Source organism: Capra hircus, chromosome 15, assembly GCF_001704415.2.
Source record: "Capra hircus breed San Clemente chromosome 15, ASM170441v1, whole genome shotgun sequence".
NCBI lineage: Eukaryota > Metazoa > Chordata > Mammalia > Artiodactyla > Bovidae > Capra > Capra hircus.
In genome coordinates, this window is record NC_030822.1 from 38,772,128 (window position 1) to 38,889,946 (window position 117,819).

The 117,819-nt window shown below is 44.8% G+C and overlaps 2 protein-coding genes across 6 annotated transcripts; both read right to left on the reverse strand.

Moving 5' to 3' along the window:
* NRIP3 (nuclear receptor interacting protein 3) lies at positions 605 to 29,739 on the reverse strand. The gene is made up of 7 exons (XM_018059514.1): positions 29,480 to 29,739; positions 8,659 to 8,820; positions 8,071 to 8,153; positions 5,928 to 6,067; positions 4,098 to 4,150; positions 3,899 to 3,993; positions 605 to 3,602 (listed from the first exon to the last, which is right to left on the reverse strand). Exons 1-7 carry the CDS (start codon positions 29,651 to 29,653, stop codon positions 3,587 to 3,589), a joined length of 723 nt encoding a protein of 240 aa, XP_017915003.1. The 5' UTR covers positions 29,654 to 29,739; the 3' UTR covers positions 605 to 3,586.
* On the reverse strand, positions 45,694 to 115,846 carry SCUBE2 (signal peptide, CUB domain and EGF like domain containing 2). Of its 5 annotated transcripts, XM_018059515.1 has the most exons (23): positions 115,642 to 115,846; positions 114,371 to 114,493; positions 107,552 to 107,677; positions 102,337 to 102,471; positions 96,195 to 96,320; positions 92,870 to 92,986; positions 92,052 to 92,141; positions 87,622 to 87,738; positions 86,574 to 86,696; positions 82,722 to 82,838; positions 81,143 to 81,265; positions 80,602 to 80,718; positions 80,295 to 80,381; positions 78,563 to 78,667; positions 76,351 to 76,506; positions 75,743 to 75,949; positions 59,216 to 59,386; positions 56,714 to 56,881; positions 55,820 to 55,981; positions 52,730 to 52,927; positions 51,186 to 51,338; positions 46,911 to 46,990; positions 45,694 to 46,006 (listed from the first exon to the last, which is right to left on the reverse strand). In XM_018059515.1, exons 1-23 carry the CDS (start codon positions 115,754 to 115,756, stop codon positions 45,854 to 45,856), a joined length of 3,069 nt encoding a protein of 1,022 aa, XP_017915004.1. In that variant the 5' UTR covers positions 115,757 to 115,846; the 3' UTR covers positions 45,694 to 45,853. The 5 variants fall into 5 exon arrangements, with proteins under 5 accessions (XP_017915004.1, XP_017915006.1, XP_017915005.1 ...); XM_018059517.1 differs by lacking the exon at positions 96,195 to 96,320; XM_018059516.1 differs by lacking the exon at positions 114,371 to 114,493 and having other exon boundaries at positions 115,642 to 115,784.

Sequence of the window (117,819 nt, forward strand, 5' to 3'; positions counted from 1 at the left end):
GGTTGCCATTGCCTTCTCCGCATAACTACACTGTTTAAGTACTAAAATATTAACACAGGGTAAGTATCTATCATCTGTAAAATGCAGTTATTTGAAATATCACTTAGACATTTTACTATATATTAAGGTTCATTCAACACTTCCCCTTCGCAAACCTCTTATTTGCTTGAACTAAATAAATATTTCCTTTCTAAATAAATAATTTATAAAAAGTAAATTTCTAAATAAAATTTCTAGAAGTAAATGTTCTCTCACACACTGAGGATCCACCATGAAAGACTGTTCTCACATACAGTGAAATCTTTGACGGACTCATGTCAACTACTTTACACAGGTTATCTCATTTGGTACTGTGAGGTTAAGTACTATTATCACTTCTGTTTTATAGATTACAAAGCCAAGCTCACAGAGGTTCACTAATTTGCCCAAGAACATACAGCTGATAAGAGAAAACTGAAGGACTAGTAGCAATGGAGGAAATGAGGACACAAAGCCTTGTGTTCAGAGGATCCTATAAGTGAAACACTGATGCAACTGGGCTTTACCTACACTTCCCCACCTTCCAGGGGCCCTGACACAAGAGACTTTGTCAGACAAACACACTGAGGGGAAGATTTCACTTTATTGTTACATTAATCTCACAAATAAACCCAACACAGCCAGAAACACTGAGCAGATAAAATGCCAATGCAGAGAGGCCTGCCAACAGGAGGAGGGAGGAATCCAGTTCATCTCCTCCACATGCCCAGCCTGGAAAGATATTTCTACTATATGAGAGTAAGGGAAGCTGACATACTAAGCAATCCATCAATAGACACTTAGAGCTGAGGAACAGAAACTCTTACCAGGTGGGGTCTGTGCAGGGCAAGAAAATAGAAAAGTCAGAAAACATTTGTTCCTCAAATAAGCCATGCATAGAAATACCAAATGACAAAAACAATATTGTTTTCAAACTCCCTGTATTTTATTTGGACATCTAATAAGGAATGAGAGGGTTATAGTTGTACATGGTTTGTTCTTGTACTGCCTGTCTTCTGAGCTGTGACCTAGGTAGTCACTCTTCCCATACCTTCTATCAGAGGTACCAGTGAGAATTTTCTAGAATTCTGGGAAGAACCGACCTTACCTGCTTACCTAGCCAGCCCAAGAAATGTGGATTCAATTTTCCTCAGGAAAATCAAGGTAAGACAGGCACTATCAGAGTAATCAACCTGGCAGCATTTAAAGAAGATTAATGAAGCTCAAGACTTTCTACAGTTATCTTTAGACATCTTTAGGTACCACTATCAAGCCTAAGGTTTAAAGCACAATTACTTGGTTAGTGAATTCAAATGATCTGACTGCATGGAATGGGATTATGATACCCTAAGCTCAGATCACCCCAACTGTTTCAATTCCAAAATTGGAAAATCACAGACTGATTCTCAGAGGCCAGAAAGATCACTAAGGGCCATTTGATCATCCCCCTATCCCCCTGATGCCATATAATCCTGAACTCAAAGGGTTAGATTCAGCAGCATCTTTCTAGTATCTGAGAATTCCTGGCCTTACTTGGTCCACAGGGAATTCAGGATAAACCAGGCCAAGGAACTTCTAATATGCCTCTCTTGTGGCCAAGAGTTGAGGCTCAGACTGGGACTTCCAACTAGGGAAGGAAGAGGTAAAGTATTTCAACTCAGTCCTAGGGTAAGAAGTAGGTCAAAGTGGTACCATGAAAGGTGAGGGAGGAGAGTGGAGAGGCCTCAGTGGAAAAGTACAGATGCTCCCTGTGTTAAGAAAACAAGGGTAACTTGAGCGGGCACTGAAGACTGGTAATATGGGGTCACCCCTGTGGAGCGTCAGATGTGGCCTCCCCTGCTGTGGCTGTGCTTAGTTTTCCATCTTGCTTTCTCTGTAGAGGCTGATAAGAATGGGGCCGGGGGTGACCCAGTGACAACTGGCTACAGTATGGCTGCCCAGCTGTTCAAATGGGAGTCATGTCACCAAGCTCACAGTCTTTAGGGAGCTTCTGAAAAGCTAATAACATTCCGAGTTCCAAAGAGCTGTCTGGTAGAAACAGTAGCTGAACATGGACAAAATAGTTGGTGGGGATGTGGCAAAGTCTGAAGTAGGATCAGTGAACACTTGAGGAACTACTGCTATGAACCAAGGGTAGACTTGGGAATCTCCTATAGGGACACCCACAGCTGGCTATTTTTCTGACTTCTCTGAGCACATCTTTGACCAAACTGAAACGGGAGATTCCATTACAGGTATCTATACCTCCAACTGACACGCCAACAGAAGGCTTCAAGAAACCCTGTGACCCCTTTGAGAGGGGTCAGGAAGTACTGAGTCAGAAAAAGTTGTCCTTGACACTACCAGCTCCTACCATGCCTCTTTCCTTACACCAGGACAGAAGTGAAGAACTCCCCAACCCTCAGTTCCCTACCAGCATGTTTCATTCCCAGACCTCCATCCCAGAAACGCTTCCTTAGGTAGGTAGGCATTCCCACCAACTGACTCCATCCTTCTCTTCTAGACCTGCTCTAGGTCTTCTCATCTTTTCCTACTCCCAGCTACTTGAGTCCAAGGCAGACAAATAACAGGCTAGACAGAAATACTGACTGGATCTTGGGGGTATCATCATCCAACAACAATGCCCAGGTTATTTACTGAAGCCTTCGATTCCATCTCGGAGAGTGGTTAATGTGCTTCTGTCTGTGATTCCTTCCTCCTTCTCCCCTCCAAGAAGTTCAAGGTGAGAAGCCACCTCATTCATCTTTATACCTGCTGCTTTCAGGCACAAAGATAAGCACCTAAATGTGACAGCTTGGGTCAGGGAACTTTTAGTGGGCGTAGCACACAGGAGGGAGGGCTACCCAGGTCCTCTGGCATCCATCCCCAAAGCATATTCTTCCCCTACCCTGCCTGTTTACAAACCCTTACCTCTTCATCCTCCTCTCAAGGCTTGAAGCCACAAATGAAAATGAACATGGCCTTGGCTTTGGCTTGTCTGGTCTGAGTTCTAGGTGCCCTCTGCCACTGACAGTATATGAGCTTAGACAATTCACTTGCCTCTCTGGTTCTTTAAATGAAAGGGCTGGACTAGCCCATCTCTCTGAGTTCTTTCAGTTCAATTCATACTTGAGAAATCAACAAATGAATTAGAAGAGATTCTAATTCAGAGCCATAGGTATTCTGCATAAGAAGTAAAGGTCAGGTTCCTGTTTATTACATATGTTAGTTTTAAGAGAAGAAGCAAGTTATCTATGGAGAAATAGAACCCGGCAGCCCCTATATTTGACTAATAAAAGCAAATTCCTTTAAGAAGCAGAGAAATAGGCCATAAGTGAGACCTGGCAGTGTCAAAAAGATATATAAATTAAGTGGTCAAAGGAGTAAAAAACAATGGCTATAACCAGACAAGATCTCTAAGCACAGACTAAAGTCGAGAGAGGTCTGGGAGGGAATGAGCCCCTGGAGCTTCTACTAGAGGGTAGGACTTGGTCCACAGCAAGTTGCTGCTGCATTTGGTTCAAACCCAGTTTTTTCAATCTGTCAACCTGGTGTGTGTGCACACATGCAGACATGCTGTAGGCTGTAGTTAGGCTTCTGAAGTGCTGAAATGAGAAAGAAATGGAAGAAATGATACCAAATTCAAAGAAATTAGGCTGAAGGCACGTACAATATTAGTTTAAAAGCTACTCCCTCCACCACACTATGCAGTATCAATCAGTACTCATTCTGAAACATGGGCTACAGAATTGTGTGGGACTGTGAACTCGGGGGGTGAGGAGGGGTGTCATTGTTATGTGATTGAAAGTCAAAAGCAGGATACAATCCAATACCCTGTATGAGAACCCCTCCAGTTAATGACAAATCGATTTGACTTGACCTGACCCATTCTGGCACTCACTTATCTTCATTCAAGGAAATTGTCTCCACAAAAGGGATTTCTTCCTTGTCTGTCTTTCCCATGATCAGCCGGTGCTTATCCAAGTTTATGATGCACTGAAAACAAAACAGGATCACTGGTTACTGTCAATGATTTCACTGTGTAAGAGAACCCTTACCTCAGGCAAAAGGTACCAGTGGGTTAGTAACACCAATCATACCTTCAAGGATCGGAGAGTCTGCAGACCAAGAGACAAGTTCTTCTCATTATCCTCTAATAAGAAAAAAAAAAAAAAACACCTAGGATTTAACCATTCCCATGTTGTTTAGAAATCAGCCTTATCACCTTCAGGTTCTATACAACTTCCCCCTCTCCCATCCATCTAATAAACACCTACCAAGCATTTCTCAGGAGAAGGCAATCACACCCCACTCCAGTACTCTTGCCTGGAAAATCCCATGAACAGAGGAGCCAGGTAGGCTACAGTCCATGGGGTCGCTAAGAATCGGACACGACTGAGCAACTTCACTTTCACCTTTCACTTTCATGCACTGGAGAAGGAAATGGCAACCCACTCCAGTGTTCTTGCCTGGAGAATCCCAGGGACGGGGGAGCCTGGTGGGCTGCTGTCTATGGGGTCGCACAGAGTCGGACACGACTGAAGCGACTTAGCAGCAGCAGCAGCAAGCATTTCTCTCTTTTTTATTTTCATACAAAGCCACTCACATAACCTTTTCTTTTTCACTCTCCCAGATAATTAGAAAATAGATCATCAACAACCAATGGCAGTTACAAAGTAAAAACACACTGCCAAGAATTGGCTTCACACTCAGTAAGGAACACTGTACCTCTCCCTCATGGCTTATGGGTACAATAAGAGTACAATACCCACTCAAGAAAAATTCTCTAGCAATGAACTGTACAGATGATTCCTGAAAGCACAGTCTTAATCTCCTGCCATAGGCCGCTGCTGCATCCGTGAAAGCCGCTCACTTTCTACTGACGGCCACATTCTTGTCACCTCCCTTGCCTCCTCACAAGTATTTCCATCTTACATCCCATAATTCAGTAAAATGGCAAACTTTAAAACACCATTTTTGCTCATAAATTGTTCAGAAACACTTCAAAGCAGCAACAAGCCACATCAAAATACGGTTCCCTGGCAGCCAACCATAAATGGCTTGCTTCTGAATCCTATGAGAAGCTGCTATTACCCCACCCACCGCACCTGGAGCCACCAGGGTCCAAGTACCGTCGCAGTGCCCCTCTGCAGGCCAAGCAACCTGCTTCCTGCCACGGGTCCGCGTGGACTGCTTCTCGCCTGCTGGAGAAGCCCGCAGACTTGAGTTTCTTATACTAAGTAATTTCCCCCAGATCATTATAGTTTGAGCTTCCCTGGTGGCTCAGGTGCTAAAGAATCCACCTGCAATGCAGGAGACCCAGGTTCAATCCTTGGGCTGAGAAGATACCCTGGAGAAGGAAATGTCAACTTACTCCAGTATTCTTGCCTGGAAAATCCCACAGAAGAGCCTGGTGGGCTACAGTCCATACGGTCTCAGAGTCGGACATGATTGAATGACAAAGGTGGTAGAGTCAAGATTCAAACCCAGGTCTTTTTAACTTTAAAGGACAAAGAAAGCCCTTTGGACAAAAACCAAGAACTTAGAGTAGTGGGGAATAGAGTACAGGAGTTGGTGGGAAGTTATGGGATTTATGGCAAAGGAGTAAGAGGATCTTGCCCTCTACATCTAACTAGCCCATGGGAAGTTCTCAGTAGCCACTTTTACTGGCACACAGAAATTTTTGTTTTCTTACCCCCTTGAAATTTTTTATTCTCTGAGTGATTTTCAACATGTCTTGAATGTAGCTTAAGGCCCATCTGGTACTTTGGAAGGCAAAAACTGGGACAAGGTTTACAGTACAAAAAAGTGGAAACCTGGGGTTTTGAAGAAGTCAGTACTTACAGGCCTGGGATCCCATGAGTATTTGGTGGAAGGAGGGAGAGGGTTTACCTTAGGGGTCCACAGGTCCAGTCCCCAATTCAACTCACCAACCACAGCTGCTGGGCAGTCCAGGCGGAGGGAGCCCAGTGTGATCACCAGGTGCTCAATCTGGCCCACAACTTTCAGATGCCGGGGTAGGGAAAGCCTCTCTCCTTCATGCTTGTGAGATCTGACATGCTCCTTGAGTCTGCACCAGAGAGCAAATACCAGAATCCCCTTGGCGGAGGTTTCTGATGGAATCTGGCAATGCCTACCTTCTGACTCACAGCTGGAATATTCCAGGGATTTCCTGGGTTAATTTACCAAAAGAAAATGTTAGCCTACATTTCTTGTTTGAGCACTTTATCCTAAGCATGTCAGGGGGTATATAAAAATATATATAAAGATTTAGTTCCTGTTCTAGAAGGCTATGTCACTATCTGCACTCATGGGACACACTCAGAGAATCCTTTTCTGCATTCCAACATCCCCACTTATGTGCAAGGCAGTTTAGTTAACAGAGCCTTTTACACATATGTAAGTAAAGATATCAGAGTGGGCAAATTAATCCTAATTTTAGAAGAAGCTTTGTTCAATGTCTAATTTTCTCTTTGTTTTAGTCTCTCTTCTTCACTTAGTCTTATGCTATAAGGTTGGTAGAGGTAGGTACTTACTTGCTGAGTGCATTGATATTGGTTAATTCCTAGTTAATTTAACGTGTCTGTCTAGAAGAGAAAGGAAAGAACAGCACCAAGGTTTCACAGTTGTGTAAGCTGGTTGGAACAGCCAGCATCCGAGCTATTATGAGTTGGTGGATAAATACTTAATTATGGACTCTCTGTGGTGATACTTCTGCTTTACTCCATTTTCTCTCTTTCGGTGTTACAGCCCATGCAAAAGGAAAATAATTGCAGTTTTACAGATGGTTATTAACTCCTCTGGAATCATGGCAGTCTACTGCCTAATTATGCACTAGGACATTATTAGTCTTTCTGGAAACATCATGTTGCACTATAGCTCATCTCTTCACTACATAAAAAGGCTCAGGATTCTTCCCACAGGAGCACTGTGTCTTTGGGCTCCCCCACCACCCTAAATAGCAATGCCCAAAACCCACAGAGCCAGCTGCAAAGAGTCAGTGGTGAGGGGTGAGAAGGTAGAAACAAGAAGGAACAGGTCCTAAGGGCAGAAGTCACTGATACACAAATCAAGATTTGTGTAAGTCCTGCCTAAGAACAAGAATATTTTTTAAAGTGGCTTAAAATGGGCCATTACATCTACTCTAGTCATTGTTTCAATACAGAGATCTGGGCTGGGGGGATGCTTTGTTGTACTCAGGGCTAGAGAAGTGGAAAAAGATATTGGATTGATCTTCCCAATTCTGGGCTAGACCTCAGGGTCCACCTGGTACTTTGGAGAAAAGAAAAGGAAGAAGAAAGAGAATAAAAGGATGGATTGAGTGAAAAGGAGGAAAGATACAAAATGTCTTTCTCTGACTAAAAAAGAGGGAGAACCCAATTCCAGCTTTTAGAGAACGTAATATATTCAATATATAAGGTGTCTGCCTCACATCCAGTTCCCAGCAGGGGCAGCAGTAAGATCTGATTTTAAATGTTATTTGCAGAAAGGAAAGAGACTAACCACCCCTGTGATGGTTCAGGCCCAACAGCTCTATTCCACAGTCTGACTGATGCTTCTTGGGACAGGCAGGGCGACCTCCAGAACTCCAAGTAAGCCAAGGTCAACCACATCCCTGATTTTACTTCTCTGGGCTATATCTGCAGGGCAGCTCTTTTTAATTTGCTGTCTGGGAAGGGCACAAATCAGAATCAGGGCATGGCATGCAATGAGTCAAGGATCTCATACTCTCTCATTCCAGAGCCCAAAGGTCTTTGTTCAAAACTTAACTGATGGGAGATAATGCTTCCCTGGTGGCTCAGACGGTAAAGAATCTGCCTGCAATGTGGAAGACCCGGGTTCGATCCCTGGGTAGGGAAGGTCCCCTGGAGGGGTGCATGGCAAACCACTCCAGTATTCTTGCCTGGAGAATCCCATGGACAGAGAAGCCTGGTTGGCTAGTTCATGGGTTTGCTAGGAGTCAGACATGACTGAATGACTAACAGTTTCAGTTTCAATGGAAAGCCTGAACTTCAAAATAAATTCAAGCAAAGAGCATATAGCATCTGACTTTTAGTACAAGTGGCTACTTACCCCAGTCTGTCCACACAGGCTGAAGAGATGAGATTATATTGACAGCCTGTGTCAACCAAGGCTTTCACATCCTTTCCAGCACACTGTGGAGAGAAAATATACTGTTCAACAGAAGCCAGAGACACAAAAGGGAAGAGAAATCCAAAGAGCAAGCAGCAGATGTCACATGAAAGGCAGGGTTGGAGAGCATCCTCACACTTATGGAGGATAGTGTCCCATCTGTATCCATTGTGGTGTCTCCTTTGAGGGGTTCTTTTTCCTGCTGATTGTAGAGCTGACAGAGGATCCCAAAGGCCTTTGGGATGTTTCCTTTTATACACAAAGTGGCTTTTGTGTGTGTGTATCACATATCCCTTTGCAAATCTGATGTAACATTTAGTCCTTTTCCCCATAAAGGATGCACATGCATACAAAAGACTGCATACACTGCCAGTGATGCACAGAGTGCCCCCTTAAAACTCGTTTATGGATTCCGTGATAACATCCACATTCTATATAATTTGGAGGAAAGGGCCCCATTATTGGGATCATGTTAGACCTGAATCCTACTCTGCAGAAAACCTGGAAAAGTTATTATCAGAACTTTACCTGGCAAGAAACCAAAATCATGTCATCATCCTCAGACTTCTTCAGCCCCTCAGACTTGGCCTGATTGAATTTGTTGGTCTTAGAAGCCCAAGGGACACGACTGCTTCGGAGCTTAGATAGGTTGGTTTCCATGAGGCGCCTCTGCAGAATGTTATGAGGTTGCTTGGGGAACAGAAAGCAGAGGCTTCTTAGTGACAGGCCATGTTCCCCTTCCCCCATTGTCTCCCAGGTGCCATGGAAATAATGAAGGAGCCTCACATAACTGAGCTCCACCTTTGCCTCTTATTTATTCTTCCCTCAAGTACAGATTTCATGAGTATTATCAGAGCAGGAACTATCAGAACAGTAGACCAACCTCAGTGAAATGAAAAAGCAATATGGGACTCTGGGAAATGTGAACAGGGCCAGTATTCCATGGCTAAAGAAAAGTAAGGGACTCTTGTGATTTGTACTACCTGGGCTTCCTGCCTTCCCTTCCCTTACAAGGGCATTTCTGGAGAAAAGTGGCCTTACTCTATGTGGAATAAATATATCTTTCCAGACGACTTATAAGTAAGGGCAGCTAATTCTCACAGGCCAAAGAAACCTTCTTAGCACTGGTTTTCAGGAGTTCTGTGTACTTCTATTTCAAGTCTCACTTCCTCACAGTCTTATCTTTTGGACTCAAATGCATATGCCTTGGTGACCTGGCTCTCTCCAGTGGGCTGGGTCATCCATGGCGTGGATGAGGTGGGAAGACAGGTCATACCTGCTGAATAACACTCTTAGGAGATATACTTTAGAACCTGACAGAACCCATGAGAATCATCCTTACCATTATCCTCTGGACTTCAAGGAGCATAAGGCTCCTCCTGCCATATGCCTGTTATCCATTCTCTCTCTTAATGGGCCAAAAGTGGAGTATAAAGGGGGCAGAAACTGACCAAGAAGCAGGGGGCTTAATTAGACCTTATATCCATGCCAGGATACATAATGTTAGGATGCAGAATAAGGAATGTGAATTCAAGTGTGCTCTTTGATAGTGCTTAGGAGAGTTACTAAGAGAAGGCAATGGCACCCCACTCCAGTACTCTTGCCTGGAAAATCCCATGGGTGGAGGAGCCTGGTAGGCTGCAGTCCCTGGGGTCATGAAGAGTTGGACACGACTTAGCGACTTGACTTTCACTTTTCACTTTCATGCACTGGAGAAGGAAATGGCAACCCACTCCAGTGTTCTTGCCTGGAGAATCCCAGGGATGGGGGAGGATGGTGGGCTGCTGTCTCTGGGGTCGCACAGAGTCGGACACGACTGAAACGACTTAGCAGCAGCAGCAGTAGCAGCAGGAGAGTTACTAGAGTAGATAAAACTACGCTCTACTCTTTCTACTCCAAGTGGCCTCCAGAAAGTGTAAGCCACTTCTTGAAGTCATTTGACCTAAGAAATCTCTACAGGAGCACATTATTCCCAGTTTATAATAATACTTAAAATCCCTCAGAGGATAGAGCCTTATCCCAAGTATCTTCGTGACACATTCTAGACGTCATTTCAATTCTAAAGGGAAGATAGTCACTCCTAGAAGCCCAGAGCCTAGAACCTTCCCCAGTAAGGAGTAGAACTGGAGAAGTTTTCATTATCCACTATCTCACAGATTTCTGAGGAAGAAAGGAATCAGAGCCATGACTCACTGTAACCCTGGTGAGGCGAAGAAATAGATTCCCAAAATACACTGATTCTTGGCAAGGCAGATTCTAAATTAACATCCTTGGGAAAAAGAGGGGGGCATTCAAATGAAAATGAGAGATTCTTAACTTGATAAGGAGCTACAGGAAGTGCTAACTTTGTCAGATTTCCCGATTTGACCCTGGGAGAATGCTTTGCTCTGCAAAAGAAACAGAAATTCTTCATTCTTATCTCTTTCACTAATAAGCCCAGATTTATATGAAAGCAGGTGTTTGTTTCTGTCAGATCCATGCTTAGCAGAACCAACTCAGATAAGCTGGATTTGTAGAACTGAAGACTGGAAGGGACTTCAAAGGCTGTCTAACCTAGGCCCTCCTAACCTAAAGTTTGTGGCTTTCCTTCTACAGTGGTCTTGCTGAATACCACTTTACCTGGATACTCTAAATCTTGAGAGGAGTCTAATCATTGGACATATGAGGCAAATGAGGAAGGTTCTGAAATCATTTCCCTTGAGTCATCTCTCTTCTGAATTTTCCTCCTAGACCCCTTCTCCATAGCCTATGTATTAATATACACTCCAAGTTCTCATATACTGGGGAGAAAACTCCTCCACAGAACTCCAGATCCTGTCTCTTAAGTGCCACATCCTAACCTAATCATGTGCTAAGTGATTCAGTCCTGTCCAACTCTTTGTGACCCTATAGACTGTATCCTGCCAGTCTCCTCGGTCCATGGGATTCTCTAGTCAAGAATATTGGAGTGAGCTGTCATGCCCTCCTCCAGGGTCTTCCCAACCCAGGGATTGAACCTGCATTGGCAAACAGGTTTTTACCACTATTACCACCTGGGAAGCCCAATCTGATCACACCCTTGTCTTAACTGGCCTTTAATAAAGGTTGAAATCACTATTCTATTTCCTGACATTCTATATTTTTTCACTGAAATGACTTCTGATCCCACAATACCAATAATGATCTCCTAATTTCCAAATCTGATAGACATTTTTCAGCCTTCATTCTCTAGGGTATTTGGCTCTGGTGACTATTCCTTTGTTTAGTAACCAAAAAAGGTTTAAACATAACACATGTTCAATGTAAAATATTCAAATATCACTAAAGCATATACAATTAAAAGGTAAAGCTTCCTCAGCACCTCACCCTTCTTAATTCCACTCCCTACAAATGACAACCATCAAATTTAGAAGAATATCCTTCCTTTTTTTCCTGTCTTAGTTCCATGTGAGATCTTAGTTCCCAAACCAGAGAGTGAACCTGTGCCCCTTGAATTGAGAATGCACAATTTCAACCACCACCAGGGAGTCCTCCCTAAATTTTAATGCATTTACAAACATAAATAAAAATAGGATCACATCATAATACTCTTCTAAATTTTAAAAATTTTGTTTAATATATGAAAGGCATTTTTCCATGTCAGTAATATAATTATTTTCATTTATTTTTATAACTGAAAGTACTCACAGTATAGTTCAGGAGCTGAAAATTCACAGCCAATAAACTCATATGAATCTCAGAGATGCTTTTCTGTAGTCATTTAATTATGCCCTCATGTTTTAAATGACAATGGAACTGCACATTTACCTCTGCTCACAACCAAAATTTCACTAAAATGATGGTGAAGGAGTTCAGTTCAGTTCAGTTCAGTCGCTCAGTCGTGTCTGACTCTGCAACCCCATGAATCGCAGCATGCCAGGCCTCCCTGTCCATCACCAACTCCCAGAGTTCACTCAGATTCACATCCATCGAGTCAGTGATGCCATTCAGCCATCTCATTCTCTGTCGTTCCCTTCTCCTCCTGCCCCCAATCCCTCCCAGCATCAGAGCCTTTTCCAATGAGTCAACTCTTCGCATGAGGTGGCCAAAGTACTGGAGTTTCAGCTTCAGCATCATTCCTTCCAAAGAAATCCCAGGGCTGATCTCCTTTAGGATGGACTGGTTGGATCTCCTTGCAGTCGAAGGGACTCTCAAGAGTCTTCTCCAACACCACAGTTCAAAAGCATCAATTCTTCGGCGCTCAGCCTTCTTCACAGTCCAACTCGCACATCCATACATGACTACTGGAAAAACCATAGCCTTGACTAGATGGACCTTAGTCGGCAAAGTAATGTCTCTGCTTTTCAATATGCTGTCTAGGTTGCTCATAACTTTTCTTCCAAGGAGTAAGCATCTTTTAATTTTATGGCTGCAGTCACCATCTGCAATGATTTTAGAGCCCCCAAAAATAATGTCTGACACTGTTTCCACTGTTTCCCCCTCTATTTCCCATGAAGTGATGGGACCAGATGCCATGATCTTCATTTTCTGAATGTTGAGCTTTAAGCCAACTTTTTCACTCTCCTCTTTCACTTTCATCAAGAAGCTTTTTAGTTGCTCTTCACTTTCTGCCATAAGGGTGGTGTCATCTGCATATCTGAGGTTATTGATATTTCTCCCAGCAATCTTGGAGTTGCTGCTGTTGCTAAGTCGCTTCAGTCAGGTCCGACTCTGTGCGACCCCAGAGACGGCAGCCCACCAGGCTCCCCTGCCCCTGGGATTCTCCAGGCAAGAACACTGGAATGGGTTGCCATTTCCTTCTCCCATGCATGAAAGTGAAAAGTGAAAGGGAAGTCACTCAGTCGTGTCTGACTCTTAGCGACCCCATGGACTGCAGCCCACCAGCCTCCTCTGTCCATGGAATTTCCCAGGCAAGAGTACTGGAGTGGGGTGCCATCACCTAGAGAAAGCTATATTCTTCATACCATTCTACTTCATGGAACACTAGAGTAGCAGAGGTCGCCTGCTGCTAACTAAACTCCATGATTTCCGCTTCTTTCTGGACAGATACATAGATTATGTTTCCCAGTCTTTCCTGTTGTTAGATAAGGCCATATGACTGAGTTTGGCAAGCAGAATGTGAGGGAAAGTGACACACACCTCTTCTAGGCTTGGCTTATAAAACTCTCCTGTGCACACTCCTCCATACTCTTCTCCTATTCTGACTGGCTGAAATGGAGATGACCCCTAGGGTAACCTTCCTGGAGGTAATATGTTTAAGATAAAAAGCCACCATCAGCCTGAGTCCCCAAATGACTACATGGAAGAGGGCTATCTTGTTGACCTTTCCACTAGAACTGTCAATTTTAAAACAATAAATTATTACATTTGGACTATTTTATACTTGGGGGTATAAAGCAAATATATGCATATTAAAAAGCAGACACATTACTTTGTCAACAAAGGTCTGCCTAGTCAAAGCTAGGATTTTTCCAGTAGTCATGTATGAATGTGAGAGTTGGACTATAAAGAAAGCCAAGCACCAAAGAATTGATGCTTTCGAACTGTGGTGTTGAAGAAGACTCTTGAGAGTCCCTTGGTCTGCAAGGAGATCCAACCAGTCCATCCTAAAGGAGATCAGTTCTGAATAGTCATTGGAAGGACTAATGCTGAAGCTGAAATTCCAATACTTTGGCCACCTGCAAAGAACTGACTCACTGGAAAAGACTCTGATGCTGGGAAAGATTGAAGGCAGCGGGAGAATGGGATGACAGAGGATGAGATGATTGGATGGCATCACTGACTCGATGGACATGAGTTTGAGTAAGCTCCGGGAGTTGGTGATGGGTAGGGAAGCCTGGCATGCTGCAGTCCATGGGGTCGCAAAGAGTCAGATATGACTGAGCGACTGAACTGAACTGATACTTGGGGGTCAGCTGTAAAAGCAGTTTTCCTACTTAAAAACCCTGGGAAAGCTGATGAATAGAGGTATTAGAAACTACAGTTGGAGGGTACAATTAGAGCTGGAAAGAGATTAATATAAAGCCTGCATGGGACTCTTACTTGACCCAGACAACTGGGAAGAATGCCAATACTTTATTCTTTTTTGTAAGAGTAAATCAAAAGATTTTGGTTGGTTGATAGTTTGGCTAGGCTTAGAACAGATTCCTACAACAGCTGAGGATGAGGGTGGAGCACCCTACTACACCAGAACTGAAGGATATGACCTTACAGATTGAAAGGGTTCACATGGAGCCTTGCATAATGAAAGATAAAAGATCCACACCAAGATTTCACACAATTAAGAATTTTTGGAATATCATGGATGACAAAGATTCCAAAAGTTTTTAGAGAGAAAAAGAAGATTCAAATACAAAGGATTAGGAATCAGAATTACATATGACTACTCAATGGTAATAATGGAAGCTTAAAGACAGTGATGGAAGCAAGGTCTAATGCTGTAAAGAGAAATATTGCATAGGAACCTGGAATGTTAGGTCCATGAATCAAGGCAAATTGGAAGTGATCAAGAGTGAACGTTGACATTTTAGGAATCAGTGAACTAAAATGGACTGGAATGGGTGAATTTAACTTAGGTGACTATTATATCTACTACTGTGGGCAAGAATCCCTTAAAAGAAATGGAGTAGCCATCATAGTCAACAAAAGAGTCTAAAATGCAGTACTTGGATGCAGTCTCAAAAACGACAGAATGATCTCTGTTCGCTTCCAAAGCAAACCATTCAATATCTCGGTAATCCAAGTCTATGCCCCAACCAGTAATGCTGAAGTAGCTGAAGTTGAACAGTTCTATGAAGACCTACAAGACCTTCTAGAATTGACACCCCAAAAAGATGTCCTTTTCATTATAGGGGACTGGAATGCAAAAGTAGGAAGTCAAGAAACACCTGAAGTAACAGGCAAATTTGGCCTTGGAGTACAGAATGAAGCAGGGCAAAGGCTAATAGAGTTCTGTCAACAGAAAGCACTGGTCATAGCAAACACCCTCTTCCAACAACACAAGAGAAGACTCTACACATGGACATCACCAGATGGTCAACACCAAAATCAGATTGATTATATTCTTTGCAGCCAAAGGTGGAGAAGCTCTATACAGTTAGCAAAAACAAGCCCGTGAGCTGACTGGGGCTCAGATCATGAACTCCTGATTGCCAAATTCAGACTTAAATTTAAGAAAGTAGGGAAAACCACTAGACCATTCAGGTATGACCTAAATCAAATTCCTAACAACTATACAGTGGAGGTGAGAAATAGATTTAAGGGACTAGATCTGATAGACAGAGTGCCTGATGAACTATGGACGGAGGTTCGTGACACTGTATAGGAGACAGGGATCAAGACCATCCCCAAGAAAAAGAAATGCAAAAAAGCAAAATGGCTGTCTGAGGAGGTCTTACAAATAGCTGTGAAAAGAAGAGAAGCAAAAAGCAAAGGAAAAAGGAAAGATATACCCATTTGAATGCAGAGTTCCAAAGAATAGCAAGGAGAGATAAAAAGCCTTCCTCAACAATCAGTGAATGCAAAGAAATAGAAGAAAACAATAGAATGGGAAAGACTAGCGATCTTGTCAAGAAAATTAGAGATACCAACAGAACATTTCATGCAAAGATGGGCTCAATAAAGGACAGAAATGGTATGGACCGAATAGAAGCAGAACATATTAAGAAGAGGTGGCAAGAATACACAGAAAAACTGTACAAAAAAGATCTGCATGACCCAGATAATCATGATGGTGTGATCACTCACCTAGAACCAGACATCCTGGAATGTGAAGTCAAGAGGGCCTTAGAAAGCATCACTACGAATAAAGCTAGTGGAGGTGATGGAATTCCAGTTGAGCTATTTCAAATCCTGAAAGATGATACTGTGAAAGTGCTGCACTCAATATGCCAGCAAATTTGGAAAACTCAGCAGTGGCCACAGGACTGGAAAAGGTCAGTTTTCATTCCAATCCCTAACAAAGGAAATGCCAAAGAATGCTCAAACTACCACACAATTGCATTCATCTTACACACCAGTAAAGTAATGCTCAGAATTCTCCAAGCCAGGCTTCAGCAGTACGTGAACTGTGAACTTCCAGATGTTCAAGCTGGTTTTAGAAAAGGCAGAGGAACCAGAGATCAAACTGCCAACATCTGTTGGATCATCAAAAAAGCAAGAGAGCTCCAGAAAAACATCTACTTCTGCTTTATTGACTATGCCAAAGCCTTTGACTGTGTGGATCACAATAAACTGTGGAAAATTCTGAAGGAGATGGGAATACCAGACCACCTGACCTGCTTCTTGAGAAACCTGTATGCAGGTCAGGAAGCAACAGTGAGAACTGGACATGGAACAACAGACTGGTTCCAAATAGGAAAAGCAGTACGTCAAGGTTGTATATTGTCACCCTGCTTATTTAACTTATATGCAGAGTACATCATGAGAAACACTGGGCTGGATGAAGCACAAGCTGGAAACAAGACTGCCAGGAGAAATACCAATAACCTCACATATGCAGATGACACCACCTTTATGGCAGAAAGTGAAGAAGAATTAAAAAGCCTCTTGATGAAAGTGAAAGAGGAGAGTGAAAAAGTTGGCTTAAAGATCAACATTCAGAAAACGAAGATCATGGCATCTGGTCCCATCATTTCATGGCAAATAGATGGGGAAACAGTGGAAATAGTGACAGACTTTGTTTTCTGGGGCTCTAAAATCACTGCAGATGATGATTGTAGCCATGAAATTAAAAGATGCTTATTACTTGGAAGGAAAGGTATGACTGACCTAGACAGCATATTAAAAAGCAGAGACATTACTTTGTCAACAAAGGCCCGTAATCAAGGCTATGGTTTTTCCAGTAGTCATGTATGGATGTGAGAATTGGACTATAAAGAAAGCTGAGTGCTGAAGAATTGATTCTTTTAAACGGTGGTGTTGGAGAAGACTCTTGAGAGTCCCTTGGACTGCAAGGAGATCCAACTAGTCCATCCTAAAGGAGATCAATCCTGGGTGTTCATTGAAGGACTGATGTTGAAGCTGAAACTCCAATATTCTGGCCACCTGATGAGAAGAGCTGACTCATTTGAAAAGACCCTGATGTTGGGAAAGATTGAAGGCAGGAGGAGAAGGAGACGACAGAGGATGAGATGGTTGGATGGCATCACCGACTCAATGGACATGAGTTTGGGTGAACTCTGGGAGTTGGTGATGGACAGGGAGGCCTGGTGTGCTGCGGTTCATGCAGTCGCAAAGAGTCGGACACAACTGAGGAACTGACCTGAACTGAACTGAACATATTACAATATTAGCATAGTAGGAGAGGGGACATGATGGAGAGGAATAAGAGAGTTAAGGAACAGTTCAAAAAATTTTTTTAAGTTTTAAATTATATACATGTTTTTTTTGATAAATGTAAATTTCAAAAATATACCCTATACATTAAGAAAGCATACAGCCACAAGAAAAACCAACTTTATGGGGCTTGAATGGAGGTATATTTTTTTTCTCATATAACAAGAAGATGGAGGTAGGTAGCTGCTGGCATTAATTCAGCTGATTAACAATTTCAGGGCTATTGTTTCTATAATTTTCATGGATATTCCCTCATGGTCTTATGATGGGTGCCCCAGCTCCAGGCATTACAACCACATCCAAGGAATGAGGAAGGAAGAGGGGACTCTCTGTCAACTATCCTTTTTATCAGGAAAGCAAAAGCTTTCCCAAAAGTTCCCTCAGCCGTTTTCTACCTGTATCTTCTTGGTCAGAATTCACATGGCCACTTCTAATGGCAATGGAATGTAGATGAATTTAGCTTCTCCATAGAGGAGTCAGATAGATAGAAAAGGGCTGAAAAATGGGTGATAATTTAGCCAACTAACTCTGTCTACCAAATTGTGCAAAAACTAAAGTGCATGTACATGTGTGCATATGCACACACATGTATGCATGCTGATACCCCCCTACACACACCCCAATAACGTAACTTCAGTTCAGTTCAGTGCAGTCGCTCAGTCATGTGCAACTCTTTGCAACCCCATGGGCTGCAGCATGCCAGACTTCCCTGTCCATCACCAACTCCCAGAGCTTACTCACACTCATGTCCATCGAGTCGGTGACACCATCCAACCATCTTATCTTCTGTCATCCCCTTCTCCTCCTGCCTTCAACCTTTCACAGCATCAGCGTTTTCTCTAATGAGTCAGTTCTTCACATCAGGTGGCCAAAGTATTGGAGCTTTAGCTTCAGCATCAGTCCTTCCAATGAACACCCAGGACTGATTTCCTTGAGGATCGACTTGTTTGATCTCCTTGCAGTCCAATGCAGATGTAATGTCAGATTATCCAAAAACCTTAGCACCTATTTTTTTTTTTCACATATGCCCTACCCTCTGCATTTTAAAACAGGACATCATCTGTAAACATATGAGTCTGTGGTACAAACACACCTCAATTTATATAACTACTAATGGACATGTAGATTGTTTCTATATATTTGCCATTAGAAACAATGCTTTAATAAAGAACATTCTGTTTTTCTTGAAACTCTCCTCCACTGGCTTCTAAAACCACTTTTCTGTCTATTCTACATCTATATCATTTATTGGTTCTTTTGCCTCTGCTCATTTCCTAAATGTTAGTGTTCCTCATTGCTCTTCTTGGGTCCCCTTCTCACTTGACAAAACGTTTAAGGGCAATCTTACCTACTTTCATTGTGTAAATAACTGCCTTTATGATGATGACTCTGTCTCATACCCAGCCCTCGCTTCTGAGTTTCAGATCCATAGAACCAACTGTCTCTTTGAACTTCTCCACTTAGACACCTCACAGGCACTTTCAAACTTAACTTGTCACACTAATCTTTCCCACAAAACTTGTGCTTTCTCCCATCATCTTCATCTTGGTGAGTGAAATTCTGCTGTTTTAACACCTTACAGATTCCTCCCCATTTCTGCTGTTATAGCTAAGTTCAAATAATCTCCTAAAACATTATATCATGGTCTCCTTCTCCTGCAGTGGTTCTTTTACCAGCTGTATTAAACACAAAATATGCAATTTAGCATTTAAGACCTTCCACTAACTCACCCTGCTTCCCAATCTTACCTTTATTTCCTCCATGAAGGCTTTCTATTTCAGCAAAATGACCACTTGTCACACACAACCTTGAGTAAATCACTAATCTAAGTCTTACTTTTTTTTTTATCAGTCTCACATTCTTCATCAGTAATAAAAGAGGTGTGAGCCTCAAAGTCCTGTTCCATTTTAATGTTCTGGATTACTTTCTTTCCACTAACCTGGTAAAATGACACCATTACCCACCCACCCATTTTGATTCTTTTGATTCTCAGAAGAGAATCAAACTTCCTAACTTTCCATCCCAAGTATATCCCGAGTTGGTCCCCAACTTACAATAGTTCAACTTCTTATTTTTCAACTTTGTGATGGTGCCAAAGTAATACACTTTCAGTAAAAACCATACTTTGAATCCTGATCTTTTCCTGGGCTAGTGCTACACAGCACAACACTCTCTCATGACACTGGACAGAGGCAGCAAGCTGAAGTTCCCAGTTAGCCTCATGATCATAAGGGCAAACAACTGATACACTTAAAACTCTTTTGGACCCATACAACCATTCTCTTTTTTCACTTTCTGTGCGATAGTCAATAAATTACATGAGATATCTGACACTTTATTATAAAATAGGCTTTGTGTTAGATGATTTTGCCCAATTGCAGGGTAATGCGTTCTGAGCATGTTTAAGGTAGGCTAGGCTAAAATATGATGTCTGATAGGCTAGGTATATTAGATTAATTTTTGACTTAACAATATTTTCATCTTACGATGTGTTTATAAGGATGTAACCTCATTGTAGGTTGAGGATGATCTGTACTGTTGCTGCTTCCTCTGAAATTTATTTGGTATCGATCTACTTCTCCCCATCTTTACTAACTCCAATCTAATCCAAGCCACTGTCATCTCTTATCTGTGCTACAACAGCCGCCTGGCTTGTCTTCCACCTCTTCCCTCACTCTTCTGCAAATCATTCTTTACACAGCAACCAGAGCAAGCTTTTAAAAATATGTGAGATAATACATTCCCTTACTTAAAGCCCTTCAATGACTTTCCACTGTTCTTCAGACAAAATTCAAACTTCTTACCATGGTCTATAGGGCTCAGCACCATCTGGTCCTTGTCTATCTCTCCAACCTCCACATACATACCATTATTGTTGTTCAGTCACTAAGTCGTGTCCAACTCTTTGCAACCCCATGAACTGCAGCATGCCAGGCTTCCCTGTCCTTCACTGTCTCCCACGGTTTGCTCAAACTCATGTCCACTGAGTCAGTGATGCCATCCAACATCTCGTCCTCTGTTGCTCCCTTCTCCTCTTGCCCTCAATCTTTCCCAGCATCAGGGTCTTTTCCAATGAGTCAGCTCTTCACATCAGGTGGCCAAAGTATTGAAGCTTCAGCTTCAGCAACAGTCCTTCCAGTGAATATTCAGGACTGTTTTCCTTTAGGATTGACTGGCTTGATTTCCTGGCTGTCCACGGGACTCTCAAAAGTCTTCTCCAGTACTACAGTTCAAAATCATCAATTCTTCAGTGCTCAGCCTTCTTATGGTCCAACTTTCACATCCATACACGACTACTGGAAAAACCATAGCTTGACTGGACAGACCTTTGTTGGCAAAGTGATGTCTCTGCTTTTTAAAACACTGTCTAGGTTTGTCAGAGCTATCCTTCCAAGGAGCAAGCGACTTTTAATTTCACGGCTGCAGTCACCATCAGCATTGATTTTGGAGCCCACGAAAATGAAATCTGACAGTTTCTATATTTTCCCTGAAATCTGGCAGTTTCCACACTTCCCCCATCTATTTTCCGTGAAGTGATAGGACCGGATGCCATGATCTTCGTTTTCTGAATGCTGAGTTTTAAGCCAACTTCTTCACTCTCTTCTTTCCCCTTTATCAAGAGGCTCTTTAGTTCCTCTTAACTTTCTGCCATTAGAGTGGTATCATCTGCATATCTGAGGTTGCTGATACTTCTCCTGGCAATCTTGATTTCAGCTTATGATTCATCTAGCTGGGCATTTCGCATGATGTACTCTGCATATAAATTAAACAAGCAGGGTGACAATATACAGCCTTGATTTACTCCTTTCCCAATTTGGAACCAGGTTATAGTTCCATGTCCAGTTCTAACTGTTGTTTCTTGTTCTGCATACAGGTTTCTCAAAAGACAGGTAAGGTGGTCTGGTATTCCCATTTCATTAAGAATATTCCACAGTTTGTTGTGATCCACACAGTCAAAGGCTTTAACATAGTCGATGAAGCAGAAGTAGATTTTTTAAAATTCTCTTGCTTTTTCTATGATCCAGTATATGTTGGCAATTTGATCTCTGGTTCCTCTGCCTTTTCTAAATCCAGCTTGTACTTCTGGACATCCTCAGTTCACATACTGCTGAAGCCTATCTTGAAGAATTTTGAGCATAATCTTGCTAGCATGTGAAATGAGTGCAATTGTGTGGTAATTTGAACATTCTTTGGCATTGCCTTTCTTTGGGATTGGAATGAAAACTGACCTTTTCCAGTTCTGTGGCCACTATTGAGTTTTTCAAATTTGCTGGCATAATGAGTACAGCACTTTAACAGCATTATCTTTTAGGATTTGAAATAACTCAGCTGGAATTCCATCACCTCCACTAGCTTTGTTCATAGTACTGCTTCCTAAGGCACACTTGACTTCACACTCCAGGATGTCTGGCTCCAGGTGAGTGACCACACCATTGTGGTTATCTGGGTAATTAGGAGCTTTTTTGTACAGTTCTTTTCTGTAGTCTTGCCAACTTTTCATACATTCTATATACACACTCAAAAACTCTTTTCCATTCTAATGCCTTTGTACCTGCCATTCCCTCTGTTTGAAATGTCCTCCCCCAATACTTCAAATAGTTAGCTTGCTCTCATCATTCAAGTCTCAGCTCAAACATTACTTCCTCAAAAACATCTTCCATGACCATACTATTTAAAGGAGGTACTCCACCTCTTACTAACATATCCCACCATTTCTTTTATAGTAATTGTAAGTTCCGAATTATTTTGCTTATTTAGTTGTTTCTGATTTCACTCCCCCAACTAAAGTATTAATTTCACAAGGGCAAGGGCCTTGATTGTGTTGATCACAGCTATATCTCCAGGTCTTGATATAATACTGGATGAACAAATCTCTATACTTCACTTTTTCAAAAAACTTTTATTGATCAACATCATCTAGTTCTTACTTTCAGAATTCATACTGAATGAACAAATCTCTACACTTCACTTTTTCAGAAAGCTTTCTTGATCAACATCATCTAGTTCTTTCTTTCAGAATCCCTTCAATACTCATACATTACATACTTTGTACTACTTGCATTCCCACTCCTTGAGTGCTGCTTTGCAAATTTGCTTAAGTGGTTTATTTTATGTTTATTGAAATATTGGCTTTCCAAGGGCTATCTTCTACTTTCCAGATATCCTTCAAGACGTACAGCACTAGTCAGATAGATGCTGCAGATACTATGGTGGCCTTTTGGGCATAGCTCAAGTCACCTTCCTGACGTGGATCCTGCTTTATGTTTTAGTTCAACAAGGCAACTACTAACCCAAGTAGTCCCAGGTTCTCTACTGTTCCCACTAATGTGGCTGCTAAACCTTAACCAGCATTTAGGCATCTAAATCCTAAGCAGGCAAGCTCAAATGTGAGGTCTTTATCACCACCAGAAGCTTCTGAAGGAAATGAGCCTTGTGGGCAGTGTTGTATTCTAGGTAGCACAGCTGAGGTTAAATATTAAACATTTCTTCTAACCAGCTGTAGAGTGGGAAGAAAAGTGAGGTGAGAGGAAGCAGGCTCTACTGCAGGATACCATGGGATCATGATTTAAACAAGAACTTCTAAGGTCACCTTCTCAATCACTTACCTATGCTGCACTGAATCCACACAGAATCAGTCTAATAGATTTCTGTGGTCCATAGGATGGGGCTTCCCTGGTGGCTCAGAAGGTAGAGTATCTGCCTGCAATGCGGGAGACCTGGGTTCAATCCCTGGGTTGGGAAGATCCCCAGGAGAAGGAAATGGCAACCCTCTCTAATACTCTTGCCTGGAAAATTCCATGGACAGATGAGCCTCGTAGGCTACAGTCCATGGGGTTGCAAAGAGTCAGACACGACTGAGTGACTTCACTTTATAGGATGGACCAGACTGGAAAATAGAAGAAATTACAGAATCTGCCTTCTTTGTAGTATTTACTCTCAAAGGAGAAACCCAAGATTTCTAGCTTAGCAATAGAACACTTAGAAGTGCTGCTGCTGCTGCTAAGTTGCTTAAGTCGTGTCCGACTCTGTGCGACCCCATAGATGGCAGCCCACCAGGCTCCCCCGTCCCTAGGATTCTCCAGGCAAGAACGCTGGAATGGGTTGCCATTGTCTTCTCCAATGCATGAAAGTGAAAAGTGAAAGTGAAGTTGCTCAGTCATGTCTGACTCTTAGTGATCCCATGGACTGCAGCCTACCAGGAGGTCAGCAAATATGGCCCACAAGTCATATCAGCCTGTTGTGCACTTTTGTAAATAAAGTTTTATTAGAACACAATCAACCCCATTTGTTTACTGTCTATGGCTGCTTCTGCATTATAACAGCACAATTGAGTAGCTGAGACAGAGACTGGCCTGCAAAGCCAAAAACAATTACATCTGGTCCTTTACAGAAAAGTTTGCCAACTCTTGACTTAGAGTATTGTTTAAAATATATATGCTTTGGAGTCAGGCAAAGCTGGGTTCAAGTTAGTAAGTACCCTGCAGAGCTTTTGTGAGGATGAAATGAGATGGTCCATATGAAGCATTTAACGTTGTGTCAGGTATAGAGTAAGCACGCAAATTATATGTATGTGTATATATGTATTTTAAACCCTCATGTTCAACTTAAAATTGAAGCTGATCACTTTTTTTTTTTTTTATTAAAAGGGTATGAAACAGCTTACTCCGTTTTCATCCTCATGTATAGTTTGTAGACAGACATGGACTCCTGACTGACTCTCACTTCAAGCCCAATATACGTGTCTCTATCTGGTCTTGGAAATCTAAAGGGGCACTAATTTCTGTGCTTTCTCTTTATTTATAAGCTGAATATACAACACGTGACCCTTTCTACACCATAGAAACACAGATTATCCTTGGTATTACAGCTGCTCAAAATCACATGGGACTCTACCTAAGGCAGTCTGTCACACTGCCCCCTTCTGTGTTCTTTCTCTTTACTTTTGCCTTATGACCCAACAGTCATGCTTTTTCAAGAGAACAGCCTTATTCCTGAGATGGTGGTTTCTCAGTCACCCCTGGTGGGCTGCATTATCGTAGGAAAGGATTTATACAGGGGCAGGGAATTAAACCAGATAACCTATAAAGTTCTTATTCTGAGGTACTATAGGGCATGCTCTGGAAGCAGCCTCCTCTCTATATAATATTACAGTCAGTTGACTCTCCAGGGGATGATAAAACTCTAATCAGATGTTGTTCTCCAACACGATTGTCACACCAGGCCAGAGTAGTCACTGCTTCCACTGAACTTCTCTAGCGCTGATTGACTTTAATCTCTTGACATGGCATAAGCTTCCTGGTGGTATTATTCATCTTCTCATGGAAATATCTGTTCAACATCTACACCTGAATAACTAATAGACGTCCCAAACTTGACTTGTTCAAGAATCAAATTCCTGATTCTTATTTCCTATCCTTAACCTGCACCTCTTAGCCATTTCAGTGTATGACAAACTTTATTCTTCCAATGACTAGATCAAAAACCTAAGTGTCATTCTTGACGACTCCTTCTTTCAGATCTTAAATCCAACTCTCAACTAAACTTGTCAGCTCTGTCTTCAAAAGAACCAAGAATCTGGTCTTTTCTTGTCCTCTTCATTGCTAGCACACTGCTCTGAGGCACCAACATCTTTACCTAGATTACTATCTAAATGCTAACTAACCAGCTTCCTAACCAGTCTGCCTGCTTACACGCTTGCCCCCTACAGCATAATCCACACAATAGTCTGCTTTGTGAAATGTCACATCATCTCATCCTTTTGCAAAAAGTTTTCCACCAGTTTCCCTTATCAGATTAAATATCTGTACAGTGATCTATAAGGCTCTAAGTACTTTGGACTCCCACTATCTCTCTGATGTTGTCTCCTATCACTTCCTCTTGCCCATTTTGCTCTGGCCACAATGGCCTTCTTATAATTCTTCAATCACATCGAGCACAATGATGTTCGAGCCTTTGCACTGGCTGTTCCTTCTGCCTATAACATTCTTCCCCAAGATATTTTGCCCTCTCATTCCCTTCAATATCTCCTATAGTGTCATCTTACCAGAGATGCTTTCCTTGATCACCCTAGATAAAACAGCAAGGCTCTACTTCATCCTACCTGGCCATTACACTCTCTATTCCCTAATTCTGGTTTATTTTCTCCATAGCACTGATTACAACCTGATATAGTATATATTTACTTGATTTATTTTCTACCTTCTTGCCCACGAGAATGCAAGTTCTGTGAGGGCAGGAAACCCGTTTTGGTTCACTATTATATCTTTAATACCTAGATTATGCCTGACATGTAAAAAGTGTTCAATAAATATTTGGGGAAGAAATAAATCAATTGGTCCTATCCTTCCCCCAATCTATAAATTCCTTGTATAGGTAAACTTTGCTGTTTTCTTCTTTGTGTTCCTAGCACTCTGTCCTGAACACAGCTAGTGTTCAAATAATGTTTACTATAATTAGGATTTGATCATGGCTCTGGAAATCTTCAGTTTGTACCAGATACTGATTTATACTGCTATTTCATGCTCCTCTTCTAAAACTCCAAAATCCTCTGGATCAAAATCTACAGCATTCTGGATGTCTTGTGGCATTATGAAAAATTAATCTATAGAGTAACACCCAAGGCTGCCCTCATTGATAGAGATTCTGACCAGGAAGATCAGATACTCAGAGTATTCCTTGCAGCTGTTGTGTCTGACTCTTTTTTGACCCCATGGACTGCACCCCACCAGGCTCCTCTGTCCATGTGATTTCCCAGGCAAGAATACTGGATTGGGCTGCAATTTCCTTTTCCAGGGGATCTTCCCAACCAAGGATCAAACCTGCATCTCCTGCATTAGCAGACAGGTTTTTCACCACTGAGCCACCAGGTAAACCCATACTCAAGAGTACAGGGCTGGTCATTTCACGGTCGGTTGGCTTTGCTTTATTTCCTTTCCCAGCCTTTTAATTTTAGTGAGTTTTCTTAAAGCATTTGGCTATAAGCAGAAGCAATCATAGGGAGAAAAGCAAAACCCTCTTTTTATTCCTGAATAAGTAAGGATATACCCTGATGGTCAGTACTATTATCATAACGGAAAGACAGCATATTATACCATGATATGACTATTTTTAAAAGTTGAAAAGTCTTCACCTCAATGAGAAGAATATTTATTAATCTGGTAGCTAAAAAAAAAGAAATTAGAATACACAAAGCTCCAAGAGTGATTTTTTCTAGCTTCATCAACTTGAATAATAATAATGATAAGTGAAATAAAATATTACTCACTTATATCTCTGATTTTAGTTCTTAATCTAATACACACACACACAAACTGCACAAGATGAAAGGACAAACAAAATAAGAGAGCCAGACATAAGAAATAAGATTAATTTCCACAGTAGACTTTGTAGCAGCCAACTACACACAAACAGGAATAGGGCAAAGCAGTTCCCTGGGGCCAAGAGAACAAGATCACATTTGACTGTCTATGGATGCTCTTTGCCAAAAGAAAAAAAAAGTTGGCAGGCTGGATTCAAATAGTGAATATTATAGAAACAGCATGGTAAAAGGTAGATAATTCAGAATACTCAACAATATAATTCTAATATAGGTCACCAGTATGAAGAAAACAACATAGTCTTCTCACTAGCACAAACCCCAAAGTCAATGAGAACTAATTCATCCTTTTCCTCCTATCTTCCTCTGGTGCCGCCCCTTCCTTTTCTTGTCCCACTAATATTGAGTTTGTACTATAGACTTATATCATCAATTTTGGGCTTCAGTAGTGGCTCAGGTGGTAAAGAATCTGCCTATTTTGTACTATAGACTTGTCTAATCAATTTTGGTATCCTCCAAATTTCACTTCGGTGACAGAACATTGAGTCAACACTGGTCTATACTACCAGCTATATCCATAAAGACAAGTGACACAGTACTTCTAAGGTTATTTCTAAGATTATTCAAAGGCAGCAGCATAAGGTCCAAGAAAGCTTAAGCTTGCCACTTCACCCCAGTACCCAGAGCTCTCCTAGCCCTATCTCAGTCTGCCTTAGCATCTGTGACTTGTTCTAACTCTTCTGTGCAATCACTTGCATACTCCAGGTGTGCAAACAGTAAGAGAGTATCAGCTCCCTGGCAGTGGAGGGCAGTGGGGAGAGAAATTGTGAACCATGGGTTAGGGTCTCACAGTAAATTGCAGTGTGTCACATCCATGGCAATAACCTGCTTTGAGGATGTTTCTTCCTTCTGGCCTACTGCCCGTTCCATATTAGCAGCTCCTATGTGGCTCAACTGAGACAGATTGGAGTCAGAAAAGCAGATGGAATTCTTCCTACACAGGATGAAGCAGTATAAAGAATGCTTGGCAGAAGAATGGAGAGGTAGTTCCTCAGGGCTAGGAAACTCCTCGACATCCCAAGGACAACCAAATGTGAAACATCTTAAATTCAGCATAAAGGGGGGGAAATTCCACACTTGACTTATTTTCCTATTACTGTTTATTGGCTCCTGAGGCTTCCAAGAACTAGGATTATTTTGGTCTGAAAGTAAGAAGATTTGTACCAGATTTGCTACATGAATTTTGACTGCTGTAAAATGGAAGGAAGAAAGACAGTGATCTCTTTTCTAGGAATACATTTCACTTATCCACCACTCTAAGTTAGCATGAATCAGATTACCTATCCTGCGGCTTGTTCAAGTAAAACATCCTTTAAAAAACATAGCAGGATAACTGAGTAGACATCTCCTGCACATAAATAGCTAAAAATAACTCTCTATCACAATAGGGGAAGGCAAACCTGATCTTGATATCTATGTCTCATTAGAGTTGATAAAATTTAAAAAAAAGAGAAGTGGATTCAGCAGCTCTGCCCTCCATACCCAACATGTGGCTGGAAATGGCAATTTCAGTGGTCCAGGCTGATACTCTCTTCCCTGACAAATTAAACATTCCAAAACCTCAAAAATACTGGCAAAATTATAGAAATCATCCACTTTATTTAAAAGACATTTAAGTAATGCTTCATAAATTATTGCCTAAAGGAATAAAGTGATTATGAACTTCAAGAAAACAAGTTAAACTACAAGAAAATTCCAGATGAAAGCACAAAACTCAACGTCAATTTGGTGCAGCACCACTACAGTGAATTAAGGAGGGGAGTTAGATACAGTTCTTTAAACTAGTAACCTTTATCTCCCTATAGGATCCCCCCTATAGATAGAGGACAGTATGGTTTTTGAACTCAGACCTCCAGTTCTGGAGTTTCTCCTTCTTAATGCCAAGAACAACCTTGCTAGTAAAAGAAAGAAAGAACTGCGGGAGCCCCAGTACAGATCCAGCTCCACACATTAGCCGTTGATGAGAGGGAGCAGCCTGGCTTTCTCCCTCTCTCCACTCTTTGGGGATAGAGCAGCAGGAGAGGAAAATGATGAAGAGAGGTCTAGGGCTCAGGAAACCTTCACGGCCACCCTTTTTCTCTCCCCGCCCCCTCCCGTTGGAAGGTCAAGGGTAGATGAGACCAAAATCAAACGGAAAAGTAGATTTTGCACAGAGGGGAAATGGATTCAACAAAAGCGATCTGGATACGGTGACTGCCCAGAAAGCCCCCTTCCCACTTCGTTCTCTCCTCCTCACACCCACTAGGAGTCACAAGACGGGCCAAGCAGCCTAGGAGGCAGCGGGAGCTACCCTGGCCGCGAGGCTCAAGGCCCGGGCAATCAAACTCGGCACTACGAATAAAGGAAAGGGGAGCTGAGGGCAAGAAGGCAGGGTTTCTTCTACTCCAGAGAAGAAAGAAGGGAGGAGGGTGCGCTGAAGGGAGGGAGAGCTGGAAGAGCTACTCCGGAATCCCAAGAGAAACTGAAGCAGGGGGATGCTGGATGGAGCGGAGTCCCCAACAGAGCACCAGAGACAGCGGACAGCGCTGGAGACCGAGGGGGCCGGGCCGGTGACTCAGTGAAAGCGGCGAAGGGCGGGCCCTAGGAGACCTTACAGCGCAAAGGTGACAGACCGCCGCACGCGGGGTCCCCGAGGCGGGTGCGGCCGCGGGGGCTCACCGTGTCCTTGGACGAACCCAGCTTCTTGAGGCCGTCCAAGGGCAGCAGGTCGGCCGAGTCCTTGTGGATGAACTGCACGGCCTGCTTCATTCGGCGCTGCTGCCTCAGCGACGCCGCCTCCCGCATGTCTGAATCCTTGCGGCCGCCCTCGGTGAGGAGCCCTGAGTAAAACATCGCTGAGGCGCCCGCGGCCCAGCGGCCCGGTCGCTCCCCGCTCCACGGCAGCCCTCAGCCTCGAGCTCCTCCAGCGCAGCGAGAGCCGCGCGCCTCAGTTTTTATAGCCGAGCGTGACGTCACGCGGAGCAGTCTGTGTACGCGCGGGGGGCGGGGCCGGCGCAGCTCCCCCAGCCTGCGCGCGGCTCCCCAGCGTTCCCCGCAGCTGCCCACCACCGCGTCAGCCGGGCTGCGGGGACAGTGGGGGCGAGGAGGAGTGGCGCTAGCGGGACTGACTCGGAGAGCCAAGAGTCTACTGGGGCCACTTTACCCAACCGGTCCCTCCCGTTGTAGGTACCCAGTATCCCCTGGACCCAGATGAGGTGTGTGTGGGGCGCGGGGGCGGGCAGTTTCCGAGCAGCCTCGCCCACGCCGGCCGCCGCCACCACCTGGTTACAGCTCACCTGTCCACGCAGTGGCCGATCCTGGGATCACCGATAGCTGGGCCATGCCCGGAGTCCCGCCGTCTGCGCCGCTGCTCGGCTTCACCAATTCCCACCTTCGCGCTCCTCCTGGAGCCCCAGCGCTCAAATTGAGCCCGGCATCCGAAGGAACAGGCGGCGCACTCTGAAGTTGGGATAGCCCTGGATTTCTCCAACTTCAGATCGGTCCCCACCCACCAAGCCACGTGACGGGGGAGGGGGCAGCCCCTGCGGGCCGGCCAGAGTCAGCCTTCTGGGGACCCTCCTCCTCCCTCAGCGCATCCGAGCCGGGGAACCAGGGCCTGGTGCATGCCGGCCAGTCAGCCTGGGGCTGAGGAGTGGCGAGGGTCCTCGCGCGACTGCACAAGAGTACGAGTCCTGCACTCGCTCTTCGGAAAACCCGGCAGAAAAGCACGTTTTTCTCAGGCAACATTCGGGCTTACGGTCCAGAGGGTCGTTAACCGGTCTCTCCAGCATGCCGGGGAGCAACTGGAACCCGGTTTTCTTTGTGAATCTTTCATCTTTTGAAGCGTTCTAATCGAGCCTTCAGGCGTCCTGGGCCCTGGCCTCGACGCTGTGATTTAGTACAAACCGCGTTTCCAGGCTAGAAACCACCACCCCTACCCTCTACCACCCCATTTCACGGGAGCAGGCATGAAGCAGAAAGATTTGCTCTCTGGAGAGAACCAACAAAAGTAACAGTAACATTTACTGAGCCTTTACTATGTGCCAGGCACCAGAATACTTAAAATTAAGTCTCTCATTGAATCCTGGCATCAGTTTATGAGAGGGTATTGTTGTGGGTACTCAGTGGCTTCAGTAGTGTCGGCTCTTTGCAACTCCATGGAGTGTAGCACACCAGGCTCCTCTGTTCATGAGATTCTCCAGGCAAGAATACTGGAGTGGGTTTGTCGTGCCCTGCTGCAGGGGATTTTCCCCACCCAGGATGGAACCCATATCTGTCTTCTTCATTGGCAAGCGGGTTCTTAACCACTAGCGCCACCTGGTCATTATCCTCATTTTACAGACAAATATCTGAGACCTAACTGGTCCCCTGAATGTACCTTGGTTCCTTTCCAATCCATAGTTTGCTGCTGCCAGAGCAATCTTTTCAAACTGCAAATGTAGTCATCTCATATCCCTGATTAGAGCACGTGAGAGGTTTCCTATAGCTCTTAAAGACACATTCTTGCCTGGTCTGCACCCACCCACCTGGATCTCCACTACGTACTTCAGCCTCATGATTTGTCTTTCCTGCAGTTCCTTGGAGGAGCCATGCTCTCTTGCCAAATGGCTTACCTTTGAATATCCTATTCCTTCTGCAGGAATGATCCCTCCTAACTTGTGCAGTAAACAGACCCAGTTCCACTATCTTTTTTTTTTTTTTTTTTAGGAAAGCCTTTTCTGACCTCCCAGAGAGAGTACGCTCTTGAGAATTATAAACTATGCATCTCTCCTAGATATATTTTTTTTTTTTTTGGTGGTTGAGGTGGGGATGTTATTGGTTGTTTGGTGAATATTTACCTCATTCATTAACTATAAGCTCCAAGAAGGCAATTAAGTCCATTTTTGCTTACCTTTGAATCCCTTGCTCACAGAAGGTGCTCAGTAAACAATAGTATAAGTACAGCAAAAAGTTAAAGTCTTGTCCAAGTAAAGCTACTGGTAGAGCTGGGATTTTAACCTCAGACTGTCTGCCCTAGAACCTGTGCTGAACTTCCCAGATCCAGAAGGGCTGGGTTTGATCTCCTGCTTCTTTCCTTCAGTTCCTGCCATTAGCACTTGCCCTAGACTCAGAGTTCACATACTTCTGCAGGGAAATAAATCCAGAAGGGCAGAAGGCTGCTTAGCTGGCCTCACGGAGGCCCCAGGGATTCCCTGGCCCTCAACATACACATTGAACACACAGTCTCCTAGAGGGGCGATGGGATTGCAGCTCACCTTCCAGCCTCCCGGCATGCTGCCAGCAGTAAACAACAGTGGCTGGCCCTGGTCCCTTCTGTCCTGTCTCCTGGATCCTTGCCTGGTCACTTCACCAAGCCTGAGTCGCCCAGGCAACAGTGAAAGACTGGCCTTGTCTCTCCAGGACAGGTGCCTCCAAGCTCGGTAAACCATCAGGACAGGTCCAACAATGAGGGCCCCTGGGGCTGTGGCCAGGACAGCTACTTTCCTCTGAGAGGAAGCCAGGCAGGCAGATTCCAACTTCCCATCCGCCGGCAGCGCCGGCAGCTCAGCTCAGTCTTGCAGCCTTTTGTTGGGGAAGTCCTGACAGAAGAAAGGGCCTCCTTTCATCACTAGATTCCCTTCACACTCCTACCCAAAAAGCCAGGAGCTGAATGTCTCCAGTTGAATTGGAATTTGTCCACATCAAGTGTTATGGGAAAGTAAATAGGGCCTTGGCTGGAGCTGAGAACCTCTCTGTGAATGCAGAGCTCCTTGCTGTAGTGGGATTTGTGTTCTGCAGTTGGATCTATGGCCACAGCCACGATTGGCCACCTCATGTCTCAGAGATCTTCCTCAGCCAGACTTACACCTTCGCTGCTGTTAAGCACGGGTCAAGGTAGAAGACCAACCCCACCCCCTGCAAATACTCTATGAGTTTCTGAAGACTGCAGACCTCTTGGTAGTTTATCCCATTTGACCAAATGACTTTGAGCAAGTCACTTCTTACCTCTAAGCCTCAGTTTCTACATCGATAAAATGGATGCAGTAAGATTGCTTATAAAATTGGAGTTTGTAAACTCTGGCAGGCTATATCAACAGGACAGATTATTAATTCTCCATTTGATAACCTCCCCTGTCCCACTAGCACATTTGGGGAAAGTATAATGTAGTTGTTAAAAGCAAAGTTTCTTGAGTCTGATGCACTAGGTTTAAATCTCTGCTCTGCTACTCACTAGTATGCAACAAGATACTTCACCACTCGGAGTTTCAGCTCCTCGTCTAGAAAATAGTGCTGGTGATATATCTACCTCTGAGGGATGCTGTGATGATTATGTGAAATAATCATACACATAGCACATTGTGGCAAGTAGGAAGGGCTCAGCAGAAGGCAGCTACCATCATTACCTGAGACAGTCTCAGGATTGCCAGGAATGGGCTCTGACCTATGCTTCCTCCCTACACACCTGAGCATCTTGCCCCCTTCCCGAAACCAAGGCCTGCTGGGGCAGGAGCTGGCCCCCTCTCTTCCTCTCTCAGATGCCTCTGAATTCTGAATTTACCATGTCAAGTAGCTCTGTTCTAAAATCCTCTACATCCTTCCTGGGTTGTTATAGAGAATCTGTCCTTGAAAATTATGCTCAACAAGCTAATGCTGTTTCAGTTAGGATTTTATTCATGTTCTGCTTATTATAAGTGACAGGAAACCTAGTTGAAAACTTAAGCAAAAATGAAAATTTTGCTCCTAAAACTAACACAATATTGTAGATCAACTATGCTTCATTTTTTTTTTAAAGGAAAACTTCTTGTCCCTTTAATGTAAAAACACAGGGACTTCCCTGGTGGTCCAGTGATTAAGCCTCCGTGCTTCCCCTTCGAGTGCAGGGGGCAAGGCTTTGATACCTGGTTGGGAATCTAAGATCCCACATGTCACGCAAGCAAAAATACAAAAGTAAGATTAAAATAAAATGCAGGGATTTCAGGCATGGCTGAATCCAGAGGCTCAAACATCATCGCTGTGTTTCAGCTCTGAGCTGAAGCCACTGTAGGCAGGTTCAGTTCCAGGCTTATCATCTGTCCACCTAGAAACTCTCCTTTGGGTCTGCAGGGAGACCTTGGAGGATGGTCTACAGGATGAGTGCTGAAGATGGGAGGCCAGAAAAGTAGATGAGGAGAGAAGAGGAGAAAGGAGAGACAGTCAAGGACTTTTCATCCCCCTTCCCTTCCCACCTATGGATATTTTGCTCTGGCTTTGCCCTGGGACACACCCTGGAAGTAATAGTCGCTGTCTGCTTGTCCCGTCACTCCCCATCTCCACCGTTGTAACTGCAGAATCCCCTTCCTACTCTGGTGTCCTCAGTGCCACCCCAAATCCCTCTGGCAGGAAGAGTCTTCAAACAGCTGTCCACCGCAGGTGTTGTATGCCTACCCGTATCTCTCGCTACGCGGTGCCTGCCAGTTGGCATCCAGCCCTGAAGACTGTGTCGACTTTGGCAGGTTACTGCAAAGACAAGCGTTATTTCTGTCTTCTTCCTTCAGGGTTATTGCCAACATCACCACAGCCTCCTTAAACAGGGCTGATGGCAGCCCCGCCAGCATTTTCCAAAGTTGGCTGGGCCTTTTGGATCCATTCCTGTCAGCGACGATTTTATTTCATTTCCTGGGATGAGGACAGGCTGTGACCTCAAATAAGACAGCAAAAGAGGGCAGGACAAGGTGGGGGAAAATCTCAATACCTCAAGCCTCTGGTGGAAAGAGGCTTGCTTGGCGTTTTCTGCTCCTTGCTTGCTGTGGGACCTCAGCCAAGTTACTGCAGCTCTCTGAGCCTCAATTCATCCATCTGGCCAGGCTCTGTGTGGTTTTAATAAGATAAACATGTAAAGCACAGGGCCTGGCACAAAGTGAGCCTTCAATAAATAAGAGTCCTGTTCCACTTTCCTTCCTTTGCCCAGCACAAGCAGAGAACCTGGAGAAAGGGCACCCTTCACAGGCCAAGGGAGAATTCTTCCATCTGGAAACACCTGTGAAGATGGGGCTTCCCAGCTGGCGCTAGTGGTAAAGAACCTGCCTGTCAATACAGGAGATGTAAGACATGTGGATTCCATCCCTGGGTTGGGAAGATCCCCTGAGGGAGGGCATGGCAACCCACTCCAGTATTCTTGCCTGGAGAATCCCATGGACAGAGGAGCCTGGCCGGCTACGGTACACAGGGTCGGAAGGAGCTGGCAATGACTGAAGTGACTTAGCGAGCATGCACACACTGTGAAGATGGCGAGCTTCTCAGAATGCAGCACAACCTTGGCTTGACATGCTGTATCCAGATCTTTTTCTGTCAGCCCTGTCCAGGGTGAGAGGGCCTACCAGGCAGCTCAGCGCACACTGGTCACTTCTGTCTACCTCAGGAGCATGAAGGCCACCACCGCCTTCCGCCTAAGTAACTAAGCATGCCGCTTGGGTGTGACAGTGACAGGCCAGTGGCCCTCGCTGGACAAGCTCTGGGTTTGGGGGCAATGGCAGCAGAGAGGCCAAGGGCTCCATGCTTGGGCGTGCAGACGTCTACACACCACACACACTCACATGGCATTCACTGACCTATTTTCATGCAGCTCTGCACTGCCTGGGAAGATACGTCCTTGTGATTATTTTTTTTAAGTTTTTATTTGGAAACAATTTTAAACTTACCACAGCTTACAAAAATAAAAACAATACAAAGAACAGCTATATATCCTTTAACCAGATCATTAACATTTTACTCCATTGGTTATATCAGTACGCATGTCCATACCCATACAAACACACACCCAAGCAAAAAAATTTTTCTGAACCATTTGAGGAAAAGTTACATTCATTATGACCCTTTACCACTAAGATTTCATTATCTATTTCCTAGGAATAGGGATTTTTCTCATGTATGCTGCTGCTGCTGCTCCTGCTCAGTTGCTTCAGTCGTGTCTGACTCTGTGCGACTCCATAGACGGCAGCCCACCAGGCTCCCCCATCCCTGGGATTCTCCAGGCAAGAACACTGGAGTGGGTTGCCATTTCCTTCTCCAATGCATGAAAGTGAAGTCACTCAGTTGTTTCTGACTCTTAGCGGCCTCATGGACTGCAGCCTACCAGGCTTCTCCATCCATGAGATTTTCCAGGCAAGAGCACTGGAGTACAAATACAAACCTCATACATTTTCATTGGTACAATAATTTTATTTATTATTGTTCGTCTTTCAGTTTTTTCAATTGACCTAATGATGTTCTTTTTGATATATTCCTCTAGTACAGGATCCAGGCTAGGGTCAGGAGTTGAACTTGTCATGTCTCTTTAGCCTCCTTTAATCTGGAGCATCTCCACAGTTTTCTTTGTCTTTTATGACACTGACATTTTTGAAGAATACAGTCCTCCATCTTTTTATTAAATAACTCTTTTCTAGAGACATTAATCATATACCATACAATGTTCCACTTAAAGTGTATGATTCAATAATTTTTAATATATTCACAGAACTGGGCAACCATCATTATATTCAATTTTAGAACATATTCATCATCCCAAAGGAACTGTGTGCCTATTAGCAGCCATTCCTCATTTCCTCCCAACCTCCCTGGAGCCCTAGGCATCCTGTCATCTACAGGTTCTGTCTCTATGGATTTAGTTATTCTGGACACTTCATGTAACTACAACACAATATATGACCCTTTGTGAATGACTGCTCTCACTTAGCCAGTTTCAAGGTTCATCTATGCTGTAGCATGCATCAGCAGTTCACTTAATTTCATGGCAAATACTACTCCATCGTAAAGATACTATCACAGTTTGTTTATCCCTTCACCAGTTAATGAACATTTGAGTTGTTTCCTCATTTGGCTATCGTGATTAATGCTGCTGTGCACTTTTGTGTGCAAGTTTTTATATGGACACACGGTTTCATTTCTTGGAGTGGAATTGCTGGGTCATATTGTAATTCTGGGCTTCCCTGGTAGCTCAGCTGGTAAAGAATCTGCCTGCAATGCAGGAGACCCTGGTTTGATTCCTGGGTCAGGAAGATTCCCTGGAGAAGGGATAGGCTACCCACGCCAGTATTCTTGGGCTTCCCTGGTGGCTCAGAAAGTAAAGAATCTGCCTGCAATGTGGGAGACCTTGGTTCGATCCCTGGTTTGGGAAGATCCCCTGGAGAAGGGCATGGCAACCCACGCCAGTATTCTTGCCTGGAGAATCCCCATGGACAGAGTAGCCTGGCAGGCTACAGTCCATGGGATAGCAAACAGTTGGACACGACTGAGGGACTAAGCACAGCACAAGGTAATTCTATGTTTAATCTGTCGAGAAACTAACAGACTGTTTTCCAGAATGGCTATACGTTTTACATCCTAACCATCAGTGTATGAGCTTTCCAGTGTCTCCACACCCTCACCAATACTTGTCTGTCTCTGATTATACCCAACCTAGTGGGTATTATTTAAAAAATGGTGTCTCATTGTGGCTTTGATTTACATTTCCCTAATGGCTAATTTGGAGAAGGCAATGGCACCCCACTCCAGTACTCTTGCCTGGAAAATCCCATGGGCGGAGGAGCCTGGTAGGCTGCAGTCCATGGGGTTGCAAAGAGTTGGACACGACTGAGGGACTTCATTTGACTTTTCACTTTCATACAGTAGAGAAGGAAATGGCAACCCACTCCAGTATTCTTGCCTAGAGAATCCCAGGGATGGGGGAGCCTGGTGGGCTGCCATCTATGGGGTCGCACAGAGTCGGACACGACTAAAGCGACTTAGCAGCAGTAGCAATGGCTAATTATGTTGAACATTTTTTTCATGTGCTTATTGGCCATTTATCTTCTTTAGAAAAATATTTCTTTGGATAATTTTGAGTTGTCTTTTAATTATTGAATTGTAAGAGCTTTTATATATTCTAGCTACAAGTCCTTCGCCAGGTAAATGATTTGCAAACTTTTCCCAGTGTTATGTGTTGCCTTTTTACTTTCTTGATTATGTCCTTTGAAACATGAACGTTTTAAATTTCCTTGATGTGCAAGTTATTTGTATCTCAACTCCCCTCTCTTTTAAACAATAGAGTATTTCTCACTTTGTGTTTGCCCCGTTAGGGTTGTATTCCTGGCCTGAGTACTGTTTAGGTGATGTCGTGCTCCTCCAAAGCCACACGTTGTCCATCTGCCTTTTAATGAAGATGCTAATTTTGATCACCTCATCAAGGTATTGCTTGATTTCTGCACTGTATAATTACTGCCTTTCCCCCTCTCCCATTTATGCATTTTTGAAAGGTGAAACTCTCTCTTTTCAGGCAGTCTACACTCCATTAGCACACTTCACTTTGAGTTCTGTGCCCTCCAAGACACATGCTGCATGATAGCTCAGACCACCTTGGCCAGGCCTATGTCCTCCAGTCTCATCAGGGACTTTGTCCCACTGACCACAAGGGCTCATGCAAATTACTCAGTTCAGGTGGAATTCACACCCTACCAAAGTAGGTGTCTTCATTGATCTTATTTGCCTACAGCCCTGAGCACAGCCTGTTGGGAGTGAGGAAAGGCTGGACCTCTTCGCACTGGAAACATTAAACTTGAAAGGAGCAGTTCTGGGGAATGTGTGATTCTGAGCTCAGCAAGGAGGTGTATTGCCATCCCCACACATCATAGGGTGAGGGCTGGAGATAAGAAAAGAAAGGCCGACATGTCTCTTTATATGGGTGCTGTTTCTGACCTGAGAGAGATAGTCTTGGGAGATTGGAAGAGTACATTTCTCCTTTCCAGTTCAGAAGTCTAGGGTTTTCAGAAGATCATGTGGGAGAGAACCCAAGTCTGACATTATGGCCTTTCATTCCTACTTCAAGCTTTAATTCTTCAAGCTGTAATTCAAGCTCTAATGTGTTCCTAGAACACATCCCACCAGAAAGCTCATAACCAAAGGATTTCTGTTTCAGTGAAATGGGAGAAACTAGCAGATTATGAATCCATTTTTAAAATGTATCTTGGATTTAACTTCTCTAGTCTCAAGTAGTGGAAGATAATGATGATGATAATGATGATAGCCAAAATTTATTGAGTCCCTACTACCTTCTAGGCAGTTTTCCAAGAGTTTTCCATGTTTGAACTCATTTTATTCTCACAAAACCCTATCCAGTAAGGACTATCTTTATCTTTCTTTCTTTTGTTTTTAGATTTAGTGATATAGAATTCTATTATTTTCTGTTGACTAATCATGATACAACGGTATTAAAACAAATAACAGTTATATAATCACAATAGTAAAAGATGTTTATCAGTTTTCATAATCAATAGCCAGACCAAAAAAAAGAGATACTATATAAGGAAACTGAGGCACAGAGAGGTCAAGTAATTTGTGCAAGGTCACACAGCTATGAAGTGGCAGATGTAGAGGACAAATCCAGGTACTGCAGAGGACATAATGGGAGTCTTGGAGAAAATGAATATTATGAAATATAGATTTTAGAGAACTCTTGCATTTAGATAAAGAAAATGAGTGTATTCTCAGAAAAGTACATTAGGAATACTGAGAGGGGGACTATCTGGTGACTCCTGTTGCTTGAGTCCCCTCAGTGCCTCATTGGAAACCCTGAGTGATGATTTACCAAGCCTCTTCTAGTTGTACTCACATCACTCAAAACCTCAGCTTTGGTGCCTGATGTGGCTGCTAAAAATTGCCTTCCTCCAACCAAGTCACCCGGATCTAACACTGAGGTTCTGGCTGCACGTTCCTGCTTTGCCACCATTGGCATCCTCTATGTTGTCTGCAGTTCCATTGATGGGCAGGCACCATTCACTGCAGCTGCACTGGCGCTGGGTAACGATGGCCAGTTTGCGGCCACACACAGCGAGTTGCACACAGGGCTGCAGAGGGCTGAGCCCAGCAAGCCTGGCCAGGGCTCACCCCTACCTCACACTCTTCCCGCCACACTCTTCTGCTGGCTGTGACTGTGTCCGTCACACATTGCTGGCTCTGTCCTCCCTGGGATATTGGTTCCATTTCCTGCTCAGAAACTATTATATTTTTTCAACCACAAAGTGTGTATAATAAGGCAAAGCAAGCAACAAAGCTCAGATTTGAGACAGGTTTGTATTTCTGCTTTTTGCACTGCGTAAGGGAAAGATGGAAAACTCCAAAATGTGCCTCCAAATTATCCTTCAGCCCTAGGATAGAATATAGGATCAGGGGGTTCCCTGAACTGAACCACTGGTTCAGTGGTTAAGACTCAGGCTTTCACTGCCATGGAGCTGGTTTCCATCTTTGGATGGGAAACTAAGATCCCAAAGTCATGTGGTTTGGCCAAAATATATATATAAGCAAATAAGAAAAAAAACTTTAAAAAAAGAACATAGGATCAGAGGACAGTCCAAGTCAGTGGAGAGTGGTAGCTCTTGAAAGGACATGCAGTGAAAATTACACAAGATTACAATTTGTGAATAATTGTTCCCCCTCATTCTTTCAAGTCCTTCTTCCTCCTGTCTCAGGAATATGTATCCAACCATAACAATGAATGAATGAATGCAGTGTGTGTGTGTCTTTGGACATGGACATGATTCACAGCATTGTTGATAGTTTGAAAGGACCTGAAGATCAATGTGGGCTTTCCAGGTGGCTCAGTGGTAAAGAATCCACTTGCCAATGCAAGAGATACAGGTTTGATCCCTGGGTTGGGAAGGTCCCCTGGAGGAGGAGATGGCAACTCACTCCAGTATTCTTGCCTGGAACATTCCATGGACAGAGGAGCCTGCTGAGCTACTGTCCATAGTATCGCAGAGTCGGACACGACTAGGCGGCTGAGCACACACACACACACACATGCAAAGATCAATAACTTCTTACCTGGTCATTAGTCATTGGGACAGGCAGAGAGAGGGAAACGATCTAAACAGATACATTCAACATGCAATCAATCTGTTATCAAACCACAGCCCTAGCCCCCAGCATCCCATTGGTAACATTTTGTCTTGAATTTTGAGCATTTAAGCCCCCGTGTCATTTAAGCTTCAAGGCAGTGGGATGACTGAAACACAAGTGGATCCCATTTATAGCCACTAGGTGGCGCCTGTTCTAGGAATTGCAAAACGCCTCGTTCACTGCTTGGAGCTGTGGTCAGCCTGGCCTGAGACGACCTGTCAAGCTCCTGCTGGGTAGGTAGAGGAGCCCGCCAGGGCCAGTGCTGCCAGGCTTGGTTTAAGAAGCGAGCGCCCTGGGAGGGAACTGGATTCACGATTCCAATGATGAGCTCATCCTATCTAAAGTGGCAACTCCCTCCCACCACCTCCTCATTCTCTATATGTTCACTCTTAAATTTTCTCTACAACACCCTTGACTTTACTATATACATATTTTCTGTTTCCCCCAACTAGAATCTAAATTTGACAAGAGCATCTTTCCCACTACAGTATCACCAGCTTCTCAATACCTAATACTTTCTAAGCCCTCAGTAAACATATAAAAACAAATGAATGAGCAAACACATAACAAAGAATTATTAGAAACTAAGATCTGTAGGCACATTCCCCTAATAAGATACTCTGAAAATCAAGTGATGCTGAGTTATTTATGATCATTGTTTATGGCAGATGGGTTTTATTCCACTAGAGCATCCTGCCTGTGAATTAGACTGCTTTCAGTTTTTAAATCTATTTCAATCCTGCTGTGTTCTCTGGAAAGTGATCCCTGCTAGGTGGTTATGTCTTTGTAGCTGTCAATCATAGAAGCAGCCCTGTTGGGCTATCAGGGCCCTGAGGCCAATCAAGACTGCCTGAAGGGAGAAGGAAGCAGGGTACCACAAATACCCAGGACATCCCTGAGCTGGGTTCACAAGCCCCTGGAGTAGAAGATGACACAGAGACAAAGCCATACCATGGCTTCAAATTTCTTCTGGATGGGACCCTACTGGCCATGCCTAGGACCTGGGTTCAGAGTCAGTTGATGCCTTGCCTAAAAGAAGGCCCCAGGTGACAAGGTTCTCTCGACTTGGTAAGGAACTGCTTTACTCGAGCCTCACCCAATCCACATGCCTCCCAAACACTGACCAAGAGTGATGCAGCCGGGTAAGGCTCCCAGCATCCATCCTGCTGTGCGAAAGGAAGCGGAGATACTGACAGCCCCAGCCAGAGGCTTGTCTCCTAAGCTGAGGAGGAGATGGAGGCTGGGCTGGGTGTGGGAGCCCCCTGCTTCCCAGCAGGCTGCAGGAGTCTGCAGTGGAGGGCAGCAGGCAGCAGCCCTGGCTCATCTTCCTGCAAAGATCCACAAATCTTCGTGCTGTACAGCTGCTGCCTTTCCCAAGTTCCCACATGACAACTATAAAATCACCTGCGAACCTAAATCCAGTGAGTACCTACAGACGACGTACTTAACAGCTCCGAGGGTGATTCAGAGGAAGCAATTTTCCAAAGTGAAGATAATCATCTGTTTGTGTGAAGCGGCAAGCACTCTTTTATTAGCGCTGGAAACTCTAGGGGAACGTGGCTACAGCCACAAAAGCAGCACTTCAGTAAATAGCTTGAGAACAATATCCACAGCTGGAGGGAAGGGCATGTTCAGACTCTTCTCCCACTCAGTTCTGAGGAGGCAAAGCTCAGCTCTGACCTCTTCCTGTTGACTTAATCAATGGCTCCTGTAAGTTCTGTCCACACAGGGACCCTCAGAATTCAGAGCTGTCTGGTCTTATCTACACATACTTTTCCCAGGTGACCTCAATCTGTCTTATCCTTTATCCTGTGACATTAAAATTCATATTCCAGCCCTGAGCTCTCCTGGGACTTCGTAGAACCAGGTGCCTATTTGAACTCTTTATTTGGTTACCTGATAGACATCTCATACTTAGAATGGTCAAAATTGAATTCTTGATCTTATCTTCTTTTCCAGCATCGTATTGCATAATAAATCACTATGACTTAATAATAACCATTGATTTTGCTCACAAGTCTGTCATTTGGGTACGGTTCAGTGGGAACTGCTCAGCAAAGCATCAGCTGGAAAATCCATTTCTAAGGTGGCTCATTCCCCTAGCTGGCAAGTTTTGCTAGCTGTCACCTAAGAGTCAGCTAGGCTATGGGTACGGGTCCTCTTCACCAGCTGCTATGGCTTCCTCAAGGTACAGTGACTGAGGGCCCAGTGAGTTTCCCAAGGAGAGGAAGAGGAAATTGCCAGTATCTTAAGTCCCGGATCCAGGAACTGGTAAAATGTTATTTCTGCCATAGAGTATTGGTTCCTCAATCACAGATCCCAGATTCAAGGGGAGGAGTAAAAGACCCCCAGCTTTCCATGGAAGAAGCGTCAGAGAATTTGTAGACAGGTGTTTGAATTGTCATATGTCCCAAACCTGCTCCTTCTGCAGTCTTCATCTACCAGTCATTTGGGCAACTAGAAGTCACCTTCAGTTGCTGTCTTTCCATTTAACTTCCATCCAATCATCAGGAAGTTCTGGGGACTCTCTCCCAAAACATGTCCACAATCCTTCTGTTCTGTCTTCTCCACTAAGACTGTCTTAGCCCAGAGAGCCTCACCTCTCGCTGGATGGCTGCTTGCTTGGTAGCAATAATTTATTAATTGCTCTCTGCCTCTGTGCCTGCTTTCTAAAACCTATTCTTCATATAGTAACCAGAGCTCTCTTTTAAAAACATAAATCAGACCACCCCGCTTTTCTGTTTAAACCCCTTTCAAAAGCTCCACAACATATTTAGAATTAAGCCCACACCCCCCATTCTGGATTCCAAAGCCCAGTGTGCTCTGACCCTGTCTGGCTTCCTGGCCTCATCTCATACCACTTGACTTCTCACTAGTCTGTGATCCACACACACGCTTTTTCCTGCCTAGATAGCCTTTGCACCTGACTTTCTTCTCTCTGGAATGTTCCTCCCCCTGATTGGCCCAAGGCTGATTCTTTCTTGCCATTTTTTTTTTTTTTTCAGTTCAAAAATCATTTACCCAGAAGGACCCTCACGATTCCCAAACCTAAAACAGCCACACCATCATCCCTTATATTAACCTATTTTATTTTTCAACATAGCACTTACTACTAGCTGACACTTTTCTTGTTGATTTGTTCATTGTCTGTCTCCTCCCTCTAAATGGTAAGCTCTAAAACGACAAGACTTGTCTGTCTTGTCACTGTGCAACCCTAAGGCAAAGAGGTGATATTAGTTAACTAGTTATTGATTTAGCAGGTAGTATCAGTAGCCCTTGCCCACCAGCCTTCCAATGGGACCACAGAGTCTCTCAGTGGTTGATGGGTATAGACAGGAAGTTTCACGAGGGCCTCAGTGGCTTGTGCATGGTCCGGCTCCCGGAGGATGTTTCACAGAGACCAGGTTTAATGCAGCCTCCTTCCAGCCCCCAGGTACTGCCATCAGCTGCCTTCTTATGAAATCAGCAGTACGGAACCAGACAGTCCTGAGCATATAGTTACTAACATGCTTGGACAGAATGGTGCAGTTCAGCTCACCCCATCGGTCAGGTCACTAACTCATGTTATGCTACATCTGAATTTTCATATTATAGTCAGACTCAGAAATATAGGCCAAGTTCCAGCATTATAAATTACAAGGACTTGTATTAATGATACCTTTAAAAATGAAGATGTTAAGTTTTTCATGAGAGACTTAGAAAAGGGTACTTAGGACCGTTCAAATAAATTTAAAAACTTTGATTAAGGGCTTTAAAAAGTCAATATTGCTAATAGGTTAAAAAAAATCACTGAGGTAAAAAGTGAATTCAACAATGAAATAATCTTCATTTTCTTCAGAAATATTTGTTGATCATCTTTTTGGTACTTTGGTGTAGAGAACTGATTGTGTGTGGAGTTAGTTACTGAAATAAAACAATATGGTTGCCTGTAGGCAACCCTTTCATTAGGGAAACGGCAGCTTGTTTGATAGAATTTTTTTATTCACTGTAATAAGGTTTTTGCTGGTGGATTTCAGTTTTTAAAAATTCAATAGTATTGAAAAATCGGATTCCTGTGGGAGAAAATGATTATGAGGTCCCACCGTGTTGACCAAAAGTGAGATGATTCTGCAGTACTCAGAGGCTGGGGTTAGTGTAGCTGCTTCTGGCGGTGGTATGACCATTGAGGGAGTGAGCCCACCCTGAGCCGTGCAGCTCACGCTCTCAGTCGGTCTCTGAGCTTGGAGCGGGGGAAGGGAGGCAAGCGTGACCGGCTGGGCCATAGCGCCACCACCTGGACCTCGAAGCCCAGCTGGAAGGAGGACCCTTGGTGGTACTGACTCAGGGTGTGTGAATCTCCTTTTCATGATGGATGGAGTCACATCCATCAGGAGATCACATCGGATCTGAACTGTCCAGGCCCTACCTCGGTGCCCAGAAGAGCAGTGCCCTGAAGGCACAGCTGCAGGCGTAAGACAAGCACAGTGCATTTGCTACGAGATGGAAACTGGCAACATGGAAGGTCATCAACAGGTCCACATTATGTTGTCTGTGGAAGTGCTGAGTTCCTACCTTTTTATTTCTAATTCTTTCTGCTTGAAGTATTTTTTTGGTGATCACTGCTTGGAATTCAAGCTGCTGGGATCAAATTTAAGTCACACAGACTGGAGAAGGCTGTGGAGAAAACCGGGTCCTCCCAGGTCTCGGGTCGTGGGGAGGTGGATGGTGTCTGGAGGGCTCCCCTTCCCTTCCTCCCCGCTTTCCTGCTCTGCCTGGTCAGAGCCAACACCTGAGTACAAAGGGCTCCCTTAGGGAGGACTATGCTGGAAGAAGCTGAAGTTTCAGACAAGGCAGCCCCCTCGAGGAGAAGTGAGGACCGAGGACAGGCAAGTCTCACCTAAGCTGACTGAAATCCAGCTCAGCCGGCCCTTAATGTATCCAAGATGGCTGCCCACACCAATGAGAAGCAGGTAAGACTCAAACCCATTCTCTGTCCACATCTATAACGCTGGGAAAGAAAAACCAAGTTCAATTTACCAAAATATCTGTATTGTCTATAAAAATTGAACTCTAACCAGTCACTGCTACTAGAGGCAGCGTTATCCATCTATGCTGGCTGCAGAAGCAGATGGCTGTGTCCTGCCAGCCCACAGGCCGAACATTGTGTCAAGCGGCATGTGGGCAGTCTCATTTGTAAGGCCTCAAAAACCTGGACACTTTGGAACGGAGTAATCGGATGAAGGATCGTGGAAACATTTCCCGGGACTCCTGGGCTGTGTACTTGAAATAGTTCTGGGGGTGGGCCAGGACATCAAACAGAGCCTTGATCAGTTTCTTATCCTAAAAAGAACAGAATTTTTGTTACTGGGCCAAAATATTTAAATATGATGACATTTTGCCAATGGAACTATAATGTCCCACTGTGAGACAGTAAGTTGATAGGCTGAAAAACACTTTGTGAAAATTGTTTCCTCTAATTTTTATCCTTTTTTCCAGTTTTTTTCTCCCCAAGGATCTTTAAAAAGCACATATTAGTTTCATAACAGAAAACTTAATATGTAAAAAATTGTTTTCTTAAACCACATGATAACTTTGGAATTTGGGGAATATTTTTAGGGTTAGTGATGTGGCAAGTGTTTATTTATACTTATAAGTATCTGAAAGTTGGTGAACTTCGGGCTTGAAGGATGAACAAGGATCCAAGACTCTTCAACTATTTGGAGAATAAACATGAAAACATGATTTGCTGCTGGCTTGGATTTATGATAAACAAGTTTCCCACTGCTCTTCCTCATATTTCTAGATTAAAAAATACAACTTTACTTGACAACACTAAAAACAGCTTCCCTGGTGGCTCAGTGGTAAAGAATCCACCTGCCAATGCAGGAGACGCGGGTTCCATCCCTGGGTTGGGAAGCTCCCCTGGAAAAGGAAATGGCAACCCACTCCAGTATTCTTGCCTGGAAAATGCCATGGACAGAGAAGACTGGTGGGGCTACAGTCCATGGGGTCGCAAAAGATTCAAACACGACTTCGCGACTAAACAACACAATAAACACTTGACAACACTAAAAACAACTCCCTGTTGTTGTTTTTAAAGAAACTAAGTCTGGTGAAGATGTAAAACTGCCCTCAGCCCAGAGCAGGCTCTATGTCTGAAAGGCAGCAACGTGGTGGGACAGGAAACTTTCCTCTGCGGTGCTTGGCATGGGTAACTGCCATGCCCACCTAGGTACATACTCACCTTAAGTATTTCCTGATGGTTCTCAGATGCGTAGAGCCTGCCATCTCGAACTATGTCTTCAATGAGCTCCTGGTAGTCCTCTGAAGAAAGGACATATTTTTTATTGCTATGGTTTAGTTATTTCCAAGCTCACTCTTTTCTTTAATTGTTCAAATAATGCTCTGGGAAATGCCCCTTCTGCAGCTGAGACCGGCTGGGACCTGGGACCCTGTGCAGCAGTGCTGCAGTGCTTGCACCTAGACACACCACTCCTGGAACAAAATACAGAGAAACTGTATGGGACTAAAAATAACGGCACGCATATTCAATTGGGGCAAACTCTCCACCCCAAAGATACAAGGAGACCAAAAAACCCAACTGCCCCTTTTGAAGCTGCTGCTGCTGAGTCGCTTCAGTCGTGTCCGACTCTGTGCGACCCCATAGATGGCAGCCCACCAGCCTCCCCGTCCCTGGGAGTCTCCAGACAAGAACACTGGACTGGGTTGCCATTTCCTTCTCCAATGCATGAAAGTAAAAAGTGAAAGTGAAGTCACTCAGTCGTGTCCGACTCTTTGCGACCCCATGGACTGCAGCCCACCAGGCTCCTCCGCCCATGGGATTTTCCAGGCAAGAGTACTAAGCAGGGTACTGCCCATGCCCCCGGCATACGACACCACTAAAGGGGTGGGCAAAACACCGAAGCCACCCCTCCAGCCCGACCCCTGGACACATCCCCTCCCTCACCCCATATAAGGAACAAGCTTGCACCCTCTGGGGGAGCAGGGAGCAGCGAGCCAGCAATCAAGGGAAACTGTTTGTTCTCCCTCCCCTGGCCACTCCAGCAGGGCCCCAGTAAAGCCTTGCCTGAATTTCTTGTCTGTCCTCTAGGAATGATCGGGGAAGGCCAAGAACCCTGGTGGGTAACACAGCTGCCATGAGAACAATGACCCCTCTGATACTAAGAAGCCAATCAGAGACTCCCACAGACTCTCCCCCGCCTCTGTCACCCACCTGCACCTGTACACCCTCTCCTGATCCTTTTCCCTCAGATGCACCCTCAGAGCCTCCAGCCAAGGCTCCCCCCTCCACTTTGCTCACCAGCTCCCTCTTCTCTCACCAAATCAAGGGCGTTATTCCTGTCATTCTGCCCTTCCTTTCCTACACTAGGACTTCTCTCTTTCTGCTAGTCTTTCACATCAGCATAACAAACATGCTGTTGTGTCTCTAGTTTTGGGGTTTTTTTTAGAACCTTCTCTTGACCTTATTTCTCCCTCCAGCTTGCATCTTATGTCTTTGCTCCCCTTCGTAGCAAAACTCCTTGAAAGAATTGTCAGCACTCTATGTCTCCAATTCTATTCTTTTCTTTCTATCTTAAACCCATTCCAGTCAACAGTGGCCCCCACCACTCCCCCAAAACTGCTTGTTGGGGTCCCCAGTGACCTTCACATTGCTAAATCCCAAAGCTCAATTCTCAGTCATCATCCTCCCTGACGCAGCAGCGTTTCGAAGTCTAGCCTATTTCCTACAGTCATAATTCAAATCAAGCATATGCAAGACACAATCTCTTTAAAATTCCAGGCAGAAAAAAAGTGCCTCTTTGTATGCATATCATGTGCAACAAAACCAAACAAGTCATAAGAACATCACTGGAACTGTGTGGGAGGAGTTCTCAAAAAAGTTTCCCCTAGTCAAGTGATGGGAAATGGAAATTCATAGGATAATACTCATAATTACTAACTGAATACGTGTTTGTACAATGTCTCTGGTCCTCTGTTCATTTGGTCTCTTTCTTCTTATCCTTTAATTTTAGTGAATACAAAACCTATAAAATATGAATAAGGTACACTTTTTAAAAAATCTTTAATTCCTCTGTTGCTGAGTTTCTACCTCAGAGAATTAGCCCCTTCTGATGAGGAGTTTACCATTAGGAATGCCTGTCACTGCTGGAGAGCTGTCTACCACCACAAATGCTTCCAGATCACCATCTTTTTTTGAATTCTTCTTTATTTATTTGGCTCCACTGGGTCTGAGTTGCAGCATGTGGGATCTAGTTCTCTGATCAGCGATTGAATCTGGGAGCGCGTGGAGCCTTAACCACTGGACCATTAGGGAAGTCCTCAAAAGCACCATTTAAAAAAAAAAAAATCTTTCCTCTGCTTTTAAGAATGACTCTCTTCTCACTTGCTCCAGTTGTCATGGGAAAAGCACTCCAGTGTTGTAGGTAAGAACTCAGGAGCCGCAAAGCCCCTGCAACTTTGTCCTTCTGTGTCCTCGGGCGCTTACTTAAATCTCTAGGCCAGAGCAGCCTCATCTATAAATCAGTAAAGAGGTGCAGCCGCATCTACTGCCTGGGCGGCTGGGAGGAATGCACCAGGTCAAGCACACTTGGCACCGGTCCTGAGTTCGGCACGCGATAGCGCAGCTGTTGGCCCTCTTGCTTCTCCGGGCCGGTGGGCTAGTCTGTAGCAGCCTCGGCTGCCCCTTCTCAACACAACTGCTGTTCTTCTGGGTTTAGAACGACATATCAGATTTGTCTGAAATATATGTTGAGAAAAAATATTAAATAGGCTCTGGTCAGGACCTAAGAGGCTCTGCATGGCCAAAGCAGCATTTTTCAACTATTTTCTGCTGTGACGTGCCAGATCCATTCTCATGAGCCTAACCAGAGTTATACGTAATTTTCTCTGGTTCAAGCGACAACTCTTTATTTGAATTTTTTTTTAATTAAAAAAGCAAGATGTTTTTATGTGTCACAGAGTTGAGAACAGCCTGAACTAAAGTGTGTGAGCTCTGGTGACATTTGTTCTGGCTTCTCGGTGGTTTTTGGGTGCCTTCCTCATCCCAGATGGGGGCGGTTGTGGGCTGGCTGCCTGTGGGGAAAGGAGGTATTCTGTCTCCCAGCAGAGCCACATGGGAGTCATGTGTGTCCATCTAGGAGTCTGATGCTGAGATGCTTTGTCTTGGCGTCTGACATGTTTTAGGCACCAAGATGATGATTCTAGATCTTATCACATGTTAGAAATAAACTATGTGAGGTGTTCTTAGGAACTCCATAGAATACTGTCTTTCCAAAACACCAACTTTTCATACTCGTCTACCTGAAAACCTTCAGTGGCTCCCTATAAACTTAGGTCTCCCCTCCTGAGCTTGGCACTTGAGTCTCGTCATAGCCTAAGTCTGTCTCCTGCTACTCTCATCTCACTGCTGAGCCCCATGCACCCTACCAATTGGCCAAATCATCAGTCCCCAACATGCCAAGTACTCCATCATTTCACCTATGTAATTTCCTTTTCCTGAATGTTCTTCCTGCCACTTATAAGAAAACTTATAAATTCTTTTGACTCAAACCTCTTGAGAATTTGCTTTATTCTCTCCAAAAACCCATGCAAAGTGAACTGCAGCCCCTTCTCTGTCCTCACACAAAACCTTGTACATGCCTTGTTGTAGCATCTATAATACCATATACATTTTATGACAGTCACTAACCACAGTGTCTCCAGCTCTTCACTCAATACCTGGCATAGTAGATGTTCATTAAATATTTGCTGCATGGATGAATAAATAAGTTCATGATGAATAGATGACTCTTCCCCCACTAGGTTATGAGTCCCTCCAGGACAGGATCTAGTTCATTTTGTGTTCCTAGTAAATGTTTGTCACCCAAATCTCAGAATTAGACAGGGCCCCAGGGCTCACATCAGCCACCCCTTCGTTTAACAAGAAGAAAGTAAAACCAGAGGTCATCTAACTTGCCCAAAGTTAAACAGAAAGTTAGTGGCAGAGACAAGACCAGAACTCAGGTCTTTTTCTCCATCCTTAGGATTCCATATAAGAAAAGCCACAATCATAATAAGTTAATATTTGCTGAGCATTTACTATGTGCCAGGCACCAAACCAAGTTCTTTATGGATTATCCCACTGAACTCTCACATTAAGTCTAATGATTATCTATCTTCATTTACATATTAAGAAAATGAAGCCTAGAGTTGGTAACATCACAAAGTCACAAGAGATGATACCCAACCTGCCTAACTCCAATGCCCACATTCCACCCCCTCAAGCTATGCTCACTTTTATTTACTTTCTCAAACATCTTTTCATGCCTGTTGTTAGTGTCTCCAAATACCTGCTTAGAAGGTATCTGGCACTTGTGAGTCAGCAATGTCCTTTCTCTAACCTGCCTGCATTGCTGAGCATGTGTGCTTGTCAGCACTCCACCAGCTGGCCCAGAGTAGGTTCTCTTCAAACCAGAGCTGCTCCTTACACATGTTGCAGCCTGAGCTTCACAGTGCTCACCATCATATGTCACGTATGGGACCTGGAACCCTCTGGCGCTGTTCCCCTCATTGGACTTAAACTGAATCCACAGCCTCTTGGATCTGGAGGTGAAGGCGATGGGGCGTTCATAGGTCTGGCAGGTTTCATACGTTGTCACAGAATTGGATGAAGCTGCCAAGGGAAGTTGGAGGGGATGGGGTTCAAGTCACCACTGAGCCTGCAGACAATGGACACTCATCTTTCCAGATACTCACACCACAGAACAAGTCACGCGCAAGATTCTTCAGGACCAAAGGAAACTGGAGATCTAGCCCTGGATATCTAGCAGATGCAGCTGGTGGTGGTGGGCCCTACGGACAGCTCACTGCAAGGCCCTTGGCTGGCAAACAGCAGCAGCTCAGGCTGCAGCAGTCATGCAAGAGCTGAGTTAGGGCCCTCACATTCTAGAGCCAACCTGCTGGAACCTAGTGATAATCACCACCATTGGCTGCATGCTTCCTGGGACCAGGCAGTGTGCTCTGCACTTTATTGGCTTTATCTCACTTAACCCTGCCCTCCCCCAAACAAGAGGAAGTTGGTGCAGTGGTTCCCTCACTTATAGAGAGATTAAGCATATGGATCACACAGGGGCACACAGCCAATATGTGGAAAAATCAGGATTCAGACTCACACCTGACTTCAGGCATTGTAACCACTAATAAGAATGGCAAACACTCTGTGGTGGCCTGGTGTATCATTACTATATTCAGTGCTTTGCAAATATAAACTGATCTATTCCTTGCGACAACCCTATGAGGTAGCAACTATTATTATCCTCATTTTAACAGATGAGCACACTGAGGCAGAAAGTTCCAGAATGTATCCCAAGATCATAGAACTAATAAGAGGTGGAGTTGGGATTCTGACCCAGGAAGTCTGGCTGCAGAGCCCCCTCACTATGCTGCCTCTAAGCTGTGCTGATGGCAGTATCCTTTTATGGACACTGGGTCACGTGTCAGGATGGGAGGTGGGTCCCTCCTGGCTGGACCAGGCCCTTGGTCTTGGTCAGTGCCCAAGCCATGAGTTGTTTCCCAGGGTGAGGCCTGTGTCTGGAGTCCTGAAATCAGCCCTCCCTGAGGTTCACTGACACTGTATCCTTGCCGAAGAGGCTTCCCAGTGAGCACAGAGGAGAGACCGACCTGCAGGACTGCTTCCTCTAGGGTTCAACAGGAGGTCTCAGCCTGTGGTTTTGTCTAAATTTTGTTTTCTTGGCAAACCCTGTAAACTCACGTCTCATCTCTGTTCTAATACAGGGGGGCGTTCTAGGCCTGCGTCTCCCATTTAAAGTCAGGCATAACCGACGAGAACATATTGTACAACACAGGGAACTATACTTAATATTATGTAATAACCTATAAGGGAAAAGAATCTGAATCGCTGTTTTGTACACCTGAGATTCACATGATCTTGTAAATCAACTCTACATCAATAAAAAAATTTTTTAAATAATAAAGCCAGGTGGTGTGCCATCAGGCTTCCCTGCTGGCCTCAGAAAGAGAGGGGAGCAGAGGCGTGAGACGCACCGGTTTTCCTCATCACGAGGTAGTCACCACAGTCGTCCTCTATGGGCAGGAAGATCTCAGGGACCACAATCAAGATGCGGCGCTTAGGGGGTGGATTGATGGTCCAGGTACATTCTGTGTTGGCTGGGTAGTTGCCTGGGTAGTTTGGGGATTCGATGTATCCGGTGAAATCGCCCAGCTCCCCTCCACATCTTCTGTCTGGAAGAGGAAATGCCATGAGTCACGAAAGTACAACAGAGCTATGATCATGTCCCGGCCAGCACCCGCTTGGCTAGGGAGAAGCCCTGCATCTCTGTTGCCATGGAGGAAGAGGGCCTGAACACCACTGTGGGGATAAGTCTGTACCAGTCCCCACCCACCCAACCCCCAGCCCCCGCTAGGAGCCCACGTACATTAGCTTTCCACACAGAGCCCACCCCTCTGAGTTCCCAGAGCATCATTTTCTCATCAACTTGAAGGTCAGGGGCAGGTGTTTGTGAAACAAAAGAATAACTTTATTTTTTACGGTTTTGTTTACAAAGTCCAAGCGCTGGGAGAACAGGTGGTACAAAACTGGCAGGTCTGTCAAAATAGGGAGAAGAGAGCTGACTGTTCAGCAGAGGGTATCCTACCCTTTCCTAGACATCTCTGATGAAGACTTGGCAGCCATACTCGCACTTTTCTCTCTGGTCAAGACCAGGTTTTATTTTCAAGTGGGGAAGAGAATTCCATTCAGCTATCAGTCAGTATGGGGCATGATACACATTCGCCTCTGGCACCAAAGACAAGGAGAGTACACACTTGTGGGTACACACACACACCCCAGCTTAGCCATGTCGTCACTAACTATCTCTCCACTCATCCAACAGATATTCTTGCCCTTAAGGAGCGTATTGTTTAAAACTATCAGGTGAATGTATTCAAGAGGATGTTGAAGGGACTACCTTTGGCCTCTCTAGTTGTAACTTGGATTTATTATTCCTGGCAGAAAAAAATAAATAAATAGGCTTTTGTTCCTGGAAGAGAAAAAGGGGAGGGGAGTGCTCTGGATGCCTCTGAGCCTGACTGGCCACCCGAGAAACTAAGAAACAAATGAGGGCCAGGGATGGGGGACAAGGAGACAGATTCATCTCGGTAGGGAGAAAAAACCTTATCTCCTCACACTGTGAACTGACCAAGTCTAATCTACCAACAGACTAGGATATTATGAGCAGCAGTAAGCTTCCTGTTAAGGCCTATGTTCAAAAAGAGACTGCTGCTGCTGCTGCTAAGTCGCTTCAGTCGTGTCTGACTCTGTGCGACCGCATAGATGGCAGCCCACCAGGCTCCCCTGTCCCTGGGATTCTCCAGGTAAGAACACTGGAGTGGGTTGCCATTTCCTTCTCCAATGCATGAAAGTGAAAAGTGAAAGTGAAGTCGCTCAGTTGTGTCTGACTCTTAGCGACCCCATGCACTGCAGCCCACCATGCTCCTCCATCCATGGGATTCTCCAGGCAAGAGTTCTGGAGTGGGTTGCCACTGCCTTCTCCCAAAAAGAGACTAGACAGCTACTTATGAGGATGTTATTAAAAGGACTTCATTGGGATAGAGAGAAAACTAGATACTCTTCCAGTCATAAATTCCAATGATTCACCCCTGCAATCCCCTACTCTTGCAGTTTGGAGAGGCCTTCTGCTACCCTCCATGACAGTCTTAATGACACTGAATCAGCTTAGATTGTCTTTTGGCCTTTACTAGAGAATTTCACATGATGGTTATAAACAACAATCAAACAAACCACACAAGTTGTTGAATGACTTACCTCTCCATTCCTACAGAATACAAACCAAACTCTCTAGCCTGGCAGTTTCAAGACCACAGTGAAAACATGCTGCCTGCCATAGCAGTAGCAGTAAACAAAGGATGTTGCGGCCCTCAAGCCATGAGACACTGCAGGCACCCCAAAGGGTGCACCCTGAGGAGACTCAGGATGAGAAAGCAGAGGGCACTGGCCCCAGATAGCTGAGTGCATGTCAAAAGAATGATATCCGTGAGCCCAGACGCTTGCACCTTCCCATACACAGAAAAGTGTTAAATTCCTTGAGATGTCTGGTTTTCTTTGATTAACAGTAGTCTTTTAATGCTCCAACTACCTGGTCTCTCTTTACTGCTGTGTATCCTGGCTCCTCCCTTGCCTCTTTGGAGCAGTTCCTTACAGCTTATCAGAGAGGCTGCATTCCAGGCTTAAGTTCTCAGCTTTGTGCACCGAATAAAACATAACTCTCAACTTTCAGGTTGTGGTTTTTCTTCCTTTTCTGGTCAATAAGGCCTCCCTTCCTGGTCTGCTCAGCCTCCCTGCAGCACATTCCACGATCAGGTCCAGGGGTTTCCTCCCATAAAGCCTTTTACTCTCCTAAGTCTGTGCTTCCTCCCAGCTGCTCTCCTGGGCCTGAGGCTCATTCTTCTTCTCTCCGCCAACCTCCCCCATCAAAACCTTCTCCTACCTTCCTGAAGCCTTTCCTCATCTCTCCAGACAGAGGGGGGCTCCCCTGGTGGCTCAGTCAGTAAAGAATCCGGCTACAACACAGGAGACCTGAATTCAATCCCTGGGTTGGGAAGATCCCCTGCAGGAGAATATGGCAATCCACTCCAGTGTTCTTACCTAGAGAATCCCCATGGACAGAGGAGCCTGGTGGGCTACATACAGCCTATGGGGTTGCAAAGAATCGGACATGTCTGAGCAACTAAGCACAGCACACCACCAGACAGAGGGCATGGCTGCTGCCTCCGAAATCCCACAGCTGGTGCTGCTGTAGAACCAAGGACTCATTCTTCCTGCAGTGCCTGACACAGTACAGATCCTCAAACAGTGCTTGCTGAACAGGGCTGACCTGACATTTTGCTCTTAGCAGGAAATTACAGCCAGTATAGCTTGCCTGTCTGGAGAAGTAGACTGGATGGATACAGGTGAGCACCTGAGCGTCCAGAGCTGATCAGCAGAGCCCTGAGCAGGGCTAAGAGTGGCTCCATGGTCCCGAATGAACCAAGGACCCCTGCCATCCCCCACCCCCAGGTAGGCCCAGGCACTTGCCCTCTTAAGCATACTGTGAAAAGCCTTAGAAGGAAACCTACTTTTACACTGGGTTATGTTTGTGGAGCCATCAAAGTCAGTCGTGGTATTTCCTGGGCAGGAAACACAATGATTTTTTCCAAATTCTGGCTGGTATGTTCCTGCTGGGCAACGAATGCATCGGTGAGTAGTGGTGTTGTAGAAATGTCCAGGTGAACACTGAACTGCAGGATTTGGGGAGGGTGGAGAGAACAACAACAAAAAGACTATTTTTATCAAATGCAACACAAGAAATTTCACAGTTCATGAAAGAAATGTTCATTCCCAAGTGAGGTACTGCTTTCCTACTAATCTGGGGCTAATCAACACTTAATTCCCTAAATAGCCAGCTTGGGTGGGACCTGTGACTCATGACACTGAGAAAATTACAAAGGGAATGAGGTATGGGTGTATCTTCTGAGTTTAGAGTCTGTGCCATCAGACATGAAAGCTCACAGCTCTGTCTGTCTTCATGCACAGCAGCTTGTGAGCATGGAGGGACACAGAGCTGTCCCCAGGCTCCAGGCTGAACTCTGGCAGGAGGTGGGTAAGGCTCCAGAGAAGGGGCAGGGTCTGTTCTGGAGCAGGGAGCTCTAGGTAAGGGAGAAGCACTAGAGGAAGCCTGGAAGGAAGGAGCAGAGGGAGGCTGGGGACTAAACCTGCGTGCTCCTCCCCGGTCTCCCTGCAGTCAGCCCCATCCAAAGGGGCCAAGGTGGGAGGGTGAGGAGGCCCTTGTCTAGGCAGTTCCTGCGCTCCCTGCCCATCCTGCAGGAATGAATCGCCCTGGGGACCTAAGCTCCCTGCTGCTGAGTTCCACATGGGGCGCCTCGGGCTGAGCTTGCTCGGAGCTGTACTAGACCCCTTGGTTCTCAAAAGGAAAATTCCACTGGGGAAAAGGCAAGCTGCCAAGTCCTCACCTCTGGTTTCACAGTCCTGAAAGGAAGTGGCTCCAGGGTGTTTGGTGGGGAGGCCCCCTCCACAGGGAAAGCAGGAAGTGCGGCCGGCTTCAGGTTGGAATGTGCCCCGGGCACAGGGCTGGCAGGGTGTGAAGCCATCCACAGAGTATTCACCAGGTTGGCACAGACCTGGGGGAGGAAGGACCCTAGGTGAGCAAGGCCCCTGGGGAGAGCCTGCCACACCTCTCTTCCAGTGAGATCAGAGAGATGTGGTCAGGCCTGTCCACCTGTGCTGACCTCAGCTCCCACCTCAGCAAGCAGAAGCCTTGTCCTGCCCTTCGGCTGACCCCGATGAAGTGGCATGTGGGTGCCTGATGTTTACCCACAGGGCGAAGATGGAGACAAGTGTTTGACCCTTCTGAAATATGGAGCAGGCCTGAGTATGCTGCAGGCTGAGGACTACATGGGCCCAGGCAGCCACTGAAGTACCAGAGGCCCCAGAGAGAGGGTTCGCTGCCTGCAGTCACCCAGCTGATTACATCCTGGGATGAAAAGACTCTTGGTTATGGAAGGGTCTACCAGTTTTTACCAATTTTATTTACTAAGTTACATCTCCTTACATTGAGGGGTGTCCTGGCCTCCCTCATTTAGTCTACTAAGCGCAGCCAGTCCCATCCACAGTAACAGAGGGACCCAGAGGCATTTATTCAAACACCTGTGTGTGTATGTGTGTGTGTGTGTGTGTGTGTGTGTGTGTGTGTGCATGCTCAGTCGCTCAGTCATGTCTGACTCTTTGCAGCCCCGTGGACTGTAGCCTGCCAGGCTCCTCTGTCCATGGAGATTCTCTAGGTAAGAATACTGGAGTGGGTTGCCATTTCCTTCTCCAGGGGACTTCTCAAAGAAGGGACTGAACCCAGGTCTTCTGCATCTCCTGAACTGGCAGGTGGATTCTTTACCACTGCGCCACCTGGGAAGCCTTAAACACCTTATTTATTTACTTTAGTTTATGACAAGTATTACAGCCATAAACAAAAGGATTTCTGAAAGCACATATTTACTTAGGAATTAGCTTGTCATTAGCAAGATGCTATAAAAAGAAACCTGTTGTCTTATATTCCTAATCCTCTCTCCTCTATTAATTTTCACAGTTTTCTTTCTAACCATAAGTTATAGATATAACAGTATTTAACAAATACACCTGAGGGAGGAGTCTGGAGTCTGTCAGACCTGGGTTCAGATTCTAAATCCTCTACTCTTTGGCTATGTGACCTTGAATGAGTCACTTTAACCTCAAAAAGTTTTTGTAGTGATACAGCAACCACATGAGTAATTCACTGAACTATCCATGAATGCCTGCATTATGCCTTACGCAGGTAAGTATTCAATAAATTATTACTAGTGTTCTTATTTACTATAAATATGTATATTATTGAGATCACATACAAGTGTGAACAGATGCCCCCAAAGTACCTCCTTATCAATGTTACCATTGGTTCTAGGATTTCATAACAGGCCAAAGTTTATGCTAGAAGTCACACAGTCAGTCTGAGGATCTGATTTTTAAATCAGAAAAGGTCCTGTAGTTGAGTTTGGAGTCATTAAGGTGGGAACTAAAGTTGGCCCCAGAGGTCACTAGAAAGAGAGGCAGGGCCACCAGGGCCCCGGTGCACTCAGCCCTGGACATCACCTAAAAATTTCCAGATCAAATCACACCATCCATTTGAGCCCACAGAGTGTCAGGACAGCTGGCCCTTCTACTGTTTAATAAAGACATTTACAGTAAAATAGGAAAAAAGCCCATAGAACCCGAGTAAGTGTGGCTCCAGAGTTAATATTTTATAGATGATTAAAAACTCTTCACGGAGTTTTAACAAAATAGCCAGATGGACACTTTTTAAAAAAATCACTGGGGCAAGGAGAAAGTGGGACAAATTGAGAGTGTAGCATTGAAACATAAACATGACCATATGTAAAATAGCTAGTGGGAAGTTGCTATATAACTCAGGGAGCTCATCTTGGTGCCCTGTGATGACTTAGAGGGGTAGGATGGGGTGGGAGGTAGGAGGGAAGTTCAAGGGGGAGGAGATATATGTATATTTACAGCTGATTCACGTTGTTATATGGCAGAAACCAACACAACACTGTAATTATCCTCCAATTTAAAGAAAAAAATCAGTAAGCTATGACTTTGAGATGAAATCTTGAAATAATCAGAGCTACTTTCTCCATTTTTTGACACTTTCAGATAGTCCCTCCACACTGGTTGCTCACTCAGGTCTCAGAGGGCATTTATTTACAGTGATGAAACATGCAGTCGCAACAAATACACATTTTCTCTGCCAATGTGTTAGGTCAGGTCTTCATTTATTTATTCAGCAAATAAGATGAGCCCAGTAAAGTTTCTGCCAGTAGGAATTCCATGGTGCAGTACACATTTTCTGCATTAAGATGTTATTTATGCCTTCTGTCTCAACAATGATTTCAGAGACTGGAGGAGTAAGAAGGGACAGACAGAATTCTTACCTCCACATTCAGACACATTCCAAGCTTCTGGAGTCTTCAGGGTCCCAGGACTTCCTGGTCTTGGACATGGTTTGCATGTAATTTGCCCTTCCTCATTTTGGAAGGTTCCATTTGGACATAAAATACAGCGTTCCTGTGCTCCGTCATAATATGTCCCAGCCCTGCAACTGACTAGCCAAAGGGGGAAATGATCTGATCAGTGAGAGGACAGAGCCCAAGGAAGGATGATATGAGTGCTGGGGATGAACGTCAACTGCTGGCATTGACCCCACACTTTCCTATACAATCCCCCTGAATACAGAACATGTGCCATCTCTGGGTTCCTTGTGCACACTCATCTGCCATGATCCCTGTCACCCTCTGTTAGGGGCGTTTACAGGTCCTCTTTCCCTAGACCTGGAGCTCCTTGAGGGCAGGGATCACAGTGGTCCTCAATAGCTTCGAACACAAGCACATGATGACATCCCCTACTTCACGGGATTATCAGGAGTATAAAGGTAAAAATCATTCACTGAACATAGGATTGGTATTGGAATAATAGACAGCAAGGTGCTATTAATTCAGGCTGGTGGCATTCTGGAAGCCCTCCTAGAAGAGGCCACATCTTCAGGAGGGCTTGAAGGATGAGTAGGAGCTCCCCAGATAGGCAAAGGGGCAGGTTGTAAAGATTCATGTCTGACATATGGGAGGAAAGGGGAGGAAGAAAGTTTGGGGGAAAAAAATAGATAAAAAAAGATTAAAAATAGATTTTAAAAAATAGGAAAAAAAAGTCCCTGAGTGTCAGGCCTTTGGATTTTATCCTGAAGGATTGGATTTTATCCTGAAAGAGCCACTGAAAGGCAAGGAATATAACCAGAAGCTGGGTTTGAAATGCTCACTCTCTTGGCTATGGGTACTTTATTTTCTTGGGCTCCAAAATCACCACAGATGGTGACTGCAGCCATGAAATTAAAAGATGCCTGCTTCTTGGAAGAAAAGCTATGACCAACCTAGACAGCATATTAAAAAGCAGAGACATTACTTTACCAACAAAGGTCCCTTTAGTCAAATCTACAGTTTTTCCAGTAGTCATGTATGGATGTGAGAGTTGGACCATAAAGAAAGCTGAGTGCCAAAGAATTGATGCTTTCGCACTGTGGTATTGGAGAAGACTCTTGAGAGTCCCTTGGACAGCAAGGAGATCCAACCAGTCCATCCTAGAGGAAATCAATCCTGACTATTCATTGGAAGGACTGATGCTAAAGCTGAAACTCCAATACTTTGGCCACCTGATGCGAAGAGCCAACTCATTGGAAAAGACCTTGATGCTGGGAAAGATTGAAGGCAGGAGGAGAAGGGAATGACAGAGGATGAGATGGTTGGATGGCATCACTAACTCGATGGACACGAGTTTGAGCAACTCCAGGAGTTGGTGATGGACAGGGAAGCCTGGAGTGCTGCAGTCCATGGGGTCACAAAGAGTCAGACATGACTGAGCAACTGAACTGAACTGACTGTTGGCTATGGGGAGGGTGATCTCAAGTGTCTTACAGATGAGTGGTGCAAAATAGGATGTTTCATATTTGTAATAATGTTAATACATTACAAAGAGCAAATCCTAGTAAGCATCTCCTGAAAGAATAAACTACAAGGAAGTTAATAAACCATGCTTCTGGTCATATTTTTTGGTGTTGTTAAACAACAAACATTTAATATCTTATTTTAGGATACGCTGCTGCTGCTGCTGCTGCTAAGTCGCTTCAGTCATGTCCGACTCTGTGCGACCCCATAGACGGCAGCACACCAGGCTCCCCCGTCCCTGGGATTCTCCAGGCAAGAACACTGGAGTGGGTTGCCATTTCCTTCTCCAATGTATGAAAGTGAAAAGTGAAAGGGAAGTCGCTCAGTGTGTCCAACTCTTAGCAACCCCATGGACTGCTGCCTACCAGGCTCCTCTGCCCATGGGATTTTCCAGGCAAGAGTACTGGAGTGGGGTGCCATTACCTTCTCCATTTAGGATATGAACATAGAGTAAATACACTGAAGTGGATTCTCTACTTAATACTTAAACAACATCATTGGAACCATCAAACAGGCTTTCTGATGGCTAAAATTTGTTGACTACTTGTCATCTACTGGGGCTTCTCATGTGACGCTAGTAGTAAAGAACCCAGCTGCCAATGCACAAGATATAGGAGACACGGGTTCGATCCCTGGGTCAGGAAGATCCTCTGGAGACGGACACGGCAACTGTGCAATAAGCTTTACACACATTATCTCACTTAGTCCCGGAAACAACCCAAAGGAGCAAGGTGCTATTATTAGCTATCATTTCACAGAGACTTAGAGACAATAAATAATTTTGCCAAGGTCCCACAGCTAATCTGTGAAATACACCTACAATGAGATCGAGAGCTTTGAGTTTAAAGAGGAAAAAGATCATTGAACAAAAGCGCCAACTGAATCACAATTCCAGACTTTGTAAGGATTCTCTATGGGGCATATGGGGAGTTTGACTAGAATAAACACATTTTCTTTTATATCTAAGCTGCCCAGAACTACAAAACAACATATCACATGATAAAATTAGTTATTACAGCCTTTGGATGTGTATAAGGGGTGGTGCTGGTTTTCATCCTACCCTACAAGTGCAATTTGCATATGTACTTTTTCTCTATTATCAGTAATAAAAATCTTTTCATTATTTACTCCATAATCTAAAGAAAACAAAAATGAGACTTAAAAAAATTCATAGTAAGCTGAAATATGCCACTTTAAATATTACTTTTACAATGAAAAGATATCAATCAAGAAAGTCTACACTAAAATCTAAATCTTAATACTTTTTTATATTGTTTGGATTTTCTTTTATAATATTCATATATTTTTAATTTAATTTTATGATATTTAAAAAAAAAATTATAAGTGAACTAAACTCTTCCTTTCTTGGCAAATGACATTATAGTGGATATGAGGCACTGAACTGCGGCAGACAGAGCCTGTAATTCCAGACTTAGCCTCTAAATGTAGCCCTACTGGATAATGGTTTCCATAATTACTCTATTTCAGCTCATCTCCCATGAAAAGCTGGAGAAGGAAATGGCAACCCACTCCAGTACCCTTGCCTGGAAAATCCCATGGACTGAGAAGCCTGGTAGGCTACAGTCCATGGGGTCGCAAAGAGTTGGACACAACTGAGCGACTTTCCCTTCCCTTCCCATGAAAAGCAGGGCTGAATTATGTACTAGAAACTCATGGATTTTTATCCTGGGTCCCACCTGACTATTCTAGTGCCTACAACAGACAGAAAATGAGAGCTAACCCCTTCATGACTCTATCAAGCCAACTGTCATGAAGACTGGAAGAAGTAAATAAAACCAAGGCTGTCTGGGGCTCCTCTAGCCCAAGCCATGTCCATTGTGAGAAAGGGCTATTTTTGTAACACCCATTCACCTAAAGGGACAGTGCCCGTATGGACAACAATGATTCCAACAGTCCCACGAATCATAACTTGGAGTCGGATCAGCTTGATCTGTTCCATCACAGCTCCTCTGTCAGAAAAAGACCCCCTCTGTGAGTGGATAAAAATGACCTGGTTCCTACTGCAAATAGTAACTGAATGGACTCCTGCTGTTCTGGATGTCCACTCCTCCTTAAAACTACTGACCACTCCCACTCCAAAACCTTTTTTTTTCCAAGGTTACATTTTGGGAAGCCTCACAATAACCCACATCTGTTACAATTTCTCAAGTGAGTGAAGAACTGAGAAATGCCCCTCAGACTGCCACCCTCCTCCCACCTCTCACCCCCCTCAGCCCGAAAAGAAAGCGCTGGTTCTTTTTTCTCAGCATTAGGGGCCTGCTCTACATTAACAAGCTCGTCACTCACAGTTTCTATTTTCCTTCCAGAGAGAAATACCTACAGACCTACAAAAATAATCCATGCCAACAACTTTCCAGATTAATTTGTTTCTTTCTCAAGGTAAAAATGAGCCAAACACTAAAAAGCAATTCTGAAATGTCATGAAGAGATGCCTGAAAACAGCTCTTTGCAAATGCGCTGAAGATCTGGCCTCAAGAGACCTCCATCCCAGTTCCAGCTGCATCTCTTTTTCCCTTGAGCAGCCAGCTTGTTTCGCTGCCCCAGACAAAGGAGTCAATTGCCCCCAGAACACTTCACGATCACAGCAAAGCTTTTGTGTGTCTTCAGTGGCCATTAAAATCCCGTTCTCCAATCCCGCACAGCTGTTTTCTCCTCCTCTTCAAAAAAAAAGAAAAAAGAAAGCTTTTCTGATGCAAAAGGGAGAGACCAGTGGGGACCAGGATTAATGGTGACAAAGAGACCTGAAGGCTGGCCTTCTTTTCAACACCATGGCCTTTGATTATTTCAGGCTGCGGACAAACACTATGGTCTCTCTGCAGTTAAGATGGTGAACCTAATAAAAGAGGTCACTCCCCAGCATTTGACTGTTTTCTTAAGGATCACGCCCTACCTTCTGCAGAGCCTCAGGCAGCCCACACGAATTCCCAGGGTCTCTTGGAGCTGCTGCTTTGCCCCTGCTCAGAGGCAATGGCACCTGAGGCAGCGCTGTAGCCTAGGGATCTCGATTTGAACACCTTTTAAATGAGTGTTTCAGAGTGACAGGAGATAGCACCCTCTTGGGCCAAGAAGTTGACTTGTCGCGTCTGTCCAGGTTTTGGTGTGTTCTCAGGTCTCCTATTTGAAAACTTTCTTATAGTTGAGGCTGAGAGAGGAGCCCAACTTGATGCCTTCCCTGTTGACTTCCCAGGGTATGCTATGTTTTCTTCATGCCTGGTTAATGGGACTGATTTCACTGCGTTTAAAATGTCTCTTTTGCCCTCAATGTAAATATTTCCCCAGAGATTTACCCTGGCCCCCTTTTTCCTTAGTGTTGGTGACTATTCTCGGGATGTCATCTGTTGTTCTTGTGAAGATTCATCTACTCATTTGTTCAGTTAAGTACTTAGCACCAGTACTGTCTAGGAGCTGGAGATACAGCAGAGAAGACAGACATGGCCCTGCCCTAAAGGGGCTCTTGCTCTAGTGGAGAATATGGGCAATAAATGGGCAAACAAATAAATATATAGTAGAATGCTAACAAGAGGTAAGTGCAACGAAGAAAATTCAAACAGGGAAGAGAGTAAGGCAAAGAGTAGTGCTCTGCATGAATGCTATTTTAGAAGAATAGCCCAGAAAGGCCTCTGTGAGCAGAGATCAGAGTGAAATGAGGGAAACAGGTTTGCAATGGTCTTGCCTGATAGCAAAAAAACCAGTGCAGCAGGAACATACTGAAAGGGGCTGGGTGATAGGAGATGAGCTCTAAAAGCAAACAAGGGGCAGATTACATAGATTCTTGAAGGTCTTGGTAAGGAAATTAGCTCTTACTCAAAGTGTGCTGAAGGTTTTGAATGGGGCAGGGACATGATCTGACTTATGCTTCTAAAAGATCTTCTGGCTGCTGTGCGGAGAACAGATGGAAGGCAGGCAAGGGTAATGTGAACAATTCAGAGCCCATTGCAATAGACTGGGCAGGAGATGGTGGTGGTTTGGAACAGAGTAGTAGAAACAGAGGAAGAGAAAACTAGTTAGACTCAGGTAAAAAGGCAGATCTGACAGGATTTGCGAATGGATCCAATAAGGAGCATGACAGAACAAGAGAGCTCAAGAAAACTAGAGCAGCTGAGCAGACAGGGAAGCCAGTTACAGAGATGAGGGTTTTGGTGTGGAGTGAGGGAGGAGAAGAAAAGGTTTTGTTTAGACATTTGAGTTTAAGAAACTTTGGGGCCATGCAAGTGTTGGTATTGAGAAGGCATTCGTTATGCTAGTGGTCTCCAAGATAGAATACTACACCTCAGCAGTTTACAAAGCATTTTCACATCTATGCATATTAAATTTTATCTAAAAAATAAGACATAAAAAAAGGTTCATTGGTTTAGTATCTAAACCAGACTTACCACAGTAATCATTTTGAAATATATAGAAATATCGAATCACTATGTCATGTACCAGGAACTAACACAGTGCTGTGCTACTGCTGCTGCCAAGTCACTTCAGTCGTGTCCAACTCTGTGTGACCCCATAGACGGCAGCCCACCAGGCTTCCCTGCCCCTGGGATTCTCCAGGCAAGAACACTGGAGTGGGTTGCCATTTCCTTCTCCAATGCATAGGTCAGCTATAATTCAAAAACAAACAAACAAATTCACAGAAAAAGAGATCAGGGTAGGAGAAGGGGAAATTGGATAAAGGTGGTCAATAAGTACAAACTTCCAGTTATAAGATAAATAAGTACTAGGAATATAATGTACAACATGATAAATATAATTGACGCTGCTGTATGTTATACACGACAGTTGTTAAGAGAGTAAACCCTAAGAGTTCTCAACACAAGGAGAAACATTTTTTTTCATATTTCTTCAGTGCGGTAAATATTTGATATGATGGATGTTCACTAAACTTACTGTGGTAATCATCTCATGATGCATGTAAGTCAAATCATTATGCTGTACACTTTAAACTTATACTTTGCTGTATGTCTATTATATCTCAATAAAACTGAAATATATATATATATATTTTTTTAAGTTCTTCTGTTTAAAAAAGAAGAGAGATTGGCCCCTCAGTCAGTCCACATCTCCACAAGTCAGACACACATGTGAAGACACAAAGTCCCCAAGAAAGAGACCTGTGAGTAGGGAGGTACTGACTGACTTCTTTTCCATGTCTTGAGAAGAATTTCAATTAGGCCTCGTTGAACAGGTTTCCTGATTATATTATCTGGTCTCAAACGAACAAACCATCGGGAAGTAGAAAGCAGCTTCCAACAATTCTTGTAGAAATCCTGGACCCATGATGCAGGACCAGGGCTGCAGGCACAGGTGAGCCCCAGGGAAGCGCAGAACTGACACAGCTTGTTCTCCTGATACCAGCTCTTGTCAAACCATATCCCAAGATATAAACAGTGACGATTTAATCAGCTCTGACAAGAAGTGAGCCAAAACACTGCTGCTGCTGCTGCTAAGTCGCTTCAGTCGTGTCCGACTCTGTGCGACCCCATAGACGGCAGCCCACCAGGCTCTGCCATCCCTGGGATTCTCCAGGCAAGAACATCGGAGTGGGTTGCCATTTCCTTCTCCAATGCATGAAAGTCAAAAGTGAAAGTAAAGTCGCTCAGTCATGCTCGACTCTTAGAAGCAATGAACAAAAAGACTATTTGAAAAAAATGATTTACAGCCACTACCGTTAACAATAAACCTTGCTGAGTTGCCAGCATGGTGCCTTCAGAGGCTAGCCAGCTATTTAAAATTTTGTTTATTTAATCTGTATCTCTTTTTTAAAAAATGATGTATACAATATATTAGGCAATAGTATAAGTATATAATTTTAAAATAAGTAAACATTCATAAATTCAAAAGTATTTCACTCTGTGTGTGTGTGTGTGCATGTGAGTTGTAGAGGGCAGTTTAGGAGTCACCAGCATATGCTGGTATTTAAAGCTATTGCAGTGCTGAATGAGGTCACTGAAGAGAGTAAAAATAAATAAGTAAATAAGGGATGGGCATAGAGGACTGAGACCTGGGATCCCTGATGTCTAGAGATAAAAAAAGTAGGGGATCCCCAGTATGGGAAATGAAAAGGGAGCAGCCAGTGAAGCAGAAGAGAACCAGAGGTGTGTGGTATGTGAACCCATGAGGAGAGTTTCTGGGAGGAGGGAGGGGTCAGCAGAGTCTGGGTGACAGCTGGCAATGGATTTGGTAACATGGAAGTTGTTAGAAACCTTGGGAAAAGCAGTTCCCCTGAAGACGTTGGGAATGAAAACCAGGTTGGTTAGGGTGGAGGAGAAAATGGTCGATGAGGAAGCAAAGACAGGGAATTTAGACAAGTCTTTCAAGGAGTTTTGCTTGAAAGGGGGTCAAAGACAGGAGGCAGGATCTGGAGACAAGCAAAAGAAGTCAAAGGAGGATTTGTGCGGGTTTTAAGACAGGAGTAGGTTTGTGTGCTGTTGGAAATGATCCAGTAGAGAAGGAGAATTCTGAGATGCAGGGTCAGTGGGGACAAAAGCAGGAACATTGCTCTTGAGATGGTGAGAAGGAATGGGCCCTGGAGCCCCAGGGGAAGAATGGGCCTTAGGAAGGAGCGTGGGCTGTTCATCCCTTTTAACAGGAGGCAAGTTAGAGCAGTGTGGACAGACGCAGGGTGGTGGGGGGGGTCAGTCTACACATGGAGAGGTGACGTCATTTTCCTAGACTCCAACCCGCCTGTGGACATTTCTGCCTAGGAGTCTTGTTGCAACTCAGATTCTACTTTCCCAGGGGGAATGCTTCTCTTCCCTTCCCCTGTCCAAGCCTTCCTACCCCTCTGACTTTACTCTCTTTATAAACAGCATCTCTATACTCCCAGTCACCAAGGCTCCAAACCACATTATCCCAGACTTCTCTTCTCCCTGCTGCAGCACCCTATACCTGGGTCCCTTTCGTCTGTCCCCGATTTTTTATCCCTATGGCACTAGTGTCCTTTGCTCCTTACCATCTCATATCTAGATTACTGCAATAACCTTCCAGTGCACTCCCTGGCTGGCCATTCCTCCTGGCCCCAGCTCTGTTACTACCAACAGATTCACCTTCCTAAAGTACTTCTCTAACTGCTTCACTCCCTGCCTCAAAAACCTCCTCGACTTGCCAACCTGCGTCTTCAACTCAAATTCAGCCTTCAGTCTCCCTTTCTGTATATGCGTTTTCATTCTTTCTCATGCCCTCTCAAGAGCCCATTTTTTTCCTGCTTTTCCTATAAATCTTTTGATTATTTCTTCCCCAGTGATCACATTCATCTTACCATTCAACCAACCCACAGGCTTTTTGATGGTGCCTCCTGCATCTGAAACAGGGCTGGGTAAGATGGGGGATGTATGGGAAGAAAATGCAGATCAGAGGCTAAGTCAGAAACCTCTGAGCTCACCCCAACCCTTTCCTCGTCTCAGTCCCCAATCCAATTTATCACCAAATGCTGTTCACGTCTCCTCCTGAATATTTCTCTAGTCCACTGTTGCTTTTCTATTCCATCTTGTGCCTTCATGTTCTCAATATCTCTTATGCAAAGCATTCAGAAGCTCCCAAATAGGTTTTTCTGCCTCCAGTCCTGACCCTCAGTTCAGTTGGAGAGCTCTTTCTAGAATATACATATGACCTTGTGCTCCCTGATTAAAGCCTCTAATGATACCTGTCACCTACAGATAAACATATTCAAGGTCTCTCAAGACTTGGCCATGTTTTTCCCGCTAGCCTTGCTGCCCATCACAGCCCACCTTCCACTCCAGGGATAGTAATACTGAAATGCCAAAGATCCCCTGTGCACATCTGGCTGGTCCTCACTCTCCAAGGCTGTTCCTCTACCCATTTATGCATCATCTGTGCTCCCTTTAAAGCTCACCAAGGCTTTCCCTCTTTGGGGAAGCCTTCTCTGACTTTTCCCTGGGAGGGTTATGACTTGAGGGATGCTATCTTACTTATTCAGTCCTCCTCAGCACCCACCACAAAGCTGGCCCACAGAAGACTCTCCATATCAGTTGGGTATGTGGCTCAGACGGTAAAGCGTCTGTCTACAATGCGGGAGGCCCGGGTTTGATACTTGGGTCAGGAAGATCCCCTGGAGAAGGAAATGGCAATCCACTCCAGTACTCTTGCCTGGAAAATCCCATGGACAGAGGAGCCTGGTAGGCTACAGTCCATGGGGTCGCAAAGAGTCAGACACGACTGTGCGACTTCACTCACTCACTTAGGATAATCACAAGGCATACACAGTACCCAGGAGAGGTGAGAGTATTCAAACTGAGAGTTAGGAACATGGGCTCTTGAGTCAGACCTGAATTTGAATCCTGGCTCTGCCACTTGCTTGCTGCATGAGACTGAGAAAACTGCTTACCTTCTCATGCCTTTGTTTCCTTATCTATAAAAATGGTATGATGCAGAATAGACTTGTGACAAGGACTAAATTAGAAGAGTCGTGTAAGGTGCTTAGGGCTTCCCACGTGGCACTAGTGGTAAAGAATCCACCCGCCAATGCAGGAGACATTAGAGACACGGGTTCGATCCCTGGGTCAGGAAGATCCCCTGGAGGAGGGCATGACAACCCACTACAGTATTCTTGCCTGGAGAATCCCATGGACAGAGGAGCCTAGTCAGTTATAGCCCACAGGGTCGCAAAAAGTCAGACGTGATTGAAGTGACTAAACACGCACAGAAGTAAGATGCTTAACAAAGGGCTGAATGCATTAAGTGTTCAATAGATGTCAACATTTTACTAAATTATGTTTTTTAAACTTTTTTAATTAAAGGAATTTCCTATCAAGTCTAGGTGATAAATATTAGTTTAATATTGGTCTATATTGCTAATATACCACTTACATTTTCCTTGATTTAAAACAGAAATTTTCCACCTGCTCAATTCCAAATAATTTCTCAGTTTTGAAAAAATCAAGAAGAAAATACCTGGCTTCTCCCTGCCTCATGCTTCTCCCTTTGCACATGCTGCTGTCTCCTCTGTTCAAGCGCCCCCTGCTTCCACTGGGTTTGCATGCTCAGTTCTTCCTTCTGACTTAGGTCTCAGCTCAAACGCAACCTGCTCTGACAGACTTCCTTGAATACCCTGTAAAGAGTAGAAGTCTCTCCTCCCCTCTGACACTTTCTGTTCTATTACGTTCAATAGCACTTATACTTTATGAAACTATCTTTTCCTTTACTTTTTGATTACGCATCTCTCTCCATTAGAATGTGAACTTCATAAAAGCACGGTTTTCACCCATTATATTCTTACTGCTTCATCCCAAGTTCTTTTTTGTGGCACAGAGTGGGATCTCAATAAATTCTATTTGAATTAATTTTTCCCAACTGCTGCAGAAAAAGCTACTACTATTAAAATTTGAATTAAACTTTTCTAGTTTCTCAAGGACCCAGGCACTAGAATACTTCCCAGTTTGCCAGTTGTCTGGGTTGTCTTTGCAAAATTTCAGCAAGTTTCAAAAAAATCAAATATAAAAATTTATACTTTAGCAAGTATATTCCTTAAATAATGTATCCTTTATGAAAGGATAAATAGCTATGAAAGAAAAAGAGAAATCCAAGTCATTATTAATTTTTCTTTAGATACAAAGGACTTTATGAATTACTACGAGCTTGATGAATTTGTTCCTTGGAGAATATAATTGCTTTTTTTTTTGCCATCTTGCTAAAATTGATCACAGATGGTACAGAGATCATTTGGAGAGTGGGCTGTCCTCAAAGTCCTCAAATGCCAAAATAATGAGACTTTACTATATAAAATTATTATAAGAAAGGAAATATTTGGTCAGAAGTGACTATGTTCTTTGATAAAACGTGGGGCCTTAAATTTTATTTTTTTACAATTATGTTGGAAAAATAAAAACTTCAATGGAAAAATAGCTAAAGAAAATGGATATTCTCAGAAGAGGAAATCAAAATGGCCATAGACATATGACAGCATGCTCAGTTTTACTAATAATCAAAAAAACACAAGTTCAAATGATCATCATTTTTACTTATCAGATTTTCAAAAATTAAAAAGATCAATAAAATACAATCCATGTTACCAATGATGTGGGGCAATAAGCACTCAATCACAATGTTGGAGGGAGTATATATTAGTATGTTTTTGGAGGCTGAGTTAGCAGTATCTATTCAGTTTTAATAAACTGTGGAAAATTCTGAGAGAGATGGGAATACCAGACCACCTGACCTGCCTCTTGAGAAATCTGTATGCAGGTCAGGAAGCAACAGTTAGAACTGGACATGGAACAACAGACTGGTTCCAAATAGGAAAAGGAGTATGTCGAGGCTGTATATTGTCACCCTGCTTATTTAACTTCTATGCATCATGAGAAACACTGGACTGGAAGAAGCACAAGCTGGAATCAAGATTGCCGGGAGAAATATCAATAACCTCAGATATGCAGATGACACCACACTTATGGCAGAAAGTGAAGAGGAACTCAAAAGCCTCTTGATGAAAGTGAAAGAGGAGAGTGAAAAAGTTGGCTCAACATTCAGAAAACGAAGATCATGGCATCCGGTCCCATCACTTCATGGGAAATAGATGGGGAAACAGTGGAAACAGTGTCAGACTTTATTTTTGGGGGCTCCAAAATCACTGCAGCCATGAAATTAAAAGATGCTTACTACTTGGAAGGAAAGCTATGATCAATCTAAATAGCATATTCAAAAGCAGACATTACTTTGCCGACTAAGGTCCGTATAGTTAAGGCTATGGTTTTTCCAGTAGTCGTGTATGGATGTGAGAGTTGGACTGTGAAGAAGGCTGAGTGCCAAAGAACTGATGCTTTTGAACTGTGGTGTTGGAGAAGACTCTTGAGAGTCCCTTGGACTGCAAGGAGATCCTACCAGTCCATTGTGAAGGAGATCAGCCCTGGGATTTCTTTGGAAGGAATGATGCTAAAGCTGAAACTCCAGTACTTTGGCCACCTCATGCGAAGAGTTGACTCATTGGAAAAGACTCTGATGCTGGGAGGGATTGGGGGCAGGAGGAGAAGGGGACGACAGAGGATGAGATGGCTGGATGGCATCACTGACTCGATGGATGCGAGTCTGAGTGAACTCCGAGAGTTGGTGATGGACAGGGAGGCCTGGCATGCTGCAATTCATGGGGTCACAAAGAGTCAGACACGACTCAGCGACTGAACTGAACTGATTCAGTTTTAAACATGTACATCCTTCTCCCTGCAATTAAACATCTACAAGTCTGTCTTCCAGAAATATTGGTCTGTGCACAAAAAGAATATTTATTGCAGCATTGTTGGTAATAGAAAAATTAGGAATAGCTTGATTAAATGTCACCCTCAGGAGTATGGCTAATAAATACTGGTGTCTTAAAACAAAAGTAGACCAGGAAGCTTTAAAAGAAGTATTATAGCTCCTCTGTTAGCATGGAAAGGTGGCCATGATCTACTCTGTAGTTAAAAACAATATGCAATACATTAAAATAGCATTGATATATTTTTTACTGTTTTATCACACACAAACCTTCAGCCTGTTTTTAATACAGCAGCCAAAGTTATCCTTTTCAAACAGAAGTCAGAACCTTGTTATCACTTTGCTAAAATCCCTTCTCAGGCTTTTCTCTCACTCAGATTCGGAGTCCTCACCATAATTTCCACTTCCCACGTGCTCTGGCCCTCTGCCTCTGCTCTGACTTTCTTCCTCCACCCTCCTCTCCCCAGCTCTCTTCATCCCGGCCTTCTCCTCAGTGCCTCGGGGTTTTAGTACTCGCTGTTTCCTTTACCTAGGATGCTTCCCCTAGGAGTCCTCACTGCTAGTGCCTCCCATCCTTCACATCTCTCCCCAGATTCCACTTTTCAATGACCACAGCCCCTGAGCATAGTCTGCATTTTGGCGGAGTACCTTCCTCCTCACCCCTCCCCTTTCCCTGGCATTTTCTTTTTTATTAATTTATTTTTATTTTATGGCTGTGCTGCACAGCATGACCAGGGATCAAACCTGCGCCCCCTGCATTGCAAGCGTGGAGTCTTAACCACCGGATCACCAGGGAAGTCCCGCCTCGGCATTTTCTATTCCACTTCCATGCTTACCTGCTCTTCACTCCCTCACCACCATTTGCTACAGGATATACTTTCTTCTCTATCGGTTTGTGGTCTATCTCCCTCTTCTAGAACTCTAAACTTGGCGAGGGCTGAGATTTTTGCTCTTTCGTCTCATTACTGGATTCCAACACCTAGAATAGTTCCTGGCACACATTTGGTGCCCAATAAATATTTGTTGAATGAATAAGAAAAATTTCATTTTTATATCTGCATAAAAACAGATGTAGAAAAATCCACAGCAAACTATTGACACTGATTATTTCTGGGGAGTGAGGTTAGAAGCTGATTGGAAAATTTCCATCCTGTGTACATTTCTATATCATTTGACACATGTACCACTTCTAGGTAATTAAAAACTAAAAATATATATATTTTAAAGGAAAAACATAATGGTCCCATCTCTCCTTCTAGGTGACTCAAAACACTCCTTGGGCTCTTTTCTAGAAACATAAATGGACGGTAGCTCACCACGTTCCTTTGTCCATGGAATTCTCTAGGCAAGAATACTGCAGTGGGTAGCCATTCCCTTCTCTAGGGGCTCTTCCTGACCCAGGGATTAAACCCATGTCTCCTGCACTGCAGGCAGATTCTTTACCATCTGAGCTACCAAAGAAGTCCCAGAAATATAAAATAATTCCCCCAAAGAATTATCCTCCATTTGTCTTCATTGCATGTGGTATCAGAGTTCAAAATATACTAGTAAGCCTGGTCTTTATGAGGTTCTAACACCATTAATGCAGGACTTCTCTGGTGGCTCAGATGGTAAAGAATCTGCCTGCAATGCAGGAGATGTGGGTCTGTGGGTTTGATCCCTGGATCGGGAAGACCCCCTGGAGAAGGGAATGGTTACCCCCTCCAGTATTCTTGCCTGGAGAATTCCATGGACAGAGGAGCCTGGTGAGTTACAGTCCATGGGGTTGGGAAGAGTCAGACACAACTGCGTTAATCGACCAGGAATATAAGACAGACACACACACACGATGGTTTGCCCTTGCCAGGAGTGTGCTGGGTAAAAAGCCTTTCCAAATAACTCAACTGACCCTTCTTTATACCCACTTCCTCCCTCCAGCAGGAGCAAAGCTTCATTGGTAGTTCCTTGGGCTGTGTTCCTTAACATCGTAAAATTAAAATCGTCAATGCTGCTGTCAGACAGGGTGAACCTTGAGGGCTACAAAATTCATCCAGTGCTAGAGGGAGCTCTTGAGACAAGACACATGGCCTCTCTGAGAAGCAAATCCAACCTAACTCAGTATGACAAGCACCTCAGGAACACATTCACACACACAACTGCCACACTAACCTTGTACTGTGTGTCTTCCACAAGTGGCCACAGTCATGAGGCCCCTGCTAAGCAACTCCCGATCCTCACCGTGAGGTCTTTATTCCCCAGAAGCATACCCATAGTAGTAGTAATAATACTCTCACTGGGAGTTGTTCCACAAGGCCCTTGACATTAGCTTTTTCTGAACTCTTAACCGGCCATAAAGGCTCCCTGGCAAGCTTGCAGCACTTGGGGGACGAGGGGTGTAATATAGCTCTGAGGCCAGAAGCAGGACAGACCTGCCTGTCCCTGACAGTTTCTGCAGCTCACCCTGGAAACTAGGGCAGCAACGGCCAATTCTCATCACCATTTTGGTATGAAAACTGGAACTCTTCGAATCTTAAGTGAGAACAAATCAACCAGCTAGGTGGTTTTTATCTTTTTTTTTTTTTTTCAAGAGAGTCAGCTGGAATGAGAGTTACGACTATTTGAGAATAGCCCCTGGTAGACAGTTACCACTTAATTTTACACATGATCTCCAGTATGTTTTGCCAAAGCAACAGAATAGGGCTGTGGAGCTATTGCTGACAACTTTTCTAAACAAGTGCCTCTGAGCTTAGCTTTGCTTCTTTTGAAACACTGATTTATTACTCCTTAGCTCAAGCTTCATTTCTCAGGCCTTGTTCCTCTAATGACACGTTAGAAAGGACATCACTTTACTCTGGAGGGGTCTGCTTATTGAAATTCACCTTTCTTTGGGATCAGAGCACAGGGTTTGGAATAGGACCATCCATGTGACCTTGAGCAAGAATACTTACCCCTCTGAACTCCAGTTTGCTCTTCTGTAAAATGCAGATAATAATACTGCCTGGTCAGATGACTATAAGGATTGAATGAAGTAATGTACATAAAATGCTTAGTGTTATGCCTGTCACAGGTGAAGCCTCAAGTCATTACCATTATTACTATAAAGTAAGACCCTACTTTTCCCCCATCTAAGACTCCTTCGGTAGAGTCTCCCATAATTGCCCAGAACAATCTCTCACAACAAACACACCTCAAGATTGACTACCTTGGAACCTCCTGCCCAGATTCCTCTTGCCTGGAACTTCATCAGAAGCTTGGGCCATACCTCAGGGATCTCATAAGGCAGCTGAGGATCCCTAGCCTCTCCCCTCCACAAAATTATGGACAAAAGTTTATTAACTGCCACCATGGGTCAAACCACAGGGAGATGATAGGGGAACTGTTGAGAGTGGAGTGTCAAGAAGGCTCAATGATGTCTTATATTTGCAGGCCTGCCCCAGCTAGGGGACCACAGCGCTTTGAAGACCACAGTCCCTCAGATCCTTAAAGGATAACCCTCTCTCTTCTCATCAGCCCTGCCTCTTCCATCCCATCCCTTGACTCAACCAACATTTACTAAGGGCCAGGCACTATTCCTCGTGGACGGGGGCTCCTGATCCAGTAGGAAAGGGCAATACCAAGTGTAGATTTCAAACGAGGGTGGGGATCCCGGGAGTTCTCTGGAAGGATCCTGGGGAGAAAGGATGGGCCAGACTTGCTTATGGCTACCCCTAGTGTTTTTGGAGCTCAAGAGAGTTCTATTAGTAAAAATGTCCCGGCTAGCAGGCCACTCACCACACTGGTTTCCTCCATGGTCCTGGCCCATTGCACAGGACTCTATCTGGCGTTCAGATGTTCGGGGAGACTTTTTAGCCACTTCAAGGTTCACGCCTGAGAGCTGGAGGTGCAGCTGCTCCCTGTGGGCAGCCTTCCGGAGCGTGCGGATGGCCTTCCGGAGCCGCTTCTCTCTTCGCTTTACGATGCAACTGAGATCACAAGACACTGCAGAAACCAGAGAGTGCAGTGGAGGGGAGTTCAGGCTGCCGTACGTGTCTGCTGGACTATGTCTAGACCGACTGCAGGGCCTACCAACACTCACAGCCCCCTGCAGACAGCGTGGGGAGAGACGTGGAGCTGGGCACCTAGCAGGCTGGGCAGCATTTGATTCAAACAGAAATTTGTTGGCCAAAATGGTAGCTTTGAGTTTTGATGAGGCAGATAAAATCATCAGGTTCCAAACCAATTCAGTGTAGTTTGGGGGTAAACAAACAACAACAACAAAAAAACAGGAGATACTTAAGTGAATGTACAATTTCCTCCCACAAGAATGATGAAGAGCGAAAGGCGAAGAAACAGGAGAAAGCTGTAAGAAGCCTGGCACCAGAGACTATTTTCAAACCAACCTGTCACCTCCTTTTGGTTAGTTTCAAGCTCAAACTCAACAGTGATAAACATTTCCTTAGGGGCGCTCGGTCGGCCAGGGCCTCCTGGGACTTGCTTGCCAGAGCTGCATGTAAGGTTTGCGTAGCGGAAGCTCTCTTTTACTGAGCTGTGCTTCTCTGTATGGAGAAACAAAATTATCGGAAGCCAAATCCTGGCAAAGCACTCGGCTGAACATTCGCTCAAACTCTGTAAACATTTCATTAGAACAGCTCTCAGGGGACCAGATGATTAACTCCAGATGCCAAGACACTGCAAGCCCTCAGCCTGGAGCACGACGACATTCTAATCTTGAAGAGCCAGTATTGCCTCCTATGTAACTTTACCGTTTAGCTCTCGAAACTGATTTTCATGAACAGATGCTGGATGTTTCTGAATGCCCAGCTACACATGTGGAAGATGGGAACCAAAGGCACAAAGAAAATCAACAGATCCAAACAGTCATGACGGCACACAGGACGGGAGTGAAGGTGTTATGTAAGGCGGGGCCTCGGACATGCTCGTTTCTGACCCTCACTCCTCATTCCATGACTTCCAGTGAATCTTTTGACTAATGATTGTTAACCAGAACCAAAGACCAGATCCACATACTATTCACACAATGAACTAATCTCTACTGAACTGATGAATTATCTGTATCATATTCTTCTCTTAACATTATAAAGATGTTCAAATCAGCAGGGCATCAGGGTCAAAGGAAGGAGAAGGCAAATTAATTTTTCCCTAAAGATCCATCTTACCTCTCAAAAGGCTCACTTCAAATCTCAAACTGAACAGATGTTCATTTTGAACCTCTTTCACTTTCTATTTTCCCATATCTATTTTTAAATTTTTTTATTTTGAAGTAAGCTTAGATGTATAGGAAAGTTTCTGAGAGGGTCCGCAGAGTTCTCACATACTCTTCATCCAGTGTTCTCTAATGTTAACATCTTATATTTACACGTATCTTTATCAAAACTAAGAAATTAACATTGGTATAATACCATTAAATGAACTAAAGACTAAATCTATCTTTAAATAATGCTTTCACCCTCTGATTAAATGTATAAATACTCACTATTGGGGAATTTGGAAAATTCAGCAAAAAAATTAAAATCACTCAACATCCTTCCACCTAGATTTAACCCACTAATAAGGACGTGGTGAGTTTTCTTTTTCTTCTACTTATGCTTTTTTTTTCACAGTTTAGGTTGTATTAGATATACAAAATGTGACTCTTTTTTCATCTTTATTACAACATTTTCTAATGCCATTAAATGTTCTTTGAAAACCCATAATTAATAGCTGCATAATAGTCCATCAAGAAAACCTATAATTAATAGCTGTGTAATATTCAATCAAATGTTGCTGTTTAGTTGATAAGTTGTGTCCAGCTCTTTGCTACCCCATGGGCTGTAGTGCCCAGCCTCCTCTGTCTGTGGGATTTCCCAGGCAAGGATATTGGAGTGGGTTGCCATTTCCTTCTCCAATTCCATCAAATGGAGGTGCCCAAATTAATCTTGGTTAGTTACTTAAAATAGGCAGCCAGATGTGACTACAGTGACTATGCTTTTATTTGTTTGTATGATTTATTTGAGGGTAGACTAGGGAAAGAACCCTCCCTAATACATGAATCCTGATTTTTCTTTTATTCTCTAAAATTATTCTATGAACTAATACTGGAAATGTGAGCTAGGGGAGAAAGAGGAATGTTGGATTCTGCTCTTTCCATAAAGCCAGGTCTACTTGGAAAGTATTTGTTCTGCTGAAGCCAATGGCATCACTGCCTCCAAAGACGAGATCCAGCAGAAAAGCTGGATATGATATTTTTGTTCACCAAAGATGATCCTTTCTGAGCCAAACCTTTTTTCATTTCTTTGGATTATATTTTAAGCAAACTCTAAGATCTATAAATTTTAACCCAATATGATCACAAGTTACTTGCATCTTAAGCCCATATTGATTGCTATTAACTCACAGATTTCCCCAGAGGTTCGCCCTCTGTACCCTGCAGAGGAAGTCCTAATGTGTAACCCCAGGGGCATATGGAGCTGCCAGGCAGGGGTCTTCTTCCTCTTGAGAAGAGAGTCCATAGAGAGTCTGAACGGTAGGATCCCATCTGAAGGGCTCTGCTCGCTACAGATCCCTTCCCCGGCATGCAGACACGCTACCTGCACCAGCCATCTGATTCCATACCTGGGAGGACTGGTCGCAGACCCTCAGGAAACAGCTCAGCCTTTTTCAAACTACATTTGCCTTCATTTAGCTTAAAGGTTACACTTGTCCTGATGGTGGCGACATCTTCAGAAAGAAACAAGTGAAAGAGGTTACCTTTGGAGGCAAAGGAATGAAAACCACAGCGGGTGACGGCAGTTGTCCATTGCTGGAAGCATACCCTGAGCCCCTCTCTTACACTGAGAGCAAGGAAGACTGGGATCCGGGGGCACCCATGACCCTGGGACGAATGGCACCAGGAGTCCCCTAAGAGTTACACTTGGCCTTCATCTAAGATGAAGCCAGCACTCAAACATAACAAAGGAAGGGCCAAAAACAGCCTCAGCAGTGAGATGAAAAATGAGGTCACCAGAATCCCCCAGTTCACATTTGGACAAGACAGTGGAGAAAAATGGACAGGCAGGTTCTCCTCAATAAGCCCGTCCGGGGAGGGCAGGGCTGAGGGAGCCACCATTCCAGACAAGGCCAGCATCCCTAAACACAGCCAGGACCCTCAGGGTCCGTGAGGGAGCAAGGGTCCTACTCTGAGGGCCTCACATAGAACATTCTGCTCTCCTTCCGCAGGCAGTCTTAGCCTTGTGTTAGACTCTGGAGCCAATGACCAGGATTCACATTCCAGCCCTTCGATTTGTGATGAGAACTTGAGCAGGTTACTCAGTCTCCCTAAGCCTCAGTGTCCTCATCCATAAAACAGACAGTCCCTACACTACTAAAGCTGTTATGAGAACTAAATGAGGTAATGCAAGACGAAACAAAAAAATGTTTAGCCTCCTGTCTGGTACATAGTAAGAACTGAATAACTGTTAACGATTTGCTTGCCCACCCTTAGGGTGGCCTTAATCTCTAAGTGAAACAGACCACAGTGTCCCCTCTGACTGGATGCAAACATCAGACAAGAGGAGCAGCGAAGGACAGTGCTCAAGACTCTGCATCCAGACCGCCTGGTCAAAATCCTGGCTCCACTAATGTCACATCTGACTCACTTTGGATATGTTACTTCACCTCTCTGAACCTCAGTTTCTTCATCTGGTTAATAAAAATAACAATAAAACACCCTCAGAGGGCTATAGCGTGGATTATAATAAATCAGCTCACAAGCTGTTATTATCATGCTTTGAGCCTCTATCTTTGCTTAAACACATAGTATGGACATCTAGAACCATTTCCTTATTTAGATATTCTCATGACATCATCACAAACCCGTCTAAATCTAGAAGAACAAGGCCTCTGAAAAGCTTTAAAGGTTACTCTTTGTCTTTTGATAAACCAAAAAGGGTTTGGGCTTCTTTCTCTTGACAGGATCCTTGCTCCCCTGTCATGCTCATGTCTCCACCAATGCCTTGCACCCCAAGTACATGTTTCCTTGAGGGGGGCCTCTGAGGGGCTCTATGGTACCGGGAGCTGGGGAGACTTGAGTCTCCTGGCCCCGGAGCTACATGGCCCTCTGCCCAATATGATGACCCACCAGGGCTGCACAGAGCCTCCTGACAGAGTGGACACTCAGTAAGTGTCTGCTAGGCGGTGAGTCAGATCGCAGGCGCTGAGGCTGCAGGCAAGAACATCCTGTATCATGCTCGCGGCATCAGAGATTAGGGGAAAAGAAAACAAAGCCGACGCCCAAGAATAGCACCCCACAGATGAAGTCCATTGAACACGGTGAGCCCCAGAGACAACACGCAGATTTGGTAATTACCCCCGAAAGTGGAGTCATTTGATTTTTGCTGTTTGTTCCCGAGAGGAGAGGAAGAGCCGCAGGTGACAGAATAGGCCTCTTGCAGTCCTGACAGACAGAAGGTGGATTGTCAGCATGTGGGTGAGATCACAGGCTCTCCTGCCGGAAGCTCAAGTCCCTTCCTCCCCCCACTCCACGTGAACCACTAGAAAAAACCCCCAAACCACAGGGTCTCAGAGCTCAGGCCTCCAGGGATCAGGGAAGACCTGGGAGGGCTTCTAACACCTCGAGCCAGGAAGGCCTGGCCCCGGGCCTGGGACCCACTCACCTGGAGAGAGGTGAAAGCCAGAGTGGCATCTGAGGAAGCACCTGTCGCCTCCACCACTCTTACCGCACTGCAGGGACACGTGGGGTGACAGGCTAGTGGGCAGGCCCCCCTTCACTTCTAGACAGGACAAAATGCAGACACTTACAGAAAGAGAAGGACACTTCCTGGTGAGACCAGGCCAGCTGACTCCCACACACCAAAGACCCGAGCAAAGAAGGCAGCGCTAACGCCCAGCCCAAAACACAGACAGCTACTTATTCCCCACCCTCCCCCACCCCCCCACCCCCAGGTAAAGGAGCTTCTGGTTTGCTATTCTTTTCATATGGAAAAGCAAACAGAAGTGAGTTCCAACCTACGCTGAAGCACAGAAGGAAACACCAAAGAGCCTGCAAAGTATCTCCTGTTTTTGAACTATTTAAAGATGGGCTGCTGCAGCTGAGGGCAGGAGAGTTCAGTAGAGGACTGGCCGGCGCACGCTGGGTCCAGGGGGCGTGGAGAGAACTGCTGGGCTGCACTGAGCCTGAGCCACGGGGAGTCTTACCCACACAGTCCTTTTTATTCCAGTGGAGCTTGTACCCAGAGTGGCAGTGGCATTCGTGGCTGCCCACAGTGTTCACACAGATCTGCTGACAGCCTCCGTTGTTGACGCTGCACTCGTTGGTGTCTGGGAAGTAAAACACTCTCCTGTCACAGCTGTCTGTCGCTGACCCGGCTGACAGTACCCCTCCATCAAGGAAGACGCAGGAGGGGAGTCACGTGACTGAAACTCACTAAGGGAATGTGCACTTGACACCAGCTGACCCACTCCCCGTTCAGTGGATTTCCTGGCAGAAGCCTCAACAGGATGATCTCAAGTTCCATTCTTGACCAAACAGTTGCCCCAATGACCGCACTGAGAAAGGGTCACACTCTACAGTCAGGGTCCAACTCAGCCACAGCACAGGCTCCCAGGTTAAAACTCCACTGTCTCCCTGACTTACATCCCAAGGGAGATAGACAGAATGAGGATTCCCCACTTGATAATTCGTAAAGTTGAGGTATAGATAAGAAAAATGCCCACGTGCCACAACTAGAGAGTCTGTGTGTTACAACGAAGACCTGATGCAGCTAAATAAATAAATAATAAAATTTTTAAAATGAGGCAGTTATGCTGTCAAAATTTTGGCATTAAAAAAGAAAAATGATGTGCATTAATCCCCATCAACCTGAGACTAGGTCCAAGTTGGAAGGGGACTCCAACTAAAACGCAGATACATATTCACATTCAGGAAACATTTCCTTGAACTGTCTTGATGGACTGGAGAGTATGTCTTCAGCCATTACAGGTATGTGTTGAAAAGGAGAAGAGAAACAACACTATTTATTGCAAATCACTACTATCCATTCTTCCTAAGGACACAGGACACAGGATCGGGTAGGAAATACTTAGACCTGTGGTTCCCATATCCTCAGATCCCCAAAATCACCTTGGAAGTCTAGCCATTTAGAATAAGAATCAGAATCTGCATTCTCAAAGATTGCTAAATGCATCTGATGATTAGAGGGTGCAGAGTGACACCAAATCTGACTTGGGCTATAGTCTACTTGGCCGTAAGGTCATGAGACATCAGAAGATGTTGCTTCAAGGGCTCAGAGCAGAGAGATAGGGTCCGTGGTCCCACTTCCAGCTGAGAGACCTGCATGAAGATCAGCTCAAAGAGCTCGAACCAAGCCCCGCAGCCAGCCCCTATGCACAATAAGACTGTGGAATCAGTTGGTGCGCCGCCAAGCCTCTCTGAGGACTGTGACTTCACTATCTGTTGGGAAGTTCCAGCAGACAGTGCATCAGCTCCTGAGAGACCCTCCATTCTCTGAGTACAACAACATCAATAAACTCCATAAAGCATTCACCGCTAAAAGAGTTCAGCTCTTCTCTCTGCTCCATTTCACACTTGATGAATTAAAGGCATCAATGTGAGATTTCCCACAGCAGATGCTTCCCTTGAACTGAGGGATTCTCTACTACTGTTAAGTGACTGGTATGTCCAGTCCAGCTCCCAAGCTAGAAAAATTGGCCCTGATCTCAGGAAACCTTAGGAGTAAGGCCCAGCCTCATCTGACTCTAGAGGGACTCTGCTCACCTCCGCAGTGGGTAAAGCCATAGAGGGTGTACCCTTCGTTGCAAGCACATGTGAAGGTGCCCGGGTGGTTGACGCAGCTGTGGTCACAGGTCCTATCCAGAGAGCATTCATCCACATCTGTAATTGTCAAAGGGAGAGGGGAGCTGAAACTGACTCTGAGGGGCAAGCGGAGAGAAAAACAAGCTCATAAGAACACTAGTTGCTGACCGATAACAAAAACAACAAAGAATTACCTATCAGCTCTCCCTGCTCACTTGTATTAAAGAAAGTGTTGAGCAACCCACAATAAGTATATTCACAGCCAGGACCCTTATTGCCAAGTGCTATTGCAAACTAAAAAGCTCAGTGGGTCTCTCTCACCCATGCTTATTTGCAGGTGGGTCTCTCTCACCCATGCTTATTTGCAGGGCTGAGCAATTTAAGATACTGAAATGAAGTCAAGTGAAATAACATACCTAAAAGTGAAAGAGAAGTGAAAGTCACTCAGTCGTGTCCAGCTGTTTGTGATCTCATGGACTGTAGCCCACTAGGTTCCTCTGTCTATGGAATTCTCCAGGCAAGAATATTGGAGTGGGTTGCCATACCCTCCTCCAGGGGATCTTCCCCACCCAGGGATCGAACCCTGGTCCCCCTCACTGCAGGCAGATTCTTTACCATCTGAGCTATCAGGGAAGCCCTAACATACCTAAAAATGATTGTAAACTATTAAGGTGCGGCCTGTGCGCCAAAGCCTTTGACTGTGTGGATCACAATAAACTGTGGAAAATTCTGAAAGAGATGGGAATACCAGACCACCTGACCTGCCTCTTGAGAAGCCTATATGCAGGTCAGAAAGCAACAGTTAGAACTGGACATAGAACAACAGACTGGTTCCAAATAGGAAAATGAGTCCGACAAGGCTGTATATTGTCACCCTGCTTATTTAACTTCTATGCAGAGTACATCATGAGAAATGCTGGACTGGAAGAAGCACAAGCTGGAATCAAGATTGCCGGGAGAAATATCAATAACCTCAGATATTCAGATGACACCACCCTTATGGCAGAAAGTGAAGAGGAACTAAAAAGCCTCTTGATGAAAGTGAAAGAGGAAAGTGAAAAAGCTGGCTTAAAGTTCAACATTCAGAAAACTAAGATCATGGCATCTGGTCATGTCACTTCATGGGAAATAGATGGGGAAACAGTGGAAACAGTGTCAGACTTTATTTTGGGGGGCTCCAAAATCACTGCAGATGGTGACTGCAGCCATGAAATTAAAAGACGCTTACTCCTTGGAAGAAAAGTTATGACCAACCTAGATAGCATATTCAAAAGCAGAGACATTACTTTGCCAACAAAGGTCCTTCTAGTCAAGGCTATGGTTTTTCCAGTGGTCATGTATGGATGTGAGAGTTGGGCTGTGAAGAAAGCTGAGCGCTGAAGAATTGATGCTTTTGAACTGTGGTGTTGGAGAAGACTCTTGAGAGTCCCTTGGACTGCAAAGAGATCCAACCAGTCCATTCTAAAGGAGATCAGTCCTGGGTGTTCACTGGAAGGACTGATGCTAAAGCTGAAACTCCAGTACTTTGGCCACCTCATGTGAAGAGTTGACTCATTGGAAAAGACTGATGCTGGGAGGAATTGGGGGCAGGAGGAGAAGGGGACGACCGAGGATGAGATGGCTGGATGGCATCACCAACTCGATGGACGTGAGTTTGAGTAAACTCTGGGAGTTGGTGATAGACAGGGAGGCCTGGCATGCTGCGATTAATGGGGTCACAAAGAGTCGGACACGACTGAGCGACTGAACTGAACTGAACTGTGCGTTATTACTATTCTATTACTAATTGGTAAAAGAGCCATAGTAATGTTATAAGCTATCTTCAGTTAAAAAGAGAAAACACTTGAGCTGGAGATTTCTCTTTTGAGTCTAGCCAGAATTTGTCTTCTGGCCCCAGGAGACCAGTTGATCCTGAGCTTTAATGCCCTCTGCACTAAAAGAAAAAAAAATGCATTAACATTAACATCCTCAGTAATTTTCTATTGCAGACCCTGAAATGTGGTGCTTAAGTACCAAACTAGATCCTTTTGGCCAATCTTTTGGCTTTGTTCCTCCCTCCTGTTTCAGTCCCAGGAGACCTCTCCCTTCCTGGTTCAGCATGGAAGCCTCCTTGGCTTCAGTAGAGGTCATGGAAACTAGCCTCAGGAGGCCGCATTCTTCGATCTAATCATCTCTTCTTCCCTGGTCTGTTCTCATATCTTTCCCGTACACTGGAATTTCAGGGTTTCACTTCCTCAACTCTTGGGAAGATTTTAACAGTTATGACTTGTGTCCCCAGATGGATAGACCAGGACCAGGGCAGGACTCAGTGCAAGCCAACTAGACCATTGCTAGATCCCTTTGACAACACCAACTGTGCCATGAGAAACTTCGTTAATAAAAAACAAACATTTGGAAGGAACTGGAGGAATGAAAAACATGAAATAAAAAAGAACAAAATCTTAAAAAACCTCTTCATCCACTTTTTCCCAGAAGTCCTGGAAATTTCTTTAGTAAGTTTGTTCTGTGCAAATATTTGTTCTACCAAGACTGATCAGTGAAAAATGAGAAAAAGTCTATTTGCTCTGTAGCAATTGATGTCATTCTATGAATTCTGTTATTAATACCAGCCAGTTGCTGAGAATGTGGGCTTGTTCGGTAGCTAACTTTGGCTGCTCACAAAGGGCTCTTGCTTTGCCAAAAATAATGAGATCACTTTTCTAATTCCTTTTTAATGTGTTTACACAGCTTAAATAGTATTTCTTGCTCTATACATTATGAAACATCATGTGGAACAGTAAATTTTCTTTCCAAGTCAAACAGAAGAAAATCACGCAGTAGTTATCTAAAATGAACTCGCTGACTTTAAAGGGGGCTATATGTGAAGAGTCTGACAAATTATGTATCAAGAAGGAAAAAACCAAGAGAGAAACTGAAGATTTTAAGACCATAAGATTTTTTTAAAGAATGTTGTATCTTTATTATCTGAAGTGAAATCAGATTTTTTTTTTCTGATTTTGTGGGACTTCTAACAAAATAAATTAAGCTGTTCTTATTCTCAGAAATGAAACAGGAATAAATGCCAGCACATCTTTCCTGTGGGTTTCTTTCTGCATGTCAATAGGGCATACAAGGTGCTCATCTGGAAATATAAATGATGCCCCCTCAACCCAAAACAGCTTATCGCTGTCCAAAACAATTATTAAGATCCATAACAGCTACCCTGAGAAGTTCCCTTAAAACATCCGTTACGTGGGAAGATGTGTCTGAGAAGGGGTTTTGACATCCTGCCCAAGGACTGCCCAGCCTCTCCTCCACTCAGTCCCCTCTCTCCCTCATCCCCTACCCTTGCCCCAAACACCAAAGGCTGGTCATTCAAACAAGGCCTATAAGAAAGGGACCAATTAGTTGACCCCAACTTTTTGCTGAGAAAAGATATGTTAATTAAATCAACATCTTTTTGTACCAAATTTTGTTAGCAAATCCATAACACTCAAGGAAGTTTTAGAAAAGGGAACATATTCATCATCTCAGCCCTAACACAACCCTGCTTGCATTCTGTGACCCATTTCTAGCAGCAAGCTCTGGCTGTAATCACACCACACAGGTTCTTTGAGGTGTTCTCTAATCATCAACTGAATTTCCAAAATATACCTGTGAGCTAACTCATGTTTTTATTTTATCTAACAGATGAAAAAAGTGAAGCACAGGCTGGAGGTTGGATTAACGACTCCGTTGAGAAGCCCAGAGAGCTGGTCTCGGCCCAAGTGAGGTTTCGTCTTCTTTAATCCAAACAGTGGGCACTGCAGGGCACAGCTATGTTTCAGAACATACCTTGGCAAGACTTCTCATCTGTTAATAACTTAAATCCCTTTTTGCAGCTGCAGTCAAAACTGCCCACGGTGTTTCTGCAGAAATGATCACACCCTCCATTGCGCGTCTGGCACTCATCAATATCTGTAACAGGCAAGCATCGGCAAATCAGACAGCGGTACTTGCCTTGTTAGCCACAAATCCCTGAAGTGCTATTGTGCGTGCTTCATTATTCTCTGAAACAGAAAGAGACCCATAAAGGCATTTAAGGATGTTTACTGATGTTTTCCATCTTACACAACTTCTCTTGCCTGGCTTAACCCGTTTTGAAAGACAAGTGCCTCATACCCTGGAGAATTCGGACTTAGGCTGCCCTTCTCTTAACCGGCATTAAGGAAACAAACTAAGGGAAAATGGGGATGCCCTATTACTTTCTCATGCCTGCACTGGTCTCTCAAGATGAGATGGCTTCCTCTTCTATACTTCCCATTCCAGTTTAATGATTTAAACTATAAGGAACTAGAATATTTGTTTTGGCAAATTACATAATGATTAAATAGCCTCAATGCTTTTAAATGATTTCTGATACTTGATTAATCTTATCTTTTCTGTTCCATCTGGTAACTGTTTATCTACTTTTTTTTAGTCACATTAAAGAACGATGCCTTTGTACTCTTGCCCATGAAATACTAAGTAACTGGGGTCTCTATTCATTACTACATGTTAATGGTACATTCATTAAGCTCTCTGGATAACAATCTTGGCTGTTATTTATGATAGGATGATATTATCTCCTGGAAATGAATGTTTCCGTGAACGACTGCTTTTTTCTAAAAAGGCCACTGCCTGAAATGGATTGTGCCTGTAGAAGCTGACCTTCTCTACAGTTACTGTAATTAAGTCAGTTCTAATTACGCTTCCTCAATTATAACCTTCTACTAGCCTAGGGAAGAAACGCTTTCTTTTGATCAATATGAATCATAAGCAAATCTGGAGTCGCTCAGGAGGCGTGGAGGGGGAGAACTGCCTTTACTCCCCCAGGTGAGCTGCATGGAGAGGCCCAGGCTACCTTTACAGGTCTTTCCATCCATCTGGAGCGTGAAGCCGACGGGACAACTGCAATGAACCCCTGTCGAAGTATCCTTGCAGGTGCGGTCACAGCCTCCATTGTTGACAGCACACGTTTCTGCCAGGAAGGTGAGAAAGAGGCAGTTAGCTTCATAGAGAAGTGCTGACACAGCTGGGAGGAAAGGGACATCGTGCAGTGGTAATACTTGACAAAAATTCATGAACGTCAGGGAGTATGTGGGGTACTCACAGCCATACCCCAAGTCTCTGCCACCCACAGGTGAGATAGAGGAAGAACAAGTGCAGCTCCTCCCCATTCCCTATCTACATAAGTGACATCAGGACTTCCCCAGTGGTGGCTAAGACTCTGCGCTCCCAATGCAGGGGACCCGGGCTCAATCCCTGGTTGGGGAACTAGATCCCACATGCTGCAACCAAGAGCTCACATGCTGCAACTAAAGATCATACGTGCTGCAACTAAAAGACCTCACGTGCCACAGCTAAGATCCAGAGCAGCCAGATAAACAAGTGACATCTCCCCAAGAAACCTGACAGGATGACAGGGGGCACAGACGCCCTTGCCAGCCTGCTTTCCTCTCTACTGGCAGATGTGAAAACACGAAAAGTTCCTGGCAGGTGTGAAGTCACTAAAGAACCAAATGTTCTTCAGTGAAGACACTAAAGAGGCTAAGTATGACAACCTCTTCTAGCAGGCTAGATGCGAATGCGGAACAGAGCCAAGGGGGATGTTCCTTCCTTCAACCTGAACCTTCTCTGTTCACTGTGTGTTATGGGCAAAGTGAGAAAGGGGAAATATCACCCATCCCAGCCCTTCCCTTCCTGCAGACCAATGACTTCCTCGGCAACTGCCCAGTAACTCAGATTAGAAGTTTACCTTTCCTTGAAAGGAGAAAGACATGTTATGGCTGTGCAAAAACTCAGCTGCAGTTACTAAATCATATCTGTAGAGATGAGTAACAATCAGGTAACAACTTTTTAGCTCTGCATTAATTCCAAGTATTACACAAATGCTATTCAACATTCATCCAACTGTTAGCATTTAGCTACCAGAAACTGATTTTACCCCCAAAACTACCTCTTTGTGAAGTCTTGGGGGACAAACTTAGTTCTGATTAAATATGACAGATAGAACAAATATGTTTATCTCTGTTTCCTCTCCAAACCTCACTAAAATGAGAGTAAATAAAAATTTAAGTATAAATCCTTAAGGACAAATAAAATAGAAAATAATAGATGAAAGATGTCAAATCTTCTGGAAGTGGCATGTCAATGGAGGAACGGTAACTAGCAGTTAAACCCTTGCAGTCTGCAGAGAGATGCCAACAAGTGGTCAGCTCATGTGAGCCACAGAATCCCAGAGGGGCTCGGTAATTGGAAGCACTAAAGTTACTCGAGAGGCAGAGGTAAGGATGGAGTTAAAATATGAAGACTGATTTGAGAGTCCATATAACAAGTAAGCCCCCGGATACCCATCTTAATTCCATAGCCCATAGCTCATCCCTATTCAGGCTAAAGCAGGTTAATATAATCTCTGAAAAAGCCAGACCAGAGAAACTCTGGACTCACGGGCACCAGAAATAGCAGAGGAAGGAAGGGGAGATGCTGTCAGGGGAAAGTCTATACTGTGAGAAGAGCGATCTCTCACTTTCACCCTGTGTCTCCCTATTTCCTGGGACGCTGGCAGCCAAGCCTAAATAACCCCAGCAGGAGACGGAGGATTTCTCTGCAGTTAAACTGACCTGCCCAAGTAATAGACTTGCAGATATTGGCATCTGAAGATCTCCAGATGAAATGACTAAGCCACTGCCTAGTCCACCAAGCATAAAGCCCACCAGCTGACAGATTATCCGAGTGGCTTTTCAATATTCCACCTTTAAATATGAAAAGTCAGCCGAGGATCACCATCCATTTCAGGAAAGCCTCTAGTATGAAATAATACATCAAGTCACACAAACATGGGACAAGGAATCTGGGGAAAACAAAGCTAGTACAGGGGAACAACAGAGAAGTTAGAAAATCTTATCATTAATTTCCTCAGGGAGGTAAGAAAACCATCCATGAAATAAGAACAAGTTCCAAAAACAAAATACCAAAGTAAAGTTCTTGAAAAATTAAAATATGAAGGCTGAAATATAAGAAGAACCCTATAGAAAGTTTAGTGAGGGGAATGAAGGATCTCCTAGGAAGTAAATATCAAGAAGAGAAAAATGAAGTAAATTTGAGGAGCAAACCAGGAGTTACAATAGTCAACTAACAGGAGTTTCAGAAAGACTGAGAAAAGTAAAGAAAATTATTGAAAGAAAAATTAAAGAAAATTTCTTGGAACCTAGGGATGCGAATGTCCCTCCTGAAAAGGCCTACTAAGTGCTCAGTATAACAGGTGAGACAAATCCTTCAGTGGGGGACACTGTCGTGAAATTTCAGATTACCAGGGACAACGTTAAGACCCTGAAAACACCCAGAGAGAAGCTCTTATAGGTTTCACACAAAGAATCAAGAATTAGACTTCTGGAAAGAACACTGAATGTTCAAAACAACAGGGCATTATTCACAACTCTGACCGAATATTCTTCCCAACTTTGAACTCTACTAAGCCAAATTCTTAAGAAAGGGGGAAGGTAAACTATAAAGGCATTTTCAGGTGTGCAGAGTTTTTAAAAAAAATATCTACCTACCCTTGCAAACTAGCAAAACAGAAGCCATGGGATCCAGCAAAGCAGGAGCATGGGGAAGGGAATTTCCAAGTGGGGGCCCCAGGGAAGGCCAAGATGACAGGTATGCCACTGGCCCAGGAGGGAGGCCCCACTGGAGTGACTTTTTTGTAAAAAATGGAATTGGCAAGTTATCTGCTGTATTTGAACACATTGTAAAGGGTTTTAGAGGTCTGCCAGAAATTTGAAAAAAAAAAAAAAAATGGTAAGAGGTATTAAGAAAACTAGCTTCTCTCACAGCCCAGTTGGTAAAAAATCTGCCCTAATGCAGGAAACCTGGGTTCAATTCCTGGGTTGGGAAGATCCCCTGGAGAAGGAAATGGCAACCCACTCCAGTATTCTTGCCTGGAGAATCCCATGGACAGAGGAACCTGGCAGGCTATAGTCCATTGGGTTGCAAAGAGCTGGACACAACTTAGTGACTGAATAACAGCATATTAAGGGTATGAGGGAGTTGTGTGTGTATTGGGGGAGGGGGTCAACAGGGAGCTTAACAACTTAATCCTCTGTAGTAGGAAGTAAAAAACTAACACTTAAAACTGATGCATCAGGGGAATTCCCTGGCAGTCTAGTGCTTAAGACTTTGTGCTCTCATTGCCTAGGATGCAAGTTCGATAACTGGTCAGGGAACTAAGATCCCATGAACCCTGTGGTGCAGGGAAAAAAAACACCTGACATCAAGAAGTAACTATATACACTTCCCTTTTCAGAAATATGCGGGAGGGTAAGTCAGGAGAAGAAACAACCAGGAGAATTAAAAATTGTGGCCGCTGGCAAATGGCAAGTTATGAGACAGGGAAATGATCTATTTCATTACAAGTACTATTAAGCACTAATTAACACTTTAAGGTTTTAATATTATTCATATATACTGTTCTAAGGCAATTAAAAATAATAATTTTAATAGGGCAGAGCAGAAAAGAGCTCAGAAATGTCACCTGCCTGGTAACCAACGGCTGCTTAATATCTTACCTGACCGTTACATCCAGAAGCTATCAAAAGATCAGTTTCATTTAAATCAAGCCAAGCTTTCTCCAGAATAATAACATCAAAGGAGCTGCTTGATTCCCGCCCCACAGCCAAGGCTGAGCGTCTGCTGTCTGTGGCCTCCAGCTCCAGCGGGCCCGCTGGCAGACCTCCCTGTGTCCCTCAGCCAAGTGCCACCCTTCTCCATTCATCTATCCTGCCATTAACACTGGCTGAGTCTTAACTAGAAGACTCAGTGGACAAAAACCCAGCCAAAGTGCCATGCTAAGCAGGGGCTGCCCCAAATGCCTCTCTCTTCATAGTTACTCAGTGGAGAGGGGATCTGACATGTACTGACCACCCAGTAAGTCCCAGGCAGTGGACTCTGAGCACTTTGGCATATTATTGTCAACTGAGCTTCCTGATAGCCCGAAGAGATCAACTGTATTACATCCATTTTAGAGGAAGACTAGGACACGGTTTGTCCAAGTCCCATGGCAAGTTTCAGATGCTAACCAGCTACGCTGATGGCTGGACCGATGTTCTTCCCACCAGACCAAGGGTCCTGGATGGTCCTGGATGGAGAACAGACATACCCCAGCTGGACAGGAGCTGCTGACTCTGGTCCAACTGGTCTGGGGCACATGGCCCCAGGTTCAGTCCTGAGGCCGTAAGTTGGGGAGGGAAAGGGACAATGCAGTGGCTGGGCTGGGGGTGTGTGTGAGGCACCTACCCATGAGCAGCCGCCGTTTCACCCGTTTATCCCCATCTGCCACAGATGTGGCATTGCCCTCCATCACCTCCAGGGCAATGTCCTCTCGCTCTGCAAGAGACGCAAAAAGCACAGTTCTCAGACTGAATGAGTCAGATTGTTCATCCCCAGCACAACCACTTCCTTGGAAATCCCAGACACGAGAACAATGTGAGAAATGTGACTCTTTGCTCAACAAAAACATGTTGCAATGAGGCTCTGTGTTACATGGCCACAGAGCCTTAATAGACATTAAATATGGGAAAGAGTTTTTTTATTATATTGTACTGACCACAGACCCTGGGGAATACAAGCTTCAGATTCACTTCAGAACCCCTAGTTCAGGACAAAAAGAATCTTGGATCGGGGAACCTCTAAAATGGAGCCAGCAAAGGACACATCATGATGGACAGGGCAGGCATCCAGCTGTAAGTATGCAACTCTGGCTTCTGCTGACAGCAAAGGCCACCCTGTCACAATGAACAGCTAGCTGTAACTTCGGTTGCCCTGGTCTCTTGGGAGGTGTTGTTCCAATCTCCAGAATACCAGCTCTGGGAGCAGCCTAGTCCAGGAGAGGATCAAGGGCTCTCCGAGTCCTCACAGGGAGGAAAGGGCCCCCATTCCAGGTCTGGAGGGTCCCCCTGCCCCATGTGAAGCAGCATGGAACCCGAGGGCAAGTGCACTGGCAACACCCTACCTCTGGTTCCAAACGCTATTAATACTTAGGGTTTGGGTTAGGGTTGGGTTAGTGGCAAGCAGGCTGGGGAAGGCCCTAACCCAGTGTTGGGGTCACCATTCACCGAGGCAGCTCCTCCCATCCGAGTGCATCTTGTACTGAGGATGGCAGCTACACTCTGGGCCTTCAGCAGTGTCCTCACAGGAGTGCTGGCATCCACCGTTTCCATGGTTACAGGTCACTAAGAGAAAATGAATTGACACATCGAACACTGATGTCCACACCTGGGGCTGTGTTTACTCCGGAAGAGCTCTGATTTTCATTCAGGAAGTCTTCAGGCCCCTAGCATGTACTAGGGACTGTGCATAAAAGACCCTTGACCCAGTCCATATCCCTGTCTATGTAAGCAAGCAGTCATGATAAGATTTGTAGAAATGCTGAAAGACAGATCTGAGCAACACTATATGGGAAGACAGAGATGCGAAGGTGGAGGGAGATCTTCACTGTTTAAAGGAAATGACACCAAAAGATTCTAAACTAGTGCTCTGCTCTATCAGAAGAAGTACTAGGACATTTGGAAATGCTTTCACGTTTTATGTCTGGAACAGATGGTATTTAATTTATATGTATATGTTAGGATTTCTCTCATCAGATTATATCTGATTAGTTAGAAGGGAGGGTAATCAGAGGAAATGATGACTCTTCGCACAGTTAATGCAACATTAACCAATAATTACAAAGACTGTGTATGAACACATTGATAACAAGCCAAGGAGGGGAAGAAAGCCAACCACAAAACTATCTGTTCATCAAACCGAACAGTGGTTACCTCTGGCAAAGGAAATGGGAAGGGGGGAAGGTTATATGTTTCTTCGGACTGTTTAAATTCTTATACAATCATTTTAAATTTTTTAATGTAAAAGAACTAAAACTATATTTGTGCTGTAAGAAAGAAAATGTTCTGTGATTATAGCTGTGTAATAATTGCATATGCATGTCAACAACTAAATAGGAATATGAGAAAAGCAAAACAGCTGGATTATGTGGTGAAATTCTGGGTTTTTAAAAAATTATTTCAAGTTTTATAATATTATCTGAATATAATCTTATGGTATTATTTGAGCAATTATATCTTTAAAACATTTTAAATCTTTAAAAATAAGCTCTCAGGTAGCCTACTGGCTCCTGAAAGGCTGTAAAATGCTGGATCTCATCCACAGGTGAGTCTCCTGCAGAGACCTGGGTCCTCTTTTTGAAGACAGCTGTAGCCAGTCCCCCTTTTAGGGCCCTATGAGGCTGTCAGAACCTGCCGATGGTGATGGTAGCATCAGCCCTAGTGTGTCAGGCTATGAGGCCGCGCTCTGCTTTGCGATGGAAATACCAGAGAGAAGTCTCTCACCAGCAAAACTGTCTCTCCATCTCAATTTTTTAAAAAATATTTATTTATTTGGCTGCACCAGGTCTTAGTAGCGGCATGTGGGAACTAGTTCCCCAACCAGGAATCAAACCTGGGCCCCCTGCATTGGGAGTGCGGAGTTTCAGCCACTGGACCACCAGGGAAGTCCCTGTCTCTCCATCTCTTAACCACGGGGGTCTACTCACTGTAAACAACCAACCCTAGCAAACTGCGGGCATCTTCTAGAAGGTCCATGACTTTGGGCATGCCGCGTGCATGCTCAGTCCAACTCTCTTCAACACTAGGGACTGCAGTCTGCCAGGCTCCTCTGTCCAAGGGATTCTCCAGGCAAGAGTACTGGAGCGGGTTGCCATGCCCTTCTCCAGGGGATCTTCCTGACCCAGGGATCGAATCCATGACTCCTGCATCTCCTGCATTTGCAAGCAGATTCTTTACCTGCTGAGCCACCTGAGAAACCCCAAAATGTAATAGAGGTGCATGTTCACTCAGCCATGTTCAACTCTTTGAGACCCCATGGCCTGCAGCCCACCAGGCTCCTCTATGGAATCTTCCAAGCAAGAATATTGGAGTGGGTTGCCATTTCCTCCTCCAGGGATGGAACCCACATCTCATATGTCTCCTGCATTAGCAGGCGGATTCTTCACCAGCTGAACCACCACGGAAGCCCAGTGACTTTGGGAAGAGTTCCTAAAAGGAAACCCTCAGTGTTTCCTCCGGCATAAATAGTGGTTTAGAAACACCTTTAATGGTGGTTGTTTCCTGTTATCCGTTGGAGCTATTATTGTGTTTCTTCATCCCGGGGCAGCTGCATCTGGACTGTGTACACCATGTACTGACTCATCCATTATACAAATGTGTATTGGACACATCCAGGACAAGACCAAGAGGCAAAAGTAAGACAAAATCCCTGACTTGGAGAGGTTCATAGCTGGAGAAACAAACACATAAACATACATTTCAACCCACAGAGCCACGTGCTATGATTGAGGAATAAACAACACTGTGGGAGCCAGAATACAAACTGGCTGCCTGGTCTGAGGCCATCGGGGACTGCTTCTGAGGTCGTGTAGCATGGTGATTAGGAGCGCAAGCCTTACAGTTAGGCTAGATCTATGTGTGAATCCTACATTTGCCACTTGCTCCCTCTGTGACCTTACAGCTTTACCTTCTCCACAGTTTTCTCAGCTTGGCTCATAAGGTGATGCCTGTAAGAATTAAATGGAATATGGTACCTTTTTAGATAAGCCTTTGCACATAATAAATGCTCTCCCAAAGTACCTATTATCTTTATCATTAGAAGTTAGGCAGGATATTAAAAACTGAGTGGGGACTTTTCTGGTGGTACAGTGGATAAGAATCCACCTGGCAATGTAGGGGACACAAGTTCGATTCCTGGTCTGGGAAGATCCCACATGCACTTAAGCCCGTGGTGCTGCAACGACTGAAGGCCGTGCACCCTGGAGCCCAGTGCTCTATAACAAGAGAAGCCTCTGCAATGAGAAGCCCGAGCACCACAGAGAAGAGTTAGCCTCTGCTCGTCACAACTAGAGAAAGCCCACCTGCAGCAACAAAGACCCAGCACAGCCAAAACTAAGTAAGTAAATATTGAGTGAGAATTCACCAAGCCAGGACGGGGAGGAGGCTTGGAAAAGCCTTGAAGGCATGAAAGAATGGGAACTATCTTCCAAAAGTACTGAGTTTGGTGTTTGGAGAAAGGAGGTAGATGAGGCTTGCACAAGAAGCAGGAAGTGGGTATCAAAGAGTTGCCAAATGAGGGAATTTTATTTTATTCCATGGAAAGAGGGAGACCTGTCCCCCAGCATTCACATTCCTCACTCCTGAGTGTGAGCTCCTTCTGACTGGTCCCTTTAGAAACATCATTTTCCTTCCCTACATGAGACTATTCTCTGTATCTCATGCCAGCTGCCTTCCCTGATGTTTCTGATGCTGGGCTGCACAAGACAACCTCTGGGGTAGGATGGCTCATGGTTCCCAGGGTGCAGGGAGGGGTGGGGTACCAGTCTGTACTTACAGATGCAATCTCTCTGGTTCTTGGCCAGCTCAAAGCCTGGCCTGCACTCGCAGGCAACACTGCCCTTCGGGGCCTCCTTGCAGATGTGACTACAGCCATGATTCTTATTCATGCAGCTCAGACCCTCTGCAAAACAGCAGCATGCAGCCGATGACCGGGTTGCACCAGAATCCAGAGCCCTGGAGTGTCTGGAGGGGCTGGCAGGCACGCCACAGACCTGCCTGTCTGGATGTCCATCAGCCCCACATTTTACAAGAATATGTCATTCATATCAAGCCAGTTAACAGAGATGTGAAAATTTTCTTATGTCACCCAAAAGATAGGACATTTCAATTCTCCAAAAGAGATAGGAGCCCACGCAATACACTAAGAAGAAAGTACCCACTAGGAGGGAATTCCCTCACGGTCCAGTGGTTAGGACTCCATGCTTTCACTGCAGAGGGCCTGGGTTCAGTCCCTGGGCAGGGAACTAAGATCCCATGTGGTGTGATCAAAAAATTAAAAAAAAAGAAGTACCACTAGGAGCTCTGTTTTGGATGTGGAATCAGAACCTGTGGACCCCAGGAACTTGTCCTCAGACTCATCTCTTCCATGCTGTTACCCATGCTGATCAAGAATGCAAACAGAAAAGGAGAATCTCTCTACAAAAATCTGCAGATAGGTGAAGATTCTCAACCTTTTCACATATTCTTTTTGGGGGGGCAGGGGAGCACCATGCTCTGCAGCATATGGGATCTTAGGTCTCTGACCAGGGATGGAACCCAAGCCCCCTACATTTGGAGCCGAGTCTTAACCAGGGAAGTCCTCCTTTTCATATATTCTCGAAGATGATTTTCAGAAAATTTCAACCCTCCTCTCTACCCCCACCAAATCCACACTTTGGAGGCCACTGTGACTACTTCTGTATTTTGGCATCATCCCTTGGACACCTGCCCAGGGACCTCTCTTATGTGACCACCTTCATTTAGTTCCTGGGCCCTCCCTCAGCAGGCTCAGAGGTCAACAGCAAAAAGAACAGAAACAGAGACCTCATACATGTGGTTTCCTTGAGCTGCTGTAAAATCCTTCCCGAGTAAACTGAAATTTTCATTAGGCCTGATCTTGTGATAAATATGGTGGGAAGGGAGTTATTTTCCTAGATGGGTTAGCATGCGTCTAACTGATGGGGTTGCAGTAAAGCAGACATCTGTGTGGTTTGCCAGCTTCATGCCTCTTCTCAATACCGATTCTTTAGGACTCTGCCATATCCTAGCACTCTGCAGGAACTGTTATCATACCCAAGAGTATTCTCAAAACCTCTCCCTGGTTTGCACAACATTAATAGGTATGTCATATCTTTTTTTCTTATTCATACTGTTCATGGGGTTCAGTAAGATACTTTATTTTCTTGGGCTCCAAAATTACTGCAGATGGTAACTGCAGCCATGAAATCAAAAGATGCTTGCTCCTTGGAAGAAAAGCTCCGACCAACCTAGACAGCATATTAAAAAGCAGAGACATCATCTTCATCTAGACTGAGAGGGGTGAGGGGCAGCTGATTCCATCTCCTAATGACCTCATTTCTTTAAAAAAAAATAATTTTATTAAAAAAAAAATAAAAAGCAGAGACATTACTTTACCGACAAAGGTCCATATAGTCAAAGCTATGGTTTTTCCAGTAGTCATTATGGATGTGAGAATTGGACCATAAAGAAAGCTGAGCACCAAAGAATTGATGCTTTTGAACTGTGGTGTTGGAGAAGACTCTTGAGAGTCCCTTGGACTGCATGGGAGATCCAACCAGTCCATCCTAAAGGAAATCAGTCCTGAATATTCATTGGAAGGACTGATGCTGAAGGTGAAGCGTCAATACTTTGGCCACCTGATGCGAAGAACTGACTCATTAGAAAAGACCCTGATGCTGGGAAAGATTGAAGACAGGAGGAGAAGGGGACGACAGAGGATGAGATGGTTGAATGGCATCACCGACTCGATGGACATCAGTTTGAGCAAGCTCTGGGAGTTGGTGATGGACAGGGAAGCCTGGTGTGCTGCAGTCTATTGGGTTGCAAAGAGTCAGACATGACTGAGTGACTGAACTGAACTAAATAGGTATGTATTCATGTGATGCTTTTTTGCATTTGTGCAATGTAACTCTAAAACATTTTTAAGAGTAGGGATTTTATAATAAAAAACATTTAAAAAATAAAAAATATTTTTAAAAAAAAGAGTAGGGATTTTGTTCTCATTGATTCTGCGCTGACAAGACATTTTCTAATACTGGAAGTGGCACTCTTTTAACATGAGTACAAAAAGATTTCATTCGACTTTTCCAGTATCCAATACTGCTCTGTATTGTGCCCCTAAAACCTTAGCCAATTGGTTCTAATGAAGTCAAAAGTCATTTCTCTCCAAATCTCACCATGGGCCCCATGGATCTATGCTTAACTGGAATGGTTGTTTTAATACACAGATGTCATTTCTATTCCAAAAGAGAGGGCAACAGCTAATACATCCCACATTCTCTTAAAACCTTGTTTTTTATCTGACAGTTACGAGCTGTTTGAGCTCCAGCACTCAATCTGCTGGAGGCGGTTGGGATCCATTCACCCGTGCCAAGGGCTGCTGTCAATTAACACAGAAAGAAGCTTGCACTGGGTTGGAGGGGGGAGCTTTCTCTTGGCTTGGGCCAGTGATTTCTGAAGACATTATTTGCTCCCAGTACTAAGATGCCACAGGAGGTGGGAGCTGCCTCCAGGAAGCACCCTGTCCTCCTAAGAAGGAGCCAGCATTACAGCCAGCATTACAGTTGTTCTTGGATCAGCAGGGCATTTACAATAACAGGCTCCAGGAGCATCTGGGGGTAAATGTAACAGTGCCCAAGAAAAGGCAGCAGTAGAAACATTATTTCCCTTCCCTACAGGAGACTATCCTCCACATCTCATGCCGGCCTTTCAGATGTTTCTGATGCTGGGCTGCACAAGATGGTTCCCAGGGTGGGGGATGGGGGAAGCACCCCAAAGTACACTCCCATACAAATCAGCTGCTTCTTCCTCTTTTTCTTTTTCATTCCGTTCACAAGTCTGTTAAGATGTTTGCAAAGTGAACTTTACTGCTTCTCAGAGCAATTCATTTGCACAAGCAATATTTTGTAAGAACTGACTGTGCACCAGATACCATGGGGATGCACAAAGAAGTTGCCCCCTGATGTCATATCATATCAAGCAAGACCTAAAGTTACCAGAAGACACTAAAGGTTTAAATGGCTCTGGGAATGCTAGGGGCTTTTTAAGAGGGGCCCCCGAAGCTTTTCAGAGTACCTGACTCAAAACAAGGCCACTGCTAGGGTAGGCAGATGGACTGGTCCAAACTGGGCGACCCAGCTAGGGTCCTGGCTATCCCAGAAACTGCCTGGACAGTTATGTTTAGGACTGTTAGTTCACCAGGAAGGAAACAGCTCAGAAACCTGAAAAATATCCCATTCTGGGGGACCCCTGGCCCAGGGTCTCACTGAAGTACATTATTGGAAACTGAATAAAAATAAGCTTTGCAAATAGGGCAAGAAAAGGAAGAAATAGCCCCTGTTAACAGCACAGCCCCTTACTCACTAACCTGCCACCTTGCCCAATACTCTAAAAAGGCAGAGGTGCAAACATTTAGAAATATTCTCAGAGAGGACAAAACAAAAGAGGAATGCTCATTTTGAGAGCCTGAGCACCCATGAATAGGGACAAAGGCAGACTGGGGCCATGTGTCTCTCTCCAGCCTACCCCCATTACATGGGTGAAAACACACAGTCTCTTTATCAGAACTTTGGGGTCTCTAAGGATGAAAAAAACACAAATAGCTTGAGTTTCTCTCGGAATTAACTAGTGTGATCCCTTATATTAAAGAACATTTAGTATATAATTATTAATAACAACATTGATGACTCTAGAAAATACTAGCTTGCAGTGTTTACCTTCTTTCAACCATTTTTAAAGGATCAGCTGTGGATTTTAAAGTCTATTTTAATATAGATTTCGGGAGTTTAATGTGCACTTCAAGGAGGGCATCCTAAGGGGAATACTGTTTACAGCTGGCTCTATTTGGAGAGTTGCTGCTGCTGCTAAGTCGCTTCAGTCGTGTCCAACTCTGCGCGACCCCAGAGACGGCAGCCCACTAGGCTCCCCCATCCCTGGGATTCTCCGGAACACTGGAGTGGGTTGCCATTTCCTTCTCCAATGCATGAAAGTGAAAAGTGAAAGTGAAGTCGCTCAGTTGTGCCCGACTCTTAGAGACCCCATGGACTGCAGCCTACCAGGCTTCTCCGTCCATGGGATTTTCCAGGCAAGAGTACTGGAGTGGGGTGCCATTGCCTTCTCCGATTTGGAGAGTTAAAACCCTACAATGGAATTGGGCAGCTGCAAACTGCTCTAATCTGTGGGCTCACGCCACTGTGAATTCACTCAGCAGCCAGGTTGAAACACAACAGAAAATCACAGAGTGCTTCCAGAACACAACTCCAATACTTGGACTTGGGTTATAGCCCCAAACAAATATGCTCATTTTAAACACTCTTTAGGGGTTCTAAGAATGTCTGAATCATAAAAAAACTTAGAAAATACAGATTGTGGAAAGGACCTGCTCTTATGGTCTTGCAGTCCGAGGAGCCTGTGTCTATAATCAGTCTGGGGACTTGGGGACAGGAGAAAGGGGCTGAATCACTGCTCTGGAGGAGCGAGGGTAAGAGAAGGTCTTAATCACTGCCAGTGGCTTCACGAGAGATGGGACCCATACTGGGGGTGTTCAAGCACAGCTCTACCTACAGGACCACCAGCTCTACCTCCCCGCCACCTGAAGAGGAAGCCAGAGGGACTTTCCAGGAAGCAGCTTTGAGCAACCAAAGGGGAGGGGTCCTGAGATCAGGATCATTCTCGTGCTGCTGGCCTCTTAATTCAGCCTCCAACAAGAGGCACAGCTCATGGAAGAGTCCAGAGAACCCTGCAGGGGAAATGAAAATCAAACCTGCCACTCAGTCAAGGGCCACACCTAAAGAGATAAAAGATCACCTGATCAGAGCCAGGGGCTATGCGTAACCAGCTCACACTCTGACAGTGAGCAGGCTGGGGGATAAGGGCATCCAACTCCCCATTTCTCTGACTCCTCTTCTTAGTACCCAAACAGCTGGTGAGGGCTAAGGAAGGAGCCATCATTCTTGGAAAATGAGGCAAAAATCATCTTCCACAAAGAAACCCTTGAAAAATCACCTGAACTACCACAATTAAAATAATAAATCTATAAATCTTGTGATTAAATAGCAGAAAAACTGAAAATCACCTCATTTTAACTTATGAGGATGAACAAGCAGCACAAAGGGGTTCATAGTCTAGTATTTGGAGCACTTCCCTTAAAAGCAGGCACGGACAGCCATGGGAGACATACAGCCATCAAAGTGTGGTTCTGTGGCTTAAGAAAGAGCAGGGAAGAATGGAAACCACAGCACTGAGTTAAAAATGGCTGGCTGGCCACAAGAACTTAATGCCTTTCCCTCCTGACAATCCACTGAACTAACAGAAAAAGAAAATAGATATAAACACAAAGCAGACAGAACGAAAGCCATCAGAGGAGAGTTTTATGCAAATTTATGGAGAAATGGTGAATGGCAATATGGGTGAAGGAAACCCTAAAATAGAGACCCCCCAGTCTGGGGAAGGGGTCCACCTGCCCCCTGGAATCCCAGAGGTCAGAGTTCAAAACTACAAAGTATAGGGAAGGCCCGCTCTTGCTGAAAACAGGGCCGTTTACTGAGTCTCCACAGGAAGGCTCCAGCCCCTCCCGCCCTCCCCACTAAGAGCAGGCTTGCACTTGGTGCTGTGCTTTGCAGCACCTTTTTCAAAAACTTGGCAGATCATTTCTTCTGAGACATCGTCATGTTTGAAATGTGCTCTATTTAGAGATTAGAATCAGCAACTGTGAGAGTCTGAAGAGACCTCAGATCTCACCCAGACCAACTCTCTCATTTCGCCAGGTGAAGAAGGTGAAGCTGAAATACCCTGCGTACTCATCAGGCCTCCAGACTTTACACACGGCACGCTTTCCCTCTAGAGTCACTGGGGGGTAGGGGGACTCTCAGATGTGACCCTGCCCCTCTCCCCGCCTCCCCCCGGCCAAGCAGAGATACCTTCTGAGCGGTGAATGCACGTGTGCTGATTGTCGCTCAGGAAGAAGCCCTCCTTGCAGCGGCACTCGTAGCTCCCCATGACGTTGACGCAGGTGTGCTGGCAGCCACCATTGTTCTCCAGGCACTCGTCCACATCTGCAGGGGGAGAAGGCTGAGCCTTTGCTTGTGGGGCTGCTTCACACACACCCCCTCCCGGCACACTCCCACCCCCCACCCAACTCCCCACCCCACTGCCCAGCAGCTCAGGGGCTCCTGCTAAGCAGAGACGAGGTCCCTCTTCAGGTCCTTGTGTCACAGAAGCTCTCAGAATTGAAGCTAGTGGGACTGCAGGTAATTAACTCCAGCCCTCACGAGTCCGTGGCTCCCTTAAACAGGCCCTCCACCTGGACACAAGGCAATCAGTCCAGTGAGTATTTACCTTCTCTTTCCAAAGCTCGGTGCTAGAGGAGACAATGAAACACAGACGAGTAAGACGCAATTCCCTGGCTCTAGGAGCATCCCCTTCAGCGAAGGGAAAGAGACACTGTAGGAGTAATGGTGAGGTGAGGGAAATGGTGGTACAGAGGACGGAGGTCACATCTGGCTGCGGGTTTCAGGATGGGTTCCTTGGAAAAGCTGATGAAGGCGTGAGCCTTGCAGTCTTTCTTCAATGATAAACCAGGAGAAGGGGCTGGAGGCAGAAGAAAGGGCATGAGTGCAGCAGGAAGGCTGGGGGACATGGAGGATGTCCAGATAACTGTGGGTCATTCCATTTGACTGAAGCATGGTATAGGTAGGGAAGTTACAGGAGATAGAGCTGGGAAAACAAATTGGGGTCGCAATGCAGAGGACCTTAAATACCAGGCGAAGAAGTTCCCACTTCATCAGAGAGGCAATTGGAAATCACGGGAGCTGGGATGACACGGTCAGCCCCTCATGTTGGGAAGGATAAGACAGCACTGAGGGGAGGGACACAGGGAAGGGAAGAACTGAAACCTGGGAGTCCAGCTTCAAGCATGCACCTGAAATAGCCATGGCTGGTGCCAGTAGGCACCTGACCTGGGGCCTGGCCGTGAGGATGCCTGCTGCTGTTCAGTTGCTCGTCATGTCCGACTCTTTGCAACTCCAAGAAGTGCAGCACATCCCTGTCCTTAACTATCTCCTGGAGTTTGCTCAAACTCATGCCCATTGAGTTGGTGACCTAAAGAAAATCAACCCTGAATATTCATTGGAAGGATTGATGCTGAAGCTCCAATACTTAAGCTGCCTAATGCAAAGAGTCAACTCACAGGAAAAGACCCTGATGCTGGGAAAGATTGAGGGCAGGAGGAGAAGGGGACAACAGAGGGGATGCCTATGATGGAAGAAATAAAGGAGAACTGTGGACAAGGTGTCACGTGGACATAGGGTGAGGTGGCTGAGAAACATGGGGAAGAACTGGGGGTGGAGATTGGTTGGTCCCCAGCAGGGCAGGGAGGTGATACATTTGAGATGCTGACATCCAGGGCTAGATCCAGTAGGCTGTTGGAAACCTGAGCCCGGTGTGAAGACAGCTCTGGAAACCACTTACTTGTGGTGTCCTGATAAAATGCTGGAGGCAGCTGAGCAAGTCAAAGGCAAGAGTGTAGGAAGGGAGAGAGGAGAGCAGCTGAGCAAGTCAAAGGCAGGAGTGTAGGAAGGGAGAGGAGAGGAGAGCGAGGAGATGGCCAGAGGAAGAATTTGAAGAACTCTGAGGGTAGCAGGATGAGAGAGCAGGAGCCCCAATAAAGAAGCCATCAGCAGGGAGGGAGGGAGCCTTGACCCAGTGCTGTGCCCTCAGGGGAAAGTTAGAGGACCTTTCTTCCACTGAGTCACACACTCTCCTGTACATGGCTCCATCAATACACTTACCGCTATGCATTCTCAAATTTTTTTTTAATCTGTACCTTTTGACTCCTCAAAATTGTTTATTTATCCATCTCCACTAGATTGCAAACTCCTTGAAGACATATTTTTAAAATACATATATATTTAGCATAGCCCTGTAACCTGCAGGCACATATTAACTCTTCAATGCATGAACAAACAAGAAGAGCATAGCATCATCAGAGCTAAAGAAGAGGAAACTTCCAGAAAAATCCCAGATCTGATAGAGGCTTGAGGAGAAGGCTAATGTAAAAAGCAATTTATTTTCTCCAGCCCTGATTTCCCATGTGCCTATCACTAGCTCCTGGGGGCATCTGTAACAGGAACATTCACATTTAAATATCTGTTATCTGGTTTCAAGCTTCAGATCTTACAGTCATCCGTCCTCCCACACTACCCAGCAGATGCCTTTCTAAACTGATGGGACTCCAGCCATCCCCTGAAGCCTAACAAACTCGCCCTTCTCCGTGCCAAAGGGTGAAGGGAGCACATTCCGGAGGATGAGAGATGCTGGGACACACCTGGCCTGGCTGTTCCTGCAGAGAGGACTGGGGTGAGCAGGAGCGATCTGTCTCTCTGGACACCAACACCTGGCCTGGCTCTGAGTTGCCCCACCCTACCCTATGCTTCACCCACTATTCCTTTTCTCCAAAGCAATGAGAAATGTATCAAGTTGGGTGATGCACTCGGATTAAAGTGAAAGTCACTCAGTCGTGTCCAACTCTATGCAATCCCATGGACTATACAGTCCATGGAATTCTCCAGGCCAGAATACTGGAGTAGGTAGTCTTTCCCTTCTCCAGGGGATCTTCCCAACCCAGGAATCGAACCCAGGTCTCCCGCATTGCAGGTGGATTCTTTACCAATTGAGCTATCAGGGAATGAATTAATACCAAAGTTCACATGCACACTAAGCTGGTGAGTTTCTTCAGAGCATAAAACAGTGTTTCACAACCTGGCCGCAGGTTAGAACGCTGATATCTGGGTCACACTGGTCTAACTAGCCTTGGATGAGACCTGGTGTCATTTTAAACTTCTCAAGTGATGCTACAAGACCTAATAGCTATTCCGTGCTCCCAGATATTCAATAAACAGAAATGGAATTCAGGTGGGGTGAGCTGTCTGGAAGAGCTACATTTTGTTTTTCAGGCTTACAGGCACCCAAGATCCTGGAGCAATCTGGGTAGACAGCCAGAACTCAGTGGTATTTGTCCCCTGCGTATCCTGGCTCATATATCGGCAGCAGGTGTAGGGTCAGGGGCTGAGGAGAGGTAGGGGCCATCCAAGAGAACACAGGAAACTGCCACTCCTAAATTTTGATACTGAGCTCCTTCCCTGTCACAAAATGCTTTTCTGCTCTTTTGAGTCCAAATGGCAGAGAGGTTTCTCTGTGTGCTGGCCCTGCTCTTCACGTATCACTGTATTTTCTCTTGCCTTCCTTTTCATAGACTCCTGAGCCCCTTCAGAGGTACTCAATGGATGTTCAGAGTCTTTCTGCAAGGCAGACTCTTGCTACCAAACCCAGAAAGAGAGCCCAGAGAGGGGGAAATGGAAATAGTCTGCTGAAATATCTGAGCCAGGCAAGGAAGAACTTGGGGCCTCCGGATTTCTGAGCAGGCCTTTACTCCAAATGACCCCACCCAAGGTCCTGAGTCCTTAACTCTTGGACAGTTCTGCGTGTTGTTCTTCAGAAGTTCCCACTTACCCTAGGCTGTGAGTTTGAGCACAACTGATCAATGGGTCTTCCATCAACTACAGATCCTCAACATGCCGTTGGCTAATCAAAGGGAAATAAGTGATTTCCCACAGAAAATGTGTGGTTTTTTTTAAACATACTGTAAATTACACACTAAATATAATTTCTTTTTTTTTTTAGTTTTTAATTAATCTCAATTTATTGCTGCTCTCAGGACTGTGTCTCTAATGTGTCTTTTGGTGGTGCTGATGACCTAGAAAGTTGCAGAGGGATTAGTGAGTCCCAGCCCTCAATCTCTCCTCCCTGAGAGCTACAGGCTTGGAAGGCCAAGTGGTCTAACCAGTGCTGGACCTCTCATACCACACACAGACAGGGAGGGACAGAGTCGACATCAGGTGACATGACAAAGGTCATATCAGGCCTAAGTTCCAAATACTCTCCTTCCCCAACACTCAAAATACAAATTCGGCCTATACTCACTTAGCGACCTTTAGGGCTTCCCCAGCAGCTCCGTCGGTAAAGAATCTGCCTGCAATACAGCAGACTGCCTGTAATGCTGGAGTCAGATGCAGGTTTGATCCCTGGGTTGGAAAGATCCCCTAGAGAAGGAAGTGGCAACCCATTCCAGCATTCTTGCCTGGGAAATCCCATGGACAGAGGAGCCTGGCAGGCTACAGTCTATGGGACCATGGGATCGTAAGAGTTGGACTTAACTTGGTGACTAAATCACCACCACCACCATGCTCATCTCAAAGCATTTGATCAAGCGGCCATTTCCACTGCACAGCAAGGGAGCATCTGAATTAGCTGTCCCCGCAGAGGTGGGGCCTGGCTCAAGCTTCTCTTGGTTAGCCAAATGGACATCAGTGGGTCAACCACATGAAGGATTGATGCCAAAGGAATCTGACATCCTCCGAGTCCCATGATGTCCTCTGTACCACTGCTAACCTCGGCCTTCAAGTGCAATTAGACCATAAACACTTGCCTTCCAGGTGTGCCACATCTTCTAAGACCATCCAACATTCAGCCCTATCCAACTGCTTGCTATTTTTAAGTTCTGTTTTATTCCTAGCATAAGGAACCAATGTAAACAATGCTCTTTGCAGTTCCTAACTCAGAGACTGAAACTCTAACAGATGTTTTTGGTTTGTGGGATACTAGGAGGATGTTAATGGAAGGTTTCTGTTTTAATTTTTCTCTCTTTGAAGGAAAAAGAAGGGAGTCTATCTGGCTGAGATCCAAGCACACATGTGGAATATTTACGACAAATAGTTTTACATGATTCTGGAATAGAGGTATTTACAGGATTAAAGAAATAGCTTTAAGTCAAGACCCTTTTAACACAAGACTAAAGATCTTAAAAGTAACAAGTCAATGCCAGAAAGTCAATAAGTACTAATGACAATATCCACCCACCTCCTTGGACGGTGGAGGGTTTATATTATGAATGACCAGATAAAAACTAAAATACATACCCTGGTTTTCTATTAGGGAGTATGATTTCTCGGGAGCCAGAAAACACAAGTTTATGATCCCAGTTTTCTTTTAAGAATATGTTTTTGTCAAAGAAAAGAAAGGGGTGGGGTGCTAGAGGGGAGGTAAATGATAATTACCATTTCTACCTGTTTTTCTTACCGAGACAATTATGACCATCATGAGCCAACATGAAGCCATCGAAACAAGTGCAGCGATAATTGCCAGGAATATTCAAACAGTCATGGACACAGCCTCCATTGAGTTCATTTTCACATTCATCAATATCTGAGGAGTAAAACAGAAGTAAGCCACACAGGCACTATTTCTTTAATGTAGAGAAATATATATTTGCCTTTTAACCAGCCATCCCACTTCTAGGAATCTCCAACAACAGTAAAAATTAATATACATGAGGTTATTCACTGCAGAATTTGTAATTACAAAATACTGGAAAAAACCTAAATGTCCATAATAAATAGTTAAAGAATTAAGGTACGTTTACTTGGTGGAATACTGTGCAGCTGTTAAAAAGAAACAATGGGAAAGATCTCTACAAACTGATTCGGAGTGATTTTTAGAATATACTAATAAGTAAAAAAGAGTCAAAATGCATAAGATTATTTGTTATATGTTATCTTCATGTAAAAAATAAGGAGATACAAATACACATAAAATTCCAACATGCTTTTTTTTCTTCTCAGAATTAGACAAGCTTATTTTAAAATTTACATGGAAATGCAAAAGACTCAAGAGTTAAAACAATTTTGAAAAAGGAAAACATATTTGGAAGATTTTCACTATCAAGACAGTGTATGGTACTGGCATAGAGGCAGGCAAACAGATCACTGGAACAGAATCAAGAGTCCAGAAATAAACCTGTATTTATGGTCACTTGATTTTAGACAAAAATCCTAAGGCAATTTATTGGGAGAAATGATAGTCTTTTTAACAAATGGTGCTGAGACAACCGGATATCCATATGCAAAAAAGATTCATTTAGGCCCTTATCTCATATCATACACAAAAGTCACAAAATGCATCAGAGACCTAAATGTGAGAGCTAAAACTAAAAAACTTTTAAGAGAAAAAAATATAAAAGTTTTATGAGAAAATCTTTGAGACCTTTGGTTAGGTAAAGATTTTTTTAGGTACAACATCATATATAACACAAAACACAAAATCCATACATTTAAAAATTAATAAATTGGACTTTGTGGAAATTTAAAACTTTTACATTTCAAAAGACATCATTAAGAAAGTGAAGAGAAGCACAAATTGATAGAAAATATTTGCAAATCACATACCTCATCTTATAATTCAATAAGACAAACAACCCAGTTTTAGAATGGGCAAGAGATCTGAACAGACATTTTACCAAAGACGATACGCTGGCTCAGATGGTAAAGAATCTGCCTTCAATGCAGGAGACCTAGCTTCAATCCCTGGGTTGGGAAGATACACTAGAGAAAGAAACGGCAACCCACTCCAGTATTCTTGCTTAGAGAATTCCATGGACAGAGGAGTCTTGTGGGCTACAGTCCACAGGGTCACAAAGGGCTGGACACCACTAAGTGACTAATACTCCGCTCCGACACAATAAGCACATAAAAAAAGTACATCCTTAGTTATTTGAGAAATTCAAATTATAATCACGAGATACCATTCCACACTCCCTGCTGCTGCTGCTAAGTCACTTCGTTTGTGTCCAACTCTTAGCGACCCCATGGACTGCAGCCTCCCAGGCTCCTCTGTCCATGGGATTTTCCAGGCAAGAGTACTGGAGTGGGGCGCCATTTCCTTCTCCACCACACTCCCTAGACAGTTATAATAAAAAAGACAGACAGGGACTTCTCTGGTGGTGTCGTGGATAAGAATCTGCCTGCCGATGCAGGGGACATGGGTTTGACCCCTGGTTTGGGAAGACCCCACATGCCATAGGGGAACATGTGCTTCAACTACTGAGCCCCTGTTCTGCAACTACTGAAGCCTGTGCGCCTACAGCCTGTGCTGAGCGACAAGAGAAGTCAGCCACAAGAAGCAGCCCATGGACCAAAACTAGAGAGGAGCCCCCACTCGCCGCAACTAGAGAAAGCCCACACAAAGCAAAGGAGACCCAGCACAGCCGGAAATCAACCACTTTTTAAAAAGAAAGACAATGACAAATGTTGGCAAGGTCGCAGAGAAATGGGAATCCTCATACGTTGCTGATGGCAATAAGATGGCATAATAATAGTAATAAGTCACTTTGGAAAGTTCCTTGGCAGTTTCTTAAAAGATTAAGCACAAATTTACCACATAATCCAAAGATTCTACTCCTAGATATATATCCAAGGGAAATGCCAAATCACGTGTACTTGCAGGTGAATATTCACAGCACCATATTTATTTATAATAGTCTAAAAGCTGAAACAACCTAAACATCCATGAAGTACTAGCTAACAATAAAAAGGAATGAAATATCATTACAGGATATAGCATGGATGAACCTCAAAAACATTATGCTAAGCGAAAGAGGCCAAACACAAAAGACCATATATTATATAATTCCATTTAGATGAAATAGTCACAAAGGCAAAGCTACAGAAGCAGGGAAATAGGTTAGCGGTTGCCTGGAATGGGGCTGAAACTGAGACAAGGAGAATGCTTGAAGAATGTATTACGTGGTGACTGTACACCTCAACTAGTTCACTCAGAATCACTGATTTGTACATTACTTGAACTGGTGAATTTTATGCTATGTAAATTATAACTCAGTGAATAATTAAAAAGAAAATACATATTCAGTTGCTTATTTGTACAAAAGAAACGTAGGAAGGAGAAACCAGAAAGCATAGACTGGTGACCCGTGCTTGTGGGAAAAGGGCTGGAAATGAGGAATGTAAGCAGGATGGGAATGGGAGGAGGGAGTCACACCTCTGGTTTTTGTACAGCTTCGACTCAGAACCATGGTGATGCTTTACATACACACGTCAAGCAGGAAGCAGAAGCGGGGACTGAGGGGAGAGAAAAAATGGAATACAGAGAGGAACAAACGAATCCAAACGTACTATAAACGAGTAACACAACCACACCGAAGAGGATGGGGAAGAAAAGTACCAGCCTAAGTAAATTCAAAAAATACTAACTTGACTGGATATTGTAAGGCTGAAAACAAAAGCAGTTGTATATAAATACCATACCCTAATTATTATATCTGTTTTACCCACAGGATTATGGAGTAGCAATTCTGTATATACGTTATGTGTATACTGGGATTGAACAAACATATATATACGGCAAATAATGAGAGTCAGGCTTCTCACTGTTAGAGAAAGAAGTTACACATAAGCCAAGAGGGAGGTTAGAATAATCCTGTGATACTGCTTTGGAATCTGAAATATCCATATAACTCACTGTTTTTAATAGAGAGAGAAACGCATAGATAAAAGGAATAAAAATAGATAAGTGTGTATGTGTGGGTTAGTATACATACGTATATTTCCTAGCTCTGTCCACTGAGAGGGCCTAGGAGGAAAGGCATCCCAGTAACAGTGAAAATATCAAGCATCCAAAGCTTGGTTTCCATACACCATTTCCCAATAAAAGGAAAGCCAGGGGTCCTTGAAGAAGTGGTTGATTCCAGGGTTAGGGAGGGGGAAATACAGGTTGAGGCTGGAGCATTTTGTGGTATCAGAAAATTAGGAGTTTCTCAAAAAACGATGGGGGCATGTCAACAGGACACAGGAGACCATGTGAAGAAGCTTCCTGATGGCTAAAGTTGGAAGAACTTAAGCCCAAAATAAACAACTATATAATTAAATAAATACCTGTGAGTCCATACTGGCATAACATACACAAACACATAAATCAACGCATAAGTAAATGGGAAATGAGGACAGAGCTTCCTTAGAGAAGCCCTATTACTAGATGTGCAAGGAACAAGAGATATACAAAACCACCAAGAGGCACACTTTACAGTGACAACTGATGCAGGCAAGATCCACTGTGAGAGGCTAAAATCAGTGGACAAAAATGTGAGAACAAACACGATATTAGCACGGGCCAAAAGTATCTGCCCCAAGATATAGCTCTGTTGAAACAGAAAAAAATAAGTAACTTTGAGGTGGAGAAACACAGAATATATCATTTTAACCAGGTGATCAAGATTAACATCGCCTGTAGTGGGACATGTTGACATCGTGTACCCCAGCTGTGATGCACTGAAAAGCACACAAAAATACTTCTGCAGCAGCCTTTGCCAAAAGTTCCACTTTTGCATTATTAAAAATGCAGAACGAGAAAACACAGGACATTCTCTTACTGTGTCTGTTCCTACCATATCACTTTTTATCATGTGGAGACGTAACACCAACAAAAGAACTGTACTCATCCACGTGTCATTGTCAAGAAAGACCAGGAAAGACTGAGGAGCTGTCACAGACCAGAGGAGACAAGGAGACAACAGTTAAATGTACTGTGGGACTTTGAGCTGGATTCTGGAAGGGAAAAAATAGAACATTAGGGAAAAACTGGTGACATTTGAGTTAGTCTATATAGTTAATAATATTGTGCCAATGTTAATTTCCTGGTTTTAATACTCTACTGCAGTTATGTAAGTTGCTAACACTAGGGTAAAATAAGTAGCAGACATATGTAACGAATTCTGCACTATTTTTGCAAATTTTCTGAAGTCTAAAATTAATTCAAAATAAAAAGTGAAAAAAAAATACAAAGGCCAAGTCTAGATTCATCCCTAGATGATTCAGTTCCTTAAACTTAGAAATAAGGACCATGTAATGAATATTGACCACTGAAACATCCCCTCTCCAAAGTCTGGGATATAAGCAAAGATCATTTAGAATATAACATCCTTCACCTAAAGTCACTTCTGAATCACATTATTTTAAAAATACTTACTCAGGTCCTATACTTGCATTTTTCCAACATTTTGGCAGAAGAAGTTTATGGAGTATAAAATTTTGTTCACTCTGAGCAAACCAGTTCCCATCCTTGAACTTAAATAGGGCCAAGTGACTCTGGTGATAATCACAGCACAAATGTTGTTGTCTTGTGATTATCACAAATACCACAGACGGGACCCAAGAGGCTTAAAAACTAATAAGCCAGAAAGTACACATGAAGGAGTCACATCTTTGAATATCTGTATCTTTGAGCCTTTGCAATCCTCATTTTCTTTCCTTTCCCTTCTTGGAAGAAAGTTTCCACTTATGGATCCCTGTGCCAAGAAATCCAAACTAAACAGGGAGAGCCTTACTTGCTAGGTTTATAAATACTACAAGTATTCAAAAGATCAGCTCGTCCTAGGGTTTGGGTTGAAAATGACAGTACAAAGAATACATGCCCCCTGTTAACAACGATCACCCATGGAGAGAGGAAGAGGAGGACCTTTACTTTTCTATTTCACACATTTTTGTGTTGTTTTGTATTTATAATAATAATCACAAATTATTTTGAAAACCAATTTAAAGGTGTAAGAGCAGCAATGCCGATCATTAATTCTTTTAAATTAAATAGCAAACTTTTCACTCTAAACTGTTAGTAATTCAATTTCAATTGTGATAAGCAAAACTCAACAGCTAAGAATCACCAAACTCTTGCCACTTGTCATTCAATATCATTTACTAAATATGTACTTTATTCAAAAGAAACCATGGCATGGTTTCTACCCCCAGAAAGCATACAGTGATTGGAAGTCACAGTGAAAAAGTGAAATCCCCAAGCAGTATATGAACATATGTGAATTCCAGTACTGTACATAGAATATTTAATACAGTGAGGATGTGGTATGGAGGAACTGACAGAGAAATGTTTCAGAGAGAGGTAGTCTTTTGGCCTCCCATGATATAGGGCAGATAGAGAGAGATGGCCGTCTATCTCCAGGAAAAGATGAGCTTGAAGAAACAGAAGGGCTTTATGGATGGTCCACCAACCCCACTTGCTATGAACCTGACCAGGAGCACATCTCCTCTGATGCGAGAAGTGAGAGTTTTGTTCCTCATGCACAAAAGAGACTGTAAATAATAGGATTTCACACTCAACCAAAGAGGGACACCAGGAGCTGAGTGAACAGGAGAGATGTGAGGCCAGCAACGGAGCTGGAGTTTTATCTAACATTCTTTCACCTGCAGGCTAATTGTGTGAGCATGCCCACAATCCCTTCCCAATTCCCTTGAGCCCCGTGTCTTCATCAGTAACATGAGAGACAGGACTGGCTAAGAGCTCCCAGAAGAGCCCAGCCAGCTCCAACACGCTACAACTGCCATTCCCCAAAGCAGCCTGCTCCTACGAAAGTCCACTCTACAGCCAGTTCCCAACTTCAGAATTCCCGACACGAGCTAATCCCCAGTGGCCCAGAACACAATATAGTGGAGTCCAGCCTTCAGGCTCCCAGATCTGGCGCTCTAAGGGCTTAAAATATCCCTCCACATACACTTTTCCAGGGCTGGGGCAAACCTGCAGCTCCAAACGAGGCCGCCTCCTGGTGCAGCTGTAAAGCTTGGCAGGTCACAACGCCAAACCGCCCGAAGTCATGGACAAGATGGAGTCACCAGAGCCTCAGGGGAGGGCGGAACTCTGGCACTCAGACTCCAGAGTGAGAGTACAAGCTGCCCCAGGGAGGTGAGGGATCAGCCCTGCTCTGGCAGGCATGGCTGTCTGATCAACACAGCTGTTCACTTTCTGCCCCCAAACTGAGTGGGACCAAAAGACACTACTAAAGCACCACTTTTCCTTTGCAGAAGCTAGACAAAAGGGCATTTCAGAGCCACAGGCAGATGAAACTGTATGATCAGCTCTGGGGAAAACCTGATGTTCCCAGTTTTTTAAGGATCTGAAATACATTTCAGAGAATGGGTGATGTGACCCAGGGCTGGGGTGGGAGCGTGGGAGTAGAAGCATTTCTACCAACACGAGTGGCCACTACAAGCGCTGAGGGCTTCCCCTGGTGGCCCCCACACTACTGGTTACCGGGTCACTTACCCTCACACTGCCTGCCCTCCCCTTGGTAGCCAGGCCTGCAGGAGCATTTGTAGGAGGTGGGTGTGTTCTCACACAGGGCATTGATGTGGCAGTCATCTAGCCCCTGGGCACACTCGTCCACGTCTGCAAAAGAGTACAGCAGCTCCTAGGGTGTCTCCCTAGATGACCTGGCCTTGGTCCCTCTCTAGCATCATCTCCCACCAGCCCACCCTACCTCACGTCTCACCATCTTGGAAGTCTGGGGATTGACATATGATTTCCAGGTCCTTGTTTCCAGGTGCAGACTGTTCACTCTGACTGGGATGCCCTCTCTACACAGCTCAGACCCACCTCCCCTAGGGAGCATGCCAGAACCCCAGAGTGCAGGTGAGATGCCTGCCCAGGATGTGCTCGCATATCACACTGTCATTGCTTTCCTGGCTGTCTTGGCATCTAGACGGTTGATAACAGACTGGGTCTGTGTCCCTGAGGCCACGCACAGTGCCTGGCACATGAGCAGGCGATGGTAAAGGCCTACTGAAGGAAAGACCAAGTTGGCAAAGATGATCTGAGAAACCAAGCAGGGTCTGTCAGTTTTCTCAGGGTTTGCGATATGGGGGGACAGCTCACCCTGGGCTCTGAGCACAGCACCCTGAGCCCTCCAACCAGGCAAAGCGGGAGTGGTGCCTCCACCCGCAGCCCCTCACCGCTGCCCACCCTCTCAACCTGGAAACCCGCCTGGGCAGAACAAGTATTTGCTTGGCTGATATCCCTCTAGCATGTGAACTAAAAACAAAAGTTTTGAAAGTATTGCAAGGCCAGTTAGTGCAGAACGGGGTTCCCCGATTCTCCAACAGCAGCTGTTCCACGGATAGAAACATTCCCGAAGCCCATCGGAGAACTTCCCGGCCCCGACCTCACTCTGGACCGCGGCCGGAGCCCTCAGTTTCCCCATCTCCGCAGAGGAGACTCCCAAGCCCTGCTCCTCGAACTCTGCCCGCGCGAGTCTGACCAGCAGACGCTCCGCGCGGACCGGAGCGGGAACTGTCATCAGCCCCGGGTCCCAGGCCCGGCCGCGCACTCAGGCCCCGGCCTCTAACCCGCGCGGTGACGGCGCCTCGGCCTGTCCGGCGGCTGGGGCCCCAGGGAAGCAGGGGCCACGCGGAGCCCCGCATCCGAGCCGCGATCCCGCCCTTCCCGAGCGCCCCTCACCCCCCGCCAGGGGACCCGGACCCTTCCCGGCGCCCGTCCCGCCCGGCGTGCCAGGTGCGTCCCCGCGGCCGGACACTCACCCTCCGGCGGCGCCGCGGCGCGGCCCCGATCGGGCGGGACGGCCGCCGTCAGCAGCAGCAGCAGCAGCAGCAGCGCCGGGGCAGCCCTAGGGCAGCCGCGGCCCGCGACGCCCATGGCAGGCGCGGCGGCTGCGGGCAGAGGCAGGGGAGCGCGGGCGGCGAGCGCGGCGGCGGCTCCGGGAGGTGTGTGCGGGCGCCGTGCCCGCCGCGCTCTGACACCCCCGGCCCGGCCCCGCCCGGCCCCCGAGCCCCGGCCTCATTTTCACACGGTCCTCCCCGGGCCGCCCCTCCCGGCCCCCTCCCTTCTCCCTCGCGGTCCGGGCGGAGGGGGCGCGGCCGCAGTGGCCGGCGGGCGGCTGTCAGCGGCGCGGGGGCCGGCCCCCAGTCCCCCGCGCAGGCCCCGCGCCCCAAACCCGCCGCTCCCGCACCGCCACCGCGCTCCGCCCGTTCGCGGTGTCCTCCAACTTGACCCGGTCCCTCTTGTGAGGACAAACAGCACTTTTGGCCTGAAATATTAGGACACGGGGCACCCGGAAAGTGTCCTGTGTATCTCAGAGTCCTATAGTCCCCAAACCTCGACGCCACCTATGGGACTTGACCTTCTCTCCGCTTACGAGGGGAATGTGGATGGAATGAAAGTGCTTTCGCCTCCTTCGGAGCCTCAGAAGAGCTCACTGGAGAGTGGGACCCTAGCTTCTCTGCTCACCTCAGCAGGCACTCTGTCTATGCCCTTCTCCATTCTGCTCAACCCAGGCCTTCTCTGATCCCCTGGCCCAAAGTCCTCGGATGACAGTGGCTCACTTGTCCCCCCCCCTCCACCGCCGCCCAACACACACACACACACTGCTGAGACTGTCCCTCTCTGGCAAAATGCTGGGCCCAGAATCATAACAGAAAATGTTCATTTCATTGAAAACTGGTTAAATGTATTTTTGGAGCCTAAAGTGATGGGAAAGGGGGACCAGAAGGTCAAGGATGAGCCGCCAGGAACAAGAGACAGCCCAACAGGGGCACAAGTGGTATGTACGACCACCTGAGCTAATAAACACCAGGTCTGGCCAGCTGCATGTACAAGGCAGTACTTGTCACCTGGCCCTCCAAGCAAGACATCCTTACAAGAGAACACACCTGCACAGGGCCCTCCCACACGGTCCTAGGCACAGGAGACTGGAGCTCATGATGAGTGGCATCAGCATGGCTCCAGGGGCAAAGGTAGTGGCAGTTCCCAGATGCAGCAAAACACCATACTCAGGGATTTCAATGTTCTTTGAGCTTCTCTGTATTTATTAAATTTTCTCCCGTGAATATATGCGGACATACATATGTGTATGTCTGTGTGTGTGTATATGTATATATATTAACTCCTTTGATAATCAGAAAAAAATAAACATCACAAAAATCCCCACCTAGCTCTGGCACAAAAACATGTCTCCCCACTCAGCACCTCTCCTCCACTGCCTCTGCCCCGCCCATCCCTACCACTCCCAGGATGACTGCCTCTTCACGTCTTCGTTCCAGCTTCCTAGAGCTGCTGTCCGAAGGAGAATTGCAGAAAATAACTTTTCCGTGGTTGTTTTTCTTTTGACCTTTTCATCCCCAGCTAAGGCAAGCAGGTTGCATCCCTTCTTCTATCTTTCCCCCATCCCTCCCACCCTCTTTTGTTTGGTGCTGAGAGACACTCACTCAGCTATTTCTAGTCATAAGGGTGGTTTTTTACACATTTGTAAATCTTCACGTAGTGAAACATTCTCTCCGCCTTTGTCTTTGTGTCCTTAACGGTAGCCATAAATTACTGCCTTCTTTTTCTCTCCAGCTGCATCAGGCTTCATTGCTTTTGAAATGATCAAAGTTATCTTCTTTGAAAATCCAACTAGAAACTGCCCATTGTGTGGCACAGACCTCATTAGCTCCAGTCAAAGCATATAAATACATAAAGCTGCCCGTTAAACTCTATGGGAGCCTCCTCCAGTCCTTGTGCCTGGTAAGAAATAAGACGTACTGTTCTTTCCCTTCACCATTTCCCCAAGTTTATATGTCAGTAAGAATACAAATTAATTATAAGACCCAGTGCTTCTTTGCCTAAAAGAGTCAGTTTTCCCTCGTGTTTCCTGGAAAAGTTTACCACTGGCACAGATCTCCAAAAATGCTGTGAATCCTATTTTGTTTCCCCAAACTTCC

Coding starts and splice junctions, on each gene's coding strand:
- NRIP3 (XM_018059514.1), bottom strand. CDS start 29,653: ATGTTTTACTCAGGGCTCCTCACCGAGGGCGGCCGCAAGGATTCAGAC. Junction 8,154..8,658: donor TGATTTTGGTTTCTTGCCAG/GTAAAGTTCTGA, acceptor TTCTCTCCACAG/TGTGCTGGAAAGGATGTGAA. Junction 4,151..5,927: donor CTGCCCAGCAGCTGTGGTTG/GTGAGTTGAATT, acceptor TTTTCTTATTAG/AGGATAATGAGAAGAACTTG.
- SCUBE2 (XM_018059515.1), bottom strand. CDS start 115,756: ATGGGCGTCGCGGGCCGCGGCTGCCCTAGGGCTGCCCCGGCGCTGCTG. Junction 46,991..51,185: donor CCCATACGTGACATATGATG/GTGAGCACTGTG, acceptor TCCTTTCTTCAG/AGGACTACCAGGAGCTCATT. Junction 46,007..46,910: donor ACCATCAGGAAATACTTAAG/GTGAGTATGTAC, acceptor TGTTCTTTTTAG/GATAAGAAACTGATCAAGGC.